Source organism: Spea bombifrons, chromosome 9, assembly GCF_027358695.1.
Source record: "Spea bombifrons isolate aSpeBom1 chromosome 9, aSpeBom1.2.pri, whole genome shotgun sequence".
NCBI classification, from domain to species: Eukaryota; Metazoa; Chordata; class Amphibia; order Anura; family Pelobatidae; genus Spea; species Spea bombifrons.
In genome coordinates, this window is record NC_071095.1 from 26,934,021 (window position 1) to 27,078,199 (window position 144,179).

Consider the following 144,179-nt stretch of genomic DNA (forward strand, 5'->3'; position numbering starts at 1 on the left):
ATCCTATCATGCCCAGGTTCTAGCATGCTCTGGCTGACTTAGCATGATAGGCGTGTGATTGCTGTTTGCAATCATATATATCTATTAATACTGTTATTGAATTTTTCTGTCCAATTTTGGTATGTAATTTACTTTTAATAAAAGTGTTGTTTACACACCACAGTTGGACAAAAAAAAATTGATAACAGCAATCACACTCCTATCATGCCTAGACAGCCTCCCTATGCCATGCTATCCCCCACACTTCCATGCAATCTCAAACCCTCATTCACAAACATTCATCATAAACTACAGCATAGCACCCATCACTCTCACACACTTGCTAATATTTTCCTACCTTTCCTCTGGCACTGTCACTTTTCCTCCTCCTCTTTATTCTTCCTCTTCTTTCTCTTCTGTGTCCTGTCCTTCCGGTGCAGAGAGTGCTGAAGACGGTGTGCGTGGCTTCAGTGTTGTGCGCCTGGATTTGACATCAAGTCCCGACGCACAGCCACAGTTGCCGCGCGCATCGTTTTTGGAGGCGTGCCGGCACCCCTCAGTGAGCGGCACTCCAGGCGGACCGCCCCCGCCAGGTACGCTACCGGCGGACAGTCCCGATGGCAGCCGCTTAGTTTTTAACTTTGCGGCTGCCATGAATGTTCGTCTGCCTGCCGGCCCGCCGGCCCGGATTCAGGGCCCAGCACGCCCCTGGCTGTGTGCCTTTTGTTATCTGACAAATCGGTCAAGTGCAATCAAATATAGACATTATAGAGATTAAAAGGATAAATCAGTGATCAGAGAGGCTTTGCAACATTTCATGTGTTAAAATGCTGCGTTAAGGGTCGTTAAGGAAATGGAATAATTGTGACATTCTAGCAACTATGAATCAAGAGGTGCGTTGTTTAACAAGCTGACTACATTTGACAGTCCTGTATCGGCTCCGAGAGGACTATGCAAAGATGCCTGCTCAACATAGCCTGAGGCGCAACATACATCAACACAGTTTTTGGTACCTAAGCTATTCAAGTGAGTGTTACCCTATTTTCTGGATCAATCCTGGAAGGGAGGACAACCTGCTTGAGAATTAAACTTGTGAGAAAGGATTCTCTATGGTGGATGACTTTGCTGAATTTTGGTAACCTCTGGTAGGACGGGACCGAGAATTGGATATATGACTGGATGTTAGCAGCATCTGGAAGAGAGCTACAGGACTGTCTTTTGGCTATTATTCTGCAACTGTGTTCCTTATAGTAATATAATAGCTTGATGAATTTAATGCAGTTATTTAATAGGAAATTTGGTCTGTTCAATGTGCATTCTCTTCACAGGGAGAGGGTATATTTTATATAATTGAGTGTGATTGGGGGATCCTATTGGGACACCTTTTGAGCCATTTATATAGTTTTATATTTATATTAAAATGTGTATTTTTGTTTGTATTTTTGGGGTCATAAAAGGTTCGTCTATTCCTTGAGTGCCGTTTACTGGAGTTAGAAACATATAAAGTGACGGCAGATAAGAACCATTAGGCCCATCCAGTCTGCCCAACCTCTGAGTACTTTCCTTTAGTACCTGCCCTTATCCTATACTTAGCTCGGCCTTATGCCTATCCCATGCTTGCTTAAATGTCTTTACTGTATTAACATCTACCACTTCTGCTGGAAGGCCATTCCATGTGTCCACTACCCTTTCCGTAAAGTAATATATCCTTATGTTACCTTTTAAACTTTTGCCCCTCTAGCTTATGACTATGTCCTCTTGTTGTGGTTTTATTTCTCCTTTTGAAATAAACTCTCTTCCTTTATCTTGTTGATTCCCTTTAAGTATTTAAATGTTTCTTTCATATCCCCATCTGTCGCGTCTTTCTAAGATAAGGCAAACCTTGGATATTTTTGTGGGGGAAAGTTTGTGTTTGGAGCAAACCACAACAGGACCTCCTGACACGCCCAGAAATGAAAACAAAATGGCTACTGTTTTTGGGGGGGTTTGACATTTGTCAAAAGCTGTTTATTAAAAGGAGAAGTTTTCTTCTTTATAGTTATTAATTGAGAAGAGATCTTTTATTCTTCCCCATTGAGATCTTGATTCCTTACTGGTCTGTCTCGGTCTGTCTTCCGCGCCCTTCCTCCATTCGTATTATCTCCTGAGGCTCCTTGGTGGAAGATTTGCTGCAAACCTTTCTCAGGAGATAGCAGATTCCGCCGACCACCGAAGTTGTAACAAAGGCACAAATCGTTTGAATGGTGGCTCTTGTGACGAGACCGAGTTTCCCACCAGGTTTAGCGGGATGTGTTATGGGGCTTCCGCTGTGCTCTCTCTCCCTGTCCTCGCAGGTCCCGGAGGACGTCGCTGGCTCGATGCGCAGGGTGTTGGTATAGTGCCTCCTGTGCTCTCTGAGGGAACGCACGAACACGTGATCTTCAAATGGTGGCTTACTGTCTCCACACCGGAAGGTGTTTGCATAGCAGGCGCTGAGACAGTGTACCTGCAGAGATTCACTAAGTTTCCCGATGTCCATCTCTGCCAAGCACAGGCAGCACGTGATCGGAAGAGGCAACACAGCTTTCTCCAAGTGAGGCAGAATCATCATGAGATCTTCAACAGCCTTGAATGGGATCGTGGTGGCACTCACATCCAGATGTTCCAAGGAGTTCAAGTGGAAGAGAGATTTACTGTCCATTTCTTCCAGTGGGTTCCGTGCCAACGCCACATAAGTCAGGTACTTCAGACCGTGCCATGTCCGGAAGGTCTCATTCTGGATCTGGTTGATGACATTGCCAGATAGATCCAGATGGCGCAGAAATGAGACCGGCTCAAACGCACGCGGCTCGATCACATTGATGTTGTTGCAGGACAGATCCAGGAATCTCAATAGCTGAAGTCCTTCAAATGCGTCCGCGTGGATTCGTCCCAACAGATTGTGCCTCAGTATCAAGGTCTCGGTCCGTGGGTACGAAACCCAGGCGCCTTTCTCAATTGCAGAGATCCGGTTGCTCCTGAAATCAAGGACGTTGAAGGTGTTGTTAGGAGGCCTGACCACCGGGATCTTCAGCAGGTGAAACGATGAGTTTCCCACGCAGGACAGCACACGATCATGGCAGCTGCAGTGTAAGTCGCAGGTGACTTCACTAGGTGGAAATGAAGCTTTGCCTGCCGGGGTAATTGAGGATAAAGCCACCGCTCTGCAGCACACTACAAGGATTAGCAGCAGAGCAATGGAAGAACATGAACTAAGCATGTTTGGCTTTGAACTTGAACAATAACGAGAGGTTATAGTCGATGCTATCGCCTGCCCAGTCCTGAGCAGAATGAGATATGAAGAGACTTCACAGGATAATTCAGTCTGCCTAGCAATGATGTCTCAATGGAAGTATTCCGGTTGTGACATCATCACATATGATCCACAGAAAGATGCAGTCTGCTCTGCCTCTGATGATGTCACAATTGATGCATTCAATTTTTTTTCTTTCAGGACAGTGTGCCACAAAACGTGTCCTGAGATTAAATTAAAACAAGAATTACAATCTCTAACTATATTTTATTTTTATAGTGTTTAATCGCCCCTCCGATGCTTTTACTTCTTAAAAGTAAATCAAGTGGGGCTTTTTTCTCAAATATTTATGTGTTCAATATAAATTGGAATTCTTTTTACAACAGTGCATCTGTACGCCATCCAAAATGTAAAATCAGCGCTTAGGAAATCTTCTCCAGAGTCTTCATTCACCCTCAGTCATTTCCTGTTGAAATGTTCTCAGTGCATCCCATGGAAGCTCTCACTGCCGAATGTAAAATATTTTTTAATTTCTCCCAAAATTTAAAATCTTGGTTTCAACAATATTTTCCTCTTTAAGAAAAAAATCCCCTCTGCTTCCACAAAGAGCAAAAAGGGGTTTATTGAGAATATTATACCCATATAGGCCACCAAACACATTATATTAAAAGGTTTATTGGTAACTTGTATCTTTTGTAGCTACAGAGTTAACTGCTAATGTGCTACAACATGTAAAAGAGAAAACAAGCGAATGTACTATCCTTGGAACACGACAGGAACAAGCAGAGGGTGGAATGGGGCGGAATCTCTGCCAGACGCCCGGATTCCACCAATTCCATTGGGGTTCTGTTGCCACGCCCTTTATATTAACGGACCTCCCGGGCAAGCCGGATAGAAACATTGTAATGCCCCACATTACCCAAATACAGCGTGCCCAGACCAACAACCTCAGAGGCTGATGGGGAAAAGAGGTGGTGTTTTGGGATGAGAATTTACAGATATTGACTGTTGGCTATTCCAACCGTCAGCCCATGTATAATTTTACTGAAAAGCATCACTCAAAAAGATTGCCCAAATTGTGAGGATCTACTCACTAAAGCAGGCGTTTGCAGGTTATTTTGTAGACAAGTGGCAGTTTCACCAGAACAGGTCTGATACGCATTACAAGTGTCCATTCACGCGTTATTACTCATGCTATATAGAGGCTGGACTGGCCCTGCACAATGTATATTGCCATCAGTTGAATGTAAGTAACGCTTCCCAGATTAACTATGAATTATACTGAGGCGGTTTAGGCGCTCCTGCAGGATAAGATCTGCTGTGGAGGTCCTTTATAACAATCAGCGCTACGGAATATGATGGCGTTATATAAAACAATAAATAATAACAGATAGTGAAAGCGGAGAGTTGAAATTGCAAGTTTTAGTGAACTACTAAGTGATTTTTTGCCAATAACATAGAAAGTGACGACAGATAAGAACCATTAGGCCCAGCCAGTCTGCCCAACCTCTGAGTACTTTCCTTTAGTACCTGCCCTTATCCTATATCTAGCTCGGCCTTATGCCTTTATTGCTTAAGTGCCTTTACTGTATTTACTTCTACCACTTCTGCTGGAAGGCTATTCCATGCATCCACTACCCTTTCCGTAAAGTAATATTTTCTGATGTTACCATTAAACCTTTGCCCCTCTAGCTTATGACTATGTCCTCTTGTTGTGGTTTTATTTCTCCTTTTAAATAAACTCTCTTCCTCTATCTTGTTGATTCCCATTAAGTATTTAAATGTCTTTCTTCCAGGCTATATAGGTTAAGATCCTTTAACCTGTCCTGGTAAGGTTTATCCTGTAATCCACGAAGCCTTTTAGTAGCCCTTCTCTGCAACATTTCTGTATCCTTCTGGAGATCCGGTCTCCAGTACTGTACACAATACTCCAAGTGAGGTCTCAGCAGTCCCCAGTACAACGGCTTGAGCACTTCCCTCTTTCTACTGCTAATACCTCTCCCTATACAACCAAGCATTCTGCTCGCATTACCTGCTGCTCTACTGCATTGTCTGCCTACCTTTAAATCCTCAGAAATAATTACCCCTAAATCCCTTTCCTCACACGTTGAGGTTAGGACAGTATCAAATATTCTATACTCTGCCCTTGGGTTTTTATGCCCCAGGTGCATTACTTTGCATTTATCCACATTAAATGCCAGTTTCCACAGCTCTGACCATTTTTCCAGTTTACCTAGATCATTTGCCATTTGGCTTCTTCCTCCAGGAACATCAACCCTGTTGCAAGTTTTTGTGTCGTCAGCAAATAGCCATACCTCTCCATCAAGACCATCTGCAATATCACTAATAAAAATATTAAAGAGAATGGGTCCAAGTAGAGACCGCCGAGGTACCCCAATGGTAACAAGGCCTTGTTCTGAATATACTACACTCACTACAACCCTCTGTTGTCTGTCACTCCGTTGCCGGATCCATTCAACAACATTGGGATCTAAACCCAGAGATTGCAGTTTATTTATAAGTCTTCTATGTGGGACAGTGTCAAAGGCCGCACTGAAATCCAGATACGCAATGTCTACTACACCACCTTGATCAATTACTTTAGTCACCCAATGAAAGAAATCAATAAGATTCGGTTTTGATCTTGCAACCCATGTGACTACAGATGTTCAACAATCCTTTCCTTTAACTTCGTTTCCATTAATTTCCCCACTACAGATGTAATTTCCCCACTACAGATGTAATTTCCCCACTACTTTTTCTTCTTCTGTCTGTATTCGTGTATTGAATGCTGGATTTTAATGAGTTAATCAGCCTTCATGGCTCCTTAGGAACTAACACAGAGACTGCCCTGCTGTCAGGAAGATGATAATATTGGTGTGGAACCAGGGTGGACATCTAGACGTATGGTTGCATCGTTGAGACGTTGTCAGATGTTGCTATATTCTGGAGTCATTTCTTTCCAAACTATAATTCTCAACTTTTAGGAAGTAGGAAAATTATGAATTATGTCAACGGTACGGCTGGGTGACCAGGCACTGGATATATCGTGATCAACTCGTCAAGAGTGAAAGATAGAACCAAACCACTTTAAACTCCTACCCTCTTTGATCTTACAGTGTATTTTAAATTTTCAGGCCTGCTACACAGGCGAAATGAAAATTAGGAGAGGCTATTTACCTAAAGCAGATTTAAGAGATCTTGCAGGGACACGAGAAGGGATTACCCCAAAGGTCACGTGTCACACCTGTTCAGTTTAAAAATGAAGGGGAAAAAAATAGAATTTCTGTTAAGTTTTTGGAACTTAAGTGGGCTTGCCGTTTCCAGCCAGTGTGTGAAGCCAATTCTCGATGTCCCTTTTACTTTCTGTGTCATACAACATACTGATTCCGTGTGCCTCTTAATACCTAGTAATTATTTATTAGTAAACGTGACCCTGTTCGATTATAGGAAGGATATGCAAGGTAATCTAGGAACCTGTTTAACAAGCCCGGCGATCCGATGTTTTTTTTTTAAATTCATTGTGCGTCGAAAAAAAAATAATAAAAGAATAACACTGACCTTTTGCTAAAAAAACTGCCGGGTAAACACCTCGCCCCTGCCAGAAAATATTTGAGAAAAACCCCACCGCATAACCAGAAACCAGGCACGGGTGGGAATGGAACCATTTGAATGAGTCTGTGCCGAGGCAGTTGTCCTGGAGAAACTTAAGTGCCCGGCTCATAAAATCTACCGCCTTGCATGGCCGTGATTCATGCCTCTCGGCCCCATTGGGAAGGAAAAAAAACAAGAAGCACAAATGCCACTTACAGGAAAAGGGAGAAAAAGACAAAAAATAATTAGAAAATGCTAGTTCTGCCATCTTTTGCTACAGATTCAGCTCCTTGAGATAATACAGAAATTGGGGACTAAAAAGCACACACTGTAGGCAGTATCAATACATGAATTTAGTTATGGTAAGTGGAGAAACAGTAACAGTTCCCTTTTGCATATGTTCCATTAGGCTGACATTTCTGCCAGCTCACTCTGGCGTTGCTAAGCCTGGTTGCCTTGCCGTCACGTGGCTTCTTACGAGACTCTGGCAAGATGTTCTGAGAGCATATGAAAAATGAAGAAAACCAGCAAAAACATTCTGCTTCTAGCAAAGCGTTTATATTTCCACGGAAAATAAACATAAAAGCAGAGCAATAAGAATTAAAAGTAGGACGTTACAAATACAGGTTAATAAGAGAAAACCAAATGTAACCATGACAAATAAATACTCCCATACCAGCATGCAGGCAAAATTATATAGCAGTTCCCAGTGATACATATTTCTACTGTGCCAGCATGCACACAAAATTCACGAATAGTTCCCAGTGATACATATTTCTACCGTGCCAGCATGCACACAAAATTCACGAATAGTTCCCAGTGATAAATATTTCTACTGTGCCAGCATGCACACAAAATTCACGAATAGTTCCCAGTGATAAATATTTCTACCGTGCCAGCATGCACACAAACTTCGCTAATAGTTCCCAGTGATAAATATTTATAGTGTTCCAGCATGCATACAAAATTTACTAATAGTTCCCTGTGATAAATATTTCTACTGTGCCAGCATGCGCACAAAATTCACGAATAGTTCCCAGTGATACATATTTCTACTATACCAGCATGCACACAAAATTCACGAATAGTTCCCAGTGATAAATATTTCTACCGTGCCAGCATGCACACAAACTTCGCTAATAGTTCCCAGTGATAAATATTTATAGTGTTCCAGCATGCATACAAAATTCACGAATAGTTCCCAGTGATAAATATTTCTACCGTGCCAGCATGCGCACAAAATTCATGAATAGTTCCCAGTGATAAATATTTATAGTGTTCCAGCATGCATACAAAATTTACTAATAGTTCCCTGTGATAAATATTTCTACTGTGCCAGCATGCGCACAAAATTCACGAATAGTTCCCAGTGATACATATTTCTACTATACCAGCATGCACACAAAATTCACGAATAGTTCCCAGTGATAAATATTTCTACCGTGCCAGCATGCACACAAACTTCGCTAATAGTTCCCAGTGATAAATATTTATAGTGTTCCAGCATGCATACAAAATTTACTAATAGTTCCCTGTGATAAATATTTCTACTGTGCCAGCATGCACACGAAATTCACTAATAGTTCCCAGTGATAAATATTTCTACTATACCAGCATGCACACGAAATTCACTAATAGTTCCCAGTGATAAATATTTCTACCGCGCCAGCATGCACACAAAATTCACTAATAGTTCCCAGTGATAAATATTTATACTGTGCCAGCATGCGCACAAACTTCACTAGTAGTCCCCAGTGATACATATTTGTACCACGCCAGCATGCACACAAAATTCATTAATACTTCAAATATATGCATCCTTTATACATCCCAATCCAAACATGTCTTGCAGGGCCTTATGCAAATTATGACTTGCTTCATGGTTAGTTAATTTGCATACAGGGTTGCACAGTGATGTCATATTGGAGGACACAAGACAACATTTTAAAAATATATATATATTTTTAAACACATATGCCCATGGTTATTGGACAATGTAGGGGTATAGTGTGTCTCAATACCTTATGTCACACCTGAGCTTCTGGATGGCCGAAGGCTACAATTTCACAAATAACGATGTTTGATGAGGAATGGCTTCATTTTGGTTTCTGTTGTGTTGAGTCTAAAGCTAGTAGGAGTAGAGAAAGGTGTTATTAATCTTGTACCTGCTGATAATTACCATGAAGTGTCATTGACACCCTCCCCGTTCCCAAACATACAGATAACGGGGGTATAAAAACACAAGGCTGGAAGGCGAGAAAATAATCTGAAAATTTATGAAAAATAAAAAAATAAAAATATGTAGCTCTTATAAAAGCTCTAACAAACATAATACAGCTAGAAACCCCTCTGTATATTACATATTTTTTAACACCTATCACAGTATTTTCCTTGCAATATATAAACCTGATGTTTATATCTCAGAGAAAACAAGTTTATTTCAGATGACGCTTCCTTTATTAGAGAAACATTTTATTTTCATTCCACAAAATATCATTCTATCTCTTATCTCCTGAACGTGTTGGATTTGTATAAATAAAGCTTGAAAATGTATATAGTTGGATATACAGATAACGTGTGTATATATATATATATATATATATATATATATATATATATATATATATATATATATATATATAAGTGGGCACATAGAATTTTTTTTACTTTTCTAGACTTAGTCTCACCTGTCAAAGCATCGCTGCGTGTTGGGTATGTAAATGCAATCATGGGTTTAATTCTTACCATGCCACGGGATGCTTCTTAATTCAAGGTGATTTCCTTGTTTAAAGATTATTATTATTATTATTTTCTCGCCTCCCACACACCAGTAGGTGGCACTGGGGCCCAGAGGCTTCATACGTGTCACACGGAGCCTGGGTTTGTGGGGATACAGGTGGTGATGGAGGGGGTTAAATCTGTCAAAATCAATATTTTAATCTTTTGGTTCTGAACCAAAATGTATGTGAGATTGTAGCCGGTTTCCAACTTTGGCCCCCAAACACCCTGTAATCTGTATAATTAAATCGATGGTGGAAATGTTGGGTGGCCCAGAAGGCACCTGCATAGTCTGAAGTGTGGTATAGAATTATAAATTATTTAAAAAAATTATCCCGGGCAGACGATTAGGTCTCGGTGGGGTGGCCGTTGACTTGCATTCACTACACTACACACACAGTAAAGGAATTCATGAATGCTTGGCGCATGCATAAAAAGCTATCTTCAAGACTTAATAAGAAAAAGTGATCCAAACTTAACAGACTTTATTGGCCAATTGGATCTTCTCTGCCGACACCAATTATGCATCGAAGATGCTTATTGGCTGAGTAGTAGGCCTCTTTATTTTTGGAACGACAATTTTGTTTGTTGGAATCTGAAGAACAGGACTAAGCCTAGGATATGGTATAGTCCATAACGGACCATACCATACACTCTGTCACACTTTCACCCGCCATTGTCCAGTATGGCAACATTTTGCAAACCTTTGGAACATTCCTCAATGCTATATTACGAGTGATTTTACAACACTATAAAAATAAATTTTGCAAATATTCTTAACAACCAACGGAATGGTCCGGTCGGCCGGACTGTTCCATCGGTGTTCTATTTGTTCTAGTCTAAGAATAACTTTTTACATTATTTTTGTGTAATATAGTTTTAATATTCCCGTTTAGATTTGATGTCCATGAATTCCAGGGTTGGTTTCTTTTATGAAAACACTGTGATTAATCGTAATTAATACTCATTGTGTTTCATAGAACTTTTCTCTGCGTGATGTTTGAAAGACTTTGAATTTGTCGAAAAAAATGAAAACTTGATGCTGATTTTGTTTCACTTTACCTATATTTTGTTACAGTAACTATTTCAACTTTGAATTCAGGGATTCAAAAGATGTTTGTAATTCTTATTTTATTTGGGGAGGGTTGACTTGAAATTTAATTGGGAAAAAAACTATATACATTTCTTATATTGGGCATTACTTTCAAACTACTTAATCAGTGATAAGTGGACCTGAAATGGTTAACACAGAATTCTAATCTTTTTATATATATATATATATATATATATATATATATACACACAAATATATAGTAGATATACATATCTAATGTATTTGTTTTTTATATTTATAGCGGACATTTTAATCTGTCATGCTATATACATAAATATAAATGTGTGTGTACATATGTATATATTTATATGTATATATTTATATATACATATATATATATACATATACAACTAATATATATAGCTTTTATATATATATTTTAATCTTTCATGCAAAATATGTGTGTGTGTGTGTGTGTGTGTGTATATATATATATATATATATATATATAATTAGTATGTTGCATGTAATTACATATATAATATATATCTGATATATGCATGTGTGTGTTTAACCCCTTAGTTCTCAAAAACCCTTGGCTACATTCCCTTTTGCCAGCCCCTGACAGGCAGCAAAAAGAGTTAACTGTGGCAGCCATCCAGGCGGAGGGATTCACAGCAACACACTGCAACCCAGTCCGAGCACCACAACCTAACCTTGACAGTGCAGTGCTGTCCCTCCTCCTGCATCCCATTGGCTGGCTGTCACTTTGCCCTGCCTCGCCATTGGCTTGCCTGCTACGCCCATCATCTGGCACCCTGAGCATTAGATACGTTGTATGTGGTTTTTTTTTTGAGTTACATTGTAGCAAAGGGGGGAGGAAAAGGAAGGAAGACATTGAGGAGGAAGCAGAGGGATACACAGAGAGTGGGCACGGCTGGCCTTTAAGCCTTATTTTTTTGGGGGGAAAGAGGTACAGAAGCCCCCTCCAGGAGCACAAGGGAGGGCAGAAGCCTTTGCAGAGCCTTGGAAGCCACTGCTCGTAAGTAGAACAGTTCCCACCATGATTACCCCTACCCTCCCCACTGAGCTGTCAGTGGCAGATCCAGTATGTGCAGAAATAATCTTATTATGCTTCATTTCTACAGAACCAACGTGATCAGTAGTGTTGTATATTTGGGGGGAGGCAAAAATGCAGGCTTTGTGAAATTAAGATAAGGTCCTGATCGTCAGAGCTTACGATCTAATGTTTATGTGCCGTAAGGGTTGTTATAGGCCCTCTGTGGGGAGGCACTGATTTGTTCAAGTGATTGGTCCCTAAATTGATACCCTTTATGTGATACCAAACCCGTCTCTTTAAAGCCCTCAAAGGGTTTTGAACCTTTGAGCCCCCCTTGCATCCTGCCGCTGCGTGCCAGAGAAATAGGGGCCACCGTAATCACAACAACATCGGTCTGGGTGTCACCGATTCGAAGTAGAACCAGGGGCCCCGGCAGGGAGAGCAGATGAGGAGTTGAAGGGGTGGGAAACGGATTGTGTTTTTGTTTTTAATTTTTCCCTTTTTTAAGTTTTTAACCCCCGTCGGTACCGGAGTGGGTTACGGTGTAAGCCTCTGCCTGTAGGAATGCACAGCCCCGTGGCATTTCTGCCACATGATCACTTTCTTGACTTCTGAATTAGCTTGCGCCCCCCCCGACTGTCGGTGGAAAGAATGGCAGTATGTCGGGGTTATTGCGATATTTTAGGGGTCACTGAAGGCTTTGCATGTGTATTCCGGCATCTGGAAGGCGATCGAGAAAGCTTAACGTCTTTAGGACTGGGATCTCGCTGGCGGGGAAGGTCACATAGTATGGATATTGTGTGTATGGATCTAGTGAGGAAGCAGAAGAAATGTATCTGCGTATATATATAATATATAGAATTTGTGGGGCGCGTATGTACCTCGCCCTTTAGTTCCATTTTCTTTACTCGCATTCGCACTTATTTACTTTTTCTGTTGTTGACAAGTGACGGACTTTAACCCATTAAAACCCCACACCTAGGAGTCTTGGTAGTAAAATTGTCTCCATGTGGCGTTATTCTGCACGCTGATACCGTGTCATCAGCAGACCCCGCACCTCATGAGGTGCAACATCTGTTCACTTCTGTCCTTGGGGCTTTTATAATGTTTCTGTGTGTTGAGGATATAGTGCTGGGTGGCGTTTTGATCAAAAGACTTCTTGGAGTAAGTCTGCATCTGTCTAAGTTCACATATACATACATTTTTCACGGTGTTTATTTCGTGAGAGCGTCTTGTGTCAACATACGCAATTTGAATATTAAATAAATTTAACTTGTAACAGGTCTTGTATAGTTTTTGAAGCTAATATATATACGTTTTTACCAATGGAAATATATATCTCAGTGCGAATATTAAGCACCTGTCGGCCCGTCATGTTATACACATGTTTTTGTAGTTATGTGAATAAATCCCATTATGACAGGTGTTTAAAAAACAAACAAACTATATGTTCTTTGCCAAAGTGCCGCATACTTCATTCGAAGGGGCTACCGCGAAAGAAAGTCGCCACAAGCACCATCGCTCTACGCAAGTATCGGCATCGTGGCTTATTGGTGCTTCCATTATTGCCTATATGGAGTAACTCTACTGTATTTTTATGTGTTATATTCCATTTGCGTATCCTGTATGCCAGCAAGTAAAGGGTTTAAGCGAAGGTCCCGGTCTGACGCCAGCACCGTCTCGATAATCTTAACATGGAACGGGGATCTAAGCGTGGATCGAAATACTTGGCTAAAATGTTGCTTTTCGTTTTTTTGAAAAAAAAACTTACGTTCTAAGTGTTGACTTCTGGTGGTCTTCTGGAGCTCTGGGTGCTGTGGACTGCAACTTTGGCTGAGTATAGTGGGAGTTTTTAGTCCAAAAATTGGTTTCTATTGCGAATGATGTGGGGTCAATGGAAGGAACAAACATGATCCAAATTCAGACCGTGGATGCCGTGAGATTTATTAGGGATCTCGGATTGGAGGAGGTCCCCAGGGGTCTCTGGTCACCGACCCCAGTGGTACCTGGCGATTGCTAGGCTTCACTTTGTTGTTTTGTTGTTTCCAATGAGGTCCGGTGTCTCCTCGAAATCATCAATCATCAAACCATGAAATCGGTGATTAACCCATAGCACTGGTTCTGGTTTGATCTGTTTACAGATGTGCTACTGATATATGAATTTATGGCAGGACAGTTAAATATTCCTGCACCCTCAATGTCATTTATGGTCTGTCTGTGTGATTGATCTCTTTTTGTTTCCATAATGGATCATAAATCCTCTTTGAAGGTCTTGCAGGGGTGGGGAGGAGAGCTGAACTTGACCCTTCGCTCCTTAATCTCTGTTATGTAGAAGATCTCCCTGCCGTGAATGCATAACAGGTTTAACCCATGTACTGCCTGGGCTTGGTAAAGTAAGTTTTTAAAAGGGCCGGTTAGAGGTTAAAAATTCCCCACTATTCCCATCCCCCATCTTAGAAATTAAAAAAAATATAGTACAGCAAGATATGCGACATCAACACCGCTACGATTCCCAGCAGTCTAAGCCGTGTCTCTTAGAGATCATTTCATATTATAGGCTCTGGGGAGCATGGAGGGCATGGTACAATAACAGATCTCCCCCCTCTCCACCACCGACCTGTAAAGAGATTTAACAGATTACTGAGCCGAGACAGATATGAAAGGCAACAAGTTAAAGGCTGGGATGAGTAGATTCAAGGGTCTGTTTCCTTGTAGAGGTGGCAGCGGCAGATATGAGTCTCGAGATGTAGTACCTCCAGCTATTAGGCACCTTTAAAGAATGTTGTTTGCTGTTTTTTTTTTGAAAAATGTTTTAACTCTGCTGTATAAGGGCCTTTTAAATCGGTCACGTGAAGTCACTGGGAAACTTCCTCTTCGTCAGTTCCCAACATTCCTTCATGTCCCGGCGTGGAATAGGCAGCGTCCTAATGGACCTGGGTCACACATCGCCAAAGAAGAGCCTGTTCGTAGACAGCCCCCCCAAAATTAAAAGCCTTGGGAAAAACTAGAGACTCGAACCAGATTGAGAGAGGTCAGCGAGCCGTGTTTGGGGTCGATTGCGAGCACATCATGGAATCCAGTATTTGATGGTCTGTGTATATTTCCGATTCCTCTATTTAACCCTCGCTCTACCGGGAAATTACTTTGGTGTGCTTCCCCTCCGGCATTGAGGGGAGCAAATAATCTCCAGCTCTCCAATTGTCTCGGTAATCAGCGTTGCCTGCACGCCCATGGGTGCCGCAGGGTTACCCCAGGGAGAGATCTGAGCAAGCTTTGTTGATGGAAGGTTTAGCTGTGCACATAATTAATAGAAAAATACAAATTTGCAATTAAGTTGGTGATACCCAATCATTAGTGTTAACATCGTAAATGTGAACGGTGTGGGGGAAGTTTAGTAGCAATTAGGTGTTTAATTTCCTTTACCAGCCAGAATGCAGGGATGTTAACGAACGCTGGGGAAGAAAAAAAAAATATGATTTGTTGACTCATATAATTATATATCTCACAGGTCGGGGATTCCTGTTCAAAACGCCTAAATAATTTCACGTCTGATATGCTCCGTGAGTGTCGTGTGGACGTCTCTCATTAATCAACCAGATTGGAATGTTAAGGTTTTCTGTAAATATGTATCAAACACGCGCATGGACCTCTTTGCTGCCTTTATGTGACCTCAGACCATAGAGATGGCAGTGGATTTTCATTGGTTCGTTCGTACTTAGGGTTATCCGAAGATCGCATCTGGTTTCGTTTCTCAAAGAGGAGATATGCCCACTTCTGCTGGGAAACGCTTCTGTTTATCCACTGGGTACTCTGTAGAAAGTAGTAATTTCTCAGATTCATTTTAAGCCATTTTCTTTTGGTTTCTTTAATTAGGTGTAGGCCCCTGGAGACCCTCGGAGTGGGAGGAAGGTTTATTTGTTGGTCTCAAACAAATTGGTCTCTGATGGTTTCCTTGTGTAGGAGCAGCATAATAAGGCTGTAGTGATTTCCAGACACCGCTACCCTACTTAACACTATTTCTGCCAATCAAATTATCCAGAAAATGATCGGGATTCTGTGCCAATGAAATAATTTAAAACGTGGAGAAAAGACTAATGACCGTCAGAATACAAAAACCACATGAGAACCACAATATTAGTGGTTAGATTGTCCAGTCTTGGCCGAGGTCAACAAAGTGTCCCATGAAGCTCACAGAGCCGAGGGCAAATATGGTATCCTCATCATTGCTTTGGTAGCAAGCCCCATTTTCCTGGATGTAGACAGAATAATGGTTGGACATGGTCAATCCCATCATCTATTTAGCCTTAGATTGTGGCTTCTATAGTACTAAATAAATTCTGCGTTTCTGTCAACAAAATCCAGGTATTTTTGGTAACTTTGTAAAAATGTAGAACAATGTTTTTTTTCTAGCTTTATTTATCCTGGGAAAAAGGTTTATTAGACTCGAGAGATGTATTTTTGGCTGCTGGATGTGGTAACGTTTCCTCTAACACCGAAGGAAGGAGAGACGGCTATCTTTAAAGACCAGACCTTCAGGATAGCTGTAGGCAGGAGTTATCCAGACAAGTGCTGATTGCTGCTCACACAGCTATTGGGCTCGATACATTTTTTTTTTACCATTTATTTCCCTATATTTTCCACAATAATCAGATTCCTCGAACTTCTTCAGTCAAACTGGATTCTGAGGCACATTATTTTTTCTGCGTTCCGGCCTTCCATTCGAGGCACTAGCTTCAATACGTCATGTCCTTCTTGAGGGATAAGACTGAGCCTTACAAAATTGTCCAAGGTCACGGAAGGAGGACAATGCTTTAAGAAGAACTAAAATGGGTCACCTGATCATAATTCCTGTCTCCAGAGCACCAAAATGAGTGATAATTTTAATATTGTGAATTCAAATCACAGAATTAAAACTCGTTTGGCTAGGAATAATTCAAAATACATAGCAGACAGGACATGCCTCAAATATTAATGTGACATGAATATCTAGCTCCCTTATCTTGGTGACATTCGAGGGCCAAGGTTAAGGAGGTCAAATAGATTTTCCATGATCTCTTTATGTTTAATACAGGGGTCTGCAGATGCAATGAAGCCACCTATTGATAGCAAACCATTGTTAATTTTAATGGAAGATTCCATCAGAACATTAGAAATGTTGTAGGACCTTTCCAGGTGGTCTCCAGAATAACCCATGTATCGTGAAGGAGATGTTTCACTCTCTCTTGTGTCTGTACTTTCTGCATATCACGTAATGAAGGTAGGATGGTTTGCGGGTGAAACATATTGATCCACATAAAGTCAGAGAACCCCTGCTAATGCATTGACTGACCACCGGAATTCCAATTAACATCTGCAAAGTGTCGAGCTGTAGCTGTCTGTGACTGATTCTGTATCGGCACTTGTTTCTCAGCCTATGGGTCAGGGTTATCAAAGTGAAATGAAAATTATTGCCTGAAATCCCAGCCGTATGTCTTTCTCTTTGAGGTTTATTCACTAAAGGAAGTTGGCAGGAGAGCTTACATGAGAGTTGGGGTTTAACAAAAATTCCACCAGAAATTTGATCACATGGTGTATACATATGTAAGTGGTGTGTTTCCCAGTAGTGGCTTCTTCCATGTATTAAGTGGCAGATGGATTTGAAAGTGTGAATTGTGAGCTGCGCATGCAATAATTTGTATGTTTTTGCTGCACTGCCCATGGGGTGCAGCAAAAGAGGCACTCATACACACCCTACTCCTTTTGTAATGTATTTCTTTATTAATTATTTTGTAGACCTAGTCATTATCAGTGATGGCTCTGGTGATTCATTGCAAGAGGGAGGCAGATCTTGTATTATGATGTCCTTTCGCCCTGCATTGAGTGCTGAGAGCCCAGAGGATACTGAGAAGAAGGTTCATTAAGATCATCCTAGAGCCAGGCTGGACAAATTAGGGTACAAGGGTAGGAGTCGGACGAGCCTAGGAGCCAGAAAGAGGTATGGCCGTACAGCTCAATATAAAATGGCACAAAAAGTTTTGGTATTTGAAGATGCCTGCAAACCTGGGGTAAAACAGTTTCAAGTTGGTAATCACAGTCGGTCCAAGGTTGTTGGTAAGCAAATAAAAATGAAAACCGATTTTGCAATACGTGACACAAAATGTTGTGAGTTCACCATAATATATGGTCCCATAATGCACTGCTCCCCATCCACCAGCCCAACTCATAAAGGAAGCAGCCACACGACAGAACGAGGCTTATTTACATCCGGGAGAGGAGTTGTTGGGAAAGGATGGGTGTCAACACTGTATGAATCATATATTCATTGTTACAGCACAACCTTCGGGATTTGGAAATAGTGGCATAGGGTACAAAGATCACAAGGCAGTTGTATCTTGTTGCCCGAATTTGTGGGACCCCACGCCGCCTCTCGGCCTTGCTGGCGGCTATCGGCTAACAGTAATCAGATTAACTGCTAGCTTTTACGGCAAGAGACAGGCATCGATCCAGGGAGAAGAGGCTTGTTTAACCCCTTTTACTCGTTTCAACTCTGAATGCATGAAAAGGAGCAGATACCTCCTCTTTATTTTTTACATTATTTTAAGAAATCCATGCCCTTGTGGTCTATGTCCTGCTTGTCCATGCATCACGTCACCTAGCACAAGGGACAGGAGACTTTACAGACGTAACTAAACGAGCCATAGCAAGGACTTCACTGTAATAAATCAGCTTTGCTGCCGGTAGAATCCATCAGATAATATTTTGTTCGGATTTAGGACAATACAGGGGTTAATTTCAATGGACTCTTTCAATACGAAAAAGGCAGAGAGGTAAAAAGGAACGTTATAAAAGATGGTTTACATAGTAATGCTTGTAAGCATCTGATTTTGTAGCGAAAAAGAACATTCGGTACAATGCATTTTGACTGCTGGTCCTGTCAGGTCCCACAGTGGGAGCAGCTGCTTGGCCAAATTCCATCAGCCCGGTGACATCTTGTCCCATAATGACATCATTCCTCCCCATTGTATTCTCGTGCCTGCCTGTAGTCTACGAGGCTGCTCTGAGTATGTCCAGAGTTATTGGTCACCTGTCTACCCTTGTTAACACAGCAGGGTCATTGTGCCCTCTTCCTTCTGCATCACAATTATCTGGTTTCCTGGAAATCTCCTCCATAGGTGAATTTAACACGAGAAGGAGGATAGAAGGCCCAGATCATCACTAGACATTAGCCATTTGTTGGCATCCAAATCGGTGCTGTACTAAATTAAACGTCTGTATCTTCTCTCTGGCTGCTTTTATCGAAACTAGGAAGTATTAGTATGTCCCTGCACATGCTCAGTAGCCCTCCCACTTGAGTCATTTAAGCAGCAGCCATGATCATGAGCATGCTCAAGGAGCAAACTGAAGAATGCTTCCTGCTTTCAGTAGAGGCAGCTGGGGGAGGAGTTAACTAAGACGGCAGTCTCATTTTCTAACTATAATAGCTAAAGATATCCTGCTGCAGGCAGTAAAGTGAAAATGTTTGTAACCACCCGATTATTATTAGAAGAACCGCTCTCTCCAGCTGATGTGGAACTACATCTCCCAAGATTCCTACGGACTAGAGAAACGACTAGAGAGATACTTAGTTAACACATACAATGCAGGTCTCTATCTATAAATAAGCCTGAGTGTTATTTGAAGCAAAATGATTCACTGGAGTGGGGGCGTCAAATTAATTCAGTGGTTGGGCGGAATCTGCTTGTTTTCCCGGAGTATGGAGAAAGACAACTTTTTTTGCACCATGTATGTAGATGTGTTTGTGTTGCGACATCATCTGTATTAGATTTAAGTCTATTCCAAAGACCAGCGGCATGACTGGACGCCCTGTGCTTGTGATTCAGCCACATGGCAAAGGTTGGACTCTAGGATTCAGATTGAATGGTCGACCCCCAAACTGGTCCATGGAGGAGAATATTGTTTACTGCCCCTTTCTCAGAGAGATGAAGCCCTTGGGGAACTGTCTAAATAACAACCCAATCTATGGTCTAGGGCTCCAAGTGAATTGGGGCAGACGAGGACCTCCTCTTTCAACCTTTAAAGTGCCAAATGAGCATCTCTGCCCCTTGTACCAGTCATATGTGACTAGTAAAGTGTATTATTCTGATTCAAACTCTGAGCTTTATTTTGAAGGACCTATAGGCTCAAGGGCACCGACTGAAGTCCTCATGTCTTGTTCTTGGACCACACTTTTTTTGGTGGGGGCGGTGTGTAACAGTCTTCGTATTAGTGGGATGTGCAAAATACAGTCTTAGACTGACTTATGCCCCTACTCTGACATCTTTAAGAAACATTGTTAATTTATGATTGTCGTCCGGTGAACTTCTGCAGCAGCTGTGTCCCGACGTTCTCTGACTAGACACCTGTTATCAGATTCTTGCTTTAGGAGCTTACAGTTTAGTGTTTCCTTGTCTGCTTTTAGAATAGTCACTGATGTCTGAAGGCCGCAAACTCGCTGATATCAGTAATTCCTTGACCCCCGGCAGCCACCCGGACCTGCGTTTATCATCTGTTTCTTGTGAGGTTCTATATCTCATGGCTTTAAAGATCCACCTATCAATGCATGGATCAAATAGCGGTTAGTGTATGTCTCTTTGGCCAATTAGCTTTTAAAGTTGACCTTGAGATATGTGGCAGTATGTAGCAGAACTCTCTCTTCCCATCTACCCACCCTTTCAGGGACTGCTCAAACCAATCTCAAACCAATCAGCAACTTTATAGTGAGAGATAACTTTACGGGGAAGGAATAATCATGCGGATCCTGTGAGCTGGAACTTTAAGATGGTTGCTGCCGTGGTATACATGTATTACAAACCCACCTTATGTATATAATACTTTACTATACTATGTGTATAATGCTGCTTTCCAATAATTTGTCCATGGCTTTATGTTGTGCGTAGAACTATAACATGTAGAATTTGACAGATCTGCTTTAAAAAGAGTATATTTTACACTTTATATCCTGAGGGATTTTGAGCACGTTTAGGGTATAAGTATATAGAGCTGTTCAAGCTGTCACAGCCTGGTAACGTCCGAGCAGTAATGATCAGATGGAATCCAGTTGATTTAAGATCCCAGATCCTATGTAATAACAGGGTTTTGGTGCCCGCCCCAGCCCAGCTCGGGGGTGACTTGCAGTGTTAGGAGGGGGGGACTATCCGTTCTCGAATCCGCTCCTAGACCCGGCCGTGGCAGATTGTTTGACTTCCTGCTGCTTCAAACACCTGTCAGATCAACAACAGGTGCTCAGACCACCAGGCTGCTCCCATCACTCTGCCAAACGGCATTCACACGCCGCGGCGTTCTCCCGCAAACCCTGACACTTAATGCACACGGCATCGCCGCACAAAAGAGTTCTTATCCTCCTCAATACGTAACACATGTTTCATTACTGAACGTGCTACGTAGATTTCTCGACTTATCCTCAAAAGGATGTTTAGCACACAAGAAAAAATTGCATCGGTTTCCCCGATATTTATAAAGCCCGTTAGTGGTTGGGGGGCTAAAGCTGTTTGGTTTCAAGCAAATAACAAAGGAAATAAAATGAAAATTCTTTAACTGAAGGGAAACTGATTTGAAAGTGTTAATGTTATCAAAATGTCAATCTAAAGCGTACTCTACACCCTCAGCACATCGGTGTAGGATTTAGGGGGTTATCACGTTTCCAGTTTATGGTGTTTGATAATGAAAGGTGTGGATACATACAGCATATGCATTATAAAACGCTTTACTATATTGGCTTCTACCACCTCTACTGGAAACTGGAAGGTGGCTTCATACATCCAGCCGTTTCTTGATAATCCCTAATCCGTTCTCTAGCCGTGGAATATTTATCACGCCGTGTAAATTCACTCTTTTTCCGGCTGTACACAGATTTAGTCTTTCATGACATGATTCACTCTTTTTCATTTGAATTTTATATATATATAAAAGAGTTATGAACGAGGCGGGATAGTCTCGAGTTAGAGGACTCATTTTCTTCCAAGGATCTCTTTTTTTTCTCCAGACCTGGCCTTGATTGGCTTTGGATAACCGGTTAATATCTTTCTGAGCAGATGGTGTCCTCAGCCAAGGACCATGTTTAAGTTACGGCCTTACCAGCCCCTCGCAAAGCGGTCCGAGTGCGTCTTTACTGCCCTTTTGTACAGCGGGGAATCTCTGTGTTAAATGGTCCTGCTTCCCTAATAGAATTACCGGTTAAAGAGCCGGCTTATTCGGCAGGCTTCCCGGCACAGTTGCGGTTCCTTATTCCAGCCTTCGTTAAAAAACAATTTAAGATTGGAAGAAAAAAATATTCCCTAAAGTATCCGGATCCCGTATAAAGCCAAATATAACTGCAGCTTTTGGAGAGAATGAAATTGAAATCTTGTTGGAAATTTGAGATGAGCAGCGCTGATATACTTTGATCCGCACTGCTTTTCATTCAAGGCTCAGATCATTGAAAAGCTTGCAGCTCGGGGAAAATCTAACCCATGGCTTTATACTAAATTGATACAAACACGCTTCGTTTACTTTTCCCCTATACCTACATTGCGTCCTGTATACCTCCCCTACACAAACACTGCGTCCCCTATGCCTACACTACCTCCCCTACGCCTACAGTATATCCCCTATACCTAAGCTGCCTTCCATACACCTACAGTATGTCCCCTATACCTAAGCTGCCTCCCATACACCTACAGTATGTCCCCTATACCTAAGCTGCCTCCCATACACCTACAGTATGTCCCCTATACCTAAGCTGCCTCCCATACACCTACAGTATGTCCCCTATACCTAAGCTGCCTCCCATACACCTACAGTATGTCCCCTTTGACTACAGTGTGTAAAAAAGAGCCCCACGGCTCTAGAGTAATTCTTTTTTTTCTGTGTTTAAAGGGAAAATACAGAAAAAGTATCCTCTTGGGCATAACACCCAGTGCCGTATATAGTAATAACCCCCCCACCGCAGTATACAATAATAAACCCCCAGGGCTGTATACAGTAGTATAACACCCAGCACTGTATGCAGTGGTAACCCTGCAGCGCTGTATACAGTAATAACCCCCCAGGGCCGTATACAGTAATAACCCCCCTCCAGGGCTGTATATAGTAATAACCCCCCGGGCTGTATATAGTAACCCCGCGGGCTGTATACAGTAATAACCCCCCAGGGCTGTATACAGTAGTATAACCCCCAGCACTGTATGCAGTGGTAACCCTGCAGCGCTGTATACAGTAATAACCCCCCAGGGCCGTATACAGTAATAACCCCCCAGGGCCGTATACAGTAATAACCCCCCAGGGCCGTATACAGTAATAACCCCCCCGGGCTGTATACAGTTATGTCGGCATTGTTTTAAACTTGGTTTTAACTAATGTTGCTCCAATAAACTGCAGACCTGGAGGCCTCCATTGTTGTCAGTCATGTGATATTTGGGATGATTTTTCCGGCTCAAACACCACACTGAGCTGATGCTTTATGGCGATGCTAATGAAGTCCGTTCAATCATAGACTCATTATTAGAACTCTGGCTAAACAAAATGGCTAATATGCGGCTGTCTAAATATTGTTAAAAATGTATTCTCACAGTAATGAAAACATCTGTGGTTGGAATTCCCCATTAACCCTTTAAACAGTGTCCCCTACTCTCAGGTACCAACCAGCACTTAATCGGTCAATGCACAACATGGCCGCCTTGACCCTGATGATGTCATTGGACAGGAGTTTTCTTCTCCCCCTCTTTGGTCATTACCGTGGCTCCTTCTAAACTCAGGAACATGTACGCTCCTAGTATGTTCTTTATAAATAATTCCTTGCTTTTCAATAATTCAATCAGAGCAGGAGAGCTTTGGTTCCTTAATAGCTGTAACATAATGTTTCTCCGCTGCCAGAGATGGTCAGCTAAATGCCTTTGTGCCCCGTCTTAAGTGCTTCATATTATCTATTCTCAAGGAGATCTGTATCCAGCTAGAAAGGGGGAAAAAAATCCATAATGAATCATCTGCAGGTATTGATGTCTTTTAGTGGAGTGGCACGAATGTACGTACGTTTATACAGACAGCGCTTTACGAGGCTTCTGTGCATAGAAGTCTCCGACCGATGCCACCAGGATCCGAAACCTGAAGATGATTGCTCTTTCCTTTATTTAATGAGGTTTTTCTCTGGCTTTATCGGCAAGAATATTGTTTTTGGGTTTTTTTCTCCTCAGCTAATAAAATCCGATGTCGTGAAATACAGGAATGCTTCGGATTCTGTTAAAAGCGGTAGTAAACTGCGATGCGCGTTCTCACGGTTGGGTGGGTGGCATAGCCTCCAAGGGTCAGAACAATTTACCATCTGCTTTAGATACGCGTCATCGTTGCCATCGGTTGGCAAGGATTTTGTCTATATCTAGAGATAAATGTTCATCTCTTTGCTAATTAAACATTGTCCTCCTAATTTCCATTTATCTCCTGTTTTTTTTTTTTTACAAGGCGCAGGAGACCTATTTTGGCAGCGTATCCCTTGCGTTGGTCTTTCCATGAAGTTTATAAGAGCACTACTTAGTGTTACGATTCACAGTTTAAAGCGGCGCATTTGTGACTTTGCCTGTCTTCGTACGTCATTTGACCGCGGCGTAGCCCTGCTGAACCCCTGTATCATCTCCACCTTGAAGAACAGAATCCATGGATGTTCTCCGAGACATTTCAGACCGTTAGTAAAGGCCAAATCCTTATTATCTTAGATTATTTTGCGCTCTTTGTGTATAAGGGGTTAATCGCAATTCAGCAGGTCCCTCTGAGCCACCCTATAGAAGGGCCTGATCACACAACTTTGCAGCTGTCGCAAGCTCCCTCTGTAATTGCCCGTCTTCACCAAACCAGTTATGTCGGTTTGAGGTCTGACAAAGCACTTTTGCCGGTAAACACCTCCATGAGTGTCAGTCGACCATCGCCTCTGCTGCTTCTCCTGTTCCGGTAACCCCAAAAACTCCGAAAACAAATAATGTATTGTATACTCGGCTATCAAAAGTAAGGCTGATGTAGCTGCCTACTGACACTGTGCAGACGTTGTAAGCTAAGGCCGCATGGGCTGGCCAGACTTAGAGGGACTTTGGTATAGTGGTCTGGCTCAACAAAGACAGCCTTATGTATTATGCTGGAGATCATAAATACTACATGAAAACGTAAAAATGTGTTGTTATTATGTAGAGAGGTATTTGGCTACTAAAATATTGAGAAGGTTGGGCCTGCGTATGACTGCGCATGTTTGTGTGGAAAGTCCATGAGGCATGCGATTTGTTTTCTAAGCGCCTTCCGTCCATTTTGTTTCGTGGGCCCGTAAGGGCGTACATGGCGTTATTCACAATAAACCTCATACTCGCAGACACAGAGTGCAAACACCAGAACGATGTATATCGAGAGACATCTGTTTCCCTTTCACGCATATGCCTCTCAGACCCGCTCCCCCTCCACCCTCGGCTCCAGCAACAAAACATGATTGTTCATTGTTCACGCACACACTCCTTTCTCGTTTGTGCACGCTTATTTGCACTTGTAAGAATGCACCTGTATTTCCCTCGATGGCTTAAAGAATCAAGCGGTAAGAACGACTCCTACGGTTTTCTTATCTTTTGCATTCCTTGCAATGACCGCTGGACTCATCGCCATCTTCTTCTGCCGTCATGGAATAAGGTGGTCCATCAAGAGACTTTGAGACAATCCTTAGAGATTGTAAGACTTTATGACCAGAATGCAGAGGTTTCTGTGTCAGTGATTCTCTCTCCAATCGCCGTTCCGTTACTGATTTTAAGGGTACCTGTAAGGTCCAAACTTGTACATGTTACTCTTCATGGCACATCAACCGCGCAATGGCTCGATTTTAGAGAATGCAGGCAGATTTGACCTTGAGAGTTTTCTGTATCTTAAACTTTAAGGTTTTATAGGGCGGTTACAATGCTATTGTAAGCTCTTTAGCCAAGAATAGATGCCTTAAGTTTGAATAGTTGATGATATTTAAATGAAACGCTCCTTTAATTTGTTGGTACGTTCTGAACAGAGATAATAAGTACGTTTTTTCAGAGTATCTTGTCCCAAAATTACTTAAGAATACTTAGTCACTGGGTGATAGCACAGGAACGTTCGGGTGAACGTATGATCTATAAAGTTAGTATAAGACCTTTTCTGATTAATATTTGGAAATTCCAGAAAATCGACATTTTTAAAAATTAATTGTTCTGTACCAATAATATTTAAATATAAATGTAATAGTCAAATTTGAGAGAATTTAGTTGTTTGTAGAAATTTGCACCCATTTCCTACATGTTCCTAACAGGTATTGTATTAGCCCTGGAGCAAGTGGAGCCATTAGTCGAACCTGATTCCATGGCTTTTTTCCCCCAACACAGAAAAAGTTATATAACGTACAAAGCCTTAGAGGTCTCTTCTGCGGATCGAGAAAGTGTGAGGAGACCTCTGAGGTTCTGAACGCTTATGTAACTTTTACATCCCTGCATATCTTGTCATCACTGTTTTGGGTCTTATAGATCGGCACTAGCTGGAGAGCAGAAGAAGCCCTTCCTGTACATGATGGCCAATTTCAGCCAATTGAGCGGTGTCCGTCCAAGGTTAGCTACAGCAGCTGTTTCTGCTGGCTCAGGATTAAGGAGTTATCCACAGTTTAGCCTTCGGTTACCTGGCAGCAACACCCAAGACTGCTCAATGCTTCTCTTACTGGTTTAACCACATACTGCTGGACCTCACCCTTTCCCTCCCAGAATTCTGCAGCACACCTTGTGCCTCTTCACTCCGTCTTACGGAAAACGCCTCGGGCAGTTAGGGGTTAATGTCGAGCTTTGAGAGTTTTAAGCTGTGACCTAAAGGCAGATCAGCTGTACCTGTGCTTTTGGTCGCAGGTTCAGCTGCAATGAATACACGTAACTATGTTGAGGTCTCACTCGGATTAAGTTCAGGGCACCTGAAATGCGTCGGGGGGGACTCTATCTCTGTTTTCTGCTGCATGCAGCTTAATTATAGAACTTAACCGGTAGTTTTAAGACTGTTCCTCCTAAGTGCTGAGAGACCCGACGCATTTCACGTTATCGAGTGGCGGTCCTTGTTCTTGGCCAGAAAGAAGCTGCTGGAGACACCTACTCTTTCGTGCGTCCGATGGTGTACATTTCCCCTAAACAGCGAGGAGATAGCCTTTTCGGTTTCCTGTTGGTCTTCGCGTCGTGGTTTGCGTGTGGACAGTGTGTGATATCCGTGTAAAGCGGCTCCAACGTCATCTGAAGTTGGAGCTTTGTGGACTTGAGGAGATCTTGAAGATCGATGAAGATAAATCTATACTTGGAAATTTAAATGAAAAATATTCAGTGTCGGAAAGGGGTATAATTTGTGGAAATCAATATAAAATAGTATTTGCTGAGAGGGTGGTACATAAATGGAACTGCATCCCAGCAGAAGTGGCAGAGGGTAATACAGTGAGGGGTATTAAACATGCATGGGTTAGACATATGGCTCCTGAATTAAGGCCACTGATTAGGGTTTGTAGCCGTTGTTTGGGGCTCTTTGCTAATCGATTGTAAGCTTCTCTCATGATGTTATTGTCAAATTGTATATTAATTTTAACCATACGGAATCTATAAATAAATGGAGTGAAGCCCCCTCCGCTCCAGCCGTAGGTAAACAAGACGGAAAAGTAGCAGACGGCCGTCTTCCTTTTTAGGAGTGGAGGCAGAGAGGCCGGAGCCCGTCTCCACCTCCCTACCCTGATAACAGCATCTCCGTAGGGCCGGACCGTGGGAATCCTGTCTGCTTTATGCTGTCACGTCTATGGGAAGGTTATTCCCCGGGGCACGGGGGCATCGCACAGGCATTCTTTCTCAAGTCAGCTTCATGAGTCTGGAAACCCTCGTGGCGCTACGGCCATTTTGTACCCAGCAAATAACGTTGTTGCCGGCTCCGAGATCGATTTAACCCCAGTGCGTCGTACAAGGACCTTAATTTCTGCACAGAGGGTGTAGTCCTTTTAATAGCTTCTACCTGACAGAATGGGACACCAGTCCAAGTATCCACAACTCTTTAAGAAAAGAGTGAATGTTGTCACTTGTTCCTAACAAAGTCGATGAGCCTTCTTTAGTAATGACCTTGATTGAGAATGTGGTAATGGCCCGATGTGCGGGGCATGAAGGCATTTCCCCACCTCCTAGACAAGGCTTGCGGGTGTTACGTATTGTGATGTCATACCAGCCCAATAAAGTTACCTGGGTTTTTAGAACCTCCAAGGTCTCTTCTTCGGACTGGCTGCCAATGCAAGATGTCTTTCTATTGGGGTTGTACGGCTATATCCATTTGAGCTCGGCTGAGTTATCTGTCCACATGTGTCAAGGTTAGATTGTAAGCTCTTTGTAACCTCAGGCTTAGGACCTAACCTTTGCTTAGAATTTTAATATTTTTTTTAAAAAAATACAACGTGCATGGCTTTAACCCTTCACCTAGTGTAAGCAACCGACACCCCACGAGCGGCCCTTGCTCACATGTGCTATACAGTACAGTACAGTTCTCTGTACAGTGCTTGCAGAGAAAGGGTTAACCAGCGAACATATGGCGCCTCTGTCTGCGTGTTAATGGCTTTCAGAAAGCTGAACCTGACGCAGTGCACGTGACTGCACCCCGGGGGGAGAGAGACCTCTCCCTCGTGCATGTCTGGAGACACAGGCCTACCTGCCACCTGTGCCTGCGCAAGAACATACATGCATGTCCACGCCTGCTGGCTGAGGATAATGGGCTTTGTATATAGATGGTTTTTTTATACACATTATCGGGGCTTTTAGGGCTGTAGAACCCTGTGATACCCTCATACCCAGCAAACATTCTGAACGCGTAAAGAAGAGGGGCATCAGGGGAGGAAAGAGAGGGGCACAGGTGTTTAAGGCCCAAAGAGGGACTTTCCTTCCTAAATGGGGACACTTGGCAGGTGTATGCAGGTCCTCCCGGCGTGGTTAGGTGTGTGGTGCCGGTGTTGCCGGGTTCTGGTATTACTGGAATCCAGTTATGTAGCAACCTGGGAATCCAAAGCCTTGTGTTTGCAAGGTTATTTTGGCAGCGACTCTGGTGGCTTTTATGGGGTGGCTGTCCTTTATATGATGTAATACACCATTCGATGACATCATTAACTTATTTACCTACACATATGTATTTTCCAGCATGGAGTTGTGGCATTCAGCACGTGGCAGGTACGTGGCGGAGCTGTCTCTTAAATGAGGGAAACACGATCAGCAGAAGGAATAGAGTGGGGGTTTTGTTGTCTTTGAAGATGTGAAGTGTGAGGTCTCTGTAAGGGTGACCCCAGGGAAAAGCAGCTCGCCCGCGGGTATCAGATCTCCTATGTGTAAAGCATTATGTCCCTGTAAATATAGTTTGATCTGTACATGTGCTTGTTTTACGGCCACTTGTGTGATCCACAGCACTGAGGCATAGACTGTTAGTAAATGAAGCCACGTGGCCTGCGATCGCGCAGTATGCAGCCCTGCGTTTGCCGTCACAGTCCGGTGGAGTGCGTGGAGGGTTAGCTGTGCAGCTTCTCTACGAGCCGCACGGCCAGCACAGTCACAAGCCACTTCCTGCTAGCTTCAGCATCTCTTCCCCGCGCTTTAACCCCTACATCTCTAACAAGAACACACAGGCCCTTTCAGATTTACCAGAAACAACAAGTCTGGGCATTCCCCACCCGGTAACCGATATCCACATCACGTGGTCCCCGTGGAACCAACACGACGATGGTTAGTAAACCATAAAAAGCCTCTGTGCATTACAAATGGTTAAATGCTTTTTAACAGTGTTTTAACCACCTTGGCTATTCATGTTGGTGACACAGGTGCTCCTTTTACCTCCTTGCCCATGGAAAAGGTTTTCCTTCTGGAGTCCTGCACCTGTCATAAACATACCTGGGAATTTTAGGGTGTAGGAGTAGGCAGGACCAGGCTGAGGAGCGGGCAACGCTAACACTACTGTTATCTGCCTGGGGATCAGACGTTGCTGTTGAGGCCCAGAACTCCCTGAAGCCTGAGGGCTAAACGCATAGAGTTCCACCCACAGAATGGCTTCAGACGGTTCTGAAGGAGACTGCTGTGATTTTGTAGAACCGTATTATATACCTTCAAAAAGCTGCCATTTTCCTGTGGCCGAGCTTAGCTGAGGTAGCGTTCATGTTTTATTGGATCATGGTTTTATGTAACCATTCATCAGTATTACGATATGTCAGATTCTTGGTCCAGTCACCAGAACTGTGATTGTAGAACTTCAAGTGAGGATGAACCTTGCGGATCACCGCACATTGAACTCAGCAGGTCCCGGAATGCTAAGAGATCCTATGGAGTTAACCAGGACCCTGTAGATCCCCACACACTGAACTCTGCAGGTCCTGAGCTTTAAATAGATTCCATGGAGTTAATCAGGATCCTGCAGGTCTCCGTTTGTTCAATTCAGCAGATCCTGAGATGCAAAGAGGACCAACTAAGTTTGGCAGGACCCCACAGGGCTCCATATACTGAACTCATCAGATCTTGAGCTAGAAAAGCTCTTACAAAGCTCTTCAGGGCTCCATACACCTATCACTGAACTCTGCCTGGTCAATGCTGAAGATATTATGGGTTCCATTTTTGCCGCCCAGAGTTGTCATCAGCCATTTTATTTCTAGAAAACATCTAGATTTTACAGGATGCTTCCTCAGCTCATTGCGTGGGATGTGCAAACTAAAGTAACCAATTTCCTGGTGTAATTTTACATCCCACGTACTCTGGTCAATGGTCAGCTACATGTAAATAATTAGACGTGTCCCGGGAAAAATATCTTGAACTTATCTGGGAGTCCTTCATTACCCAACATAGACCCAGACATGGGGTACCAAGCACAAAAGATCAGCGTCACTCGAGACGGGAAACTGCAGGACAGGCGTGTGCAGCTTAAACCAACATGTCTACCATTCATACGGAACGTTTGTCTTCCGAGGGCCACGGGAGGTGGGGGAAAGCATTGTTTATCAAAGTGTTTCAAACCTGCTGCTCCCTCGCATGAAAAAAGTGAATAAACTCATAGAATTTCTTCCTTAAAAATGATTCCCTCCGTGTACCTTCTCTTGAGGATTTTCTATATGGCCCTTGTCCGGAATCTATATGTTTTTGAATGGATCTAAGAAATATATATATCGTTTTATTTTTAGTATTATAATCCCACGTTCTATTAGGTCTTGGTCACGTTCTTAGTTAAAGATCCGAAACACCAAAGATGATCCCTTTTTTAAAAAACCAGATTTTACTTGTAATACGCCAATAAATGAAGGTTCGTTCTGCCAGAAACCAAACTACTCGGTGAATATTCTTTCTTGATTCCATAAACATCCTGAATGAAGATCCCGGGGAGTAACCTCGTAATCTCATAACAAATTGGATTTTAGTATTTAAACTGTCAAATAACCCCAAGACACACTGGATTCTTGGAAGGACATTTTATGTGATGGTGACTCGGGCCGCACTCCTCCTTGGTCCCCAGCTATACCGTCGGCACGCGGTTGTGACTTGGCTGCACTGTTTAGCAGCTCTTTAGTCTGGAACTGGTTTGACAGCTCTGATGGTTATTAGAGCGGGCTCTGCCCTCCTGCCAGTCTCTTCTAAGAGACGCAAAGGAGAGCTAATAGCTTTAGAAAAGAGGGGGGAAATTATTCACTTATTAAAAATTTCTGGGTTCCTCACCTTAGGAGGAGCACTTCTGTTTAGGACTGGCAGATGTCTTTTTGGAGGTGCGACCAGCCTAAGGAAGGGTCCGTGAAGCAAAGGTTGTGGGGAAATAATTATAAATAGTATAAGTATTTGGAATTTTGTGACTTGGTAAATATGGTTTTACCGTTTCCTTATAGCACTGACTACATTATAATTCCCAACGCGTTTCACGCAACAGTCCAACGTGCAGTATTCACTCCTCTGGCGTGACGTCCCTGCTTGAGTGCAGGATTTGTCGGATTCATCAATCATGCTAATATTTGGCCTGGTTGGGCTTGAGGTGTCACTAGAATTTACTCAGGCCTAGCGCTACTAAACCTGACAGGATGGCGTAGACCTAGTCGTAACCCGTGCAAAACGCAATGGGAATCAGGAAAGATTTGACTATGCTTAAACAAGCTTTGGGAGCCCCCAAGGTTGAGCAACACTTTCCCTTTAACTTAAGATACATCCGAAGACCAGAAGGTGTTTTCCGCTGCTCCAGCCTCCTTCCTGTGTTGGACAGGAAGTGATGTCATTGCAGGGTTCTTTAACTTCGGGGGGGGGGCGGCATAGAAGTATCCAAAGCACCATTTATTTGCATTCATTTATGAACTGAATGCTGGAAGCCACTGAGGTTTTGGTTCACCCCCACCGCTGTTAACCCTTCAAGGATACAAAGCAAACAGCTGATGTGGTGGTAATGTTAACATCTCCCCCTCCATAACTATCCGCACTGTGAATGTGTCTGCCTGCACTGCCTTTTCTCTGATCCAACGTTGGTAAAAGTTGTGTAAAGATTTCTTTGCTTCGTATTATAAAAGCTCTATCCTCCTCTCACCGCCCTTAATAAAGTAGCCTAGAACGGCATGGTGGCAAATCCAGTCATTATAACAGCTAAAGCTTGTGGTTTGGTTTGCCAATCAGTGTAATTAATCTGGAGATACTGCAGAGAAGCTAATGAATTTCCTAACCTGAACTCCACCCCCCCCCCAAAACCAATCTGCAAATTAACAATAAGGTTGAGATAACTTAATGGGGAGGAATAATGATGCAGGTCCCGGGATCCCTGGAAACGGTCTGTTTCCCCAAACCCTTCCTCTCTGCAGCATTAGGAGCGGTTAGGACTCTCGCCACTGAACACAAAAACGGTCTCCAAGCGCACTGCTTACGATCACTTTACTTTTAACCCGCGGGCTGCTCGGAGCATGAATAATACATGAAAATAAATTGGTTTTGTTTATTTTTTTCTTTTTATCGATGAGAGAAAGAGCGGCGCGAGAGCCCTGGGATGCTCTGCATAAAACAATAAGCTCATAACAATATTAAAAAGAACAGGCTGTACCGAGCCTTGCGGACATAAACATATGCGCCAACATTATAAATGGCAAGAGGAGCACTTTTGTTTTAGTGGGTGTGGTTAGAGGTGTGGCTGGGGGCGGGTCTTCAGACTTTTTATGCAAATATTCACATTATTGGGGCTTTTAGGGCTGTAGAACCCTGTGATGCCCTCATACCCAGCAAACTTCTAGAAAAGAGGGGCAACAGCCTTGGAGAGAGGGGCATAAGAGGTTTGGGGTCCGCAGAGATTTGGCAAAGCATCCGCCTCTTACCCACCAGTTGGCATTGAATTGGTAATTTCATCAACTGCTGAATGGAGCTCTCTGCGCTGATACGTGCTCTGCCGTGTTAATCATTGCCCCGTTCCATGCCCTGGCACCGCAGCCGTCCCAGCGCGGAGTTGCTATGTACACGAGAAATTAGCCAGAAACAAAGTCTGGTAATTATTTCCGTGAAATAGGATCGAGTGCTTGCTTTGCTAATTTACGGTATTCACGGCTTTTAACCGTTTGGTGGAGTCTTTCAGGCGGGAGAGATTTAACAGAGGACAGGTGGGAAGTTTATTGGAAAGAAGGAGAAACGTTACAACAAGAGGCCAGAATCTAACACTCGAGGGTCAAAAGCTCAGATGGAATAAGAGATAAGAGCAACAGCTTCCCAGCAGAAGTGGTAGAACTTATTACAGTGAGGGATTTAAGCACGCATGGGATAGACGCATGGCTCCTGAATCCACGATGAGACTGACTAAGGTTTGAGTCTTCCATCAGGAGAGTTCCATAGATCCTGTGTATGTAGCTGTGTAGCCCTGGTCTTTACGCCTTGCCCGATCTCCGTGTTGCCGATTCATATGGGAGCATCCGCATAATTACATACACTCTGTGGTGTCCTCATTATATACACACCCGGCGTGTTGTAGGCTCCCAGCTTGTGGGAGTAGTCATTCCCAGGTCAATTATGCCTAAATGGTTATATTGCCTGTCTGCTATGGTGAAAGGGAACTTTTTTACGCCTCCAAATTGAGTTGGATCCGCCTGTCGGTGACGGTGATAACCACCATGTCGTCTTGGTTCACACTGATGCAAAAGGGCAGAGCGAGCGCCGGAGAGCACTTACCTCCCATCATTATGTGTTCTGCAGCCCCGGGCGTGTGAGGGTGTGATGTTGGGTCAAAACACTGAAATTACTTTCCCATCTTGCCCTAAATATTTTATGCCACTTGTTGCATTTTAAAACCAAGACTCAGCTGTGTCTGGATCAGCACTCCCATCATGCCCAGTCTGACCTCTGCATTTAGCAGTGGCCCCTCGGTTTTGGGCTAGCCGTCAGTGTGTTCAGAGGGTTAACTGTAAATGGTGATATTTGAGAGCCAACACGGGTACTGCATAAAGCCCCAAATACCCCGCTCCATTTGCACAGAAACGTCCCATATAGTCATCATGAAAAAAAGTTATTTCTACAGATTTTATTAACCTGCTTGTTGCATTTGTAATCATAATCTATAGATTCTTATTCTTTTTTGCCACGTGTCCTCCACACACCCTCCAGCATATGCCCCCTCCTATCCCTCCATCAGTGCGGCGCATCTGTAAGTTTCACTTCTGTGTCCCCCTCTCCAAGGAGGAAGTCGGCCAGCAAGAACGAAAGTGCCAGCTCCTGACAATGTCGGTGTCGGGGTCTGCGTGGCATGCGCTGGGCTGTGGAGCAGCAGGCCGGCCATGTGAATAAAAGCTGAAAAGTTACCCCCCCCATATGCCAGACCGCTTGTAGAACAGGGTGGCCTTAGGAGCTTGCAATCAACCACTATCTCCTGTCGACTAAAATTTCCCAGCAGTCCGATTTTACATTACTGTACACATCAATTTGTTACAGGAGCCACTGGGTTAAATGGCCCTTAGGGGCCGTATCATTTTAGTATAGGGTTTAAGTGTGAGATATGAGATCACTTTTGTTCACCATAGAAGCATATAAAGATGTTATGTGGTGATGCCATTCTCCGTTGCACTTGCTCTGTTGATCATTCACTGTCAAAGAAGCAAAGGCAAAGATTTTCTATTTTCTCACCATAACACCCAATACGTGGGTAGTATGGGCAGTGTATGTTGGAGTCCCTTTTTTTTAGTTATTGTTTTCTTTTGTTCCTTGGGTCATGCTTCGTCTCATTAAAACAAACATTGCGTAGTATAGGATGCAGAATGGAGCAGCCTCTGGTGGTGGGCTGGCACGGCCCCCTGGGATTAATTACCCATCCATTGTTTGTCTGATCAGGATTGTTTGGGTGAGATTAGTAAACGCAAAAGCGAAAAAACCCTGGTCATTAAGAATTGTAACAAGCACTTCCATATATGGTAATTTCCCATATAATTATAGTCTGAGCGTTATCAGCAGCCAGGCATGCTAGCCGATACCGTCTCATGGATCTCCCGTCAAATCCTTTCACTCTGTCCCTGTTTATCTCTGTCTGGCCATTTAAATCACCCTCTCTTTATCCCAATTTCCTCCTTATCTCTGTCTCTACACCTCATCCATCCTTCTCTCTCTCTCTCTCTACCCCTTCCATTTACCTCCAATATATTTTCTTAAATGATTGTATTTATAGAGCTCCTGCAGACTCTGTAGCACTGTTACAATAGAGGGGAATACAAAATTACCAATAACCTGAACATGTTAAGATGTACTGGTACAGAGGAGAGGGCCTTGCCCCTAAGAGCTTACAATCTGTTTGACTGTTGGGTTTTCCTCTGTCACTTTTTGACTAGTTATACCATGACTTTCCAGTTTTTAATCCCAACTACATCCTGATTGAATGAGCAGCCTATATTGTGGCCGGTACAGGTTGTCTGTTTCACTCGGAGCTGACTGTTCCGTTTCTAAGGTTAGCGTAAGCAGTTCTCCTGAGCAAAAGCATCCTGGAGAAGTATAACAGGAAGTCGCTGTATGCTGTAACAGGAAGTCGGGTTGAAAAGGAAAATGCAAAAAGTATCAGAACCTTTTCGCTGGTGGGGTTCGTGGAATTGGAGGTTCTTCTTACCCCCTTTTCCTCATTTGTTTGCAGAGAAGCCAGCAGAAGGTATTTCGTAATCCTTTCCATTGAACTTTACTGAAATGATCCCGAAGTGCTTGAAACTCCGGCACCTGTATGGGTAGCTGTTAAATTATACACCATCAGGGCACTTAAACATGACCTTGTCATATCTAATTCTCTCTGTCTCTTTAGATAACTCACCCAATGTATCTTTTCACGTTTTCCCAGAAAAAAAGCCTTTCATTGCTAAAGGTGATCTCAATTACGATGAAAAACAAATCCAGAACCATTCTGCGTGTGGGAATATGGAGGGTTGCTATGGTTGTCTTGTGAGCAGTCTCTTTAAAAACCTACACCTAGGCGTAGGGTGCATTAATAACCTTGATCCAAGGACAAGTTTGGCAAGGTAGTGTTACTTGGAAAGCAAGCCTCGTGTCTCGCAGCATTATCAGAAAGGGAAACGGTCTCATAAAAGGTGCGGAAATCAGGAGATGTAGCTGAGGAGACAGTTTTTGTGTCCGCGATCTGCTGTTTGTTTAACTCGATCTCCTCCGAGCTCCGGTATCAGCTTCCAGCTGTTGGATAAACCCTCGACTCAGCCGCCGACGGCAAGTTAAACCCTCTGCCGGGGTCTCGTAAAGTAGGTCGCTCGCCCTGCGACACTAACCCGCGTTTACTGAAATAGTCCGAAAGACACGGAGGCTGAGCAACTTTTCCAGAAATTAACCTTATTTCCTGTATTTTGGAGATCTTCAACAAAAAGGATTATTTTAACAGGAAAGTCAGATAAAGGTGCTGACTTCAGGTGGAAAGTCGGTGACCTTGGTGTGCAACCGCCATGGAATTGTGTTTTGCGCATGCTGCAGAGCCTTCCTGCACCAGGATAGGAGAGCTGCCCATATCTACCATGTCTGGAGATGTCTATCTCCTGAAGCAGCCGCTTTCCCTGGAAAAAGTTACCCTTTTCTATTAGACCCCCTTTAAGACTGTTCGACCCTTCGTTTATCTTCAAGATCTCGTTATGTACATGACCAGTCCTTTTAATATATGTGTCTCTACCAACTCCTCTGGGAGGCTGTTCTCGGCAGTAAACCACTTTTGATTGTCAGACGTAGCCACTGTTTCCTCTTTTTTTGTTTTGTGATATTTCCAGTTTTGCTGGTAACCTTGTCCCGCGTCAGCATTTTCTGTTAATTTGCATTATTTGGTTCCCCTGGCCTAATGGAATTCATTTCCGCACTTCTGGAGGCTGCACTGCGCGTGCTTGTTACATCCTGCCAACCGGCTACCTGTTAGTAAGAGCTAACGCTTATATTAACCTCTTAATGGCTTTCTTATTTATGAGGACTGTGATTTTTGTTCAGCAATTGTTCCTATTTAGGCTAATAGATATTTAGTACAAATAAAATCTAAAAACATGAACGTTTTTTTCCCATTCTCAATGATGTTTACAAAATCAATTATTATTTTTCTTTTTTCTAACGGTGAAAATGTGTTACTTTATCCTTAATGTGATTCCAGCTGTTCCACCTTAAAAAGCCATTCTTTTTACTCCCTCCTTCAATGTAGTCGTTACCATTCAAATCAACTCCCTAGCAAATGCACAGATCAAAGGATATTTTCTCTAAACCTTTTCTGTTTGCATCTAAACCAGGCTGCCTCATCGTCCCGTTTAAAAGTGAATCTGGAATGCGTTTAAAAAATAATAAATAAAATGATATCCTTTGAACGTAACAAGATGTTTGCCAAGCGACGGCGTCTTCCTGTTGTATAGAGCAAAACCGCCTCTGTCAAAAAAAAAGCAGATTTGCAGAGAATTTATCCCGCTGTCAGCATTTCCCTCGCATTCCGTTAATATCCATCATTTTCTCGTGAACATTCCCAATGCGTTTATCACAATCGCACTAGGGGCCTGTTTGTAAGGATGCCTCCCAGCATGCCTTGCGAAATATTGGCTTGGCCCCTTGCCAACCCTTTTGCCAATCACAATGTGGCTCCCACCTTGCTGGGAGAGATTAGACCCAGAAGGAGTTTATCGCGTGTCTGCGTCCTGCCGCAGAGATGTAGGTGAATAATTTAGCGGGTGGTTGCAAAAATCAGCGTTTTATTATTTTTTGGAGCCCCTTGTACTAGCCCAGCCCGGTAGATGCCAAATCCTGATAAAGCCGAGGCGGTTTTGCCGAATTGGCATGTCCCGGACCCTTTGCGTTGGCGCCGATCAGGACAGAGCTCCGCGGCTGCAAGAGAAAATGCGTTCGGTTGGAAAGGAGAGCACCGCTCTGTTAGGCACGAGAGCCCAAATGTATCTGACGTTTTAATAATTCAATTCGCTTAACAGGCTTTATTGGGTTTTGTTTTTCACTTGATTTGGCAAATAGGATCGTAAAATCCAGAGGTGTCACCCCAACAAGGAATTAGGGAGGAGACCGTGGGTACCAAGAAGCAAAGGAACATTTTATGAGCAGACTCCCTTTCAGGTTGCTAGTTAAACACCCTGCGTTACAAAACCTCCTGGCTGCCCATCGAGAGGACAAGGAGACCTTGGCATGCATGGGTGTACTTTGATTTCACGCTAATTAACACTTCGGAAACCGCGAGGCGTGATTCACTTTCACCCCAGGTAGAAAACGCTTTAAACCGTTGGAGCGTCAGTGGCCATAGCTTAGCGTCCGACATTCAATTTATTAAGGAGGATACAGACCCGTTGTGCTTTTTAGTTTAATGTCCGCCTGTTGTTAAGTTGCTGATTGCTGCTGATTGGTTCAGGCAGTCTTGATGAGGGCGGGACATAGAATGGAGATACCTTCAGGACAGGAAATCGATTACAGATGCTAGACTTTTTAGTGTGCCATTGACAGATCTGGGATCCGCTGCCTCTGCCTGTTCAGTGATCACATTTCTTTACTTTAATTGTAGGATTTAATTCAAAAGGCTCTATTGTGGGAATCCTAAACACAATTGGCTTTAGGATTTGAACACATTAGTGGAAAATCGAGGCTGAATCATGACGATTTCTGTATATGTTACACGTGAAATTTACGTATGTTTTACATGTATAATGTATAACCATCTGTTGTTTTTTTTTTTCTGCACAGATATTCAGTGTGAAAAGGATTTCCCCAAATGATGCACATTGATCTTGGGAAGAGTTAGAGGTGAGTGTCTTAATGGAGCTTTTAGGCAGAAGGGTGGTATAATAGGAGACCCTACCCCAAGAGCTTACAGTCTAGTGGTGTAATGGATATAAAGTTCCAAAAATACATTTTGTTCAGCATTACACTGCTTGTCTTGTTGAAACAAAAGGGTTAATAGCCAGCGTGCTCTTGAAGATTGCAATAATTCTGCTGTCTTTGTGATAATAGCTTTTGTTCATTGACTGGAAGAGATAAACTCTATAGCTGCATCTGAAGAGCAGGGGGTAACTGTCCAGGGGCCTGGCCAGTCAGCCGACCTGTACCTTTAAGACGTAAAGTTTCCTGCAATCCCCCCCCTCCGCCACCTCCCCCTCTTACCGTCTGGCCCAATTACATCAATCCCAAACTCTGGCGGATTATTCTCCAAGCAGAACATTACGTTCTATTCCACATGTGTCTGTGTGCGTCCGTCACCCTGCCAGCAACACAACAGCTGAGCAGAGCGGCCCCTTTCCTCCGCCAGAGAATGAATCCGTACCCGGCCCCTGCTCACCATTGCTCTCTTTCTGAAAGCTCTCCTCCGTACCAGCGTGCTGCTCCACAAAGGCCATTGTATTCCTGAACCTGGGATTCTAATTAGCACAAATGCTTAAATGTTACAGAGCACATTTTGGTTTTTATAGCAAGCATAGAATCTGCCGGCAGCTCGGCCCCCATTCAGCCCGTCTAGTCTGCCCATTTCTTTTGGTCTCGTCTTAGATTCAGGAGCCATATGTTTATCCCATACCTCGACCACTTATGCTGGGAGGCTGTTTCATTTATCTATCACGCTTTCAGTAAAGTGAAACTTCCTTAAAAAAACAAAGAACATTTATGGGGCCATTTACTTAAACCGGGGCTAGGTAGTCCCCTTTCACCAGTTATTTGCATTAAAGTGGATGTTCCGCTTAGACAAACCATTAATTGCACTCCGTAGCATGGTAAATAAATAAACCACAGCAGATCTGTCACTTTATCCTGAAGGTTTAGTCACAGAGTAATAAATAAAGCAATAAAAATCTTCAAACTGAAGGGAAGTCATCAGAGCGGATATGCAGGAATCTAACGGCTGGACTCTCGATTTGCTCCGAGACTTGGACATAATGCGGTTTCCGCGTAGAGGCAGAGAAACGTCCCTATAGAATATATCCAGGAGTGGCAAGAACCTGGTTCATAAGAGCTTACGCTCTATACGGCCCAGATCAGAGCACTGACGCGTGGCAGAGAGAAGGTTAATTCATTCATTGATTTAATCAGAGTTTTTAACACCTCGAAGGCAAACACATCCCAGATCCCGTCTTCCTGTCAAGGGTCTAATCTTATCGTCTTGTGTCTTGTATCTGAAACGCTGGCCAGCGCACAGCTATCAGGATAGCGAGTATCTGTTTACACTAGATAACCTCCAGTCCCAGTGTGGGTGGCACATTCCCAATAGGGATTGATAAAGCTGGGGGGGCTGGGATGGGGGTAGAGATTTGGCTATATCATGGATGGGGTGCAGCGGTCACCGACTAACACATCAACCAAGAATTAACCAATTTATTTAAGTTTGGGAATTTTTTCTCTGCTAATTAATAGGATTTTTTTTTTACGTCAAATCCTACGCCTTGCTTTTTTTTCCGCTGCTCGCAGGTTGCCATCTGTAGAAAAACGTCAGAATTCCTTTAAAAACACCTTGAGAAAGTGTCACCGCGAGAAGTGTTATTTATGCCCAGCCCCTTCACTGCCACTGGGGTACCATCGGAAATACCACCATTAATCTCAATATCCTAATTATTTACTGATTTATATAGCGCCATCATATTCCGCAGCGCTGTACAATATACATTATGTACTGTAATGCAAATGCCCTCATAAACCATAGCTGTAAGCGAGATTCTCTGTTGATCCATACATTATACTGTGTTAATATTAATATAGTAAATATATATATATATATATATATATATATATATATGATTTTAAACATGTAACGGTTACAATGTATCCTTATGACATCACAATGTCACTTCTGCCTCCGTATTCCCAGTATTTCCAGTGTTTAAATGTGTGTGACATTGCTTTACATATGCTCAAAAACATTACCCCCCCCATAAATCTGCGTTACACGGCAGAGAAAGCCGTGAAATGCGACACCGCGATCGCGTAAACAGGCCAGTCATTCACCCAATGGACTTTCAAAGGCAGAGGAACCTTGGTGTGGTCTCGGTGTCACCCTCTGCGTGACGGGCAGTGACAGTACGGACAGGTGGGAGAGTGTCGGCCCAGGGGGGGTTGTCACTGGTGGAGGGGGTCACGGGGCTGGTTTGTATCTTCTTCTTTTTTTTTTTTTTTTAATGCCCCATGCGTTCTGTGCGTTATTAGTTAATAAGGGACAATCACAAGCATTAAAAGTCAAATGTCAGAGAGTACTTCCAATGGTTTTAACTCTCTGTGCACCACAAGTCTGACTTAATCAACCTCCTTGTCCAGTCCCCTCATGCACAGGAGTAAAAAGTTTTATTTGTAACTAATCTGCAAGAAGAAAGTGGAAGAGGGACTGTTCCTATGAGCTTACACTCTAACCAGCCTGATTGTGGATAGCAAGCAGAGCTGGTGTTTTGCATTTAGTGCTACCCTTGATGCCAACGTCCAATCCCTTCCTTTGCGATTCAAGGCAGTTTCCTGACTTTATATGTTTCTTCTTCGTATTTGTGGTCCAAGAGCTTGCACTCCATGAATCACAGCAAATTCTCGCGCAGAAAGTAATACCTTAACTTAAAGCTGTCACCGGAAAATTCCGGGCTCCGTACAAGTAAAGCGGTCCTTTGCAATCCCTTCAGTCACAGACCCCTTCATAACAGGCTTCCTATAAGTAAAGGGGTCCGTCACAAACCCCCTTTATTGCGGGCTTCCTATAAGCAAAGGGGTCCGTCACAGACCCCCTTTATTACAGGTTTCCCATAAGTAAAGGGGTCCGTCACAGACCCCCTTTATTACAGGTTTCCCATAAGTAAAGGGGTCCGTCACAGACACTCTTTATTGCGGTTCCTGTAAGTAAAGGGGTCCGTCACAGACCCCCTTCATTGACTCGAAATGTCTGAGCTCAGCATATGACCTGATGAACCGGTACAAAAACTTCTGCTCCTACTTAAGGGGGAGGCCGAGAGACCATCCAGAGTCTAGAAAGGAAATCAACACAGTCTTCTTTTAACAGCTGTTTTTAGGCAGGAGGCATCCCTTCCCTCCCCCTCCCCAAACCATACCCTTCCCTCACACTCAGACGCCCCCTCCCAGCCACCGCATCTGTCACTGCCCTTTACCCGCTGACGGCAGAGGTCCTCTCTGTCACTCAGGACCTGGTGTGTGTCGTAGTGGTGGTGGGGGGTGCATCCTCCACGCTTCCCAGTGACAGACTGGGAACAGTTGGTTTGTTGGCCTTTGGGTTGGGATTATAGGAGGCCACCTCGCAGCCTCTCACTCTGCCCTGTCTTGCTTTGTGGGCCACTTCCCGCAGGAAAAGGAGAACGGCCGCGTTGGCTTCTTGCAGTAAGTACGCTCTACTTTCCTTCTTTTTTTTTTTCCTCCCCTTCTCTGTTCAGCCAGAAGAATGCGCGCTCGGCTTTTGCCTCTTTCCCCGGCTGGGAAGATTGTCCGCGCTCTCCTTATAAGGCTTGGCTTATGGTAGACACTTAAAGCCAATAATCTCCCCCGAGCCAGCTTGGCACCCTGGACGAGGTTACCCGGTGCCGCTCACCCCCACCCCCAGCTGCGCGGGATGCGTCGGGTTAACGGTACCTGCGCAGAAACAGAACGATTGTTTACAGTCTTCACGCCGTGTTTCGCACTTAGAGGGAAGATAGCTTCCTTCCCCCGGCAGCAGTAACCCTTTCTCACCCACTCCGTCCTCGTCAGCCTGTGTGTATATGGATTTTACATTTAAAATTCTCATTATTATTGATTTTTATAGTGCCGTCATATTCCGCAGCGTTGTACAATTGCGATATTTTACCCCCAGCCGCTCGTATGCGTTATAAATCTACACCTTGGGGGGTATTTCTTGTTCGTATCAGGGGTATAATGTGTTGTAGCAGTGTAATTGCTGGATAGTTAGCAGAAAGAACATTACTTTGTTTCGGGGTAGGACAAATTCCATACCTATTACATATGTATCCCTGGCCCCGCGCAGCTAGATTGTAAGCTCATCAGCCCAGCGAGCCGCTTTCTTTCTATGTTTGATCCCTCCCTCCCTCCTCCTTGCTGTTTACGGCAGATCTGTTGTGCTCTTTTACAGATGGGGGTAATTGTATACGTCGGTGACTCTGTAGCAGTCGGCAAATAAAGGCACGCATGTGTGTTGACTTAAAAATGGCAGCAGCCCCCAGCTGGGTGTAAAATGCTGGGATGTGGGATCAGGACAGGGCTCCCGCGTGGACGCCATAGACCAGAGCTGATTGATTTACCCCCTCCGCTTGGAGTCTGAGCAATGTTCGTTTTAATGCACCTATCCTACATCATTTAGTCCTCGTGACAGTACTGGACTGACTGAGGATGATAGGAGTAGTAGTCAGACAACTGGAGAGCCATAGGACGTTCTCGATAGTTTACAGGAATGCGGAGTGACTCTTCTAAATCACTGAAGCTGAGCTTGGGGAGGGTTATGCTGACGCTGGCTGGGGCATCATGGGAGTTGTAGTTTGGCTGCACGGCAAACACTACACCCTAGTCCAGGGGCGTCCAACCTGCGGCCCTCCAGCTGCTGCAGGACTACATCTCCCATACTCCTCAGCCAGCCCCTTAGCTGAAAGAGCATTATGGGAGATGTAGTCCTGCAGCAGCTGAAGGGCCGCAGGTTGGACGCCCCTGCCCTAGTCTGCCGCAGCTAGAAACGGATCAGCAAACTGGTAAAATAAAAGGGGAGATGTGATAACCTGGGGTGGCTTTGCCCTAGGTACTCCAAGCACAGGAGTTATTGCACTGACCCATAGGATTCATAGATCCACACATGAGCTGGAGACTGATGTGGCTTCATGCCCTGCCAATGTCTCCAAACCATAATTATATGTAAGCCTGTTGTCTACCTACCCGGAGTGCCCCAGCCTGGCAAGGGATGCAGTTAGGGGCATCCACACCTACCCCTAGTGTCTACGGATCAGAAGCGCAGCGCTCTGGTGGTAGAGGGGTTAATCCTGAGGGTCCCAGCGCATGTTTCACAGGCAGGTTGTGTGTTTTTTGGAGATTTTTTTTCTTCAGGCGTGGTGACTGGCGGCAGCTGAGCGGCAGCTGTCCACTTGTATTTCAACTGCTCCAAAGAGTCATTTTGGTGTCAGCGGCGAAAAGGAGCAGAGTTTTAATGAGTGTCTCAGCCTGAAGCGAAGGTAAATGCCCCGGGGTGACTTTTGGACCCCATTTCATGGAAATATTCCACTTCTGTCTTTAAGGAGGTCTGTGTGAGCAAAAGAAAACAATAACTAAAATCACCTAACATGATTTGTTTAAAGAGCTTGCAATCTAATACCAGGTACTTTTGGTTGAGTTTTATGTGACCTTCCCAAGGTCAGCAGTAATTTTGCTGAATGATAATGATTGTAAGGAAGTTTTACTTTAGTGAGAGGATGGTAGATGAGTTCAACAGCCTCCCAGCAGAAGTGGTAGAGGGTAATACAGTGATGGTATTAAACATGCGCAGGATAGACATACGGCTCCTGAATCTAAGACTAGACCAGAGAACTGACGGGCCGATGGGGAGTGTTCCCCTCCTCTCTATACGGGGGTAAAGGTCAGTGTTCCCCAATCTTTGTCTTTGCGGGCTTTTCAAAGTTTTTTTATTTTTCCTCCCCAGTGGCCCAGTCCATCACTTTGCGGGGCCACATGGACCCTGCGCTGTGTATTGAAGGCCGCACATTGACACCATAGTGTTATTGGAATTATGAACCAGTTTTTATTCTCCAAAATAATTAAGATTATTATTATTATTGACATTAAATATAGTTAGGATTAGAACTGTGGCAGAGGTAGCGTTCTTTTTAGGAGGAGTATTGGATTCACGGAGTGTGCTCTCAGTGGAAGTGGTAAATGCTTTTACTGCTTGGCTGTGCCCCTTGTTACTGAGAGGACTCTGTTCTCCACGTAGTCTCGTTCTCCTTGGGTCAGCGAGCGGCAGGTGCTGAATCTGCTCCTCCTGGTCTATATGATTGAAAACAGATCCCACGTGTGCCCCTCCTGTGTGCGCGGCCTCCTCTTCACTCCACATTGGCACCCTGTGGGGGGGGGTGAAGGCGACATTTAAAGTCCTCATACTGGCCGGCTTTGCCTTGAGCACAGGTGCAGATAAGGAGCCCTGCTTATTCTCAGGTCGCTCACCTGTGCCCAGGCAGAGATGCAGTTTGCTCAGCTGGGTGCTGAACAGATGGTTTGTTTGTGGGGTAGGTGCCAGGCAGGGGCTAGTCAGGGCCTGGGGTTTTATTGCCTCGTAAGCATAGAACAAATGGCCCACCGACCGGCCCGGTCAGCATTTGGTGCAATATATTCAACAGGCCGGGGTGCAGCTGTTATCCACCAGCATGGTCGGCTTTGAGAGCTGGCACACCAGGGGTTAAGAGCAATAGATCTTTCTACGCCCCGCCGCTGTATTTGTAATATTACATGAAATAACACTTTACGCGGTTCTTGTCCGTTGGTTTAAAGGCTTTATGATGTCACGCAGCGCTTTTCCCGATGGCTGTTGGGTGAGTCTGCGGGTTACGGGCCGCGCTTTATGATAACCAAACACTTTTTCTTGAGGGTTCTAGGTCCTGATCCTCAGGCCCTGACTTCAGTCGTTTTTGGGCCCCGTTCTCCTCCGATCCTGCGCGGCCGCTGCGTCTGTATCTTTTGCTCTATATCAGCTTTCTGTGGAAATCTAGGTCAGAAACATAATTCCCCCCCCCAAGGAGGGTAACTGGAATCAGACCTCAATTTTTCTTTTAAATCTCCTTGGGATTTTCTTAGATTGTGCCCCCCCAGCTCCTTCAAACTAATTGAGATGAGAGATGAAGGCGGCTGAGAGAACACCTGGCGTCCCAAAGTCTTCCAGAACATCTCCGTACTCTGCGTGCGCCCAAAGTGATTCCCATTAACTGTTCACCAGCTCTGCTGGGAAGCGGTTGCATGCATCCACTATGCTTTCACTCTTTCCTGACACTGTCCAGACCCAAACATATAGGTATGGTGACAGCAGATGGGGTTTGAGTGCACCAAGGGCTACAGGAGCCCCAGGCTGCCAAACCGTAGTCAGCCAATGGGAGATGAGTTCTCTGACCTGCTTGTCATGCATTGGTGTTCCGGCATAGAGCGTCGATCCGCTAATCCAGACCGTTCCAATTGAGATAAATGGGTTCGGAAACATTTTTTAGAGCCTCTGCGTTCTCTGCATGTTCCAGACACCCTGACGTAGGGCTTCCTCATGATCCTATGGTGTCTGAGCAGGTCCATTCTGCCCGCAGCGGGGGCTGTGCTGGGGGTTGGCTCCGTGCCCTGGGCTCCTGTCACCGTCATGTGATAACCCATCCAGCGAAAAGGTCTCTTTCACAAGACCCGAGTGAAGCAGCCCTCGTCACCGCTGTTTGTGTTCATTTCCATGGCAGCAGCTGCGCCCGTCCCTGCGGTGGCCATAACGGGGACGTTTAAAATCCCCGATCGCCGCTGCAAATGGTCAGGCATTAAATAATCGGATGGCTGCCATTCAGTGTCGCGCGTTGCAGCCGTTTCCGAGCCCCTGCTTCACGTAATAATCTGTCATTCTTGGATGCGATGGCCTGTTTCACGCGGATCGCAATCTGCAGGCTTCCGGAACGCAGGACTCCTGACGGTCCCAGACTGTCAGATTATTACATTTATCACCCGTTTATCTGCTCTTCGAGCTGGAGAATGGATTCTAGCCTCCCGTCCTAATGAGATTCCAGGCAGACTCCCACTCTGCCGGCTGCCATGTAACACTTGTTATTAACGTGACCTGCAGTTCCAAGCTGCCCGCTTATAACATGTAATAACATTGACGCGCCCGCTGGAGATTTCTCATTTGGCAGGAAAACTGAGTTGCCAGCCGTATCATTTTAGGAGCCATGGTCCCATAATACGACCAATGCCAAGGTTCTTTCTGTGCCTTTAAGGGGCTTTCGTTGGCCCCCATCCACAGGGGCCGGTGTGGGCAAACAGAGACTTGAGGCAGATGTTGCAGGCTTTCTGATGAAATATGATGTTTTTGCATACAGATGTTACTGAGCCTCAGGGGGTCACTGCGAAGGGTTAAGGAGCTCGGGGGCCGCCCGGGGAGACGAGTTGGGCCCCCGGGAGGTTTGCCGCTTGCACACAGACACTCGCTGCCATGTCTGTGCCTTCCCCAAAGCATCAAGGAGGCCAAGACCTTGGAGCTGTTGCGTGGCGATAGTCGCCATGGTAACCGGTTCAGGGGAATCCATGTGTGTCTGTATCACTTTGTGTCTGGTTCTAAGTGAAGCACAATGAAGTGGGGACCGTGGCTCTGAGAAGGGGGCTACAGGGGCCACAGGCAGGGCAAAGAGTTTTTACATAGAACTGCGTGTATTTCGTATGCGTGCGCAACATTCTAAATGTTAGATACAATGTATCGTGTGTTCTTATTTGGGATGCTGCCTCGCAATATCACGTCAGATTCACCCAACGATTCGCTGCCTTCTACTTTTCAAAATCAGAAATGCTCGAAAATAAAAAATAAAAAAAAGTCCTTCCCGTGATGCCATTTTTAATTTGCTTTTATTCTCAATTGTTATGTGTGAAAATGTAATATTTTTAAATATTTACTTTTTAAAAAATAATTGTTCTGCAGGGCAAGAAAAAACATTACGGGAAAACTACCCCACTGGCATACCCTTTAAAAAAAAAAAAACTGCATGCTACGTTTAAAGCTGAAGATACATTCTAGAGTTTGGGTTTTGTTGTAAAGCGGATGATCTCAGATGTATCTTCACCAGGGGAGAGCGAATCATGAAAGTGGCGCAGGTCCGCAGTTAATGCACGGGTGACCTCCTCCTTCGGGCGAGATGAGTAGATCGCCCACTAGGAGTCAGCGGGTTAATTTTTTCCCTTTCATGAATAATCAGTGCTATTGCATTTGGTTCTACACAATCCATTGTACAGGAAAAGTTAGCAGCTTCCTAATTTTGAGGGAGGGGAGCAATCATGTCTCAGCCTTGAGAATACAAAAGGAGGCAGCGGAAGGCTTTGTATCCTGAGGCCGCTGCCACTTGATTGGGCTGACAGGGACCTGGAGCCTAACGGTCTTCCTGCCTCGGGGATCCATGCTCTGTCTCTTGGAGGAGAGCGAGCTTCCTGGCACGGCCGGCCTCACATGTGTTTCCCGAGGTCTGCGCTGCACACAGGATGCGTCTGCTCTCCAAGGTAAGGAAAACTCTACAGCCTCCCGAACTTCGGAGAGTCTTGGATTGCGGCACCGAGAGGTCCAACTACCGGCAATCAAAACGACTATTCTATTTCTGGGAACCTCTAGGGCAGGTAAACCATTTTCTGTAGCAATTGGATTTATGACGACTGATAATCCAGATATGTTTTAGGAGTTATCAGGCAGCAGACAACTTCTCAATGGTTATCGATAGATTAAACATTAAGTATATTCTCACTGAGCCCATTTTTCAGTGAAAAGGCTGGAATTGGCTGCAGAGGCGAGAGTAAAAGATGCTAACTGAACACCAACCTCCATTACTTTCAGCCAGCATGAGGCTGAAGGCCTGTGGGTTTGCCCCCCTTTCTTGTGATAGCGCCAGTATACCATTATATTGGAGATCCTTCCAGTTGGAACCTCCTTCTTATTTCTGGACCCCGTGTCTTGTTCCTGATTTTTTTTTTGTGTGCGTAATTCCCGTAGAATATTCATTTTCTCCTTTCCATGTGCGATGCATCATGGGTGAATCCTGCCAACCTCATTATGCAAATGAGCTGATATTAACGAGACGTCTGTGGCGTGGCTCAGGGGAAGACGGGGAAAAGCCACAACAGGCTCTGTCTCTTTAAATGTCTTTACCCCCACGATTGGAGCTGAAATGAAGTCTCTCTGGGGCATTATAAAACCAAAGGCCGTTGTCGATGGGGTACAGCTTAACAACCCCACAGCCTGGCATGGTCTAGGTGAGAAATCAGAAAATGATTTGGAATAATCACTTTAACCTCGTTTTTTACTGTTGTAGGGTAATGTAATCATGAGCTTTGGGTATATTGTAATGCTAGCACTCTCACATTGTGCGACCGGGGTAATTTGCACATGTTCAGTCATTGGTGCCAATTGACATACAACCAACCGTGTAATTGGTCTGATTTGAACGACAAGACCCTGTTAGTGGCGGCACAAAAATCAGACGCTCGAATAGGACGGCTCAGCGGGGCTCTGATTGATGCTGGTTTGTTGATGTCAAGAAGAGCTGTTTTTCAATGGTTTCTCCCCAATCCATAACTGCCCCCCCTCCTATTTCTGAGAAGCTGCTTCTTTTTTTTGTTTCTCTGGAAAGAATGCAGGTTTTTGGGGGGCGATGGTAGCAGAAGTCAGGGTGTATAAGTGGTCCTGCTGCCTGCGTCTTTAGTTTGGTTCCCTGTGAAATGAAATATTTTAATTAGCTCTGGACGGAGGAATTTTCCAAACCTGACCAATATTCCCTGGGAGGAAACCAGGAGCAGGAAAATTAAAAAAAAAAAATAAAAAAAAAAAAATAAAAAAGGGGAATTTACTGTGTTTGAGTAATGGAATGTGCTGATCTGGGGGCTGCCTTTACGAGTAACACCCAGGGTTTAGGCAAGCCCCTGTGGTACTTTTAAGTTGTTAGAGTGTAAGCTTTTGCGACCAGACGCTGTTGGAATAAAGCACTAAACTTTGCAATGCTGCATGGCAAACGCCAGCATAATTAGGAAACATAACTAAAATTATTAGCAACTCCCATCACCCTCAGGCAAATAAAAACAAATACAAATGCTTTTGCAGAAGTTAAATATAGATTAATAGAGGCCTCACCAAATGGCTAATAATCCCACTTCTGCCACCATCTTGGTCCTCCACATGTGACTGGCCACAAAAAAAAAAAGTGATATAATGATATAGAACAAGCAGTGTTCCCTGACTCAAAAGGAATTGTGTATTTCTCTCGAACAAAGTCTCTCTCATAACATTCACGGCTGGAGTGTTTGCCTGAAAGAGGCTCTTGTATAAGTTAGGATCCTGTGGTCTCTATTTCGGTCGGGGTTCCTGGAGACCTGGTCTGACTTAATAAAGGTCGTGAATGATTCCTGCTCGTCCACTCAGTCCTTTTTTTTCCCTCTGTTGTTGACTGCCTTAGGCAAAAAATGGCTCGCCGACGCTTGCGGGGTCTCCAGAATTCCCCCTCCGACCCCCCTCCGGCGACAGCCTTGATATTTTGGGAAAACAAAAACGGGTTTCAGAGTCCTAATAAAATGATGGAGGAGGACGGGGCTGGTGGCCTGAAGTCACAGGGCTGTTATGGCTCAGATTCGGCATCGGTGGCCGAACAAAGGCTGTTAATATTAAACATCTTACAGGTCAGGCCCCACTTATTAAGGAACAAGGTTCAGTGTTCATAAGACGAGGGGTAAATATTTAGTTCACGTCCCTTTAGAAAAAGGGTTTTGGAGCGGTCCCGATAAATAAAAGTGCGTGTTCTTTGCCCCACACATGTTTACGCACATACATGCAGGTCTTACAGCTGTACACGGAAGACTCGCTCGTATCCTCATTTTATTACACATGTATGAGGATTAGGGAAAGTAGAGAAGTATACAATATGTCCTTCTTTTTGATGAGAAAGAAAATAATAAAAAATGGTGACTTAAGGACTCTTCAGTCCCGCGTTAAATTGGTGCTGGGTTGCCCCATTCATAGTAATCCTAACACTTTCACTAACACTGAGGCCCCAATCCTTCATATCCCGCGTCGTATTTCTCTAGTTCATTTCGTGTGCGCTAAACTTAATGTTTGGAGCCGGAGCCTCTGTGTCTTTTTATTCCAAGTCTTAGGTAATATATTTTTTTGCCCCTTCCTTCTCCTCCTGTCTAAAGATAGAAGTGACAATTTTTAATTAGCAGCTGGAGCAAACGCAGACGTAATTAGGCATTCTGCCGTCTCCAATGCGTGTTCTTGTGAATTCCAGCAGTCGGCCGTGCTAATGTGCGAGATCCATCCATTCATTCTCAAGAGATGGTGCGTATTAATGGATCCACCGGGAGCCCGGAGGGGATAACCGGCTGGGATTAGAATTCGGGGAGCAGAGGTAGCGACACACGCCGGGTCTTCACGTAGCCAGAATTCCATAAAACGCACTACCGTCTGCATTCAATCCACCCAAGTTCAACTATAGACTGTACAGGATGTGCATGCGTGTCTCAGTGAGAGGTCAAGGGGATGGAGTCTGGGAGATGCTGTTGAGTTTAGCCGAACCCTGCATCTCCCCATATACTTAATATGAACGAGGTCCGACTTGCTGAGAAATACTACTGAGTTCAGACGAACCCTGGATCTCCTCATATACTTAATATTAAAGAGGTCCGACTTGCCTGGAGATGCTGCTGAGTTCAGCTGAACCTTGCAGCTCTTCATATACTTCACATGAACGAGGTCAGACTTGCCTTGAGATGCTGCTGAGTTCAGCTGAACCCTCCATCGCCCCATACACTTAATATGAACGAGGTCCGACTTGCCTGGAGATGCTGCTGAGTTCAGCCAAACCCTGCAGCTCTCCATATACTTCACATGAACGAGGTCAGACTTGCGGGGAGATGCTGCCGAGTTCAGCTGAACCCTGCAGCTCTCCATATACTTAACCTGAATGAGGTCTGGGTTGGTGGGAGATGATGCTGAACCCTGCAGCTCTCTTAGTTTTTGAAATCCTACCAAGTTTGTTCGCCGAATCACTCTGGATTTTCTGTAGTGAGTAATTCTCTTTATTGGTTAGGGCAGCGTGTTTCCCTTTAAACCCAGCGATTAGGTCAGACATCTTGCTGAGACTCGCATCTTTCCCTTTAGATGGAGCTCCCCTCACCTGTTAAACGCCGCTCTGCACGATCTTCTCCGCTCGCCCAAACTCAGCTCGGCTGCTTTTCCTAAACACATTTCGGGAATACGACCTGTTCCAATATTTTTTTTTTTTCGTCTTCCCTCCTCCTCCATCTTTTCCTGGCCGGGGAATCTGCGCCGGGGAAGCTATTTATATCCCAGCCTTGTCTATTTTTGGGACAGCAAGTGTAAAAATTCCTTTTCTCGAAACAATGGGCCACAAACGGCGGACAATCCGTGGAGACGGCGCGGCCCTGGCGCGCTCGTCTGTCCCCTGGCCGTGCACACGCGGACACTGCCATGAAGACGCAGTGACTCACTCGCCCCACTCAGGACAACAAAGAGCGTTTCCTGTTTTGATTGGGAGCCATGGACGCCCCCCTACCACCCCCTCCTCCTTTCTTATATGAAGCTCCTTGGCTGGGGAACATCTCTTCATGCGGATTTAAGGAAGCTTATTTTAAGGGGGAAATGCCACGAGAAACCGGGATTAATATCGGTGTCCGTGCAGTTACTTAGATAGCACTAACATAGTCTGTGGTGGTGTACACAAAGATCCGAGGTTAAACCAACAGGCGAAGCGTCATTTCTCTGACACCATAACGGAAGGGGGGGGGTCGATGCTCAGAGATCTATATTATTATTCTCCAATTTGGGAAACCATAATTCATTTCTACAGGCCAGTCCTAAAATAGAATAAATAGCTTAAATAGAAATAATTTTATTGTTGTTTATTTATTTTCTCCGCGTTCCGAGCTTAATCGCTAGCGAATGTCCGTTAATTGCTTGTTTACGTGTCCGAGGCCGTCACATAGCAGCAGAAACGCGCCACGCTGGGGAAGGAAGTCCCGTCGATGTTCAAAGAATGAGCAAAAGGCGATGTATGTTTCTCCTCTGCGTTTTATGTCCCCATCAGCAATATTTATCTGGGAGATAATGTGACAGATAATAGATGATTGATTTTAAACTGTTAAAAGGCTTTGGGGAGAGTTGATACAGTAGAGCCCTGTGAATGGATGGGAGGTTATTATCCCCAGGAGGATACAATTTAACAAGCTGAACTCTGCCTGATGGGAAAAATGGCTTTTCACATCCTCTCTCTCCCTCTCTCTCTCTCCCTCTCTCCCTCTCCCCCTCTCTCCCTACCAGTACTGAAGCCGGCACGAAGCTCTCAGAACATCTGGAACCAGCCGGGGAATAACATGAACTGAGGGAAGAGGGATTTTGTTTTCAATTATTTCATGATCACATTGTGAAGCGGGGGGCGCACACGGGAACCCATTCTCCGCAAAGGTCTTCGCTGGTCGGTGGAGATTTTTTTCAGGCACCATGGGCAGGAAAAAGATCCAGATCCAGAGAATCACAGACGAACGGAACAGACAGGTAAGCGCTCGTTTCACTTCCCTGTGTATTTAACGATCTGCCCCCTGTCATGCTTTTTAGTGTTCAGTTGGTGGGGGTTTAAAGGGGCATTCTGCTGTAATTCAGCAGAGCTTACGATCTACTGCTACGTGTTCTGTTGGAGCGCCAGACATTCCTGGTATCTTCGCGAGCTTTGACGGTGCTGTTCCACCTATTCTGCATTTTTTTTATAACTAAAAGCAGTAGAAGCACCATTTCTAGTATTGCTAAATGCCAAGACTCCTCCCCAGCACATGTTTTGCTGGGAACACTTAATTGTCATATGACACAAAAGCAGACTGTGATAGGCTGTTACCATAGAAACTGGAGAAGCATCGTAAAAAGTTTCCGTGTTGTTTTTATGTGGTTAACAATTATCGATCTGCTAAAGTTTAGTTGCTTAACACGCTAGAGAGAGCAATTAATGTTTTATCTGAGTGGGACAGCACCTTTAACAGCACCGTACTATTTGGTGGTGGACCCTGCGGAGCCCTTAGGTTGATTCATGGCAAAGTAACAAAAGGGGCAATAAGTTTGTTGGCAGCTCCCCTTTACAGCTGGTGTCAGCAGGGGGTTAATGAACACGCCATGCTGATTGATTTCCAACACAACAAAAAGTTTGACAGCCCGAGGCTGTGGCCCTGGAATAAGGAATACTGACGGCAGCAGTAGAGATGTCTTTGCCCTGCTTGGGAGAGGGGGTAACAAGCCCCGTGCGTCCTGCAACATGCCCAGGGGCCACAAACGGGGTTAAGAAGCCAAACTGAGTAAAGATGTTTGGTGGATCTCCAATAGCTTCAAGATGGCCTGCGTCACCTCACACTAATATACATCCATCTAAAGGAAGCCACATGGACCGTCAGCAATAACCCCTATAGCTATAAGATCCGCAGCCATCCCGTGCTGACGTAACCACTACATGCCTTATGTTTATGGGACTTCAGCACGTGATACATGTGTGAGCCTGGAGCCAATCGTAAATGTACATTTACAAAATGCGTATTCGTGTTGTTTTTTAACCCAATCTGTAACGTAGCAGAACGCAGGTGAGGCTGGTGAATCTTTAGGTGTGTTTTGGCTTTATTGTGTATGTCCTTCTCGTCTCAGCTTTACAGTTTAACCCACACGTTGTGTCCAGAAAACTTTTTTTTGTATCGTACGGCGGCCGTTTCTCTGCACCTAGAGGGACACGAGACGTCCTGAAGCTCTTGCTTCCTCCCCGGCCACATCCATTAGGACTTTACAGGAAGTGTCACTGCAAAGGAAGCCAGAGAACGGGGAGGGAAAACAAAGAACAAGGGTGTCAGTGGCAGGACACAAATCATAGGGCTGTGTATCCTGGGGTCAGAGGTTAACTTGAGTAATCCTCCGGATTAAATTTCATTTATTGATATAGCACCATCATGTACTGTAGTACTGTAGGCACACAATTTCTAGGGACAGATTTTGACTTTATTAATAATTCTTCAGGGAATGCTAAATTTTCATGTGACACAAAGGCAGCCTCTGACTGGTTGTCATAGAAACACCCCACACCCATCTTTTGAGATCGGTTGGAGTTTATAAGAATTATCTGCACCCATCAGTACCTGTAGACTCATCCAGATATCCACTACTGTTCTTATAGAAGTTGGACCACGAGCATGTTGGTCGTCCATCATTTCTTGTATTTGTTCCGTTTTAGAGTATAACGGGCAACCTTCTAAAAATGCACAGGATTTTAGGTCACTCGGCTGTAAGGGTGGGAGCTGTTAGTTGGCCATGTTCTTGGGGGGTCTGGTGGGCAGCTGTTGAGTAGCCACCCAAGTGCATTATGTAGCAGAAAGAGGGGTCGCCATGTTTGGTCTTGGCTCAGTAGGCTTTGTGGCCCTCTAGCACCCAAGCTGAGCCTCTCCCTTGGGGTTTTTGCGCCGCCTTGTGGTTCAGAACCTCGGATCACACAAACCAGGAAGCGTGCGAGCATCTTCTCTACCGAGCCAGGAAATGCTGCTTCCTGCTGCGGCCCGGGGTCTGTGTCTCTGATCGTCAGGCTCCTTGTAGATGTTTTAATCTAACCCCCCTCCCCCCAAACCTTCTTTTTTTGTCTTTATTAATATTTGAATATTAATGCAAAATTACAGCATTTTTTAATGCTTTTTTTTAACATTCACTTTACAAAACATCTACTGTATGAAATAACTATGGTAATACATTTGTTTTCTTTTGACCACCCCTGCTGGGAGGTAATTCTGTGAATGCCCCAAGCTTCCCTCCAGCTGATATGGAGTTGAATCAGATGACTGATAAATTCTCTGCAGCATGCCGATTCCGATGACGTGTTAATGCCATTCACTAACACCCCCCCCCATATAAGCCTCTCAGCCTGGGTTACCCCCTCCCCTTCACAGGAGGATGTATGGCGGATTGCTGTTAATTAGCCCAGACACTGCGCTCCATCTTGTTATCGGATCTCTAGGCTCTAGGTGCTCCTCTGCCCGTGGGTGCTGTGGGCCGAGTGCCACCCGTGTAATGCGAGAGGCATGCGGCCCCCCTGCACGGGGCGGGGGTGTCAGGAAGTGGTGTGAAGATTTGCTGCGGCCGCAGCTTTTTTTCTGTAGCTTTAAAGGAAGTCTTACTTTGGCCAGGAAATAAAACACTGAGCAGCCCTTTCACCCTTTTACTGTCGTGGATATCCATCCCTCTTCATCTCCCTCTCTCTTATTCTCCAATGTACCTTGTGTGGCACCCCACACACCTCTAATCCTCTTAGAATTTGCCTCTACCTATTTTTCTGGGAGGCCGTTCCATTTATCTACCACCCTCTCAATAAAGTAAAACTTCCTTACGTTAAATCTAAGCCTCAGACCCTCTAGTGTTAGATTCTGGTCTCTTGTTGTAACATTTCTCCTCCTTTGAAATAAACGCCCCTCCTGTCCTTTGTTAAATCCCTTTAAGTGTTTAACTGTCTCTCTCCCGCCCCCTCTCTCTTCTCTCCCCATGCCGGACACGTTGAGATCCCTTAGAAACGACGTGTAACTAATATGTGCAACAGAGGCATACGCACGGTGTGCATTACAGGTGCAGGTGAACACCAGCTTAGCAAACATAGAAAAACCCGTTCCCCGCATACATGTTGGTGGGCAGAGCACGTGCCGCGTGACGGAGACCATGAAACAGAAGCTGCGACCTGTAGATGGGGGGGGGGGAGAACTCCTGGGGCGACCCCAGAGGTGTCTGTTTTACAGCGTTGCCTTGACAAGGTGACAGTGACACGTTGGAGGCAGCTGCGTTCGTCAATCCAGCAGGAGATCCACCAGAATCACGTGGCGGGGAACATGGACGGCAGATTGCTGGGAGGTCACATCACGCTGTCTGAATCTCGGGGCAGTGTTAGAAATAAAAATGGTGGAGGGGGACAAAATGACCACATCCTCCCGGAACGCCAGAGAACCTTCTTAGCCTTCTCAGCTGTGAGCCAGAAGTTTGTCATCCGCATAGTTTTTAGTTGGCCCTTGGGAAGACCCTGGTAGCTTCTATGGAGTATAGGACAACAATGTATGTGGACCTTCACACCTTGATGACATACCTTCACCCATTTTCCCAGTAAACATGTCCACCATTAGGATTCCCACCCCCGCACTCTTTGTGGCCGTTTGATATTGTTTTTTATGCCTTTTTCATGAGTACAGAAGTTTTGTGTTTCCGACAACTCAGTTGCCGGGGACCTCTGAGGTCCTCAAAGTTTATGTGACCCAACATCTTACTCTTTGAACGTTGGTCCACTAATCATAAGACTTCTCTGGATTGTCTCCCTCTGGACCGATACGGCAATGGCCGCGTTTGTGTTGGAGGGGAACGGTGTTCTCTTTATTTGATTATTTTCGGAGTGCTTTCCTGCGATTTCTGAACACAGTCTCTTGTGATTCGGTGGCCCGTGGAGACTGGGAGGCTGGTGTTTGCAGATTATCTCTGGCCTCTGGTGAGGCCCACCTCGGTGTCCCAGATAGCGTGTATCTGCCGGGTGATGGGTACTGATACAGAGTGACATGGGAAAGTGGCGTTGTTACTGTAGATGATGGTGTGAAGGGGGTGGGAGGAAGTTCCTCGGTATGGCTGTGATTGGTAACAGTAACAAATCCTCTAATACCTAGTGTTCTGGTACAGTTATTATAACAGACACGACGAGAGCGCCCCTGTCCTGTTCTGTTTAATCAGACTAATCTGTCTCCAAGGAATGAAGTCAACTTCCCAAGCAGGGCTGGATATGCCCTAGGCCGCAATAACGTCTATATAGAACTTCTTTTCGGGTACTTAGGACTCACCCTTTCCTGACACCCAAAATGCATACTTATGATGCCCAAAATACCACATCAAGGTAGACGGGTAGTCAGATTACCCATTGTATAGCGCTACGGAGTTTGATGGTAATAATAAATAATAATTAGGAGGGTGTAGATATGTCTACTCCCTACTTTATTTTGTGTTCATTTTGCTGCCACGGATTTATTAACTGAGACCTGGGGGGGGGTAATCTCTTTTTTAAAAAAAGCCCCTTTGTGACATTGATGAACATTTGAGTCTTTAGGAAACATTCTGCTTCTAGAGGACAGAACTTTTTGGTGACACTTGTCCAAGGCTTCATTTTTTTGGGGTGACTTCAATTTTTTCAGTTAATATTGGGTAAAATTTACACAAGCGAGTAAGTCAGTGGCATATCCATGCTGGTCTAAATTGAAACTGGCATATCTTGCACTCTGAATGTTGTGAGCTGGATTTGGGGAGCCTCCATGTTACATATTGGGGGTCCATGGCATTGTACCCAGTCATCCTTACACATCCAGCCTTTCTCTTTCTGGATGGCGTGCGTATATGTGATCTATGCCGTTCCGAGGGCTGGGAGAAGACAAGGAAAGGTTTCCGTGGCAACTGTCACATCGCATAAGTCTTGTGTGAAGGATGAATTATAGCTCATGTTTCTCGTGGAAACGCACGTGACGCTGGGAGGACTCATCATGTCAGAGCACACACACTGCTCTCGCATTACCCCGCGTATCATTATTAAGTGGTCTGGGCCCCCTCAAGGAGGTGGGCAATGTCTTACAGTTTATAACACTTTCCAGGAGGCAATCAAAGTGTGTCATCCTTACATACATCCATGTTTCCAATGTTCTAATGTATGTAATATGCGTGTTTATGTAAAAATGTTCTTAAGTTGACAGAACTTGAGATATTTTCCCTTATCTCAATGTGCTGGTGTTTACGCCTGCAGTAAATTGCACCTGCAAAGCAGGAAGTCGCTGCGAAGCAAAGCAGGAAGCGGATGGAACCAAGAAAAATGGCCTCCTTGCACAAAAATGCTTTTTCGCAAGTGGCGTCTCGTAACTTTACGCTTCCCATATATATAGAATAACGTTTAGCGGTGTAATGGATTGCAAACATAACTAATTAGTAGTTAGCGCTGCTAAACCTAAAAATTCTAACTTTAACAGTTTTTCACGTTTAATTTGAGTAAATTTAAACAAACCCGTGATTTACATGGTGATTAATTTACACGTCGATTAATGGTTCTGTGAAGAAATCCTACTTGATGGTCCTTTTGACTGGTGGCTTAATGTCGTCTTAATTCATCTTGCTGAGGGTTATGGGAGATGCAGTCCCCAGCCACGTTTCCTGTTCGAGTTACCGTGGTGATCTTGTTAGAGGAACATCATTGATTTTCTTGTTTTGAAGGGATCCGTGGCTGCGCGAAGCTCCATAAGGCTTTGATTTTTCTCGTATTTTTCGTATTAAAAGTGAATCGCTGTAACTCCTTCTTGTCACAAATTGACATTTTTAATTACAGAATGCTAAGCGCCAGCTTAACACATCTTGGCTAATGCTGTGTTTTTGACTGACTTTAGTGAAACAGGCCTTGTATGTTGATGTGTGCATTGGAAAAGCTTGTCTTTGGGGCTTGCAATCCAGTTTGAACCCTAGTGCCTGAAGCAGACATTTTATCATAAACTAGATTTGCTCTAAACAAGCTTTTTTACATTTACTGTTATTTTTACAGTCCCAGTCAGGTATGTGTAAGGGGGAGTAATTTTCCTTTGCACGCTCCACTTCCTGTTTTATCTCAAGCGCGCAGGAAGTGTCCTTAATTGCATGAAACACTACCGCTCCATCCGCATGGAAAATGTAGTTCCATGTCTTTGGAATCTTGCTGGGAAAAGGACAGCTTTTGCATTTATACTTTTTAGTTTCCACTTGGGAAAATTAAAGCTTCTGTTCCACCCACTCTGCTTAGTTTAACATGTTGATAAAAAAAACATCATTCCTAGCGCTGTCCATTTGCCAAACCCTTCCCATAAACAATTCTTTAATCAAATTAAATGTTGCCTTATTCATAATTTTTTGCTGGGAACAAGTAATTGTCATGTGAGACAAAAGCAGGCCCTGATAGGTTGTTGCCATAGAAACCAAAAAATGTAACCGTTTGTGTGTTTCAATGCTATTAAAAATGCCAGATCTGTGTTTTGTTATTGTTTATTGTTTATTATTATAACTTTGGTGATAACATTTTAGTCGGAAAGGGGGGTTTAAATTAGCGGCCGTTTTTAACTCCCCATCTCCTTCTGTTTCCTCTCGCAGGTTACGTTCACGAAGCGTAAGTTCGGCCTGATGAAGAAGGCTTACGAGCTCAGCGTCCTTTGCGACTGCGAGATCGCCCTCATCATCTTCAATCACTCAAACAAGCTGTTTCAGTACGCCAGCACCGACATGGACAAAGTACTGCTAAAATACACAGAATACAACGAGCCCCACGAAAGCAGAACGAACGCAGACATTATAGAGGTGAGCTCCCGGCAGAGGTGGGAAAAAAGGAAATCAGAACTGGGAAGCTCAAACACCGGCTTCCTTTTTTCTTATCTTCTCAGCGGCACTCCAGGTTATCATCAAAACTAAGACAGGTGGTTCTTGGAGAGGGCTCTATGATCTCCTGGCCAATACGCCTTACCGGAACCAGTCCATGTATCTACTACTTATGTCTCACCTCTGAAACAAGCCCTTAGTTTTCACAGTTCACAGAAGTTCTGTAAAGTTGCCTGCCTTGCGCAGGGTGACTCCGTCAGCATCCCGCATTTTTGTCCTTTTTATTAGGTGTGTTTGGTAAATGCCTGGGCGGGATGATGTTAACGAGTGAAAAAAGAACTAACCATTAACTCCACCTGTTTGTCAAACAGTCCACTATTGCAGTTATGTAAAGCACTTCAGCCACACAGGGGTTAAACATTGCCAGAACAAGTTGTGAATATGCGTGATTCCGAGCGGCCTTTGCTCTCTGGCGTCACAGGCCTGTGACGTGACACCTGTCTGAGGGGAGACACTCCTTGAGTAGGGTTACTGCTGCCGAGACAATGACATCACGGGGCCAGCAGGGTAATTAGCACCCATTATGGTTCCTAATCACTGCAGCCTGCAGATAGCAAAGACATGGCCCCTCTCTGGCGCTGTCACTTTAAGGAATTTAGAAGGAAGGGCTGTTATTGTAATGATAAGAGTGCTGAGTGCCTTTCCAGACCCCCCTCTTTATCTGGCAGATAACAGTGTGATTAGGGCCCATCTTGCTTGTATAACGCTCTCCGGGGAAGGTTTACTTGTGAGTTCATGCCTTTTAAAGGAAACAGGACTGGTCAGAAAGGAAGCTTCCTGTTGGCATGAGTTTTGTCTGGCATTTTGTACAGATTGCGGAGATGGCTACCCATGGGTTTAACCCATGCGGCAAAAGATGGGTTAAACCTTTGAGTGCCGGCTTGGACGTGTTGATTACAAGTCTGACTTTAACCCCTTAATAACAAAGCCGTGCACGTACGCGCTCACAATATATCGTTTTTAATGGGTTTAAGGACAATATATTGTGAGCCCGTACATGTACGGCTTTGTTATTAAGGGTCCTTCTTTGGCTCAAAATACTGAGTTTTACAAAATGTAAACAGCGGCATCAGCACATTGGAAGTGCCACAAGGGTTTATCCATCTTGGGGTTAAACCTGCGTGTGTGTCAGCCTTTTACATGGCTGTTTTTTATGTTCATGTTAACCCTTCTGGTATCTGGCAATGAGTTAGCAGGTCATGTATTCAGTCATCACCCCCCTTGCCATTGCCTTGAACAAGCCTACGTAGGAGCAGAATATGCCTCTCTGAACTCCCCTGTCTAGTAATTACCTCCCACAATGGTTCCTTATGTATATAATGAGGCATTGAAAATGCCAGATGTGAGCGGAGGCCTCCCCGCCGTCAGATTAATGGGAGCGAGTGCTCGGCAGAGACGACTTTCTGTAATAACTAACACCTGAAGCCCGAATCTCGGCAAACACAACACATGAGAGACAATTTGGGGTGATGGTCGGAACATACCTCTACACAGTAATACTGACTTTCCCCGAAACTGCGACTGTGTATTAAACCATACCTACCAAGTGTCCCAAACTCCTGCGCCCCTTTTTCCTCCCCTGTTGCCCCTCTTTCCTATGAACTCTGAATGTTTGCTGGGTATGAAGGTAAAACAGGGCTCTACAGCCCTAAAAGCCCCGATAATGAATAGAAACAGCAGGAAATAAGTTTATAAATTAAACGGGGTAACTAAAACCCATTATTCTTCTTCTAAATGCCCCACTCGGTTACACAAATACCCAGCAATGGGGCAGCAAGTCATATCCAAAATCTGGGTAAAGCCCCAACCACAAGTCTGACCACCCCCATTATACCGGCCTATGTTCTGTCACTGGCACGGTGATGAAAGTGTTAATCATCATGGGTGGGGTTCTAAGCGGCGTTCGCGGCTGCTCGCAAAATGCAGACGCCTCTGTTTAATTAGCACCCCTCTCTTCCAGCGCCGCCGCGGCATTCTATCACATCGCGGGTTCCTTCCGAGCGCGTGAGAGCTCCGAGCTAAAATCTCAGAGCCGAGACGCGCAGGAGTGCAAGTGCGAAGGAAGTGCGAGAGAGAGAGGTGTGCGGGAAAGACAGGCAGCCATGTATTATTTATATACCATACGAGCGCACGGTACCATGGGAACAAAGCCATCAGGATACCGGAGCACTGCGTAGTACGAGCATTATGTATATAGTACCCATTATATACTTTATATGCTATAACCCTGCATTTTGCCAAGCAATTTGTTGCCTTTCAAGCGTTCGGCCAAGCGGTTAAATCTGTTTTCTTCTTCTTTTTTTTTTTACGTTGCCGGTTCAGCTGCTGGCATTGGGATTAGGCAGCTCCTTAGCAGGCTTTGTCATGCAAAGAGTTAATAGACACGGCGTCAGTAGGAGAGAATTTTAAGCCTTTGCATAAAGGCTGTGCTGATCCTGCGCATGGCGCTGACAGTACCCGGAGGTGTGTATGGAGAGACACACAATCAGAGCTAATGATTTAAGGTGTTTGCTTAGGACTTACAAAGCCAGATTCCGGGCTGAGGCTGCATTCCTCCAAGCTGCAGCTTCCTGTGCAGTGACAGAGGCTTGAAGGTCATCGCTTGACCTTTCGAGCCTGTCACTTTATCTGCCTGAGCCTCGGATGCCCCCTGCCTGCCAGCCAGCCAGCCTTCTGCTGCCAGAGAGTGGTGCTCTTAGCAGTCCGCCAGCATTAAAGAGGTTAATCCCTCCTCTGTGGCCAGCCGACTCGTCCTTGTCACTCCTGGTGGATGAGTAGCCATGTCCTGTAGCCCGGACTCTGAACGCTCTGCAGTTTGCAGTCATCTCTGTATGGTTGCATTGTGTTTAGAAACAATGTTTCCGCTGACTTTATCCTCGGCGTCAGCAGGTGACCCCATGGCAGTATAATTGGGGTCACCTATAGACTGCACACATCCGACACTGGGTCTTGGACTCTTAGGACACAGCCCTCCAGATCTTCAAGAAGTTTAGTGTTGTCCCTACACCTGCTTTAGCACAGGTGCTGTTAAATGTTAGAGTCACAGGCGGTGCCATCTGTACTCGGGCAGGGGTAGAGCGAATTTTTTGGCCGATGCGTTTCATGTTTATAAACGTCTCATTGGCTCTGTAAGCGATGTAATCTCGCATATTTATGGACTGTCTATATTGGTCCGGGTCTCGGCACTGACCTGGTTTTATTGGCCTGTGTCCTTTGTACGTGACGGCAGGCACACGGCTCTCCTGGGAACGCTCTGTTTTCTCAAAAATTGTCACGAGTAACCCTTTCACGGCGACGCGCGCCTTCGCACATTAAAAGTGTTAAACACCCCGCCTCCCGTCACTGAATAAACAAGTTCTGTCTTCGATTCTCCATTGGAAAGCCGGTGTTATTGTGTGGTTTTTGAGGCTGCGTCTAATGCACTATAACTAAGCCCCATTAATAAAGCGCGTGGTTCACCAAAAAGAAGAAAAAACTAAAATAATCCAAATTCTGCTCTTCAATTTCATAATTGAACATTTTTATGGCGCTTAGTAATAAATCAGTGTTTTGCTGCATAACAAAATGTTGCGACTATTCATTGGGCCAAAAGTGTCAGCTTTGGGGATTGTATTTACCAAACCAGATGCTTCACTGCGGTTTATAAAGGGCCAACCCAGGAGAGTTTTTTCCGGCACAAAGGGCCGAGCTGCTCCTGCATAATGTATAGTTTGTGTGCCGAGATTTCAATTAAAGTGATGTAACCATACATTATTTCCCGAGTTCCCAACGCGTTTGACACCATACAGGAAGACCTTTACGAAACATGTTACATTGTTTCACCGCTTGCCCTGTTCACGGAGTCAACAGGATTCCAATGGAACCAGATCAAGTTGTGCGTTTGACAGGATGCCCTCTTGAGCGGTTTGATTTCTGGTCTGCCGCCAACCTGCATTGCAGATCATAAAGCAGCAGCTCGGGCATCGGACAAGACAGGAGACCCGGTGCTGTTAAAGGGACCGCTCCATAAAGGAGTGCCAGAAGGAGCATAAAGAGTGTCCCGTGTCCTTCTCATAGCTGTGAAACCCTCCTAACATATCCACGGGACTCTCCCAACATGCATCGCCTTCCATCCGGCGGCTCCAAAGAATTCCATCCTCTAATAGGAACGCCAAGGAAGTTGTCAAAATTACCCAACAGCCCCACCGTCTTTGTTATAGACAAAGGTAGATTGCAGGATCTAGAAGGATCTCAAGCGCCCAAATCTTCGTCAGTCCCTCTGAAACACCCGATACCGGGGCTGTCACCTGAGAAACGTCCTTACCGGAAGTCTAATCGCTCCTCCAGATGTCTCTGGTCCATATGGTGCGCGTGGCTCGCGTGTGCTTATGTGGCTTAAATAAGGAAATGTTTGCACGTTGCAGTCTTATGTGCATCTCAGCTGCTGCGCCTGATTGTTCGCAGATATATATAGCTCTGCTGCGCTCGTGGGTTCGGCGGTCAGCCCCCCTCTGTGAAGATGAACCTCTGTGGTCATTACCGCTTATTGACGCCATGTAGCTGGAGAAACCTGGGCCAAAAAGGGTCCGGTTGTGAACCGGATGCCAGGGGGTACTGGACAGAGAGAGTTTCTGTTATGTGATCTGAATTTACTGTATGGTAGGGGTAACTGTTCAGGGGTAACTCGGCAAGCGTATTTACGTTATTGATGCCGCTGCTTCAAAGTTTTTCCGAGGCGCCTGCTCCTGTTGCGTTTCTGACTTCATTAAGTCGGTGAATGGAACCGGGAGGAGAACCAAGAAGGGGCGCATGCACAAGCGTATGGATTCTGCGTCCTTATTGGTAGTGATAGGCACTATGGTGTCTAGACCACCGGCATGGTGAGCGGAAGTCATCAAAAACAGTAAAGACAGAGACTACATAGTGTCACTGACAGCTACATCTCAGAATACCCTGGAATTAATCAAAATCATCTTTAAAGTCACAGAATGGGGTTAATCGTTGGGATTTGAGAGCAAAATAAATAAATATCTAATTTCCCATATGCACAGTGGTGCCGCAGCTTTTGCATTTACCCAGTAATGCCACTTTTTGCCACCGATCCAAACATACCCCAAATAATGACTCTGAAAAACAAAAGGCTGAGACGGAGATTCAGTAAATGACTTTAGTTCTGCCGAGAGTTTTGAAGGTGACCGTTTGCCGTACGGCATGTTTTTAAAAAGCGCCTCTCTCCGTCCCCGCCAGGCATCTGTGTATTCACAGAGCACCGTCTCAGGATCCGAGCGCTAGGACATAAAATCCAAAAACGCATTTAATCGCCTTCTGCACTTTACGGAGATGCGTGCTCAAAAACAACAGGAAACCATTAGAAGATTTTAAGAGATTGCGAGACTACCATTTAATACTGGCAGAGACGCCTCGACATATAAATCTCCGCTATTCCATTTGCCTCTAATTCGCCAACCCCCGCATTGCCCCAGAGAGCGACGATTTCTTGGCGTAAGGGCGATTAACAGATTTTATTGTTGTTGTATGGAGTTCTGTGAGGCCGGGCGGTGGCGGACGGCTGTATTCACATGTGCTTGGAGTGCTGGGAGTTAGTGATTGCATTGGATGCCCTCTGCAGAACTTCTTATGGTGTGGCCGTGCTCTGTTTTCTGGATTACCAGCATGTGAAAGAGGGGCATTAGGGGAGGGAAGAGGGGCATTAGGGGAGGGAAGAGGGGCACAGGGATATGAGGGGCAAAGAGGGACTGGCCAAAATAAACGGGGACACTTGAAATGTATGGAACTGTGTGACCATTATGGCCATATCTGCCCAGTATATATGAAGAGAGAGCCGGTGGATCATTTCTGCGATCCCTATGTACAGAATGACAGGCCATTGCTCCCCCTCCAATATGGCTCCTGCCAGGAAGTGAGAACTTGTGGTCCGCTGACCTCAGGACTCTCCGGAGTCTGTCATTCATTGGAAAGCAAGGCGCTCCATACCACTGTACGCGGCAGTGTGCTTATTTTAAGAAAGCGCTTTTTTATATTGCAACGCGGTGTAAAAATAGCCAGGTTTACAGAATGAAGCCGGCGGCAGCTGTGTGAATCGTCGGCATTCTCTAGTCAGCAGAGCTGTGTGTATTCACTGCAATTATGTATCTTGTCCCAAAGAAGCCCGTTTATTGCTGAAGGAAGTGTTGCTGAGCCAGCAGCCAGTCTGTGGGCACACTTGGCCCGGAGTGTCAGATGAGCCGGGATTTTAATCCATGTGTATATACAAGGGAGGAACCCAAGCAGAACGCTGGCCGGGCCAGACAGGCGCAAAGTCCCAGCCAGAGCCTAAAATAAGACGGGGGGGAAAGAAACGATCGTTTGTGAGGGCCGCCTAATGACAAGGCAGGAGCCATCTGCCCACTGGGGTCTGTTTGCTTTAGTCCCGTTATTATGTGTATATATACGTTCATAAATATATATGTGTGTGCATGTGTATATGACGCGTGTACGTGTTTATGTGTAGAGTTCTGGTTTTGGACCAAATCTTCGTTCTGGTTTCCTTGCCAACCTCTTCCTACCCCTGGAAACTCTTCACTGCCCCTATTGCCCATCCACTGAATGCTGGATAGTCCAGAATCTGGATTTATGGGGCTTATTCAATAAGAGAGATGCCATCTTCATCGTGCTTCATAAAGGTCCATTATGGGTTTTTGGCCACCCAAGCCCTCCCTCGTACTGTACGGTCAAGTCGGTGAGCTATCATAGCAACTCTCTTGCAAACATCTACCCCAATGTGTACATATGTCAAAGGTTGAAAATTTTATTTGAAATACTTATATTTTTTGCTTTTTCAGAACTAATGCCTGGGCACATTTGAAACGTTAAACCCCTTGCGCAATATTTAATACAGCATTTTTTAATACCCTGTTAACAAGATAGACCGCAAACCCTTTCTTGAGTCGATATATTTGCATATTGTTCATGTTTAGGGGCTATGTTTTTATGTTGATATATCTTTTATATTTATGTATGTTTTAGAATACATAGTGTTACGGTAGCTCTGCGAGTGGGTTCTGAGCCTTATATATACCGTATATATATATATATATATGTATATATATATATATATAATGTGCTCCAAGGGATGATTTTTGGGCAGGTAAGTCTCTGAACCTGATACTTAATATCAGGGGAATAATAATTGTTGTTTGGCACCGAGCTCCCACCCCCCTCCCCCATATCACCTTACCAAATTGTGTCCGGCACCACCAGTAAAGCTGAGCCAAGGTGCCCTTGAAATGACCATACGGTGGGTCGTCGCAGCACAATGTCGCCGTTATGGTGGGTGCTTATACTGGATTTAGTTTGGGACGGAGATATTACGTGAGATACGCGGCATCGCGTGGGAATATAAGGGTGCCCCTGCTTCCCCGCTGCCCTTGTTTGTGGAGAAGGCCCAGACCTGAGCTTTTCCTGGTTGTGATTTCAGACGTTAAGAAAGAAAGGTTTTAACGGGTGCGACAGCCCCGAACCGGACGGGGATGACTCCATTGACCAGAGCCCCCTCATGGAAGACAAATACCGCAAAGCAAGCGAGGACTTGGACATTCTGTTCAAACGCTATGGTGTAAGTAACTCTTCTCCCAACAATTCCTTCATCTCTCTCTTTCTTTTTTTTTTCCTTTCTGTCCACTTTTCTTACCTTTCCCCTCCCTCCCTTACACCCAAAACTCCACGTAAAAAAAAATCCTTTAAACAAAAAAAAAATCCTTTAAACAAAAAAAAAATCACCTCCCATCCGCCCCCCCGACCTCCAAAAAGCAGGCGCTGAACAAGAAGCACAGGGAGTACGAGAGCCCAGACGCTGATGAGGTTTTTGCGCTGACTCCACAGACCGAGGAGAAGTATAAAAAGATTGACGAGGAGTTTGATAAAATGATGCAGAGTTATAGACTCGCAGTGAGTACCTTGGGAGTGAACCAGAAGCCAAAGCAGCACTGCACGTTTTCCCACTAATTTCTACCCAAAATGCGCCTAGGGTGTAGGGCGCGTATCTGTGTTCCCCTTAGGGCCACTAAACAATTAATAGAAGGAATAATGTTTTCCCCCTCTACTTAAATAAGCCCCAGTTTTATCTTCTGAACCCTTACTTTCCTAGCAGCTCTATTCTAGCAGTTAAATCCCCTTTTAATGCTTCTACTTCCTGCATCGTAGAGAGCTGGGGGTCTACCTGTCCCTCCAAATTCAATGGAGAAACCATAGAGATGATCAGTCCACCCCAGAGAGGCCTAATGCCGTTCTATGATTGTTCTCTCTATAGTCACATAGGAAGTAGAAGCTTATAGGAAGATTTATGTGCCGAGTACCTACAACCAAAATAGACTTTTAGAGACCTTAACACATTGGATTCTCAGCATCAACTATTTATATCACCTTTTTTTTGTACAAACTACCAATCCTTGGTATTTTTTTGTCATTACGAACCACAGTGACCACGCCAAACTTTATTTAAAAAAAAAAAGTTTGTAACAAAGCGAACCCATGAGTGTTGCGTATCAAGGACTTGATGGACTTGGCTCGCCCATCAGATATCAGTTGAATACCGAAATATTTATTTTCCCTTTGTTTTAAAATACATATTTGGCACCATCAGATCAACGAGTCCGGACTGGTGCTTATAAACCTTTGATGAAGGCCTTTTTTATAAGAAAGAAAAGGAGTCCATAAAGATTTTTTTCTTTAATTCAAATACAAAGGCTCATCTGGGTTCTTTTATACATATAAAGGCATTTTTAAGGCGACAGGTATAGCTGACGCGCCTGTAATTTACACTGAAAAAGGTGTACTTTTCCCCCCGGCGCAGGCTTCTTGTTTTTGTAGACGCTCCGGCGACTGCCTATGGCTGTAGGGTTTGCACGTTCGATATAGGGGACACCGAAAACATGCAGTGCTGCTTGATAAAGAATGTACACCTCGGCGTCTGGACAGCCCGGCAACAGCTTGTGTGCGGCCATCCAGAGGCAGTGGGGTTACGGGCTACGTGGGGTGTGTTCTTTGCATGGCTCTGCTTCATGGCCTTGGTCTGCTCGATACTCACAATAAGCTGAAAGGGCAGGCGCCATTCTCTGGGCAACTCGTTACTAGTTGGCGACTAGAATCCCTGGACTTAGTAGTACTTAGCTGTGCTTACCTCTATGGCATTGCTGGGCGGCCGATGTCCCTCCAGCCAGAGGGTCACAGGCTGCGCATGATCCTGCTCCGTCACATGGCCATCAGACCTTCCTGTCTTTACCGGCAAGACGCCTCTCGTCCTGTCTTTAATACACACCTAAAACAGTAACGTTTGTCAGGGTGAAGTTTGCGTGACTTTATTTGGCAGCTAAAACCTCTAAACTGGCTTCCACTTCCCAACCACCACTAACACCTTACTGTCCATAGCTGTGCCTTCCACTTGGGTAACTATTTATTTTTTTATTTCTGTTTTCCTTCTATAGATCTAGTTAAACTTACAACTCAGGGGTTATGTTTAGTATCTCCTTAGAAATAAGCACCATGCTTCTTTGGATGGTGCCCCACTCAACCAATGGCCTTTAAAGTTGGCGCTATGTCTTGTCGACATGTTGCGTGAGGGTACTGCGGAACAGCACACTAAGGGTGCTCCCAGCTGTCTCAGAAAGAGTTAATCGTTTACTTATTTTCCCATTTACGCATTCATTAGTAATTTATTTCGGGTGTAAATGGTGTAGATGGTCAGATTATGTATCTCTTGTGTTTAGGACGTATTATTCCCGGCATGCGTACGTTTTTGCTTTTCCTAAATGGGCTCCTCTTTTTGTAAATGTTTATAACTAGTGCAGGACTCCAGCGGAAGGAGGTAGGTTAAGTGCGTCAGTGTGATACCAGTGTGATACGGTTGGCCAAGTGGCCCTGAGCCTGGGCAGGCATATACAGGGAGACCCGATGGATAGGAGGGTGTACTAATTGTGGGGGGCGCTGGAAGCTCAGTGTGCAGAGGGCCGAGAGCGGAGGGAAAGCCTGACCCGACCTTGTGTTTTTAGTCTACAGTGCCAGCTCCAAACTTCGCCATGCCGGTACCGGTGACCAACCAGAACACACTGCAGTTCCCTGGAGGGTCCCTGGTCACACAGTCCCTGATGACGACCTCGCTGACAGACCCAAGACTCCTGTCGCCGCAGCAGCAGTCCTTACAAAGGAACACGGTGTCTCCTGGGCTACCTCAGAGGCCAGCCAGCGCAGGTACGGGCGGAGGGGGTGTAAATAATAGCTCTGCGATTGCCCCGATTTGTCCGCAAATCCAGGTGATGATGACGCAAAACGAAGTCGTTAAACTTTTTATTTTCTGTGACCTCCACAGGAGCGATGTTAGGAGGAGACCTGAATAATTCAAACGGAACGTGCCCAAGTCCTGTTGGTGAGTTGTGCATGTAGCTCTGCCGCTCGCATGGTGTGCCCCGCTTGGCATCGCGCTATTGGGGGGCAGTTTATGCAGTGATTTTCTGGTGACCTGTCTGCGGGGTCCACCAGCAGATCCAGTGACTCGGCGCTGGCAGGGCCCATCGTTACAGCACATTAGTCTCCAGAAGGGTCAGGTTCCCATCCCCCTGTTAGGCACTTTAGCGTTTCACAGGATCCCGCATAAAATAGAACGGCGTGCACGCATAATGCACACATGTGGGCTTCTAGGTCTGACTCATGATATGTCCGGCCCCCACTGCGTGGTCTTCTCCTGTAGACACTGCGGTGTCCCGGTCCTCCTACTATTACACCACTATGTCCCGGTTTGTACCCCATTTACCGCAGGGTAACTGTATCTAGCGCTCTCATTTCATGTCATTGAGGATAATTGACATTAAAATGATATTTTGAGAAGCGACAGCCAGCAGGAGTGGGTGCTAAAGGGTTAACCCCCAGCAGACCCTGGATGCGGCCGGCACCCTGCTCTTTCCGGCGTTAGGCGGTAAATGATCTCGCTGCCTCTGTGATTAATGTTATCTCATTAGCGTCATTAGACTCAGTCTGAAACTCAATGGCCGTATCTTTCCAGAACTCATCTCCGTGGCAGGAACTCAATGCCAGCTTCACGGTGACGTCCAAGGCGGTTAAATCTCCTCTCGTGCTAATCAGATAGGACACAACCGTACACGTGGCCCTTTGTGTCTTCCGTGTGAATTTCCGCGGGGAGTTAAGGCATTCTGCAAAAGCAGAAGGTTCCCGGGTTTTGCACACGTTGGCGTGTCCAAACACTTGGCACAGAGACCTCGGTGACCTCTGTTCACTGTATTGGGAGCTTGCAGATCCTAAATCATAGCTTTGTGGAGCAGGACCAGCACACGGAACGTCGCGTGTCAGGAGGAAACTCGAGGAACGTTTCTGCTAATTGCTACATATTTAGCGCTTTGATCTGAAAGCGCTGCAGTTTTCCCCATCGTAAATGGAACTGGAGCGCGGGCCGCACTGTACGGCCCCTGGACACGTGCCTGCGGGGCCTCTATATTCCCCAAAGCAGAACCGAAACCGAATACTGCCTCAGCTACCCCCCCCCACCGGGTTCCCCCCTCTACCCCCCCCAGCTGTTGCAGATCGTAGCAGGGCAGGTTCTGTGAATGTCAGGATTGACGTCACCCGGAATTCTTAAAATTCCTCTCTCCCCGCTAAGCGGAGTGAGCTTCGAGCTGCAAGGCCCCAGGGCACGGCCTGCATTCACAGCCTAGTCACTAACACCTAGACCGGGGGCTTTCACTCTCCGGGGCTCACAGCTGGGCCTAAACTCTGCTGGGGGGATTAACCCCTTTCTAAGGCTGTCAGCTGGGCCTAAACTCTGCTGGGGGGGGGATTAACCCCTTTCTAAGGCTGCCAGCTGGACCTAAACTCTGCTGGGGGTATTAACCCCTTTCTAAGACTTCCAGCTGGGCCTAAACTCTGCTGGGGGCATTAACCCCTTCTAAGACTTCTAGTTGGGTCTAAACTCTAAATGGGGCATCAAAAATGTCCCTTATTTATTTTTTTAAACTTGGCTGGTTAACCCTTTCACTCTCGGGTTGTGTATCCTTTCTTCAATGAGCAGTGTGGCTGAGGTTATTGAGAAGTCCGCTTTGTATGTGCTGGCTGTAGGTATGGGAATATTAAGCGTAGATCTGAACGGTATGATCCCGCATACTTGCAGATAACATAAGCCTTGTTGTGTAGTGCTTATTGCCGCAGTCCATACTGACATGGTTCTCCATTTATCCTTGTAGGAAACGGGTATATCAGCGCCCGAGCCTCTCCGGGCCTCATACCGGTCTCCAACGGGAACAGCATTGGCAAAGTCATCCCTGCCAAATCACCACCGCCGCCATCCCAGAACAACCAGCTCGCAGCCAACAGCCGCAAGCCGGACCTGCGCGTTATCACATCGCAGAGCGGTAAAGGATTAATGCATCACTTGGTAAGGACAGCTTGCGGTTCGCTCGGGCAGAGAATTAGGTGGGGCGGCCGCTGCCGTAGACCTAACAAACAGGAGGTTCTAAGGGGTCGCGTTTAAAGCTGACCTTATACCCAAACAGTGTGCGGGGCAGGGATTGCGTCTTAACAAAAAGAGAGCATTCCTCAGGTTGCTATGGTGATTGCACCACATTGCAACATAATGTCTCTTTATACATTAACTCCTGTTGCGTACGGCAGGCTGACATCAGGGCCTTCCACATTCACGCCATAGACATTAGTTGGGGGGCAGGCCTCGTTTATTGTCTGAATCAGTCATTCACCGGGATGGGGAGTACTGGGAGTGAGTGGGATTGGCTCTTGTATTTGCCTCCTTGTTAATCTGTCTGTCTGTCCCCTACCCAGGGGTTTATTGTTTTTGGGTTCAGTGGCTGGTTCCCCCGATTTTAACAATTCTGTTCGGTGTTTTGTTTTTTTCTCTCCTTCTTTTCTCTGCTTTTTGCCCCAGACGGAGGAGCAGTTGGAGATGGTGAGTTTGTTTGCTTGCTCTGTGCTTAACCTCTCTTTGTTACTGTTCTCTCCCTGCTACCTGTAACCATTCATAATCCATTCCCAGAACACGCGTGCGACAGCGCACATGCTTACCCTTAAATGCTGTATTGGATAACATGTGATATAACCCACCCCTCGAGAAAGCCTTTTCTCGACAATTTCTGGGCCCCCAGTATCGTTTTGCCTTGAGGGGTTGCATGCCAGTAGCCCAGCTTCTAACTTCATGCGCGACTGGTGGTCAGTAAGCTTTTCCAAGTGCCCTTTGATGCCTGAGAATCACAAGGATGTCTATGTGGGAAAATTAGAGCCAGAGCATTCTTCCAGTACCACGTCTGGAGGAAAGAGCTTCCCAGCTGGCCTTTTTTTCACACCGCGGATGTGTGACCTAACCCAGAGGCAGCGTGCGATGCTCCCCTCAGCATGAAAAGCTTATTGTTTGAGGAATCAGAAGGATGAGGAGGAAGGCGAGTGTGAGTTACGGTTTCCAAGATCAAACAAAACCAGCTGACTAGGGCTAGCTGGAAAAACACGGAGCGAGCTGATCAAAAACTCTGATGTAATCGGGGATTCGGATAACGAGAAGCAAAAGCCTTCTCATCTAAACGATAGATGCCTGGGGAATGTGGAAGGAGATGTAGGTAGCCATTGGGCCATCTGTGAATCTGCAAAATGTACGCAGCGTTTAGGAAAGGGGACCCAGAAAGCTGGACGTCGGCTCTGCTGCTACCTGGCTCTGTCATGTATTCATGAATTGAAGTGGAAACTGAAATATTATTCGATCTGTTTTTATACGCCCATGTGTGGTTTCTTAGGAAATGCCTTCCATGACATCCCTACTTAACCGCTGGTGGCCAAACCAGTTCTCAGGGCATGCATTCCACAATAAGGTTAACCTTCCTTAACCAGAGGTGTGCAGTAGAGTTTTTAATAGTTTCTAATGGAATGCCTTCCATGAGATGGATGACCCTGCTTTACCATGGGTGTACAATAAAATCCACCAGTGAGCGTGATATGCAGCAAGAATCAAAGAGATCAGATTAAAGGTACCACAAGTGTCTGAACCTCTGTTCATCATGTATGACCTCAGTACCGTGTAGGGATTATGTCCTGGACACTAAAGCTTTGTCTGGGCTGCTGGGTTTTAACCTCTTGTGTTTTTTGTCCCCTCCGCAGAGCGCCCAGCGGTTAGGAGTCTCGCAGGCGGCTCATTCCCTCACTACCCCGGTCGTTTCAGTGGCGACTCCGAGTTTACTGTCACATCATGGGTTGCCTTTCTCTGCCATGTCCACGGCATATAATCCAGGTAAGCATCACCAGACCGTAGTTAGCAGTGAACCGTGAGAACGTTCATTCGTATACGCGTTTTCCGAGAGTTCCGCATCTGGGTAGCCTCAAAATTCTGTATGGCCGCACCTCAGCCTGCAACCCTGTTCCGGTAATACCAGTTTTGAAAGAGAAGGTGCCGTCTTCACGTGCAAGTGAAACCGTGTACACCCAGAAAAGGGAGTGAGACAGACACGGGGTCACGTCACAAGTGCGGAGATCACATATTCCTCGTGTCACGCTTAGGTTACCGCATGGTAGCGGAGCAGACCGGTCCCTGTTGACAACGCACATTAAAAGTCACTGATTGAGCTATAAACTTTGCAGGGCCAGCCCTTCGCGCAGGAGAATCTCTCTAGGTTCGACTCTTGATAACGGATAATGAACTTAGTAAATGTAAACTGCAACTCTAGACAAATGAATAAACTAAATACGAGTTTCATGGTGTTGGTACAGCAAGCTATATGGTTTGTCTATGCCTAGGGTGTAGGAGGCCTTTGTCTTAAGAGACGCCACTGACTTTTCTGATTGAGCTAGCACCCTCTGCTGGTGGAAGGTAAAACTTCTGTGACGCAGTCATCTCCGGTCTCACGCACTAAACATGTTAATGTTTTTTTGTGCAGTCAGTTTTGTGTATTCTGCGTTTGACCGTTTTTTGCTCTCTTTGTAGATTACCAGCTGACCAGCGCAGAACTGTCCTCGCTCACCGCGTTCAGCTCACCCGGGGGGCTGTCACTAGGCAGTGTGCCGGCCTGGCAGCAACAGCAGCCACAGCAACAACAGCCACAACAGCAGCATCAACAGCACCACCAGCAGCAACATCTGGTCCCGGTGTCACTAAGCAACTTGATGTGAGTATCCCGTGCGCATCCTTGACGAATCATTACGTGTGCATACGTGTGTTCACAGGGACCAGGCCACTGCCCTGAAAACCACCAGGTAGGGGTAGAAACAGACAGAGACTCTTTCAGCTCGAGGAAGCTGAGATCGGTGGCACCCTGTGGCAGAACTAGCATTATATAATCAGTTTTCTGTGCTGAAGTTCTCACCCGTCTCCTCCACTCATCATTCCAAAGGCTGGCTGAACCAATCGATGACAATCGGCAGCAAAAAGAGGCTGGCGGGGTTAATAGAATTCCCAGATCCTCTTTTAAATAGAGGGACATATTGATCTCGCTGGGGCACTCTTTGTTTCCAGGAAACATGAGGCCTACAGCTACCTTCTAATATGATAATTATGGTAATATATTAATATAATAAATAATGTATCTACAAATGAACACAATTCAGATGTATTTGATCTGAGTTGTAATGGTCATATATGAACACACGCAGGGTTACCAGGGGGCATACAGTAGCTATGACTGAGTGTCAAAGAAGGTGTTAGGATGCTGATTGAAGACCTGCTATAGTCCTATAGGCCTAAGCGACTGGAAAGCGTTGTGTGGGGAGAAGCAGAAACACGCACGTTACTGTGATTGCGTAGCCGTCGTTAAGACACTCGGTCGCTTCGGACCACTCGTTACAGTTGCTTGGTTACTGACGGCAGAAAGCGAGAAAGAAAAATATTTTGGTCGTTCCGATTCCCGGAGAAACCTCAGACAGAGGGGGGAGATAAAAGTAGACGTTCAGGGACATCAGACTTTTACCCCTTTACTGCCCAAAAAGCATTTCTCTTCAGGATATTAGCAGAATACAGAACCCTGTGTAGTTTTTAACAGTTCTTTTTCTCTTCTCTCCCCACGCCCCTCCGTTCTCCTTTCCCCTGCCTTTCCTACGTACCTTCTTGACCTCCTTTGTTTGGTAACGCCTGCTGCCCCCCCTAATATCGGAAAAAAATTGACCATGGCCCCTTACTATTGCCATTTCTCTCTAACCTTCATTTAACGTCACCTTTGATCTCCTTCACAATCTGCTCGTTTTACCTCCGCTCGCTTTTTACACCTTATTAATTTTTTTATGATCCATCCTAATGCTACCGGTCTTCTCTTGCCTTTTGGCTTACCCTTTACCCCTCTTTTCTTCCTGTCCTTACTTATCACCTTTCCCCCATGCGCAGATCTAGCGGGCAGCTTTCCCACACTGCCACTCTGACTGTCAACACCAACCCGAACATCAGCATCAAGAAGGAGCCTCCGTCCCCAAACAGAGAACGCACAGGAACCCCTCTGACCTCCTACCCTCACCAGAGTCGGCATGAAGTCACCGGACGGTCTCCTGTTGACAGCCTCAGCAGCAACGCCAGCTCTTTTGAGGGCAACGATCGAGAGGACACACGGGGCGACTACACTTCGTCCCTCGGGCTCCTGAGACCCTCGGGAGACGGAGAGGGTGAAAGCCAATCCGTAAAACGCATGCGACTTGACGCATGGGTAACATAACTGCCCTTTGCTCCGCCACTTTATTCTTTTGCTCGATGTCCGCAGAAGGGCCGAGTTAAAGGGTGGAGTGCATCGCAGGAGGGTAGGGAACGGGGTAGTTACCAATGGGGTTTAATGCTGTAGGGTGGGAACCTATCATAAACTGCCTGAGATATAGCTTTAGTATTTGGTAGGCATTCTTCATAGTTCAATACTGTAGGCAGTGTCTGCAGAGGGCACAGCTTTCCACGGCTGCCTTAGGAATCCATATTGAATGTGACCATGCCTCTCAGGACTTCCAAAAAACAAGCCATCACCTTGTTGGGGCAAACCAACCACAGCTGCTAAAATGGACCCCACGCCACCCTCCCTACTCATTTCACTGCCTCACTGCACTAGCCTGCTGGACTGCCCCATCTGCACAGGGACAGACGGAAACTCCACAAGGGGAAACTTGATTTGGGCAACTGGAGACTCTACCATCACACAAAGCTGCCCGTCCAGGGGCAAAGGTTTAAGATGCATGTTTGACATAACAAGGGGTTGTAAAGCTGAGGACACCCTTATGCCATAGAGGATCTGATTTCGGACAGCCCTTCCCTCCCATGGCACCCTGGTCTTACATGGATGGTGAATCTGGCTGCAACGATCTCCCCATTGACCTGTGTGAAGGCCAACAAAACATTAGCCGGGCTTCTTAGTGCATGAAAGAGACTTGGGATGTATTACTAGACCCCGCTAACGTTAATCCCAGGCAGTGCCTGGCCAGCCTTTGCTTTGTCTGCCCGACTAGAGGCAAAACACATGCCGTCCACCTACAAGAGGCAAGGTGAGAGGAACAGGTCCACAGCGTACATATCAATACTTTTGGCACAGTGATACAAGCCAGCCACGGAGTCCTGTACCCTGCAGACATTGCCTATAAAAAGAGAAAACAAACAAAAAAAAAAAAACAAGAAATATATATAATATATACATATATATATTTATTCTTTTAAATGCGGTATTTCTTATGTTGGATGCACTGTATGATTTCACTTACTGACAAAAGTAAATCGCAGGATGTGGCCGTCCTCTCCAGAGCTCACAGGGTTAACAGGAGGTTGGATTCCATTGCTACAAAATAAAATAAAAAAATGAATGCGTAATCACCGCGTTACGTTTTAGCAAGTGAAATCATACATGGGAACGTACAAATGTTATGTTTTTTTTAGTCTCTTTCCAAGGCGAGTGAGCTTGCATTCCTTTGGAAGAAAAAGGCTTGAAATGAACGGTTTTAGGCATTGAAAGGGTTAAACAATTTTGATTTTGCTCTTTCCTGGTGTCCATGCGCGTCCGGAACAGCCGGCGAAGTGCCTGTAGACACACACATAGCAATCGCCTTGTTTTAGAAAAGCTTGGCCACCGTTTTGCCGCGGTTTTAACACTTATTCAAGGTCCAGAGAGAAATCACTCTGAAGCCCCTAGCAGTATGAGCCGCCCACCCAGCGTACATTGTCGCGTACCATATGGGCATTGATGGAACCCCAAAACATAATATTTGGTAGAAGTGTCCCCCGATTGAACCTGTCCCCATGATGGAAGACGTCAGCAGAAAAAAATTTTCTTAACGATTTCCAGTAAATAGGAAAAACACGCTTTTCTGGTTGGTTTGGCCGCACAGCCAGTTATTAACACTCAAAATACAAATTAGAATGAACTTGGCCCGAAAAACGAGTAGGTGGGTAAAATCCTATTAAGCAGCACCTGGGGCCACACAATGCCCAGCAGGCGTACCCACCTCTGGTCAATGCCCGGCTTACCTCCTGTAAGTTATATAATCGTATGGAGGACTATATAACCTAAAATATAATTTCACTTATTAATCCCATTAACGGTTATGATAAAAAGACTGCAAAATATTAGCCAATCACGGCACAGCCGGCTCTTAAGGCGCGAGATGGACGTCAGTAGGGTTTCACGGGCCTCCGGCAATGACGTTAGGTTCTTACAGAACCGTCTTTTTTTGTTTTGTTTTTTTTGGGGGGGGTTTATCTCACGTGTAAATTAAACTCATAATAATTTTCAAAACGAGGAAATAAATGACAATCTTTAGGAAAAAGAAAAATGAAAGAGAAATACTCCCCGCACCCTGTTTTTATCTGTATAAATATTTGTTTCTGATTTTTAATATTATTTCTTGTGCTCATATGTGCTGTTGAGACAGTTACAGTTGTGAATATTTTTTTTTATATTCGTAAATTTGCATTCTGTAGAGTAGTTTTGTCATTGTTTTTCTTTTTTTTTTTTCCTTTTTGTTTTTCTTTCATTTTATTAAGGGGTGTAGCAGAAACTTGCACGACACAAAAAACATTTACAAGTTAAATGCTGCAGTTTTTAGAAGAGTGAAGAAAAATTAAAAAAAGAGCATATTTATTCTCAAAAGCTAAAAAAAAAAAGGTGTAAAATGCATGAAGTAATATTTACAAAAAACACCAAAAATAATAATAAAAAAATGTCAAAAAGTTGTAACCTCAACAAAAGTGTAGCGTTTAAAATTTAAACAAAAAATAGCTAATATATTGTGTTTTTGGCTGGTTCGCTTTTTTGTTGTTTTGTTTTAAATGTTTTTTTTTTCTTTCTTTTTTTGACTATGAAATACATTTGTGTATATTTTCATATAAGAAGTATGCACTGATATGTTTAAAAAAATGATATATATTGCTTTTTAAAAGTGTGGTTACTTACCAAAGTCTCTGTCTATGCTTTCCCTTTCTGAAATGTTAATGAGTAATCTGACCATTGGGTCTTCGCGATACCAACCACTTTGACATAAGGTGGTCCCAACATATGCATGTCCCCCTGGCAACAAATGGTTCAGTCCACCATGAACACTCCCATTCGTTTCAGCCATTCATCTCACTGCCATTGAAGGCACCAAACTGTGGGTGGGGGGTAAAGGGGGGTGAGAGGGACATGGGTATTTAGTTGCGGCACGGTCTACACTCATCGACACATTTATTCTCAAAAAAGTACCTGTCCTTGTGTTTTCTACCAGGTGGCAATATTACCATATTACTGGTCAACTGCCCGGTAATAGTCTTAAAATGGCGTTAATAGGCGAATCCTTGTCTACATAGGGGAAGAGGCAGACACCCAACTTGACAATAGGTCTCCTGAGTTTATAAGGTCACAATTTAATAAGGAGAAGGGATATAGCCATATTGGTCCAAGAGAAGATGGAGTCTTTAGTCAATGAAGATATGTTTTATTGGGCCAACAACAAAAAATGTAGCTGCATAAGCTTTGGGGACCTTGGGGGTCTCCTCTTTAGATGGGATCATCTGAAGCCACTTTCTCTTAAGAAGAAGGCCCTGAAAGCATATGTGGCTCTACATCTTTTTCTATGGTGGCCCAATATAGTCACCTACGACAAAAGACTCCATTTGTGGTCAAGTGAAAGGACCATATAGCCTTCTTGACTCATGAGACAGGCGCGTGATATACCACTGGGGCTGTTCTGTTTAAAATCTTGTGCGTTACGTGATGGAGCCTTATGTTCGCGGTGAAAACATTAGCATTATCACCACTTACAATTCTCCTGTTGTTTGGATTCGTTCTTTCACAGGTTAGAAAGCCTAGGAATTACTTTACATGTCAAGAATGTACTGATAAAAGAGTTTATTCCATGAGTTGTGGCTTGAAAAGTCTTATTTCACCGCTGTGACCGTGTATTATGCAAATGTTTTTGGCCGGGTTGGTTCTTCATAACAAACGGTTATTACGATGAAACCAGGTTTTTCATGACACCCCCGACTAAAAATCACTATTTAGTGAGCAAAAGCCAGTTGATTAATAGCTACCTACTGGGAGAAGCACATTGGGATGATTTAGTTCAGATACACTAATTTTGGGACAATTTATAACAAAACAATAAACAAACTGTTTAAAAAAAAAAAAATGAGAGGGCTAAAAAAAAAAAGTTGGAACGGTTGTGCCAATCTAAAATTAGAATCAGTTTCAAATCAGTTCCAAATTATACATACTACCCTGTTCTTTTCCCCTACCAACGCAGCTTTTATATCTTAAGCCTTAGCGGGGTATAGAGTAGGGGGTACGCAATGGGAGGAAGACTTCCAGCTATAGAATCATAACATCCATGATGCATGGTCAGCTCCGTGGAAAATGCCGGAACCGATTACTTGTGGAATCGTTTTTCCATGAGATCCAACATAATAAGCTGGAATATAAAAGACGCAGTGTCAGCGTAATATGTCCTGCTTAGTTGCTGCTCTACGCTAAACAAGTAGGACGTTGCTGGAATAAATGTTTTTGATCGTCATGGCCAAGCAAGTCAGGAGCAAAGATGAATTCCAGTCCGCGGAATTCATTGCAGTTCCATGTTCCATCACACGTCATACATCTTGATAATGGCCTCCCACTTCTCTGAGTGTACCCAAAACACTTTAAGGATTGTGAGATTTAAAATTCAATACCGGAGTGCAAATCTCACGGTTTTCAAAGTGCCTTCAGTCTGAAAACAAATCATCCCGGATACTAAATTTTATTGGAATGGTGAATAATTGTTTCCTTATTTAGGGTTCCCTGGTAGAGGGTAACTATAATCTGTGGGGAACAAACCATTACTGCCATCATTCATCTTTGAACCCATTGAAAGCCACCTAGAAGTTAACTTTTTTGTGAAAAGTAGATGTTCACTATTCATCAGTTATCTACCATGGCATCCTGATGGCTTCATAACCACAGCATGGTCAAGGGGAGATGCAACGTTGTGGACCGCTGCGGCCTTGGAAGGTAGGCCAAAGAACCAATGGTCAGGGAACATAATTTCTGGATTTTGAATAAACCAAACTGGTTACGGGTCAGAGAGAAGAAGGTCCGTTTGCCTCCATTGAACATTTTTGTGTTGACCACTGTCCATTCCTATACATCCGTCAGTGGTCGCCCACTTGCTTCTAGACCATGCATGTCTTCAGTCATCACACACCAAGACGCTTCCTCCAACCATTCAATGTCTTCATCACGTTTATCTCATGTAAATATCAACTTCTCTTAATTCTTGACTTTGAAACCTCATGTCTTCTCTTGCATCAGCACGAAAATCTTTCCTAGATCTAAATCTGTGCTGGATACTTTAGAAGATCCCTGAAGAAGATATTGTAGATTGACCACTTAGGAAAGACTTTCATGTTGGGTCAAACCACACCTCAACCCTGTCCACTACATAACAATGTTTTATTCTTTTCTTCTTTGACGTTTAAAAACACCTTCACGCAGTTCCTTACTTTATCCATAACGCCCTCGATTTCCTCATACCTGCCCTGAGTCGTTCTCGCATTCGCCTCTTGTAAGCAAAAATAAATGTACATAGCAAGTATGGACACGTAGCAGAATGCTTAAAGTACAGGGAACGTTTTTTTTGTTGTTGTATTGATATGAAATGAAATTATATTTTTGTCAGAGTATATTGTAATAATACTGACTTTGAAAATGACGGTAATATGTACAGCTTTTTATGGTTTGATTGCCCCCTGTCTTCTCCTCCTCCTCCTCCCCTATTTCCCTCTATTTTACCCCAAGAATTTTATAGATAAGAAGGGCGCATATTATGCTTCATTGTAGGACAAGTGTTTGATAAAAAAAAATAAAATAAATAAGCAATAGTTAAGGTTAGACGGAGAAGTGACGATGTTTAGTAAGAAGCTGAGATGCGTTTTGTGTAAATATTTGTCCACTTTTTTATATTTTTGGTATGCAGAGTTACGGCTGTAATGATTATGCAGAAATGTCCATTATCAGCTCATATATTTAAGTGTGAAATTACCCTAATCAAAAACACACTCATTCATACTTTATATCAGTAATTGCCCTTAGAAAACTGTTGTGTTCCTTGTGCAACCTGTGATTTTGTTTTACGACTCCAGACAAGATGGCTGCCAGGTGTTGACAAAATGGCCGCTGGTTACTATGTCCCAGAGGCGTGAATCGTTTAACTGCACCTCCACGAGCGTTTTTAGAATGGGCTTGGAAGATTAATTGATGAAACCCGCACCCTTATTGGCCGGCTTCAGTACTTTTTCTGAGTCTTAGACTATGCCGCTGTCTCGTTCATAGCAACCGTCAGCATTATGCAAACAAAAATACATGTATGTATGTTCACGAATTACGCTTTGGCAATAAAAGAAATAACTTTTTCCATAAACTGGGCAGTTTAATATTTATCACCCTACCTGTATATATTAATCATTTTTGGTATTTTCCCTGATGGGGGATGTAGTGTACTCAGAATCGTCTCTTGTTTAATATACTACAAGAGCCAATCTACCCTTGTTTTTGTGTAATATGGTGGAATGGAGCGTGTCCCAAGGCTGGGCAAGGATTCATGGTTTGGAACTATTTAAATCCTTAACTTTCCCCAATATAGTGTTATATTTAAAATGCACGACTATCAGTCTGGCGTGGAAGGATGGCTGCCACCAAATGTCAGCCTCGATCGGTGGCATTGCCAGTACAGATGGCTCAAGTAGTAGCATAGTAGCGATAGCATCTTGTATCCAGTAAGCCAGAGAAATCATAGCTTTCCTAGAACGGAGGGTGGACTCCAGCCTTATTGATGATCTTTAGTTTATGTCCCTTTAAGGCCACCGTCCCAGGGGGACAAAGCTTTCAAAAAGCGCCTATCAGCCTTTTCTACAGTTGTCTCCTCTAGTAATTTATGAGTAATGGCAGTGAGCTTGAAGGCATCTCTTGGAAGGAATTTGGTCATTTATGTCACTAAACATGGACAACTTCAAAGTGTCTTCAAACAGTCCAGACATCTGAAGTCACACCAATTGTGCTAACGCACTCTGTCAATTCTCTGTTCTGATGTAGAGTTTGACATGGACTTGGGAGAAATACTCCTTAAACTTAGGAAAGACGACCTAAAACGTTTTTTGTTTTTTTTCCCTGCAAATCTGTAGGTTGAACGTCCGGAGGTGCCGAACCAAATCTTCTCTGGACTGCAAAATAGATGTCTCGGGACTTTTTTTCCTAGACCTTGTAAACTAATTGCAACTGTAGTAGCTCAGAGGCGGCTTTGTGAGTAGACTTAGTGAATAGAGGACATAGGAGACTTGCGTTAGATTGACTTGCATACTCTATTGCACTTTGGGTAATTAAATATTTGTACATTTGGACTGTTGTGTGCATTTGCCTTCTTATTTATTGCAATTTCATCAGTATACGCTTATTGATAGACATCGGATAATTGTAATTTTTCTCCTTGGTTATTTTGTATGTTTTTTTTCCGATAGAGCTGCCACTTCCACTGGAATCTCGGATTATTATATATTGATTTATATAGCATCATGATATTCCGCAGCGCTGTACCCTTGCAGCTGGTTAACGCAGGAGCTGTAGGTGCTCACAGGTGACATCATCTTGGGTACAACGATTTAAAAATCTAGTTTAACCTCAATGGGAGGGTTATATTTGGAAATGCATATGGACGGTCTGAAGGCAGTTGGAAGGGAAGGGTTTATGGTTAATGTTATTCAGTAAGAAGTTCAGTGCTGAATAGGTCTTTAAAGCTCTACAGAAAACTGCATGGCAGTGACGTGGTTTGTTGGAGACTCGTGTCAGGTTTGTGTGATACTGCCGAGTTGGCATTTCCGATATTGCCAAACCATGGAGAACATTAATTCCCTTATAAACAAGGACAATTAGTCCAAGTTGGGCAGTTCTTGGCTACTTGGGCATCTCCTGACTAGCTCTTCTGGTCGAAGATGAAACATCAGTATGGAATCCAGCTTCCCATTGGGTAGAATTTATCTGGCCAACTTCCTATTCGGTAGAATCTCACGAGAATTATCCATTAACTCGTTCTGGAATTCTAGTGACCAAGCAAATATCACAAACCCTACAGACCAACAAACTCATGAAGGCTCAAGGCTTTATCCAGATTCATAAGTGGCCTATAAAGAGTACATCCCATTGGCTTGAGTCTCTGTCAAAGAGTACGTCCCATTGGCTTGAGTCTCAGTCAAAGAGTACATCCCATTGGCTTGAGTCTCAGTCAAAGAGTACTTCCCATTGGCTTGAGTCTCAGTCAAAGAGTACGTCCCATTGGCTTGAGTCTCTATCAAAGAATACGTCCCATTGGCTTGAGTCTCAGTCAAAGAGTATGTCTCATTGGCTTGAGTCTCAGTCAAAGAGTAAGTCCCATTGGCTTGAGTCTCAGTCAAAGAGTACGTCCCATTGGCTTGAGTCTCTATCAAAGAATACGTCCCATTGGCTTGAGTCTCAGTCAAAGAGTATGTCCCATTGGCTTGAGTCTCTATCAAAGAGTACATCCCATTGGCTTGAGTCAACTCGATTCCCGCCACTCGTCTCTCTTCCTCTATTCATTTTCTTTTTAATTATTTTGTTTTTCCTGTAATTTCTCCCCCTTCCCTCCTCCCCAGGATGGCAGCACTTTTACGAAATGTCTTTCCTTGGTTTAATATTATTTATTTGTGCTGTATGGTGATGCGTTATTGTATATTATAAAGTAAGAACACAGGAAAAAAAATGAGTTTTGTTTGAAAACTCTCACTATATTTGTTGTAAAAAAAAAAAAAAGTTTACTATTAAAAAATACACGTTTCTGATATGCTGTGTGTGCCTCTTGCTTCCCCCAGCTAAATCCTACTACTTACACATATTATCCTTCCTCCCCGAGAAAGAACATGTCTTTGCTTGTTCAGATTTCTGTGACTACACCCACATTTTTACAGACTATCGCAGAATTTCGGTTTTTAAGCATAAATCACACATCTTATAAGACGGACTAAACAGGTATTCCAACCGCTGAGATGCGCTTACTTATCGCATAAATGGAAATGACAAGTTACCTTTGTGATTAGAGAAATTGTAAAAAAACAAAGAAATTGGGCCAAATTCTCACCAAGCAGGCTCCCTGAAAGCAACAAATTGGCCTAGGGACCCCCATAGTACACATCAACCGGTTGTGTACATGCATTGAGCCAACATGTGTTGGAACCTTTTTTGCGGAATGCTGGGTTTTAGTGCTTTATTATTACCCCAATAATTTGCCCCGAAAGCATTTTACATGCTTTATCCACTAGATGAGTTCCTGGTCTTCAAGGTATGCTTCCTTGTCCCGTTCAGGTCGATCAGCTGCCTGGACCTCAGCTCCCATCAGTTTGCCGGTCTATGGCGTTTCCATATTGTCCCTTCTGGTTTTATCCCGTCTTATTTTCAACAGGGTTTCTTTTTGCTCGTGAATCTCCATGCTGCAGCAGATTGTTTGCTGTTGCAGAGGTTCACAGAGTCAAGAGGAAAGATTACCGGTGACTCGGCTAATGGATAAAGCATTTGGAGCAAATTATAGGGTTGTGGGTCTTTACAAGCACAGACCGGTAATCTGCATTAATTCTCCGCTGCCAAGGGGTTAAAGAGCAAACTACAGCCTTGCTCAATGGCAGCAGAGAAAGAGCTAATGGGAAGAGAGAGTTTATATCTTATTCCCACCATACTTCGCACAACGATTTCCCAGTTATGGCAACTGTATAGTAGTAGTACCGGACTTCTCGGATAATTTAGAATATTCTTACGTAATTTGTAGAACTTCCCTTCAAATAACAGCACATTGGCTCATGTAATCTTCCCATTTATATAGTTTAAGAATGGCTTCAATAATAACACTTATTTAATCTTTATTTGTGTGTTATATTCAGAATAGCCTTAAAAGTTAAAATTCCCTCCCTAGATTAACCTTTACCACTTCTGCTGGAAAGCTGTTCCACATAACTCTCTGTCCGTAAAGAAATACTTTCTTATATTACATGTAAACCTCTGACCCTTTGGTTTTAGATTATGATCTCTAACCCTGGTATGTCCTGTCCTTGGAAATATACTTTCTTTAATCTCTTCTCGCTACTTACATTATGGAGCCCATGGATGCAATACTCAACAAGGCCACTAGATGGTGCTCAAACCCTACAGAAACCAGCTGATCGGTAGGTTATATTATTTACAATGAAGATATTTATTACTATTCTTACATATTTGTTATTTTTTAGTACAGAAATTTTTAACCGTGCTTTAGTACTGGGGTTTTTTTTTTCATCATACTGTACCTAAAACATTGGTATTTGATTTTGAAGCAAATATAATTTTTTTTTATAGATGTCTTATTTAAGTTATTTTTAAAATTGCTATATATTTTTTCCTGCATCCAGAATTAAATAGAGAAAGTCTTAGGATGCACTTTAAATAAAATTAAAAGAAATATATACCTGCGTTAGTAAGTAAATGTGTACGTCGTAATGATTAAATCAAATGTGAGAATGAAAAAAATATCACTGTTGTGGTACAAGAGGCTGTTGTGTGAGTTATTAACAAAATAAGACCTGTCCCAGGTGCTGAATCTGCATCAATTGTGGGTTATGTTGTGTATTGAGATAAACCCCCCACTAGATGGAGCTCTCCACCAGTATTATTTACCTCCAATCGCTAAAAGATCTGTGACGGACTGACGCGTGAGAAGATCCATTTATCGACCGACATATTCATAGACTTAAGATGTAAAGTCGCATAAGCTTTCATGGCCTCAGAGGTCCCTTTTTCACATACAGATGAACGCAATATAAACTGCATGACACAGATTAATCCTGGGCTTAGAACATCTCTTAAAATGTTAATTGTTTAGCGGAAAGTGTCTTGGTGATGGCGCGCAACGGACACAATGAACTCAACGGAGAGAGAGAGCTTTATTTACTAAAGAGACTGAAATTTCATACTCGGGCAACCTTCTCCTGCAAAAGAGCTGAGTTAACCCTGCATAATGCATAATTAAAGTAAAGCCAGACACTCACTGAAGTTGACCCTTCATAATGCAGAAAGCAGCTACTTTTAATGTTCAACTGTCCTTTAAACACCCAAGTTAATGAATAGAAACACAAATATAGAGTTTAATAGCAGAAGATCCCCTCTGTCCACATAGTTTGGACTGAAACCTGATTACAAAAGCCATGGCCAACCAGCGAGACGATGAGACTTCATACAAGGGGCACTTATTTCAGCTCCCAAATGCTAGGGGGGTCTGGAGGAATGAGGGACCAAATTGCTGACCCTCTTGACAGGACAGGTTGCAACCAATTTCACCATTTTTGGGGGCAAATTTGCTAAAGATGAAAACTTTTTCTTTCATCGTCTAACAGGGTACAACTCTAGTCTGTACCAACATTTCCGGGCCATTCTAATATGTTTATTTTAAGTATGCCCAGTCTACCCATCGTGCCCCCCATAGACCTCTAACACGGTCTATTGTCATCGTACCTTTTATCAAATGTTCATTTTATTTTTTTGACTCGATCAACTTATTTTCAAAAGCTTTTTATAATGAACAAAACCGTAAATGAAGTCATGTTTACCAGCTGAAAAATATTACTGTTATAGGGAATTATTTCTGGAAAAATGCAACAACTTGACAATGGGGGGGGGTGTTTTATTTATTTATTTTTTTGTATTTTTTTTTAGCTTCTGCTTCGCGTGTCCAGATTGTGTCTAAAAGGTATGAATTTCATCACCTTGCGCTGATCTCATTTTCTGCCAATTAAACACGTTAAACGGCCAAGAATCAAAATCTTTAAAAAAAAAAAAAAAAAAGAAAAGATCAATTTACAGATTACAGCCCCGAACGAAGGCCTCTCGGATTCTTGCAGCCTGGAAAACAATCTTGTCGTCCTTCAAAAGAACCGGTGATTATATTTGTTGGGCTAATAAGGATGAGAAATTTGGAGAGCTGACAGGTGACCGGGACGCCTGGGAATCGGCGTTCTTGGCTTAAGGGGATGGGATGTTGTTGGAGTAACCAAAGTCTGGCCACAGCAGGAGTCTACAAACCACCGTCCGACATGGCCAGATCTGATTGTACAATCGTCCAGACACAAAACACGGTGGCTTCCCCTCTATTGTGATGTAAAACTCTGGTGTTAAAAGATGATTACAGGCCAGCGCGATGACAATATTATATCCATGACTAATCCCACAGTTTTGCTCTCTCTCTCTCTCTTCGAGTCTCTCCCAACCTCCCCCACCCTTTACCCTTGTAATGTCTTCGACAACAGAGTGGTATCAAAACCCTACGTGATGGGGCTTTCTCTTCTCATCCAGGGAGCTCGGGCTCATTACTCCAAACAGCTGGGTCACACCTTCTTCTCACGCCCGCTGGGCAAATTGGCAGATCATAGATTTTCCAACAAAGGTGATAAAAAGGACGTCCCTCGAAGCTAACACAGATACATTCCCGAGGTCTGCTTAAAAGGGACAACTCCGACCCTGTGCTCGCTGATCCATTTTAGTAACAAATCTAACGACGTAGAACTTTCTGCATTAAACCACGTTTTATATTACTTTGTCGTTCCCTTTTTTAGCTTTTTTTTTTTTATTTATTTTTTTAAATCCTCCCTTTTAGCTTTTTGGGAAACCGCTTTGCGTTTCATATATCGTCCTCAAATGTTCTCAGGTCATAAGATTGTAACCCAATAATTTAATGAGGTTATAGCTAACATTTCTCTTCATAATATTTCCATTGTCTTGTAATCATTTTGATTTAGTGGAACGTTACGTTTGAAGTGTTTACATTAACGATTAACCCAGCGGTCGATCCCAAGATATTCTAAACTACGGCGATACTTCCGACGCTAGCAGGCGTACTCCGGAAAATGTTTGGGGAGATGTATGATGCAGACGTGTTTTACAGTGTACGGCATTCCTACATAGAGCAGTATACCAGTCGAGATGGTCTGCTGCCAAGCCACGCGTCTTTCCCGGGATGCGCGCGAAGCATATGGCACCTGTGTTTCCCAATCTCCTTTTTGTGTAATATTTCATACGTTGAGGAAAAAAATGCGGCCCAATGCCAAAAGTAGGTGTCGAACGACGTGCGTGGATTTTCGGGGGACACCACTGTGGGAAATCACATGTTTGGGGACGCTGCCAATTAGCGTCTGGGATTTTGAGTTTGCAGCTGAATTCATCATCGCGTGGTTTCCGGGGACGTATTTTGGCGCTGTATAGTTTAATGTTTGGCTACCGATTTGTCATTGAGAACCAGCGTCTGAGATGTGGCCTCCACATGGCTGATTATATGTGATAAGTGAAAATGATCTGTTATCAGATGCGTGGGAACTGCTTATAAAGGGGGATAGAGGCAGCGGCAGTGATGGCAGTGATGGAGCAGGGGCAAAGAGAAGGCCCCCAGGGGCATTAGGTAGACCGGCTCCTCGTCCTGGCTTAAAGCCATTGTACTTGAAGCAAAAAGGTGCAGAATGGTAAATAAGCAGGAATCCCCAGGAACATTATCGTCACGACAATCGCTTCATGTTTAGAACTTTAGCTCATTATGACCTAATAAGAGTCAGGTACAAATAGGGATTCTGGTAATAAAAATGGCCTTATTTCCATAGCAACCAATAGACTGGTCAGCAAACAAGCATTTATTTGTTTGTTATGGCGATAGGACCATTTTTCACATTCTGCACCAAAATCCGTAGGGTTAACCGAAGCCCGGTTTGCCGATCCTTAACACAGAAATGAGTCTGGCGCTCGTTAAAAGGAAGGATCCAATATCTTGCCCTTTCTCATTGTAGCCGTCATTCGGCCCTTTGTGGTATAATTTTTTTTTTTCTTGTTCGAACACTGCATCAGCAAGCATCAAAGGCAGCCTACGGAGAGGAGGAAAAAGGGCCTTTTACACCAAGATCAGGCCTCTAACCCGCAGGAACAGGGGCCGGTGTGAAAGCAACACCCACAACAACGGTGTCCCAACCCTAATAAAAACCCGTTAAGTTTTGTAATCGGATTAAAAAGCTCCCCTTCTCTCTCTGTTCGTCGTCTTCAACCTATTGGCTAATGAGCAAGGTCAGGCCTGGAACATCTACGTCGAAACGGAGAACTAATGATTCCTCCGACCCGACGGCAAACAATTTCTGGAGGCCTGAAGCTACCGCAGAACTTCTGCGTGTGTGGGGGGGGGGAATAACTGGACAAATATACTGCTTTTATAACCCATGCTTTTTTTATTTTATTTTTTTGTGGGCAAGGTGCAAATAAATTCATTTTGTTTGTTTGCCAAAAGTATAAATCTTTTCCCTAAATGGATCCTAAAAGTGGGTAATCTGAAGCCAATGAAAGCCTAGATTTATAAAATATAGAGCTAAAAACGTACAAAAAAAGATGAACATTTAAGAATTTTTCCTTTCTCTTCCAAAAAAAATGTATAATAATAATTTATTATTATCACTATTATTATTTATAAATGTGAAAATGTTGTAGGTTTCCCTCTTTGTTTGATAAATTATATTTATTAAAAAAAAGCATCTGATGACTTAGATTGCCTCTTTTTGTCTGTAGGGTGTAAGATGTTTAATTTCCCAGGAACTAATAGAATGTTAACCCAACACAGTGGGATTTTTTTTAAAATTCTCTTCGTAATAATGTGAAACGCCAGTAAATTAAGGTACAAACAAAAGGATTTTTTTTCTTCTTCTTCTTCACGGGCTACAGAGGTTTGTTAAATGGGTCTGGGATTGTGGGAGAACATTCATTGAGCGAGTCCCTTAGAATGTAAGCTGCGCGGCCCCTGGGTGAGGTGCCTTGTTTAAGAGGGCAGTGCTCGGGGCTAAAGGTTCAAGTCAATGAACAAATTGCTTCTCCGTAGGAGGTGCTGTTCTTCTGAGGTTCCAAGTAATCATCGCAGCTTTGGAAACAGATGGTTCGACCAACCAAAATAAACCTGCCGGGCTTCTTTTTTTTTTACTCCAAAGAAGAAATAGCCGAAGTTAGGTTAGATTCAGGGTTGATTAAGGTTCACTGAGCCCGGGTCATTAGATAACTTGCCTATTATAGCCATTAACGCTATTGTCTAAAATTACAATTCCACCCCCTTTTCTATTTTTTTTTTTTTTACAATTCTATTTGACCTATATGGAAACTTAAACAAAATGGAAATTGGGTTTATTTGCAGAATATATGGTATTCTGTAATTTTCCCTAATTATGAAACAGGATTTCTTGGGGGTAATAATAGGCTCTGTGGTAATAGCACCCATAACGTCACCGTGGCCTCATATATTTTAATAAAGAATATTTTATATATATATAATTTTTTTCTTCATTAGCTGGTAGGATCATCAATAAGAAGTTTTTTATTTATTTTTGTTTCTTAAAATATAAAAGAGGACGTTTTCCAAAGAATTCAAACATATGGCGCCCCCTACGGACGGGGTAACACCTAAAAAATAGGCTATCAGAATATATATTATGCCCTAACAATATTTTTTCCATATTGGGTCAAAAATACATAGTGATGGAAGATCTAATATTTTGAATATTTTAATATCGGAAGCTGTCACACTCATTTTATTATATTGTTTCAATGTTTTTAAATGGGTAAGATGTTCAAAGATCAAACGTTTACCGCGGTAATCCTGGATGATTTTGGGTCATATCATGTAACTATTGCAATAAAGCGTAATATGGGTGTCAGTACCCAAAAAGCGTTACGGGGTGGGATGGATACCGGTCTGGTAAATCCAATGTATTTTTGAGGTGAACCAAAAATAAGATATGAATAAAAATGAAAGAAAAGCCCACAAAGATCCATTTGGGAGTGGAAATAAAAGGACTGGTTCAGCCCGATGACTAGTAATGGGAGAATTAGTCTTGAAATATGTGAAATTGCACCTTGACCCATATGTAGCTTTTAAGAAGCCCCTTCGTAGTTAATTATCCCAGAGAGGGGCAGCTCTTAAGGGGTGTGGGGGGCACAGATAACTCGCAGCGGCCGTCATTGGAAGTGACAGCGTGAGAATTTGCTTTCTCCCACCCCAGAAAACGCAGCTCTTTGTTTACCGAGGCATATGCACAGGGAAATGAGAGGGACAGAAGGACGGGGATAATGGAGCGGACTTCCCATTTAATTACACAGAGCGCAGCCCGTCAGCCGGCAGATCCCAAATCATAATGATCATCTAGGTAGCGGGTGGGAGAAACGCGCAGAGAAAGTCCCACATATTGATAGGATTAGGGAAATGGTGGGGGTTATGGACGTGAAGAGGAATCCATTGCTTTGGAAATGGTTTCAACTGTTTGAAATTAAACCACGTTAACGTTCTAGATGGAATATCATCTATAACATTATTATTATTATTATTATTAATACATATTTTCCAGCTCTGACAACCATAAAAGGCATATAGGAGGCATGTCATGCAAATTATCCTTTATTTCCCACAATCCCCCAGTGTACATCGCATTGGAATTGTCCAATACAATGCATCGCTTTATCAGTCACCGGCATGACTGATACTTCCCAACATTAAAAAATGGCAAGAGGGGCACTTTTGCTTTAGGGGATGTGGTCGTTAAATTCATTAAGCCGTTTCCTGCTGTTTCTATACACATTATCGGGGCTTTTAGGGCTGTAGAACCCTGCGATACCCTCATACCCAGCAAACATTCTGACCTCCTGGAAAAGAGGGGCATTATATATATATATATTTATTAGGGTTGCCCCAGATTCTTGCATAGTTGACCACATTGTACTTTGTATCCCTACCTCCAGAGAGATTTGCACAATTGTGCACCACTTATCATCATCATGGCTTTGATATTCCACAACCGCTCCAGTGCCAGATACTTTTTTTTATTATAATGAACCAGCTGTCCCGGATTCAGCGGGACTGTCCGGATTCGCACAGTGCCACTGTGGAAGACTGAGGGCAGCTAGCAGTGAAAGCAGTGCCAACTTTTAAAGATGGTACCTGATGGTCACATTTTCAATCAGGAACCCCCTGTCAGGAACAGCAAGTCCTCCACATCGTCGCATCACGGGAAACAGAAGAAGAGAAGTGGATATAGCCGCTAATAAGAGTCATCACAAATGATAACCCCACATTAATAATGACAGCGATCCACTTACCGAGTGAGGTGGTAGAATATTGTTATACAAAAAGGTTTAACGTTTTTTCATCGGTAACGCTACTTTGCTGAACCACATAGCTCCTGTTGGGTTATAGTGCTTTGCAGACAATGAACAAAGAGCCTGCGATAATGTTGAACGGTCCTCCATTAAACCTGCTTGTATGGGAACCTTGGCATTCATGCCTCATGTCTCTCTGAAAGGCAGCTGGTCTCTTGAGAGCGAGACCCCTGTAATCTCTGCGACGTCTGAGCGCTGCTCCGGTGACACCTGTAGAAGACGGGAGAGAGAGGGACGTTTGTGAGATAAGACAATGACGGCAACCATATGGCCAGAGTGCACAATGCGCTAATGAAAGGGAGCAGGGCTGGTAAAACGGAGAGGCGGGTGGCAGAGTCTAAACCCACAAAGTGACCGTTTGTGTGGAATGATCCCGTAATAACCCCCTTTGCGAAGACAGCCACCTCCGTACAGAGATACAGAGCGTCTTGGACAGTCTTTCTATCCCGTTCCCAAACCACAACGTTTCAAATTGCCCCCTCGCTTGGAAACGGGGTCTGCTCGATGACACAGAATAACATACGCATGCCCCCTGCTACAATCTGAACCCCCCCAATAAAGAATTCCTGATTAAAGTGTTGCATTTATGTGCGCCACGCTTGTCTGAACATCACCCAGACCTACAATGGAACTTTAGTTGTCTCTTGGAGACATTGGAAGCCGTGTTCAAATGAACACAATCCGGCAAAACGATGGGACTCCTCGTGTACGTTTCTGAGATAAAGGAGCGTTACGTTTGTCCGAATACATAGATTTCATTACATCGAGTAAGAGGGTAGACTATTCGCCGCCGCTATAGGCTGAGATCAATACCTCATGGTTTGCGTTCATAGTAAGAAAAACTACAGAGAGATTTATTAAATTAATTTTACTTTTGACCAAACCAAAACGGCATTAAAAAAAAGTGTCCTTTAAAGGTGCTCGTCCGCAAACTTTATTAGCATTAAGAATTTATTTATTTTTTATGTCCAAGTTGAACAGTCTCTTTAATGGAATCAGTGCATATACATATGGCCAGGCTGGGATTTTCAGGGATTGACCTGTAACATGTATACGTACATATGTGTTTAGATGGACGTAGTATAGCAATTCTAATATGCAGAGAGGATTAGATGTAGCGCTTCTGTGTCATTTATGTGCATTTTATTTCGTTACTCCTGAGCGTCAGAGGCTTAGAAGTTTTACATTTCTGAGAGGGTGGTAGATAAGTGGAATGGCCTCCCGGCAGAAGTGGTAGAGGGTAATACAGCAAAGGTGTTTAAATATGCACGGGATAAGAATATGGCTCCTGAATCTAAGACAAGGCCAACGACTGATTATGGTTTGAGTCTTTACAGCAGGGGAATCCGGCGACGGGATGGGGTGAATGGGTCTGAAATTGTATGTTTCTATTCCGTATTTGTTAAATCCAGTCCTCATATCCTTCTGCAATAGTGCAGGCCTTCAGGATCTCCCTAGATGATCACAGGTGGGTTAATCAGCATTAGCGGCACCTGGGGGAAGAAACATATCGTGTTGGTATCAGTTTGGTAGAGTGAGGCGCAAACAGACACATTCGTATTTATAGAAAGTGCCTAAAATATACTGCGGAAACAAATAGAGGATTCTCCAAAAGCCTGGACTCGATACAGATCATCGGGATCACACAATAATAATTTATACAAGGTAACGGAGACGAAACCAGCTGGATAAATCAAAGTGAGTTAGTATGGCTTCAGAAGATATATACTGTGTATAGTTTTATATATTCTTATATAATGTGTGTATAGTTTTATATATTATAATATATATATTAATATATATATATTTTGTGTGTATACAGTTTTATATATTATAATATAACGTGTGTATACAGTTTTCTATATATTCTGATATATATATATATATATATATATATATATATATATAATTTATTTTTGTATATATTTTAATATACTTTGAATATATTTTTTGAAGATTTATTATTGGTCAGTTACTTAATATTGGTTGTATATTAAAGGTTTTAGCATAGATCGATAGGTTTTTAAACATAAATCCACAGACATTTGAGGTTTTTTTTTATTGTTTGTTTCACACAATAGTGACAGGAAGGGATGACAAATAAATGTATCCAGAATAAAGAAAGTTATTTTGTCTGATATATAAACACAATGTAAACAGATACTTTTTTTACGAATTCAAATAAATCTGCTGCTGGGGTTTTTATGCCATTGGTGAAAAGTAGTCTTACCACCAGGGCAACCAATGGATGAGTCTTGCACATTGGATCATTCCATTCGTTGTCATGGGGATAAGAACAGTTTTCAATGTTTGCGCCAGTTTTTATACAAGTATATATATGAGGTAAATATAAATTCCTCTAAATATATAGCCTGTATAAAGTATATATGTGAGGTAAATCTACATAACACTAAGTATATATATCCTATAATATAGGCTGTATAAAGTATATATGTGCGTTAACTATACATTACACTTAATATATATATATATATCCTATTAAATAATCTGTATAAAGTATTTATGTGAGGGAAATCTTCATTGCACTTAATATATAGCCTGTTATATATATATATATACTCTGTATAAAGTATATATGAGGCAAGTATACATTTCCTTTAATATATATCCTATTAATTAGTCTGTATTAAGTATATATGTGAGGTAAATGAACATTCCACTTAATATATATGTTATCATATTATATAGTCTGTATAAAGTATTTATATATTGTCTGCATGTAATAGATATGAGGTAAATAATATACAGCCCTTGTATTCTGCATTAAATGCATGTGAAGTAAATATACTGCGGATGTAAATGTAACAACAGTATTGCAAACTAATTGTGTGGTGAGCTTAGGGGCTCTGTGGCATCTTGGACCCCCTCAGCAATGTAAGCTGTACCCCATAGCCACTAAGTGTCCCTATGCACTTTGGCCAGTCCCTTTTTGGGCCCCAAATCCCTGATGCCCCTCCTTTCTAGGAGGTCAGAATGTTTGCTGGGTATGAAGGTATTGCAGGGGTCTACAGCCCTAAAAGCCCCGATAATGTGTATATAAATCACAGAAAACGGCTTAATGAATTAAACTTGGTAAATAAAATCCATTATTTTTATTTTAATTAACCCGCTCAGTTACCCAGCAATAGGACACAAAGTCACATAAGCCTAGCCAAATCACCTATTAACAAAATTGCCCCTTTTTGGTAATTTTTACATTTTGGTAAGGAACTAATAGGAATTTTTGTTCCTCTTTTACAGATCCCCTTCTAAATGAAAATATGAAAACAATACCTGAAGAGTTACAATGTATCCAGAGAACTGGAAACAGCGAGCCAATCAAATTAAGAAGGACAGAAGATGAGAAAGGGACAGATGACAGAGATGACAGAGGTACGTAAGATTTTGTGATAAGCATTTTACTCTACTTTTTAATATTTTGCACCAAAATGACTCTCTTATTCATGTTCCAAAAAATGTACGTTTTCAGCAGGTGGGGGAGGAAACATTGGTGTGCCCTTACTCCCAAGAGCACTTCCTGTGCTAATATTCCCATAACGTGCAGCACAAAAGGAAGTGTCCAAGAACCAATGATATTGCACTGCTTGAGTTTGAATAAGGGCCACTTTACCTTCGTCTTCTAGAGTTTACAACAGTCTTTTTTTTTCCACTTTGGAAACTGTACATTTGTTCAGCCATTGTCCATCTTGCATTGGTTTGAAAACATAATCAAAAAGGTCAAAGGAGCATTTCTACCCCCATTCTATATTAAGGGAAAAAAAAATCTATTCTCATTATTATGGGTAGTTATTAGGATTCCTCTGACCTTGGCTTTCTCCAGATACTTTTTGGACAACCCTCACAATGGCGTAAACCTTTTGTGGCTGCGTGTGATTATTAGACAAGGTGGCTCCATTGAAACGGCTGTTATTGTAACAACGTTTCACCCACTTCCCGTTTCCTTTTGAGCCTACCAGCCCGAATGGGAACTCAAGGCCAGATCCTAACCGGTGTTCTCTGCTCGGAATCCCACAATCAAATTTCTCATTGTAACCACACACACACACACAAAAAAGACCAGAAAGTCCAGAAGCTTAGAAGTCATGTTTATTTAGAAATTGAATGTGATGTGAAAGGCTTTTTTCTACAATGGGGTGTTTTTCTGAGAACGAAGCAGTAATGGCTTCTACCTTTTAAAGAGAGTCATTTGCGATAATTGCCACAAAGATTGAAGACTACTTTCTGCTAATTATTCTTTTTTAAAATGGTCTTTTCTGGATTAAAATGCATCTACACAATAGTTTTCCTTAAACTACTTCCATGCTTTATATTCACACAGGAATTTCCCCCTATCTTTGTTTTTGACGTGTTGTCATCTCAACCTATGCAACAATGTTATTTTTACTTGTGCCAAACTTTTGTAACTAGACTTCGTTGTGTTGGGGGGATTCACATGAGGACAATAGGTCTGGCATCAGTACTGGGGTGTTGGGCATGACAATCCTCTTGCCATCTTCACATAAGTCACTGCCAAAGTTAACATTTTGTGACAAAATACATACTTACCATATTTGCTCGATTATAAGGTTTTCTTCAGAGCAAATTTATAATCTGCCCCAGCCTTGTTGTGCACATCTGCAAGGCTGGGGGCAGGTTGGAAAATAAAAAAAAAATATTTTTCTCAATCATAGCTTTTATTAAAATAAAAAAAAATAGTTTCCGTGAATTAACATTTACTAGTAAAACTTTTTTCCTATAGGGTCGTCTTATATTCAGGGTTTTTCAGTATTTTCCTAAATTAATATTCAGATTTTGGGGGGTCGTCTTATAATCGGGCAAATGCGGAACATAGAATCTGCCATCAGATCAGCCACATCTAGTCGCCCGTTTATCCTTCTGTAAAGGCTCAACTCTTAATCAGTCGTTGGTCTTGTCTTAGATTCAGGAGCCGTATGCCTATCCCATGCTTGTTTAAATCCCCTTACTGTATTACCCTCTGCTGCAACTGCTACTGCAACTTCCACTTATCAACCACCCTCTCTGTAAAGTAAAAGTTTTAGAAAAAAAACATCCTTGTTTTGTTGGGGTGGTAGCAGGTGGTTCACCTACCACCACAACGTGAACTGGACGCCTGGGGCAGTTGGGAGGCAAAATACAACTCTGGGGAATAATGATTTTCAATTCCACAGAGGTCAATTTGGATGCTGCCCTTCCACATAACCTCTGCTAATGACCAAGCCATGTACATCTTTAGTCTATTGACCTTTGCATTGTGGCGACGTTTATATAAGCGGCGGCTTCTCATTGTTATTTAATTTACACCGGGGCTTGTCCATAACTTGGTGTGACTAAGTAACAGGCCATAATTACATAAACAGGCTCAATCAGGACGTGTGTTCACACCCCGAATGAACCTCTAACTACTCCGCACGGATCCGGAGCTCTTGCACAAAGGTGTTTAGGAAATGAAAGCAGAAGAAGAGAAAAATGTAGTGATTTTTTTGTTTGTTTATTCTGTATAATATGTTTGGCCACGTCATAAGCGTACATCGCATGAGTCTATTCTAAATCCACTTGTTAAGTAAAGTCTTTTTAACTGGTTTAATTGATGTAATTGCTAATAATCCCTATTATTGATGGTCCACGCTTTAAAGCCCGCCTATTTGCATGATGCTGTGGAGCGTCATGATGACATCAACAGGTAAAAGATTCTGTAGCTCAATTTTGGTTCTGGTCACATGCATGATGGAGACCCTTCAAATGGATATTGCACTAGGTTTAATTGAAATATCTGGATTGGACCACTAATCTTCAAAATTATGACAAAGCCTGCTTTTTAACAAATAAAAATATAAAAATAAAACCATCATTAAATAACACAGATGTAAAGCAGGGCTAAATATCCTGTTTAATCCAGTAAATAGGATTAAATTGGGACACGCTCTAAATGATCAAAATAATGCAAAAAAAAAAATCATGGAATTAAGGCATGCCATCTGTACACGACTGCGTCGGAATTTTGATCTTTACATTCTACTGCTACAAGACGGCTACTGCTCCCTCTATTCACCCCTCCTTTTGTTTCAATTACCCATACTATTCCAATAGATTGTAAACTGCGGGGCCCTCAATAGCCACCATTCCTGATTGGTACTTTGTATAAAACTACCATAATGCTAGATGGCAAGCTTACGGGCAGGGTTCGCCTGGCCCTGTTTAAACTGCACAGGGCTCCATAATTTGTTGGCGCTTAATAAATAAACGATAATAATAGTTACGCTACACTATAGTTTTCAGTCTATGTGGGAAAACATATTTAAATCAGTATATTACATAAGGCATTTTATTTGATCGGTATTTGTTACAATGTATATAAAGAAGGACCTCAACATTCTTGCGATTCTGATTATATTCCATTGTTCTAAGAGAAGATCTAGCCTCCACATTATCTGCAGGGTTCTTCTGCATCCTATTGTCTACGTTGTCTGCCAAAAGGTAAACAAGGCTTGATAGGAAATCAGTGATAATCCCTTATAAAATGATGATTTATTGGAGAAAAAAAAAACATTGTCGTGGGGTGGGGTGGGAAGGTTTCTTGAGCTGAAAAGCTTGCAATCAAACTCTCCAGTCCCCTGAGTAATAAGAAGCTGTTGTTTTCCACACATCTGCCTGGTCAATGGGCTCTGACCAACTGCTTGCCACTGGCGTAAGCCGCAAATGATTCACACGCGCTTTGTGAAAGGCAAAAGAATCCTCCACTTCCCTCTTCTGTTAATGAGCTGCTCGTTGAACATTCTTTTTCTTGTTAACAAGTGACCTTTTTTTGTGGTCACAAAAGGCATTTCTAACAAGACCCTGTATAGTTGTTGTCTCTGGTGTGTTTGGGAAACACCCTTCATAAGACACACAGTTTATTCCTAATAATTTTTGTTTCTGGACCACTGCTCGCTTTATCTACCTGTAATTTTAGTTTAGCTATTTATAGCACAGGAAAATTATTCTTCCACCAAATGTAATGCTGTAGAAACCGATACAAACATCTATCTAAATCTTACAATCGTAAGATAGAGTGAGAGTAGCCGATTTTGCTTGCTACAAGACAACATTGTGTGGGGTCGTTCCAACGTGCTCTGGCATGGAGGTTAGGCACCCCCCTCACTCTGTCGGGGCAGCCAATGTAGCTCACCTGTGCCAACATTTTGTTGCAATTGGTACACGGTGATGAGAAGTTGGCATGTGTTCCACGGCGAGAAAACTGCACTGGCCATTGGCCTCTAATCCTCTTGGCATGTTGCAAAGGACACCTCTGATTCACCGGTTGATTAGATACAGATGATTAATGTCCCTTTAACTCCTACATTTATTTTACACATTGTCCTGTGAAAAATATCTTCTTTTTTATATGAATCCATCTTATTATGGTTACACCTTATTGTTACACTTATTATTGTATTTCCACATTTTCGTTTAACCCCCCCCAAACCTTCTTGATATATCTCGCAAAATAACCACATAGCTAAATCCTCACATCAAACATGGCGGGGAGGGTTCCTCTGAAATGTTAAGGAGGCATCTTGGTTCCCAAACAATACACGTTACTACTGTCTAGAATTAAGAATGTTGTGTTTATTCAAATGAGTGGACTGTATGAGAAGTTTCCCAGCCCCAAGGCTTCGCTCGTGTCCTCGCACCTCCGGTTTCCATGGTATGACCGAAGCCAGAGGCTTCTGTTTTGCATACGGATGAGATGATATACAATGAACCCATAAGCCCCTCTCGACAGAACGCCTTTGTTTAAGGATGTCTGATTCACAAGCCAATGAAATGACATCAAGAATTTTTTTTTTCTCTCATTGGGGAGAAGCAAGGGGGGCTGGTCATCCTCATTTTTTTCCTCCCCTACGTGTATGATGATGGCATCTGTGTGATTCGGCTCTGATGCAGAGTATCCTTGTGCCACTGGGAACGGATGGAAAAAGAGTTCTCAGTTCCCATAATTCACTGCAGGAGGAGCCGCCAATGTAGAAGAGCAGAGCTGCGTCGAGGCAGAAGATGGCGTAGTGTGCCGAATTGCTTTCTTAATTAACACACAGCAGCCGTCCAGAATTATTTTTTCCCCCCACGTCCTGCCTTTTTAAGCAGCAGATGAAATACACGCAAAGCCTGGGAATTATTCGAATAACATTATTTGTTAGGGAAGCACCGGCATCAAACACTTGGTTTGCGGTTTGCTATGTATGAAGATGAGCTATTGTGTTAGGTAAAAGATGAATTTCTTTTACTTTATCTGAAAAAGTAATTTTTTGTGAACGATTGACAGGAAAAAAAAAACAGCTAACAGAACGGGGGGTACTAGCAGAAAAAAACAATGCTAACATGCTCTAACCCCCTAAAAATCCAATAAGTAGTATGGCAGGCAATGATCTGGAAGCAAGAGCGGCTACACCTCATTGCCTAACTAGCCAGTTGCCAAAGGCACAGAATTGGTACGTGAAACCACAACCATTACGGTCTTTGCTGTATTGGCGTGAGTAGGAAAGAGGGGGACACTGGAAGCAGAGTTTGCCAAGGTTTTCTAAAGAGTAGAACATGATTCTTCCTCAATGGTATCCAGGAGCAGTTGGGGCAACCGAGTCATGTAGAATGGGGACCCTTTTCCCACTAAGAAGTAAGGTCTTCATAGAACAGAATGTAACAACATTTTTTGACATGCAAATAAATTATATAAATGCAGTTGCGTTCTAGGTTACTGATGCCCAGTATTCTATATGTACATCACTGAATTATATATTTAATTTTACGTGTCTGTAGAAACTTAATTGTTTAGGTTTTGTAGAATAAATGTAAATATTCTATTGCAAAGTAAAATGGGAGGGCATTGCTTCTATTAATTGGGTCTAAAATGGACTCTTTTAAAGATATCAGTGCACGAGGAGTAGAGGGGGAGGATATCTCCGTCCACAATCATTTTTGGTCATTGTACAGATGAGCTGGGTTTCGGATTCAGTTTTGAAGTGGGAATGATAACTGCTTATTAGAAAGAGGCTTTGTTTGGGCCCTTGTTCTGCAGATCTCTTGGCAGAATGCTTTACATTACTAAGCTGGAATAATCAGTCTACAGCTAACACTTTGGGGTGGAATAAAGCTCATCTCTCTCATCTCTCTCATACCTCCCCATCTGCCATCACCATTTCATAACTCTGGTGAGCCGGCAGCTTAACCTCTGACATCCCACCGCACCTTCACTTGACATAATTAAAACGGTTAGCCCCTGCCACGTCGTGGATATTTAATTTTTTTGGGGGGGGCGCTGCCGCAAGCTTTTTTGTTACAGTCCGGTATTCAGCCACCTTGATGCCTTTTTACATCCGATGTTTAAATTCCCTCCCTGCATTTGCTTCTACCATTTCTGCAAGGAGGCCTTCTCGGTAAAGTAAAACTCCCTTACGTTCCAGCTAAGCCTCCGACCCTCTCCTTTTTAGACTATGAGCCTCTTGTTCTAACATTTCTCCTCCTGTCCCGACCGAAGCAACGTTTGCTGCCTTGAGAAGTGCTACTTTCCTTGGTTTTTCTGATTATGGGTGGCCATATTACTTTGCTGACCTTGACCCACAGCTGATTGGTCACTAGACCTACCCCGGTGATCTACTATGTGTCTTTTTTTTTTTTCTTTCCCCATCATCAGCAAAAAAAGTAAAACATTCTATTTTAGGTGCAAGCCAGTAGACTGACAGTATTGTGTAGGATGATCATTGGATAAAAGGACTGGACTGGAGAAGACAAGGCAGATGGTTGGATATGGTAGGTCGTACATTACCATAACCTGTGGCTGGCCATATCTTCAGTTACGTTGTGGTCTAAGGCCACCCTCCCCGTGATTGTAGCCCAAGTGAATTTCTCCACCTACCCTACCAGGGTTTACGCCATGACCACTAATCGATAGGCTGCATAAATTTGATGCCTCTCACATTCCGAAAGATATTGCCCTGGAAACAAGTATACGCAGGTGGCTGTGACAGAATAACGACGTACCAAAATAATAATAGTAATAATAAAAAGGGACCAGTACAGGGCTTCTCTGTAATCTACTGGCGTATGAGTCGGGAGAGCAAACCATTGATTCTTGGTAGTCTGCTGAAGCCATTTCATTAGCATAGCAAGTTACTAGGTTGGTATTATGATTTTTTTCCCCAAAACATAAAATGAATAATTTAATTATTATTATTATTATTACGCTATTTACATTTTTGTGGATCTCCAGTACATGAGAGTGATTGGTTTAACTCGTAAAAAAGGCCTAATCTTGCAGACCATTAAAATGTGACTTAATCCAGGAAACCGCCTGTGATCCGAGATTCCTTACAGCTAATCCGTGGTTAACGGCTTCTCCGTGCCCGTCCTGGACGTCACATAATGGTTTGCTAATAGTTATATCAATGCTCTGTCCCCCATCCCAAAGGCTTTAAAGACTTTAAACCCCCCAACTATCGCCCGGTTCTCCTGAGGAGTCCGGGTTGGAGTTTCCCACCCTGTCGTGGGGTGTCTAGATATGCCTTTGACATGCTTGTGGAAGGCGTGACCCGAGAGACAGAGGTCACAGCCAGAAGAAAGAACAGGTCAAGTGATTCTTTCCTATACAAAAAGAACTTGAGTAGTTCCCCGTGGGGGGGTTGTGCCCAATTAACTCTGCTCTAACCAAACAGGCTGCCGCTCATGAACTGGTGTCTTTATGGAGTCCCCCGGGTGAGCATATGAGAAGCCTACAAACATATTTTCCTGCAGCGTCACCTCCAGTTACGCGGTGAGCGGGCAATCCCAAACTGCCCTTTCCCCTGCTTTACCCTTGTGATATAGGCTGTCCGTCTCGTAGAAGGCATTTTAAAGGCTTAATGTAGATTGTACACCAGATTTCTAAATGTGTGCCATGCTTACTACCACGCAATCATTGTAAGTGACGCCTGTGGCCTCTAGGCACACAATATCGGCAGGTTGGAAAAGATTTAATTAAAGCAACCCACGTGCCGATTTTCTTTATGAAAAAGAAAAAAGTGATTATTATGAAAGAGAAAAAAAAAGCAACAAAATAAAACATTTTTACATAAGATATTGATTTGATGGGGAGGGGTTGGAGGGGATCTCGAACAATCTACGTATTTGATCTTTTGGAATTTAACATACTAGGGTGCAGTGTGCTTAGAAATAAATCCAATTTTCACCATAAAAAGGTAAAAAAAAAGTAGAAAAAATAGAAAATTTGTAGTAATAAAGGTTATAACATTTCACAATCAAATCTATTCATTCCTTGCTCACGTTATGTTCAAAGCATATGCTTAGTATATTTACTATAAAGAAGTGACTGGGAGAGCGTTATCACCAGTGATCGATAAAAGAAAAATGTATCTGTATGTTTGTCAGCTTATGTTATAATGGAAGCCAAATGGTATATTAGTAGCAGAGTGGGGGATACGGATGTGCTGCATTACGCTACACCGGTCAGATGTCACCACCGGTATAGTAAATAGTCGATTCATTGTAGATTAGTGAACCCATCGCCAAAAGCATATAAATGACAAAAGAAGTCTGAAGTATCATAGAAAACCAAACTATATTCCTTATCGCACGGAGACAAGGTGTGTATAATAGCCATATTTATAGACATAACAAGGTTAAGTCTTAAACTTTAGCAGAGTGATTGATAAATGGTAATGGGTAATACAATCCGTGAACTTAAACATGCAGGGCTCTCCTGAATATAAGACAAGAACGAGGGCCGAATAAGCTTTGAGCTCTCTCGGCAGCCAGGAATGAGCAGACGTCGATGGGCCGAACGGCTCTCATCTGGCATCAAACTCTACGTTACGATGGAATGACAGAAATGTTCACACTTATTAACACATTCAGGAGCAGAAGAGGCGTCAAAGAAAATTGAATAATGGAGCAGGACGCTGTCATCTGGAGGGTGGCGGGCTTCGAGAAATCACACAATGTACTAATTTGTGCAGATGATGGTCAATCCAAGGAAAGTAGGAATTCTGGGTCCAAATCTTTATTTGCTCCTCTATTACAGGCTTCTTGTGGAATATCTTTTTGCTGCTGACCTCACAACAAAGACCCTTTAAGAAGCTCTTCCTCTTAGTGCTCCCCTTCCTGGTTTCGGGTCCTCCTGAGGGCCCTCTCACAAATGCATTTAATTCTCATTGGCAACCAATGGCAGCCTGGAAGGGACAACCAAAAAGATCCGAGCCGGTGATAGTGACCAAAATATAGTCTCGCTGGACATGCCACGTAGATGGTGCCCATTGGCACCTTGTTAAAAAACTGATTATAAGCTGACCTTGTGCTGTTTGTCCAAACCTCTTAAATCATGTTAGCATTACTGATTGATATGTAATCAAGTCGTTTCATTCTCCAGTATGGTTTTTTAACAACATTTTTTTTTTTTTATGATATAAGAACTCCAGAGTTACAAATCCTACAGTCACATAGTATACAATGTTACCAAGCACCACTCTCATTAGACATTTTCTAAGACGCTCTTATTTTGTGTCTTGCCAAATAACAGCTCTCCTTTTTGCTTCCAGCGAGAGCTACAATTGCAGCGTATAAGCTTGTAATTTGTAGGCAGACATTGGACGGCTTGCTGTACTGATTGGGTTTAAATCCTTGGAATAAAGCCGCGTGTGGCTTTGGAACACAATTCACCCTGATTAGAGAGGTGGCTGCTCTCCGTTGAACTGTACACGTGGACGAGGGATGTACGGAAGCCCGTGGTTCTGTACCCTTTAAATCAAGGGCAGAGCGGAGAGCTGCTGGATTATGAGGAGGAGGCTGGATGTGTATTCAGTATTCGGGGTGCCGAAACTTCAGCTGCCATAGGCCATGTAGCAAAATAACCCAGAAGCTTTATTCTTGTGGATCACCAACCCCTTTAAGAAAAGATGATTATGAGAAATGTATTGTAAGTCTTAAAACCTTAGGGAATGTTGGAAACCTTAAAAGCTATTTGCCCGTTCCAGTCCTGCTTATTCTTTACCAGCGAAGACGTATTCAATGGGTGTGAAAACATAAAATAAAAAGTATCATGCCAAATGCTCACTGCACAGATAGAGATCTGAGCTCTGCAATGGAGCCACATTTGCCCATGTGGTATCTCTCGACGAGAGCACTCCCTGTACTCACCACTAGAGGGAGTGCAGTTCTTTCTAAATTCCTCTGCTTGGGCCATCATTAACCCACGATCCGCAAGGCATTAATACGGCTCTACGGCAGCCGAGGGGTGTATCTGATACCCTCTTACAGTACACATCAACAATGTCTTTTTGAAATAATCCGAGACAGCGATCTGGTTAATAGTTTCAGGCTGGGTTTATGAAAACACCTGGGAACAGAGGATTCACCCTGCACCTGTGGTGTCACCCCTGAATTTCCACGTCCCCTTTCCATCCTGCATTCAGATTTTGCGGGAATACAGCCTCTCCTGGTTTTTCTTCCGCAAGCTCTTTGTAACCTCCTTCTCTGTTAAAAGGACACGCTGAACGTGAGCCTTAGCTGCATGCATTTGGCTGTGGTTGATCTATAGAATGAGGCTTGGCTTTTTTAACCCAGCAATTGAATTTACATGCTGTTTATATAATAATTTTGTCATTTGCCACATTCCACGTTCTAGTTTTTTTTTGTTTTTTTACACGTTTAGTCCTGTGCATCCTGAGCCGTATGTCCTGCCAGGACACATCGTTCACCAACCGTGGTCAGCTGTCTTTCCTGCTTTTAAAAACATTAATCTGCCCGGTTTTCTAGCTGTTGTAAAACTTGACACCTTATTTAATCCTTGGTTTTGTCTTGTCTTTTGCAATACGTGTTTGGATACTTTAGTCCCTATGTCAGATGTTTATATTCAAACGCATTGCTGAACAAATTCATATTCATACCTGAGGGGAAAAAAACCAATGAAATGATTTTTAAAGTTGTGTTCTGGGTATCCACTAAAACATTCTCTAGATTAATTACATCAACCTATATAATTATGAGTAATGAATAAAATATCCTGATATGTGGGCTTTAGAGAAAGATGTCCTAAATCTTTGCTCTACCATCCTAATCAGCTAATGGGTCCCTGATGCGCTTCAGCTCAATGGACCAGCTATGGGGGTCTGAGCCGGCACATGTCGCATTAGTACTGGCGGCACCGCACGCCCCTCAAAGGCGGAACACATTGTCTTAAAAGGAACTAATTCTATTTATTTTTAACTCCAAAAACTAAAGCTTGACAAAAAAAGATATCACACGTTTTACTGGGCTTTGAACCTTAAAAAAGCCTGAACAAATACAGATTTGTCATCAGACCGAGGTCTGTCTATCATATGCAGCTTTACGTAATTCCAGAAATTCAAAAAGATTCTGCCACGCATTCGCAATAACAGTGAAATAAAACTTGCGGGTATTCTATGTTGGTGTACCGGAGTCTGTTTGCAGCTTCTGATACCATTAATCCCGCGCACACAATGCACCGCGTTCCTGTGAGATAATACGTTTGATTTATCTGTAGGTGAGTATTGAGAGTGGGGACCCTGACAGCTGGCCTCAGAAAACCGAATTATAAAGATGTTTGTTTCCCTCGGCTCATGGGCTGTTAAACACATAATATGCCACAGGAGAGCAAAAGCATTCTTAAAACAAAACGCATATTTTGCAAACAACTCGTACTTAGCAGCGGGCAGCTCGCCACCCTTGCCCTATTTAAATGGCACCTCGCCTTCCCCGAAAGGGCTTTGTATTCCCGATTTCCCACCAGTCTTTTTAAGCTGGACGGTGCCACCCCATTGTCTGCCCAGCTGCTCTGCCACTACTGCGTCTGCAGCCACAGCAGCTGGGGGAACAATAAGCGAGTCAATTCCAGTGCCCCCCGAGAGGCCCAGACAACGGGCAAACTGGCACGGGAGAATGAGGACGCCATTAAAGGATTTTGCCCGTCTGCCTGCGAGCGTGTCCTGCATGCCACACAGGGGCCGTGAGAGCAACTGGCAGAGGCTGGTACCCGCGAAACCCTATACAACAAAGGCTCCCACGTCTTGTACTGTGCTGGGGCAATGCCAAGGCTCCTGTCTTTGATTGGCACTTGAATGGGCCATGGGTGCTCTGACCTCAAATAAACTTAATCGTCAAATCCATCCATAGCACTGGAAAGAATTCTAAACACTTGACAAGCATAAGACAGAATTTTGCGTCAAGATCAGAAGTCCAGGTGACTTGACCTCTACATAAGGCGTGGAAACCATGATGCCCAGCTGTGATTGGTTCTTTTGACCTGCCCATGTGACATGTGGAACTTTGTACCAATGAGAATTCTTCATTGGAGGCTTTATTTTTATTCCTTTATTTTAATCTCATTCCATCTGTTTTGTGACAATGATAATAACAACCCTAAATTGGTATATTTTTAAAAGATGGTCTCCAGTGAATAGACTGGCGAAGGCCATGAGATTTTTATACATTGAACTGCTGCTGTACCATCTGAACCACCAAATTAAACTCTATTAGAGAAAAAGGGTGAAACATTTTGATACAGAACCAGTGGCCAAGGCTGAAGCATGAAATCTGGTGATGTGAGGACCTTCCCCTCCAAACACTGCTTCCTAACTATATGTATATGGAGGCTTGAAAGAAGGTCCCTAATCTTAATGGTCCGGGATAGCCAAAAATAAATAAATGGCTGGGAGAAGGGCAGCGAGAACCACAGGAGGAGGCCCCTCAAGTGTGGAAGAGCTGCAGGCGGCTGCAGGTAAAATAGATGGAATATGGTTTCCCTCCAGCTACAGAATGGGCAAACCGTCGGGGAGTCTGTGAAATAGGCTCTCTCCTGTGGTCGGTGCACTGTGGAGCAGTCAACATCCCTGGTGTGTCTGGGGATACTCAGTTGGAAGAGTATAACTATCCCTGAGGCTTTAATGCCAGGGGTCTATACATCACTTGTGTGTGTGTGTGTGTGTGTGGTCACTATTTATCTTCCTGGGTATTGCATAGGGAAAGGTAAGCTTGAAGGGCTGTCAAACACCGGTCCATTGCGCATATGCCATGTATTTGCCTTTATTTTGTGGGCATGCATATTATATACAGATTTAGCATGTCTGAGCAGATATATAAAACATATTACATTTCTTATTTAATTCTCCTGTAGACAGAAGTGCATTTATCTGCATTGTCTTGCCAGCCATGGCATTATAAGGTGTGCACCCTGGGACGTTAGACCATTAAGACCTTTGTGTCCCATTTGTCACTGGTTTGCGTCTCGCTATTCACAGGGTTCAGTGATCTGATTCCCTATCGCGGGTGGCTCAGCACGGCTCTCCCAGCTGCACTCGGAGACATGAAAAGGATTTGGAAATGCAAGGTGGTAATTTAGGTGCTGAATTAGAAACATAACCTACGTAATGGCCACCTTACATATGTCATAATGCAAGGATCTTAAAATCCAAAAAGGCCAACAAAAAATATCACTAGAATTTCATTCATTTCCCAAAGCCGCAGGGCTATAAAATTATGTTGAAAAAGAGAAAAAAAAACGAGTAAAAATAATATACCGGTTTAACGTGAGTTCTTTTGGAGCATTATGTGTCTATATGTGCATCTGTCATAAGACTGAAGAGGATCCCTGTAGCAAAGTAGTAGTAGATGACCTTTCTACAAAGAATAAATTAATTAATGGAGAATTCCAAGGAGAAGAAATTGAGTTAATGAGAACGACTGCTGGAAGTGCTGGTAGCTGGCGTTAAACGTATGGTCAAAGTGTATAGTTTGGGGGAAATTTACCATCTTCCTGCTTCTTTCGGACATGTCGTCGGTGGGAAAAGAACTCAAGAACAGCAGCGTGATGAAAAAGACGCGTTAAACTTGCCGGTTGCTTAAAAGTTTCACCCTGGGCTTTTGTTCTCGGATCTGACTGCGGCTCCATCAGATGCTCCTGTACGGTGCACTGAGAAATACTTCCCCCAGACGCCCGCTTTGTACCACACTGGATAAGGACTATTTAACTTTTCATGTCAATTTTTTATTAAGTTTCCTAATTCGAGCTCTTTGCTTCCGTGTTCTAAATGCAATATCCTAACCCAGTTTATGTGCAAGTAATTTTACCTATATATAAAATTTTGAGCCTAGCTTCTCGCGGTTATGTTCTTCCTGTTTTTTACAGAGTGGAAACGAGCTGTTTAAAGCCCTGTCAATCCGACTTCACATTAATATGCAGTGAAATCTGTCTTTACATGCCTGCCTTCACACGGTGCCGCCGGTACATGTTGACATCTGCCACTTAAAGCCGTTTTTAGCCTGTCAGGAGGAAGCGGGGTGCTACAGCACCTCTGTGTCACCCTCATTTTTTTTCCCCTCGTCAAAGTCTGATTTGCCTTCAAAGTAAACCAAGGATATAAAAGGAAGAAAATGTCTAAAATAATAATTTAAAAAGAAAGGTTCTATGTTGTCCAGGGGCATTATGGATGTATTGAAAACAACCCGTTCTTAACCAGGACTTAAATATAAAGGAGAGCTATCTACGTCCAGAGAGACGTTTGGTCCAATGGCTCAGGACAAAATATCCTGGAGGGGTACATAGGCACTGGGACACTTCCAAAAGCCACACAATCATCTAGAAATAGCCCGTGCGACCTGTGTGTAATTCACAATCTGACATTTCCTGGAACTCAATATCTTTCCGATGTGCCCCGGATCAGGGGCAATTTGCCTACTGCTGCCTAATTGAATGTTCAGGTCCTATGTGCAATCACTGGCCTCCTCCCTGAAGGCTTTGCCGTGATTAAGGCGTGAGAAGGGCTCTGTAGGGCTCCTCGCTTTATAGAAACCTTCGTCCGTTTTGGACAGAGAATCAAACTATTTTTTCCCCCTCTTCTGACACAGTTGCAAGTCTGCATACAAAAGAGGTAAACATATTCAAAGGGGGACTTTAATTCATTTTACCCACTACAATTAATTAGAAAAGAAAAAAAAAAACAGAGGATGACATAATCTGACCAGGGGGGCCAATCTGCATTAACAAAAAAAGTAAAATAAAAAAAAAAATCAAACCAGGGGCAATTTATCCCCAGGCCCTTGTGAACAAGGCCAAGAATATTCTATAAAGAAATAATAGCCCTGCTTCCGTCTCTCCTGCTCGCCGGCTACTTATAAGCACTTTAGCCGGGCCCTTAATTTAAAACAAAGGGTCTTTTCGTCTTCTCGTTTTGTCGGCCTGTTCCCAACCCTTTGCTGTGACAGCAAGTTCTACGGTTGACTACAATGTCCGCTTCCTACTGCTTTAGCTCATCTCCGTGCTCAATCATGGGGATGTAATTGGAAAAGGCAGGGATTGGTAGCCCCCTCAACCCAATCTCCCCTTCCTCTGTTGGATTCTTTTCTGATATGGGAACCAGAAGCTGGCACTGAATCGTGGGAATGGAGCAAACAGCTGTGTGTCACCGCTATTGCTAGCTACCCCTCATCACCCTTTCCGTCCTAATAGCCGGGGTGTCACAGATATACAGGACTTCGCAACAACAAAAAAAACCGCAGCTATTTGGGTCAGCTGTGAGGGCGCATTGAAAAGGACCTTTAAAACATTGAACGAGAGAGAAAGGGAATGGGAGAAAAAAACAAAAACAGGGAAATGTGGAGGCAGAAGAGAAAAAGGAAAATAAATCGTTAGCACTAATTATTAGGCGCAGGGACAAACGATTAATTTGCAAGTCAATTAGTCTTAGTTAGGTTCATGTTCGCTGTTCTAAGCCAGTGAGGGGGAAAAATAGACTTTCTTGTGCTTTTTAATCCTTTTGAGAGAATCAAAAAAATGTTGCCATTGCGAACTTGCCAACAATGAGGCAGGGAAAGCAAAGGGAGGCTACAGCTGGCATATTGATAAGGGCAGGCTGCTGCCCGTTATCTGTTACCTCCGCACAATGCCAGCCATCTTGGCCACATTGAGATCTGGGCGCGGTGAAGCAGTAATGCCGTGGTGGCTCTTGGTATATGGCAGGAACAGGAAACCTTTTAGTCTACGTTTAGCCCACCCTGTAGATGACTAGCTGCGGCTCATATATATGATTTCACATTTATTTATTGTGGAAGCTTTTTGTTTTGGGTAGCATATCAAATACACCCGGGGCTTCTCATTCGCTTGCAACTTTTTGTCATATTTTAATAGAATTACGCGTGTTCTTCTGTATCTATCCTGTCTCGCGGCCTTGAGTTGTTCTTTATTTCTTTCTTGGGGGTGCCTTTTCCTCCCTTCCTGAGGGTCCTTCTGTCACAGTCGGTTTTTCCTACAAAGGGAAGTAATACGTCGCCTATTTGTATTATTAGACCCAGCATCTCACTCTAGAATGTTTGCACTTTATGAATGAAGAATAAATATTTAGTAAGTTAATGTTCTGCTTCCTTTGTTTGAGACTGATTTTTTTATGACACAGAAGTCTACCCAGAACAATCCGATAGAACTGTTTACTTTAAAAACCCTTTTCATAGTGAAACGATCATGTTCCGGATTAAATAGACATAAATACATGTACTGCTGTAAACAGCCTCTAGCGCTATAGACTTGCAGTCCGCTAGAATAATGCCACTGGTGTCCAGGAAGTGGGATACAACGTCCCGCGGTGAGGGATCATGGGTAATGGAAATTTTAAAATAATATAAATTATAAATAATAAATCTGAATAACTTAAGAGCGTTTTGTAAAAATTATGATTTTTCAGTGTTTGCTTTGATTATGGGTTTTAGTTGAGTCATTATTTTTGATTATGTTTTACTGATCTACCAGCTCTCCTTATAATCACAAGGGGAGGGCGGGGACCTTTACTAACGACGTAAGGAAAAGAAAAACGATCATAATATACATATATGTTGTTGGTAAATCTGACATATTTAGCAGATCCATAAGAATTCGGACAATATTTAGTAACAAATTCCATTAGTCAACATCCAAAGAGATCAATCTATCCAAAAGCTTTGGTAACACCCTTTAGCACATACACCACATAAATAGAGCACCTATTATTGATAGGTGTAAAATCACGCACAACTTTGTACATCTCTCTTATCCCGCACAAGGCTAGGTTTTGTTTTCCTTTTGTCTTTCGAGCTTCTGCAGTGGTGTGAATGAGAGCCTAGAAAAGAATTGGGTGGAAAAAAGGCAATTGAATAAGAAGGAGAATAAATGCCAATAAGCCACCCATAAGTAAACCTGAGAAAGGGCCATCCATGGGGTGAGTGTGTAGTCTTCCCTCAGGAGTGAGTATAGAGAGGGAGACGGTGAAGTGGAATGGGCAGACAAAGGAACCCACATCCAGGGCTAAGAATGGAATGAGACATGGGCAGGGAGATTGCAAGGAACTTAGAATCCGCCATTGTGTAATGGGAGCAAAGGGGCAGAGATAAGTGGAGCAGGGGGTTAACTTGGAGAGAGATTAAGAGGGAAGAGAGGAGAGAATAAGCCAGATGGTGCTGCCCTGCAACCGTTCCTGGAAAATAATTCCCACACACAGGCTGGGGCCGAGTCTGGGAGAATGACATCCCTTTATGTATGAAACTCCTACAAATGCGCTATACGTGGCTGTCTCTTTGTAAAGATGTTATCTCTTGTAGAACACTGTGTGTGGTTAACATTCTATGATATTACAGTACATAGGCATCTTTTAGTATTGTCTCTACATCCATATCGTTACATATTGACCTGTGCATAACGGTCTAGCTCCTTTTTGTTCATTATCTCCTCCTTTCTTGTCTTTATCTACCGTGATTACCTTAATTCCCCTCTGTGCAGGTGCCTTCCACTCCTAGCTGAAGGCCCAGAAGTGGGGAATAAATTGACTTGTCAACACCTTCCGTCCAGACAAGAGAAATTCCTTAACATCCTTTGAGTATGAATTCAATCTACAATCCGCTAGTATGTGAATACAAAATGGCTCTCCCGATGCCGTCAGCAGAAATGTATTGTAGCCTTATCCATGCGGCAGCCAATGTACAGAATACTTATGAGAGATATAATTCTATGTTTCTGCCCAAAGTAACAAAGTGAATCTGGGACTATTGTGGGTCTCGAGGATTTTGTTGGCCAGTCTTGCTTTGGCTTTGAATACGTAGATTAGCCTCCCAAATAACCCATATTCCTAGAATTTAATAGAACCGGCCACGGTGTTCCTTAATGAGTATGGCAGGTGAGTGACGTATGTCCATACCGGAATCTGTATTATGCAGACAGCCATGTTTGACACATAAATGACGCGCAACCGTATGCTACGTTATTGGTAGAATAATTATAATTATAAAGAATTAAAACGGATTCATAAATGCAATGGTTTCGGTTGATAAGCCTTCGGGCTACTATGGACCAAATGAGGCTCGTTTTGAGCTCAATGTTGCAAATTCACTTTGTATTATGTTGCTAAAATACCCAATAGGGTTTTAAGCGTTGGAAGCCTCGATTATCTATGGCTAAAATTTCAATTGCTGGGAACTTATTTTCTATCTTCAAGCTTGGTGTTAAAGAGTCATTGGACATTAGACAAGCCTTCCTCTGTGCTGTTCTGCCAAGCCTGGATTCCATCGTACAAGCATTGTGCTCAGTGCTTCTCAATGATGGAGATGATACATCCAGATTTTCATTCTATCCTTTGAATATACCTCTCGAGACGTGATCCTTTAAGCACGGTGCCCTGTGCTTCATCCTGACAGCATGATGGGGTTTTTAGAGAAATATGGTTGCCAGTGGCATACCTAGCGCATTTGACACCCAGAATCTTTTGACGGCACTTCCCACAGCAGCAGACATCTTTGAACGCTGGTATGCCAGTGATTGTCAGGGTGGCCCGCAGTGTTTGCAGATCCCAAAGAAAGTCCATGGTGGCCACTTTGTTCTTAGAAAGAACAAGCACTGGACATTGCTGTCCCTCAATCTTTGCAATGCTCGTAGCAGTCTGGGTCTCCATCCAAGCGGAGACCACGAGCATGAGGGAGAGAGCGTTACGCAGCGGACAATGGGAGCTCATTGCCCTTGCCTAATGGCTTCCCCAAGTATGGTGACAGGCCTAGTTTTCAGTACAAACTATGTGATTCTGAAGCTTTAATGATTTTCACCCTGCCTTGTTTTGTACATGTACCATGGCTAACGCTGTGGTCATTGTGAGAAAGGAACCAACAAAAAGGAGGTTGTTTCGGCCATGGAGTATCCCCACAAGCCGGCGGAGACGAGAACTCCGTTTTGGTCTGAACTATCTTATTAAATAGTCAAAAAAACCCTCTAAATTAATTAAGCAATTTATGGGCTGCTGTGTGCGCATGCACATATGGGCGAAGGCGCTGTGTGCAGAAAGGCTGCGGTAATCTTTTTCTTCGCGCCGGGGTTTCCAGCAGCCAGGCCGAGACTGTACAGAAGCAAGAAAGCTTTGCTTTGGCACAAAGAGCCAAGCTGAAACCGAGCCAAATGGACTCTATTCAGATATCTCTGGACAATGAGCCAGCCATGTACTAAGGCCAACGAGGGAAGCTGTTTATTTTTGTTTTTTAATCAGTAGATACAACTCCCACCGCTCTCATTGGAGCCCAATGCTCTGAGACCCTGAAACAATTCTTTATTATTTTTCCCCAATTCCCTCTTTCGCATCCTGTTTAGCTGGTGGCCATTTTGTTGGCTTCTATAGTTTTGTTTGAAGGAGTCTGCTTTCTGTCTCTGCCGTAGCAAACAAGCTTTTTTGAAGGTGCATGTTAGGGTCTGGTCCATTTACCTCTGTTTGTACCAAGCTTTGTAAATATTTAACCGACACAGTCCTTGAAACATCCAGGCGTTATAAATACGGTTTGCAGTATGTGGTTTATATTACATACATTGTTTTAATTGCAAAACCTTTGTTGCTTTATATTCAGGCACTAGCTTTTGCCCATGTCTGTGTGTCGTAAGGACGTGAGAAGCACGCATCCCGGCGGCTGCGTATGGGGGAGAGGCGCGCGTCCCGGCGGCTGCGTATGGTGGAGCGCTGCGCAATCCCGCGGCTGCGTATGGGGGAGAGGCGATCGGGCCCCGTGGCTGCGTATGATGGAGAGGCGTGTGGCTGCGTATGGGGGAGAGGCAATCGGGCCCCGTGGCTGCGTATGATGGAGAGGCAATCGGGCCCCGTGGCTGCGTATGATGGAGAGGCGTGCGTCCCCGCATTGGGGAGAGGCGTGCGTCCCCGCATTGGGGAGAGGCGTGCGTCCCCGCATTGGGGAGAGGCGTGCGTCCCCGCATTGGGGAGAGGCGTGCGTCCCCGCATTGGGGAGAGGCGTGCGTCCCCGCATTGGGGAGAGGCGTGCGTCCCCGCGGCTGCGTATTGGGGAGAGGCGTGCGTCCCCGCGGCTGCGTAGGGGCGAGAGGCGCGAGTCCCCGCGCCTACGTATTGGGGAGAGGCGTGCGTCCCCGCGGCTGTGTAGGGGGGAGAGGCGTGCGTCCCCGCGGCTGCGTAGGGGGGAGAGGCGTGCGTCCCCGCGGCTGCGTAGGGGGGAGAGGCGTGCGTCCCCGCGGCTGCGTAGGGGGGAGAGGCGTGCGTCCCCGCGGCTGCGTAGGGGGGAGAGGCGTGAGTCCCCGTGCCTACATATTGGGGAGAGGCGTGCGTCCCGCGGCTGCGTAGGGGGGAGAGGCGTGAGTCCCCGCGGCTACGTATGGGGGAGAGGTGTGAGTCCCCGCGGCTGCCTAGGGGGGAGAGGCGTGAGTCCCCGCGGCTGCGTAGGGGGGAGAGGCGTGCGTCCCCGCGGCTACGTATGGGGGAGAGGTGTGAGTCCCCGCGGCTGCGTAGGGGGGAGAGACGTGAGTCCCCGCGGCTGCGTAGGGGGGAGAGGCGTGCGTCCCCGCGGCTGCGTAGGGGGGAGAGGCGTGCATCCCCGCGGCTGCGTAGGGGGGAGAGGCGTGAGTCCCCGCGCCTACGTATTGGGGAGAGGCGTGCATCCCCGCGGCTGCGTAGGGGGGAGAGGCGTGAGTCCCCGCGGCTGCCTAGGGGGGAGAGGCGTGCGTCCCCGCGGCTGCGTAGGGGGGAGAGGCGTGCATCCCCGCGGCTGCGTAGGGGGGAGAGGCGTGAGTCCCCGCGCCTACGTATTGGGGAGAGGCGTGCGTCCCCGCGGCTGCCTAGGGGGGAGAGGCGTGAGTCCCCGCGGCTGCGTAGGGGGGAGAGGCGTGAGTCCCCGCGGCTGCCTAGGGGGGAGAGGCGTGAGTCCCCGCGGCTGCGTAGGGGGGAGAGGCGTGAGTCCCCGCGGCTGCGTAGGGGGGAGAGGCGTGCATTCCCGCGGCTGCGTAGGGGGGAGAGGCGTGCGACCCCGCGGCTGCGTAGGGGGGAGAGGCGTGTGTCCCCGCGGCTGCGTATTGGGGAGAGGCGTGCGTCCCCGCGGCTGCGTAGGGGGGAGAGGCGTGCGTCCCCGCGGCTGCATATAGGAGGAAGTATTTGTTATCAATCTGTTTGGAGGGGTAGAGGTGTTAATGATGGGGGCATCCCCTCTACTCCGCCATCAGAACCTAATTATTATTATCTGAATTGTACAATAAACCACTAAATGTAATATTCTCTCCGGGAAACGCATCAGACCGTGTCCTGCTTACATTTCAAAATATTATTCAAAATGGTTTAATCAAGATGTGAAAACCTTTCACATGATCTCCCCCCTTCCAGACGCCAGGCGTTTGCCAGCCTGTCAATCACCGTATTGTTCTCGATTTCATAAAAGCACAAGAGCTCACAGTTGACGGACGACAGCAACCAGTGGGAAAGCATGACATCCCGTTTCTTTCTCCATTTCTTTTTGTTTTTGTTTCATTTAATCACCTAAGATGTTCCCGTGTTTGGGAAGGTATTGGAGACGTATTTATTTCATATAGCAGCTCGTGGAGATGAAATTCCATATTATAACGCAAGCTTTTACCAATAAAAATCGTTCTTCCAGCATGTATTTCCACCAAACGTGCCGATTCAGTGCTGATACAGCCAAGAATCCATAGCTGTAACAAATAAAATCATTAAAAGAAATTATTAAATGTTATTTAATTATTACTGTGCCGCATAGTAAAAGTAGTACCTTTTTTTATTTTTTTTTTAGCATAATTCCACAAAAAGATGTATTTGGATCATTTAGATTAAATTCAAGCGTAGTGTCTTGATAACATCTGGTCTAATGTAACAAAACCAGCTATACAATATTTTGACATATTCAAATTTGAATTTCGTTTTTATGTGAAATGTATTAACTAAGAAAACTGGATTTTCGTTAAGTTCTTGATTAAAATAACCCCCCGCTTTTTATGTATAATATAAAAGCTGGTGTGGAAGTTTCTGTTTGACGGTCGGAAATTTAAGGATGTCTTGTTTCTGGGGCATCAGTTATAATCGCAAAAGAATTCAAGACATTATATAATTTATTCTTTAACAAGTGTACGACTTTTTGCTTTTCAAGTAAGAGATTTTTTTAGAAGTGTATATTGTGTTCTAAGTCAACAGAAAATGTTAAAAAAAAATAAATCAAAATCATACAATTTCTATCAACTTTGTGGGAAAATGAAGAGCTAACATTTGTACGTTTACTGAGATAATGAAATAATAGAATTCATTTATTTAAATACATTTATTTAAAAGAAATTTGGGGTTAAGCCAATTTGTCTCCTACAAATAGATATTTTACGAAAATAAAGAACATTTCTAGTCTGAAATATTTTCTCTTCTTTTAACACTAGTTATTTTTCTAGCATGTGTAAAAAAAAAAAATGAATATACATATCGATTTAATATGCTAAAATCTGTATATTTTACACCTTTCTCCCTTCTTAAAAATATATATTTTTTTTAAATACTCACCAGAAAATGTTAAATGTTTTTCAAAATTAAAATTAATAATACAATTAATACAAATTAGTTTAACCGCTTTCTGGTTTTCCTATTCAAGAGCTGAAAACCTGAGTGAATTGGTTATATCCCCATTAAAATATGCTTCCAAAAGTAGATTGTTGGGTATTTAAGTTTTGATTTATAACACATTTTTTTTTTTTTTAAATAACTGAAAATCAACAGAAATTGGCTAATTTCTATCCCAAAAGCATTGTATTATAAAAGTTAGTACTATAAAAGGAAATAACGTTCGACATTTCTAAATGTACATATTAACTTATTCTTCCATAGAAAAAAATGTAAATAGTTATTTTATGAATATTTTTCCCAATGATCGATATAGTTAGTTTTGCTACTAGTAAAATATTTTATACAAAACAATAGAAAGGGCTATATAGAAATATTATCTAAATGTAAAAATACAATTATCCGTTCATATATACCGGCATTATACTAGCGAGCTGATATTGCCTACTACTTTTTATAGTTTAATGTTTAACATTAAAACATTCCGGTAATTTGCAGGTTTTTAGAATCCACCTATATTGGATTATATTTTGGGAACAACTTGATTATTCATAACAGTTCCAACTGAGTATTTATTGCTTTACCTACAAATTGATGATGGAAATCACTGGTTTTCAAAGAAAAATCTGTCGGTTCGTAAGGAATGTTACAAAACAATAAAATATTGACATAAATTTATGACATTTTTAAATTGATAAATTGATGAAGGACTACATAGTGAAACACCAAAATGTTTTTAAATATTTAGAATTTTTCTTAAATGAGTATTTTATTATAATTATAGTACGATATATATATATATATATATATATATACACGTATGTAACACGCTAGCATTTGTCCCCAAATTTTTTATATTAATGAATTTTTGGAAATTCAAAAACCAAGTCCACAAAAAGTCATTGAAATGTACTTAAATACCTGCTTTAACATTAATAATGTAGAAACGGTAATTACATTTCTTTCTACAAAGCTTGGTTTCTACAGTTAAATAGAAAAAAACAAACAAAAAAACCAATTCTGGAATATTTTATAATTTTATCACTTTGTTTTTAGTGTACAATTGCTTGACAAACCTCGTGTTCTTAGATGTTGTTTTAGAAAACTCCGCTGACTTCCTGTTTGAGGAGGATTTACGCCATGTGTTGATTGGGGACCATGGATCCATAAATTTAGATTTCGATGTATGCACAAAATCTCATTTAACTTTACAATGTAAACACAGGGCTACATTTCATCATTAAATAAGACTAAAGGAAGTACTTTTTATTTTAATTTGATCTAAAAGAAAATGAATATGTCAAATTAAATGATATTAATCATACAGCAGCAGCTTACCGCAGTAAAGCTAACGCTGTATTACCTCGAGGATTACATTTCATCCTTGTTTAATGCAATCAGTATATGAAATTCCAGCATAATATGCATAAATATAGCAGCATTAACAGATGTAGATAACTAAGCATTAAGATCTCAAGATAACTCGCCGGATACCCGATTTACCGCCGGCGGGATATTAAAGTTAATATTTCTCAATCTTGCGCAAGATTTTCACTTAACATCAGCCAACCGCAGAATTCCAACTGCCTTTTTTTTTTTTTTTTTTTACGATCTGTGTTTGACCAAAAATAGCCAAAATTGATCAAAAACACAACAAATTGAAAACGATTTAGTGTGTGTATATGTCTACTCAAATATATCTATTTTTACATTTTCAGTGGTTGTCCGCTGACTCTAAGAATCTTCGAGCATTAACCCTTTAATAGTGGGAACGGAATGCTTCTGATTAATGATTCTTATGACGTGGCAGGAGGTGGACCATGAAAGAATCCACTCCAGACTCCGTGGCCATGGGACTTTGCCCATTAACGCAGAGACCGCGGCAATAAATGTCTAAATTAGAGCGCATGTTTTTCTTAAAGTTAAAAATATATATTTTGGAAAAAAATAAGTTTTTGGGATACTTAACAAGACAGAAAGGGGAGATTGAGAGACAAGCAAAGGGTTCCATCCCTTGTCTGCCAGGGGTTTTGACTCGATATGTCCGAACACTATCAGTATTTAAAGGGAGTTGTGTAGTAATGGTGATTTTCATGCATGGATCGCCAAAACATATTGTGATTGGGTCCCATGGCTCAGACATTTGGTAGCTTTGTCTTTAGATATTTTAATAACGGGAACTTCTTTTTAACGACGTTGTATTATAAAAAAACATCTGCAAGGTGAATGGGGTTGAGGTTTGTGAGAGGGTTGTCCTGTTACCTGTGAGGTAGGGGCTTTTCATATGTTCTGCGTGAGCACCTGTTACATCCGTATAACTTTTAGAAAAGCCATGTTTAATGTTTAAAAAATAATTTCCTTTCAGTTATTTGTTTTTAATCGTAAGCAGTTTATGCTCACGCAACGTTGTGAGACCCTCGGCGGCTTCCCACCAAATCCCAGCACATTAGGTCGTGATCTGGGAGGTGTCGTGCTCAAAAACAATCTGCTTTTAAAAACCGCAGACCGAGATAATGAGTAAATAAAATGGAAGACAATCGAAAGAGACAAATCACTGTCAGAGAGATGTCTGTTTTCTCAAACACATACGTTCACGTATAAGGTTCTGAACATCTCGTTGGAGTATTATCTCTTTGACTGCCGCTAGGACAATGTATGGGAATCAAAAGATTGGGATCCAAAAAAAAATCCCATCTCCTCTCCCAATTCACGGCAGCGGAAGGAGTTGGGGCCCGGAATAGTGAAATGTTTTTTTTTTTTTACAGGCAGCTGCATCTGAATTAATCTTCTTTTAAGTGTGATTGGTACTGATTAGCTGCGGAACAAAGCGGATACACAGTGCCCATTGATGTGGGAATCCGAGAGAGGGCTGATTGGGGCTGTGGGTTTACCCTGCTGGACGGAGTCTATGGAGATTTACTCATCACATACCCCATACTGCTGCATATAGTGATACTTATACAGGATGCAGCCAAAAGTCACATCAATGAAGAACACAAGTCAATATATGCATCAGTCAGTTATATCCAGCCGCCCTAGTCTGTACTATGAGTAATGTGCATGTCTCCTGTGAACCCATGTCTGTTCCTCTTGTATATATTTACACTCCGAATGGGGATGGCAAAATCTCCGATACATTTGATAAGGGATAGACCAAACTTTTGAGAGAGAAAAAAATCTGCAAAAACAGGACTAATTGGAATGTAAGACAGCAATCATATGCTGTGTTGCGTTTAATGCAGACAATACAACATAACACAAAACATGCGCCAAAACAATATCTATAAGAACAGAAAAAGTCACCATTATTTGGATATCCACCTGCAATAACAAACAAACTCCACAGTAAATTAACATCGGCTTGGGCTGTTGACATTGAATTTGTTCTACTTTACTTTCTAAATGATGTATGTATTGTAGACATTGTTCATTGTTTACAAATGTTCATGCAAGGGACAATTAAACCCACTTGAATTTGCAGATCTCACTATGTTTGGGTGTTTTTTTTTGAGTAATACAGGAGTTCAGTGTTGTGTGGATAATAACCGCTCTTAAAGGTTGTTCTTCCCATGGACGATGTATCCAATGTCAGGCCTTTATCGTCTGAAATCTGCATTTTTAAAGTTACATTTAATAACTTGGCCTCCCCAAAGCCAACACAAATTCTGAGGTGTGTTTTGTATGGAAACATAAGTAGGGTAAGCTTGTCAGTTTTTAGCTGAACTTGGACTGATCCCATGAGAAGGTCCCAAGGGCTGTTATGCAGAACTTTAGAACCTGGTTGACATTCTATACACCGAATACTTCCAACTTACCTGCTTAGTCCCTTTTTTTTGTGGAGTTTCAGTCTTTTGGATCAGCAGTGAGGTTGAACTTGAAAAACTAAATTACTATGTGACTGTGTCCTCTTTGCAACACTTTTGACCTCCCAGTTCTCCACTTGCGACTTGACTTCTTCTCTCTCCTACACCAGCATGAGGGTATTTTCAGTGCGGACACCATTGGGTAATGGTGTGTTCGGGGACTTAATTAATTAATCTATGTGAAGAAGTGGTAGAAGCCTCTGCAAATGTATACAAAATGAATAGTGCTTACTCCCTATAACACGTTAAAAGAGTTAAATATGGTTGATAAGATAAAAGTAAATTAGTTTTTAGAATTGTTAAGTTGTTATAATGGCCTAACGTCTGGTCTCTGTATATAAACAACTACCCATTTCCCGTTGTGTACCTGCGACTTGTCTGTGCAGATATAGAATAGTTTCCTTTTTATTACTGTCACTTATTCACTTTTGCTTTTATATATTTCTTTTTCAGAGATTGTGGATGTCGGAGAGAACAGCTGGTACAAGGTAGGATTTGCTGGGATTTTTGGAATTGTACAGGCAATGATTGATGGCATGTGAATGTGGGCAAATATGGAGATTTCTGTATCCATTATGAAATGCAACAATTGTTGGTCAAACACAGTGATGTATCTTGATTAACTCAACCCAAGGAGGTACTCTATGGTTTGTGACATGGCCGGGTTGACATAAGACAAAGAAGATGGACTATGTCCATTGACAAAGTTCTCAAATTGTTTTATTATCCAGTGGAAGCAGTGGAAATCCTCAAGTAGCCTTTAAGCTGTAAGTCATTATGGTTTAAATGCTATATAAACAAATGCTTTCATTGCATGACACGGGGTAGGCTTTTCAGTCCAAGATGGGCCGCGTATTGCCTTTGATCTCTTCTCCCCAGACTGTGGCTGGACTAGCGTTGTGAATATTTTAAGCCAGGGTCCCTTCTCCCAGACTCTGCACAGTCCCTTAATGTGGGGGAGCTAATTTAGTTATTTCTCAGACATGTCCCACAGATTCGGCTAGGCGAGGGCTATTCATTTCGATTTCATGCCTTGTCACCGCGGTCATTTCTTTATCTGGGGGAAGTCTACACTACGGGATTCTCACTACAGACATAGCCCCCCTGTGCGCACTGAAGACCACGTCTCTCCTTCTCTCCCATGTGCACAGAACACGCTCGATAGGAATCCCCCTGATATTTCATTTTTCAAGTAGAGGAGAAATGTCTTGTATGGGCTCTTGAAATACAGCCTGGTGATAAATTAGGGTCATCAATTCATTGCCCACAAAAGAGGGGAAGTATTTGTCACTTTGCAGTCATTTTGGGACACTATTTATCCATCCAGCGTCGCTCTTGGAATAATTGTACGATAAATGAAAACCTCAACAGATACTTTGTTATAAAATCGTTAAGAAGGTTTCCCATATTAGGTTTTGCTATTGTATACCGTCTCCGTGAGGCTAACACGTTACTTAAAGGGTAATGTTTCAAAATTCGCTAAAAATCTCAATCTTAAATATTTCAAATGACATCACCTTATTTCATCATACCAAGTATGTTAACTTTACTTTTGCTAAAGTTGGAGAGGAATTACACCCATATCAAAAGCCAACTCCAAGAAAGCCACGCATCTCACCCCATGACCCATTTACAATGGGCCTTCTTCAGTTTTATTCAACTCCCAGGGCACCTTACCAAAAAAGATTTAAAGGAATCCTAACGTTTTACTATTTAACGCCTTGAAACGTCCATGGTAAGTAAACGTAGGAATTTCTTTGGAATTAAATATCTGTAATACCTTATAGTGATGGGACGTACACAGATTGTTTATTAATTAGACCCTTAAGTTGGTGCTGTGTACAAAAAGAAATCCAATAATTATTTTGGACTTTCTATAGTCCACAAACCATAATAAAATAGATTTATTATTTCTAATCCTTGGTTGATGCAGATGGAGAAAATATCCGTAACGGGGCACTTCTACCAAAGAAGGACAGCTGACGCTGTATAAGTTAGGAAGTGAAGACTTCCATGCAAATTACCTTTTCCTGAAAAGTCATTTCCCTCCTCTAGGGTCGGCGAAAAGCCACTCTCTACACCACTCAAGAGTAGGGGGGAGGGAAAAATAAATATATATAACAACGAGTTTGGGATTTTTAAGGCAGCTGGGAAGGCAGTAGACAAAGAGATTTTTCTCCTTCATTCAATTTCTCACTCATTCAGGATTTTTTTTTCTCTCCGGGATAATCTCTTGTTGCTAGATCATGTGAAGCGAGTGTGATTGTTTGGCCTTAACACTCTATATCTGTAGAAATAAAACCTCAATTTGTGTTTGAGTAGACATCAGAAAAAGGGCGACGGCGGAGCGGGAGTGCCAGCTGTGGGAGGATAGGAAAATATTATTGAAACCTCTAGCCTAATGGTTTTCGGGAAATGTTAATTGTCAGCTCTGTTGCCTTGTCTTCTTGTGCCTGTCTGTAGCCTTTTAATGACTTTGGGCCATGGGAACAAAATGACGGTAGACCCCTGTAGACCAGATATGAACCAACACCCCATGTTAAGCACCCAGACGGGGGTTGGTGTCAAAAGGAAGGCGCCAGCAGGCAGCTGCTTAAGAATCCTCATACCATCTTACAAGGAGCCTTGAACTGCCTGAGAAACCAGGCCCTGCTTTCTGTCTGTCTGATATTAACATACATTGTTTCAGGTTGCTTTAGAAAGAAGTAGAGCTAGGTCCAAGGTCAGGGCAGACACATACACCCCACGCTGAGGAATCTACAGTAGTTACTATGTAACAAGTCTTCACTGGGTCAGAGGTGTCTATGGCGGCAGACGACTGTGGATCTATGTTTATGTCACTCTGTGGGATCCACTTAACGTACACTCCGTCTTTGTGATGCTCACTTCCTGCTGGTGAACGTCGCAGAGCGTTTCTTAAGCTTTGTCCAGTCCACAGATTTTTCTTACCCTATTCAGGCATTTAAAAAAAAAAAAATAGGGGCGACCATTTTTTTTCTTATACAATAATAAGCAGGTTTGACTTGCGTAATTAGAGGTTTGTTATCGGAGTGACCCGCTTGAACATGCTTAAAAAAAAAAAACCTTTTAATTTACTTGTAACTCAACATGGAAGGTTTTATAAATCCCAGTCTATGAGAAAAGCTGTATTGTACAAAATGGAGCATCATTAATATCTTTTCTTTATTTTTATTGTTAAAAATTAAATTCTCGGTTCGTACGCAACGCTGCTCTGTGATATTTCATTGAAAATGTTGTGGGTGCGTGGAATGCCTCCACAGAAGAGGTATTGATTGTGAACCAAAGGATGCTCAAGGAGTTGATGCGACACTGGAATTTAAAAATAAATAAAAAAATAAAGATGTGCAAATGAAATTAGGTGGGCCGATTGAATCCTATTTGCCCTTAAAAACTACACTTGGAGCTTAAATTGCTATTACTAATTTTATTATGTATTATTGTTTTGGTTTTATTTATTTTATTTATTATTTTTATTATCTATACAAAAGAAACAAGGAAAATAAGCCTTAGATATTCACGTTTTAGAGAAAACGAGGACATAAAGAGATTTTAGCAATAAGCCGCCATCTAATGACTGCATGGCGCTCATCGTACCTACGTAGTCCTAAACCACGAGCCTAGGGCTCCCGATCTACGTATATCCTGCCTGCTATCCAGAGGTGCCATTTTCCTCCATTAATGAATGACTCTCCGTGGAACCAGTTTAAGAGGGTAAATAATTGTGGCTGCTTTGTGACCGTTGAGAAGAAACTTAATTTTGTGACGTCAGCAAACGGAGAAAGAGCAGTCCCGTTTAATGCACACAAATACCGGTCACAAAGTGGCCTAACTTCACTATGTACGTTAAGGACTCATCCCTATACTCCTATAATGCCTAGCCGGCCACGAGGATATAACCCCTCAAACCCCTTAGACAAAATAGCAAAAGGTTTGTATTTATATATACATATTTTTTTATATTCTTTCTGCAGTTTAATAGCAGAAAATGTCCAAAAAATTCCATCATCAGCTGTGTGTGTTTTTTTTTCTTTTTCATCTGGAATCACAGATTGCACCTACAAATGAAGTTTCATAGACTGGCTTGGTCACCATGGTTACGACTGTCAGTGCAAGCCAATGGGAGATCGGGTCGGGTGGTGAGAGAGAGAAAGACAATCTGTTACTGTAGCCAAAAAAAAAAGGAAAAAATAAATAGGGGGTCTATTATGGCATGTTGCCAACACCTCCGCATAAAAAAAGGGGGCAGTCTGTCTAATCGTGTGGTAAGACGGTGGACAAAGACGAAGGAACGCACGTACATCCACGCCACCTCACATCAAGGGCACAGATGTATACGCAGCCACAGATATCCTTTTTATCTTTTATGGTTGGGGACTTCATCTCCTCCCCGTCTCAACTTTTTTTTTTCTTTCTACATTCTTGCCATTCACCGCTCGTTGGGTGGGTAGAGTCTGACATACAAAAGATCTGTTATTTATTTACTTCCTTTTTTAACACAGTTTTATTTACACCCCCCCCCCCTCGTGTCCTTAGCATCCCCCCTTTTTTTTCTGGTGTGCTCAGCCTCACAAGAACACTAGTGGCTGATTTTATGAATTTACATGACAAAACGCCAGTCCCTGTGAACTTGAGTGACCTTTTGACCTTCACAATTTGACTAGTAAAAAGGCTTCGGTCCGGGACACACTGTCGTGTCAGTCTGATTAGTGCGTGAATAAATTCTTAATCCTTGAAAACGATGTCACAGACTATTATTCATTCAGACTTTTTTCCCCCCAGTGTTGCCACAAACCTTCTTCCTAAAATTCTATCCTTCCCACACCTGCAAATATATTTATATTTTTTAAGAGGAAATGGACAAAGCAACAAATTTCCAGATAAAATAAACCCAAGACACGAAGTCCAATTCATTCCGACCTGCTCTTTTCTATCCACTTTCCTCTCCTTTGTGTGGAGTTCAGACCCCCTCTAAAATAATCCGTCCACTTCATTATTCATCGTTAATTTTCCTTTCATTTTCAAAATCATCTCTCGTGAACGGTTTTCCTTCTCTTTTTATAATGAGATTGTTGAGTTCATTTTTGGAAACACTTTAGCTGCCCTGCTATCCTAAGCTTAATGAGGATTCCCCACAGTTTTTTTTTTACTACTACTATCTAAAAATAGCTTCTTGCCCTATGGAGCTTACACTCTAGTGGACAAGAGGACCTACTGATTATGGACAAAATTCCAAAAAGAATATCCGTGGCTCATTAGACAATCCAGGATTAGTTAACCAAGGATTTGGTTTCAATACAATAAAAGTAGTGTGATAAGGGAGCAGACTACAGACGGATGTGGAAGGTGTGTAGTTTATCAAGGAAACCAACCGGAACCATTATGGGGAGAAAAAAAAATCTATGCTTGTATGAGCAAAATACAGCATTGGTGATTTGTTTTCCGTAAGGACAGTTGAGATGTAGAATTGCCTGGCAAATGTTTTCTTCATGACTTGTTTGTCGAGGTAAAATCTTTGTGTATGAAGATATTATACTGGGTTATGGAAGTGGACAGTGGTACCTTTCATGGTGGTTCTCATATTGCATGGACTGGGAAGATGGCTAAAAAGTATTTTTACAGGAAAATGTGTTTGCTACCAAAAAACCCCCCAACTATTTCCTTTCTGTTTAAAAATCAAACCTTGAAATCATATTCCATTGTGCACCTCTTTGCTTTGAAAGAATGTCTCTGCACTCTTACTTTGCACTGCTCCAAGACTGATCCATTCACCCTTAAAGAACCCCAAGGGTCCAGCCTCATGACTCTTAATGTGTGAGTGAGGTTATGTGTGGATCTTTTCTACATTTATACTAACACTTACTCAAGGAAACCCTTTAAAGGTCAAGATCACCATCTAAGGTACAGAAAATGTCCTAATTGCAAGTGATTTAAGATGCTTCAAGCTACGTTGGCTTCTTCTGACGTCGCCACTGGGAACAGAAGTTTGGTCACAGATGGGTTTAGAGTCTAGGTACACACTGGGACTCTGCTGGACACCATGGCCGACTTCCAAATTGGTTTTCCCCCTTTCATCGGGACAAACATTCATTGTTTTATGGGCTGTGTCTGAAATTAACAGTCTGCCGGGCTGAAGTCAGCCTCAAGATATATGAAGATGGTTCGAAACACACCACTGATTTTTTACAATTCATATAAGGTCTTTAAATCTTTTTTTTATATATCGGTCGGCTAAAAGGTATCAACTTCAACTAAAGACTCCATTATTATCGATGAAGCGTCTTAGAATCATCAGAAATGACCAACTAATCTATCAATATTTGTTTATGTCTGCTGATGAGGCTTAACGTACCCAACCGCTGTCATAAATAAAGTGTGATCTAGCCAATTGGGATCTACAATGAGTCCGAACACAACTGGATCTGTAATGAATCTATATTTTAATACACTTGGTCTTGCAGCCCACATGTGAAGCCCAAAAGGAACATTTTTTACTAGGTTTATTGATCTTCTGGTATCCAAGACATTTGTTTGGTTGCCCGTTTTACACAAGGAAGTCAAGGCAGACATATTAATGCCAATGTGCGAGATATGGCCCTCCAGCTCCTAGCACGCCTTTCTCTTTTTATTTAGTTCCGAGTTGTGAACTAAAATCTCTTCGATCAAGCTATATGTTGCCATAGCAACAGGAGTCACGACAGCTCGCATTAAAAGATGGCAAACCATGTGTGCATTTTTCTGCCAAGGTTTCTCTCTGAAGAAAGGTTAGTCGTGGCCTTCTAGTTATAAAAAGAGGAGCGTCCAAGTATGTTTATAACATAAAAACATTCAACTAAAAGAAGATCATCTTTTCGTTAAGCAGCGATGAAGCATTCTTTGGACAGTAAGGACTATTACAAGGATCACAAGAGTTTAGTAACTATATCCATCGATCCATACATCATTTTACTGTCCTGAAACTGCCGCCAGTATCAGATATTAATAATGCTATAAGTAGGGGTCTCTGACCACCAAAATATATATACAGTTTGCTTTGCTCTGTCACAATATCATATAACTCTCTAAATGAACAAAAGGAAAGGTTTTGGTGCAGACATAGACACCATGTGACTTATTTAAAATGTAATTACTGTGCCCGATAATTTAAAAAAATGTACGGTTAAGAAAAAATTGTGAACGTTAAGAAGCCCATTGCATTTTGTTCTGAGCTATAGTCCTTCTATATTCTACAAGTACCTGAATCAGCCAATAAAGCTGCTTAAAATCTCTTATTACAGTCGAAATATAATGTCTCGCTCGGCCGCGTACCGAAACCGGCTCTTTTTGACATGTGGGCCTCGTTCTGTGCTAATGACAAACAATGTTGAAAACGATCATCTTCCCAGATCACAAGGAGTTAATGAAAAAACCCTTTTGGAATTATTCCAAGGTTCTTACTGTGAGATCCTTTAATTATGAACATAGGACACAAATTATAGGGGAGGGAAGGTTTTAGAATTACCATGGAAACCTTATTGCTCCAGTAGGGATTCCCCATGTGAAGGGAACGACCTTATGGTCTTTTTTTTTTGCATCCCAGACTTGTCTTCTTTGCATGTACCCCCCCCCCGACAATAATATATTCCATTATCAAGGCTTTATGTTAAAATTCCCATATATTAATCTGTCTGTTTTTATGTAAACCAGTGGCTCATTCCCAGTTCCATATCATCAGTCTCTAATCAGCACCTTCCAGAGAACCGTGTCCTGCCCTGGGAAAAAGGAGGACAAAAAGGGAGCGATGGGAAATGCTTGTATTTAAATTAAAACGCTTTAAGCTGCTCGCAGGTTACTTTATGATAAATCCATGTGCCACACCCCAAAGAAAAGAATGACTTTCTAGAGAAAGTGGGCTTATATATATATATATTTTATATAGCAGCAACATTCAGTTCTGTTCATCTGCTTTGCCTGGTGACGTCAGTAAACAAATGTGCAGATTAGATGGGCCGAATGATTCTAATCTGCCGGCAGATTCTATGTCTCCACAAAAGAAAAAAGATACAGCCATATAGGTTGAAGCTTTTTCACTGAGCCAACATGGACCATTGACAGGCGAACCTCTAAGATAAGTAGGGAGACTTCCCTTAGTCATTTGACGGCAGGAAAGTGTAGGCCAATGGTTCTTAACCCAGTCCTCAAGGAGCCGGATTCAATAACAACGCCATTCTATTTCAGTGGGGAGATGAATAAAACGTGGACCACTGGTGTGCCTTGAGGACTGTGTTGGGAACCAGTGGTCTAGGTAACCTTGGGACAAAAGTGTAAATGTTTGAGTCCACATTCATGGAACAGTAACGTGTAGCATCGTGATAGTTATTGTTAATTTATCTTTTTTTCTTGTTACGTGCTGGCATTATATTCAAAACTGCATGCTGTCGTGAAGACAATCAGTCCGCAGCAAATGAGGATCAGGCCTGACCGTTAGTAGGTAGGCTAAAGCAAGAGTCGTATAAAACATGTTAAAACACTTTTCATATGATGTCTGGTTGCCAAATCTAGAAAACACTCTGCGATAAGGACTGAAGGAGAATATTACCAATCCGATTTTCAGATTCCTCTAAAATTCTTGTCGCGAGATAGCAGAATTTCTTTACAAATTTGCAAACACGCGTAATATCAGATTAGGTCCCATCTGACGTTTCAAGTTTGTCGCCTAGGACCGGTGTTTATTTACGTCGCTCACAGAGCACAATAGAAAAGCAACCATTAACCCATTTGTTTGGATTCAGCCTTAAAATTACCACCGACCATGCAACCAAATGTCAAAATAGCCCAATTTGCTAGTAATTTCCATTCAAAAAAACAATAAAGTGCTATTTACCCTGGAGAGAGCTATTAAAAGATCTTTTTTTTGTGAAAAAGAAAAAAAAAACATTTGGAACTTAATAAAACAACCTTTCGGTGACATAAGCAGAAAGAACTTTTGTTCCTTCCCGCGAAAGGGACAGACATTTGCAATGAAATTGCCACTATGTATACCCTAAATCGCCTCTCAAAGAAGACCTTAATGTTTACTTACCCATAATTACTGATTCTTTTATATAATTTAGGTTTATTGTCATGGAAACTCTACCACAATGTCCTACTCATGTTAATTGTATGGCTTGGTGGCTTAATCACCGGCTTTTCACATGGGGCTTTGAGCTCTCCAACGGAAGCAGATAGATTGCATTCTATTTAACTAAGGAGGTGACAATTTTCACAGGGCCCAGAATTTGAGGGTCATTAGTACCCCTTGAACTTCCTTAATATATATATATTTTTAGAAGCGTACAAATAGCCCGTTTTCAACTTGATGGCATTACATTTTCTGGATAGGTCCCACAGACGTGAAAAAATTAATAGATTGCAGTCAACTCAATAGTAACTCTTCTAGTGATGTCCAAATTGGGCAAACGGGTCAAGTGCCTGGTGGGCCAATGTCAGATAATGCCTCCCACGTACCTTTATTGCCGCTCATGCAGCAGATACCGTCATTGTGTGCAGCCTCCATGTATGCACACAATGCAAACAGCAAAAGTGTGGGAGCATAACATGCGGTCACGTGTATCCAGCAGACGGCTGCACGGACGTCGTTTATCAACTGTTGGCCTTAAAGTGCCAGGGCCTGGCTCTGCTTCTCCTTGGCCATAGAGCACGAGGACATCTGGCTAGATAGATATAATAGAGATATGTATACAATACATCCATATTATAGTGTAGTGTAGCCTGCATATCTTCTGAAAGACCCCCATAGGTCAAGGTCAAGTTAGAAGATGAGTGTTATTAAAGAAAAGGTGTTCCACCATCTAAACCCCCCCACCCCCAAAAAAGATAATTCACCATCTGCACAGGGCAGACCATGTTCTGTCAGCCTCATAGTGAAGGAGGATGATTGATGTGCTCGGTTTTAGAAGATGTTCAGCAGCAGCTGTGAGCTCTACCAGGCTTCCTTCTGATGTTCACAAAAAAAGTTCTCCAAACTTCTATGTCCCTCTAAGAAGGATCTAGATATTGCTTTTAATATTTTTAAATCTTAATGTTTCTATTTACAAGTAAAATTGTTTTAGACACCATCTAGAGATTATATAAATATTTACATATTTTAGAAAAATGACTAAATTGTTAAAAAAAAATAAAAAAAAAAAAATGAACTGGGTAGAGTATAATTGTTTCCTTAACCTTGTCGCACCAGTTATTATTTTAGAAAAAAAAATGAACTGGGTAGAGTATAATTGTTTCCTTAACCTTGTCGCACCAGTTATTATTTTAGAGAAATAAGAGAAATTTCAGACTTTTGATTTTCATTATCGACTTAAAAATGCTTGTAATTTCACAGAAAATTCAAAGTATAATGTTATGCTAAATATTAACGTTCTTTAGCGTTGTTGAGAGAAGAAAAAGAAAATGATATGATAGAAATAAATTCTAAAGTGTAAAAAAATTTCGAATGCTAATAGTCCTTTGGTTGTTGATCCCATAAAGCGAAGCGTCCGTCAGTCCGGCTGAGCTTTTTAAAAAGATGGATTGTTTAAGAGCAAAAAACAAATAAAAACTAAATAAAAAGAAAGCTATGGAAATGAGGTGCAAGGGGCCAGTAGATGGAGGGGAGTGAGAGTCGGGAGAACAGACACAGGACCGAGTTAAAATTCCGACAGAGGGATTGAGCCGCAGTCTAGACTTCTATTCAGCAGCCAGGGTCCGATTGTCCCCTGTCCACTATTGTCTTAATTAACCATCTTTGGGGCAATGGGATGCATTCTGCCGGCCACAATACCACACAGAGCCGGCTCAGATGTCCACCCTAGCTTAGCAATTTTTATGGGAACCCAAGGGAAAAAAAAAAGGCGGCCTTCCCAGACGCATGAGAAAATCTGTGTCGCCTTGGGAGAATAAAAGAGGATTGGCAGAATATGTATATATCTAAATAAAAGGGATACGGGGACAAATCAGTGCATTCTGTCTAATCTTAACGTAATTCCTAAACAAATGCCATTTCAATGACTTGCTGAAATATTACAGAAACACAGGAGGAGGGGAAATAGACCATTTTTATTCTCCCGTTGCATGCCTTCTGTGCCTTTTTTGTACTATTTTAGATAAAGACATTTTCATGCCACTCCATACTTTTTTTTCCAAATGTATTGTAAGGACCGTTATTTGTTTATTTACCTAATTTTGTATTACAAGGAGGAATAACAGTGATAAGAGCAAATAAAAACTTAAGGACTCTTGCAGGGACTATTTATTTCCCTGCAGACAATACCACTTTTAGACTTCTTTTCTCTAGAATCGTTCTAGATTGTCGATTTTCAAGGTTCTAAATATTTTATAATAGGCAGACCTATCATTTTTATTTTTCAGTGTGCTTTTATAGTGGGAAGTGAGTTTTGGTGACTCTTGTACAAAGTAGCAGTGTAACCATAAATGCCGCGACTAAGTTAACCCTACTGCGGGTTAACCCTACCATGGCCATTCATAATTCGAGCTTCTAGCCTCTTGAATGCAAAACCTTTATCCATCTCCAGCCAATCAAACATTCTCCCACGGGCTGTGGTTTGTCTGTCTGGTTTCGCCGACACTCTCTTGCATGTCACAGTTGTCATGAAGTGGGCTGCACCGTGACGAGGAGAGACGTTGTGACAAAGTGTGCCTCGCCAGCACAAACCATTTATCAGGAAGCAGACGGAGAACTCAGAATTCTTCTCCGGCCTGAATCTGCCTATGTTTAAAAAAAAAAATTAAAAAAAAAAAATCTATGCTTCCTCCAAATTCCTTTACATGTTCAGAAATACAGGCCAGCAAAGACGTAACAAAAAGCTGCTAAATTACCGCTACAAACCCCCCAACTTCTCCCAATAAGTTTCTATTAATGTTTTGTATAGCTTAGAAAAATAGTTGGAGGATATATTAGAAACGATTAAATCCAGTGAGTCAGGGGCTTAGATATGACGTAAGACATTATTTTTTCTCGGAGGGGGGTGGAAACATCGAACAGCAGCATGTAGCATGTAGTTGAGGTTATATCCGGTGAGGGAAGGCAGTGTTTTTTTAGCAAAATGCGTAATTGCCAAGATTCTTTTCTGGACAGAAAGTGAATGTAATGTCGCACTGCTCACATCACTTCATCACAATCATCTCCATACATTTCTTGCCCTCCCCCAGATTTTTGGCTCGCAGGTGCTTGAACTATTACATCGGTAGGAAAAAAAAAAAAACTCGACTTCGTAGCACCACCTTTTTTGCAATAAAAAATACATCATCTCAGAAGGCTAAAAAAGAAATAATTTCTTTGTGGGGGGGATACATTCTCAATTTTCAGCTTCTCTTATAATATATGCTATATTCATGATTAGCCTTAACTTTCAAATGCATAACCTTTTTTTAAACAATGTTAAATCTGCCTTTCCGTTTAGTTTTACACTCACTTCATTACCAAACCACTTTACGATTTGGCAAATATTTTTATTATTGCATAAAAAATGAAAAGCATTGGACATAGTGGAGAAATAGCGCAAGTCCCTGGCCTCGTTTTTCTTTAGCCTGTCTGCGTGCGACACGATGACAAATGCCTTCACACAATGGTTCAAAAACCAGTCTTTAAGGATCACGAAACAGCCGGCTTTCAGGACGTTTTTTTTTTTGTGACTAGGAATGATTTTGTGGGGTTTTCAATATTTCAGGTTCTTCTGTATTTGTGGTTTCTGTTAAATCTTAGCACCAGCAGAATGCACAGCCCTATGAATTATGATGGCGCCGTATAAAACAATAAATAATAATAATGTTCTGTGTGTGAGGACTTCACTGCCTGTTATTAGGCTATTATAATTTAACAATTTAACAGAGCTAACAGAGGCAAATCCGTACAGCCGATATCAAGGGCTAACAATCTTTTTTGCAAAAGACTGACAGGCTGACATAGATAGGTGTATTAGAGTCGATGTGTTTTTCTGACCTGTGATCCTGATTTACTAAGCTGCATCATCAGTATTCACCTAAGGAAGACATTCCTCAGAGCTGTATCTGCGGTAAAATCTCTTTTGGTGGCTAACAGCCCTGAAAAACCCCAGGAGCTGTCAATCAAACCAAGTTCCAATGGTGTCTACGTCGCAACGAGACAGGCCGAGTCATCATTGTGCTTTAGCATGTGTCAAGCTGTGTGTGTGTGGTTTAATGACAAAATTTCACTACATTGGTTATATATGACTCTCTTGGGGGGACCTACCACCTCCTAATACCCTTGTAAGTCATCATAGGCCTCTTCCTACAGAGGTCCATCTGTTAGCTGTCTCATAGACACCTGTCAACACGATGACCTCTTCTTTCTCATGCTCTATCATCTTCTATATTAGCTCACTCGCTGTTTGAGGTCCCTGCTGTGGCCTATTGTTGGACCTTTTTCTCAACGCATGGTCCATCTCTTCGAAGATCATAGTCTCATACAATGTCATGGTGAGAACAAGCAACGGAATTAAAAAGAACCATGTTTGGGGATGAGCTGTCTTCTCTTAAATATTCTCTGAATTTCAAATGTCTTATAGAAGGTCTTTAACTAGAATTGCTACAGCAAAGCATCTATGATTCAACTCGTAGTTGAACAACCAAGGACCTTACAACAGATAAAACTTATTACACCATATGTTTAGCTTTTTGCTATGATATGACTTTCGGTTAGTGCTGATTAGTCTGAATGACATCCGTGTGAGCACCTTCCATAAATTGATTTTCAATTATATTTCCTTTATTATCCTCTATTCTTTATGCTTGTTATCTAGTGAGTTTATTCTTGCATACAGTGGAGCGGGCCAATGGTAGTGGAGCGGGCCAATGGTGGAGGAGCGCGAGCTGGAGAGGTGCCAGCTCAAACTCTTCCTCTCGCTCTGGGTGTGAGTCCTCTCCTATCTGTGTCGGCACGCTCATGTGCCTTTGGCCCGTCTGGCTCGCCAAAACTACTTGGTTATGAACCCCGTTTTTCTACCACTGTGACCAATGAATGACATCTTATATAGCTTTAGTAGAGTCAATCCATAGCTCCCAAATCATAAAGTAATATTAGTAAAACTACTATTAGCAATAGTGCTCTATGGTTTTAATGTTCGTTAAGGAGGAAAAGGACAAGGTCTAAAGTAAAGTGTGATATTTCAAAGCTCTGCATGTTTAAGATTTTTCAAGCAAGTCACATTAAATCTGCTTTTCAAAGGATTTTCCTGAATGGCATCGGGCTGGCCAGAGCATGGTACAGACAGGCTGAAATTGCAAATCATAGGCATGTGATCAGATTAGAAAGTAATGTTTGAGGGGGAAGAAATCCCTGTGATATCGGATAAGGGGCTTATTTCTACGCTAAAAATGGGTAATGATTTACAGCACAGTCAATTCTGTATGGACCTCACCTTATCTAAAGTAATGCTTACCTTGTATATACTTGGAAACCAAGGTAGGCCTTAGAGAGGGAGGATGGTTGGAGTCACTAGCAAAATGGAGCTTGGAATGAACCACACTTTTTTTAAATTCATAAGACCACGTTTATATAACGTGTTGTGTGAATACCACGGGGCATTTAAGATGTGACCATACATAATGTGTAATATAAGGCATGAAAATGGGGGGGGGGTGCAAAATACAGGCAAGATTTTAGTGGTATCTGCTCCATTATTTGGTAGGAAGTTCTGAAGAAGATTTCAAATTGAGTTAGCTGGCCCTCCATAATCCCCCTGCAGCAGGGTCTCTTTCCTGGCACCATATAACCTTAGTCCTGGGTGCCAGGATATAATACCCTCTCGACCATTATGCGCATGCTGGGGAACCTCACATATTAACACTTTAAAAGTTCATTACAAAAGATTCTGAAGCCTCTATTCAAGCAGGTTTTTCAGCTGTGATATAGCAGTGAGGAAAGCACAAGTTGGGATGCTCAGATCATTAATTCAGAGCAGAACATGGAGGTGTCAGTGACTGTGTAACCCTGGAAATCTGCCCCATCGCCTTTGAGCATGGGTGTAAAGCCCCATGAGCTTCCAGGTATGATCATGTTCCCCCTTTACATATGGTGATGTCTGCATTTTTATGGGGGACGGTCAGCCAGAGCTTGACCTTGTCCTGATAATGTGATGGTGTGACTCAAATTCTGGTTTTACCCCATGAAAACCAATCTGGTAGCCAAACCTTTCCTCTTCATGAGCAGTTTGTACGCAGGCATCATTAGGAATTCATATGGTCTGTGTAGCGGAGGCAGCCATGAGACTTGCTCGTGGGTTTTTCTTTTGCGTCTTATTTATAGTTTGACAGAGAAACAGTATCCTTTACAGCCTTCGCCAGAAGCTTTAATCGCCGGCATAATGGGGTTTGTCTAGAGATGAATGGGGTTTAGTGGACAGATTGTTCCACAATCACTGGTTGGGGGTAATTTATTTACGTGTGCACTTGTCAACAAAAGAATGGAAGTCAGATCAGTATGCAGGGTGGATGCCACCCCATCTGAAAGCCTCCAGCTGAAAGGAGAATTGAGTAAAATACCCCCGGACCTTCTAAATTTTGTCAGGTGCCCGTAAGCCAGGGCAGGCTCATACAGGAAGATTCCCAGGCCCTGCTTCCATCTCCGAGGCCGAGTCTGGCCTAGTCTTCTGGGACGGGGTCTACTGCTTGGCAGCAGATGGACCTACTAAGGATTTCCCCACCCTCTGCATAGCGAAGTCGTACGGGGCTTCTCACATAGCAACCGTACAGTATGGAGCAGCAGAGGGGGTCTGGGAAATGAGACACATGACCCGAGACACATTTAGAGATATGCATGTAATTAATACGAGTATGAGAAAGAAATATATAGATTTGTAAATGTTTTTGATATTATTGCAGTTCATTGGGGCGTTGATAATCCTTATACGTCTATTACATAGCTTGATGACATAGATCATATCCCTTAGTTGGCTTCAATTTCCCATACTATTTTTTTAGACTGTAAGCTCCTGTGGGGCCTCTCAAAAACCCACAATTCCTGACTGGCACTTTGTATAAAACTACATGGCTACATGGTAAGCTTATGGGCTGGATTCTCAACACGATGTTACATGTGTTTACTACCCCGCTTACATTGTACAGCGCTGTGTAATTTAGTCCAACTGAGTTCTGTGATTTTATCCGCTGTCATTAAGGACCCGTTGTACGGGACGAGCTGTACCTTATTAAGGAATGTTTAAAAATACAAGTTCTACGGACCAACGCAGGCCGACTTACTGGCACTCAACTCAACTTTATCCCCAGTGTGACATTCCTAGGGTCGTCCATGAAACTAAGCAGTGTTTGCTCCATAAAGAATGGGCACCTTCCGTTACTTAATAAGAATGCATGACCCACTTAATCTTAAGGGGCTTTACAACCAAAATCCCCATTTCTGGTCCGGTGGCTTCGAGCCTAGAATTTTCATTAATTGGATGTTTAGGATAGAACGGCGACTACAAATGTCTGTGTACGTAATGGAGCTGTGACAACGGAGTGTGTTTGATGGTAACATTCCACCGGCGGTTTGCGTATGTATGTGTTTGCTTCTAAAATTAATATTTTTAAATATAGAGGTAATGGTTTGAGTTCTTCATACCTAGTACGGATCACATGAACCCCCGATAGTGTTTTTTCCCGCCGTTACGTCTCTGCACCCGTACATTAATGTGTTTGCATATATAAATAAATAGAAATAAGTATGTCCAGAGTACATTCTCAGATAGTTCCAGATTAAGATAGATTATCGTAAACAGGAGTAGGACTTCACAGAAACGCTTGACAACGTTTAAGAGCGAAGGATTCTAACTTTATCAGGTGGCAGACAGGGTTTAAACTTGCTGGGATACCCTGGTAACGTTTAATTGGCATTCTATTTAATCCCCCTAAAAACCCCTCTACCGTGCTTCTCCTTCCTATTAATAAATATATTTTGTTCTCCCGTTCCTCTCTGTCTGATGCAGATCACACAATTGCCACAAAGTCTGGAGCACAATGGCATCTTTGTGTAGAACAAAGAGCTGGGACTTGGCGGAGGGGGGTTTGAACAAACTCCCAACAATTAAGAGTTTGTGAATCCCCAGACCACTGGCAAAGTCAGTCTCAGCTGCGTTTCATTAATAAAAGTGCTGTTTGTGAGGGGACCTCATCCTCTTCAATCGCTTGTCTTTCCCACCATTAGAACATAAGCAGATATGGTTTGACGTCCTCATAAGTAAGCCTACCGTTATCAGTGTATATCTATAATACAGATCATATCGTCCCTATCTAGAGTATGTGAGCCCTATCCTTTGTGCTATGAACCTGAAACACGTTTTCATTATCAAATATAATGATTATTAATGTTATTATTAACAGTGTTATATTTTATAATTGAAGTATCTCTGGTATCTGGGCATCTGACCCGAGAGAGTAAATATGTATTTTTTTGAGCATACCTATCGTAACCCAGTGTTTGTTTTTTTGTCATCTGCCTTCTCTTCGGAATGTTTTCTTTAACACGTGGAAATAAAGAAGAAATATCCTGACGAACAGATCAGTTTTCCAAACTTTATCATTTTTTATTTGCATAGTGAAACTCTTCATGGGACATTTTGGTAGGGTCAAAGGGAGTGGGAAGTGGTGTCACCGCTAACCCACACTAATTAAAGCACGCAATATTGACCTAATAAAAATTAGTGGTGGGTGCGAAGCAGCAGATTTAATGCGACAGGGGGGTCCACCATCTCCTGCGTCAGGCACCAGATAGTGGGGAAATAGAGGTATTTAGGAATTGATCTGAACCACAGATCATATCACAACCAGCCACGATATAAAGAGCACGGAAAGAAAATCCATACGTCTAACCCCCTTAATATGCTATGATGTTCAAGGCCACCCTCTTCTTTTCCCGTTTATCTTGAAGTACGAGGAATGCGGTCAGTAGAGAACCACAAGACAAGACAAGCCACCTCACCCGACCTCCAGCATATCGGGGTGGACAAAAATGTTCTGTGTCTAGACCCGGGCCTCATAGTCGGTTTGTTTCTGCAGTTCCGATGCTGCGTCTCCGGACAGCCTTTCACGAGATATTTCCATTACGCGGTTACACTGTACAGGCTGCCGGCTGCATACGATGTGCACTGGTGAATATGCCTTGACTGACGCCCTGCTGATTGTGGCCACTTTGTAACGGGGTATTTTCTTTCCGGTATGACTTGATTTTAAGTGGACCAATAAACTCGACGTTTCAGTTATGCTGGCCAAGTGGGTACCAGTGACCATTGTCTCCGACTGATTAATTTCTCATCGACGTGTAGATGGATTTTTATTTCTTTAATTCTCTATTAAGGCATGCTATATCATGCGCGGACCAGGCCAGTCACCCTGTGGTTGCAAATAATAAAGATCATCCACACGGATAATCTTGCAAGGGTCATGCCACGGAAAAACGTTCATCTCTCTCTATACCTGTGTGGGAGGTCGGCCATTTTCTAGGATATCGGCTGCTTAAGATGGTGGAAGATCCGCAGCTGCAGCACGGCATCGCATCAGGATCCAGGAAGGAGAGATAAGCGGGAAATAGGGAAGTGTTCTTTTATTGCACCGCAATGGGGTCTGTCGTCTTCGTGAGGTACGGAAGGAAGATGAAAAGGAACAGTGTTAGGTCCTTTGATTTTTTCCACCCCTAAAAAAAATATTTACAACCCCCCTTCTCCGTCCCTTTGTTTTTTTTTACCTACTTCTCCCACAGAAATAGCCAGCTTCCAGGAATTCAAATTACATTCATTATGCAAATGCATGCAAATGAGGTTTAACTATTAGATGAAGGGCTCCAATTTTCTAATGGTTTAACTCTGTCACGCCGTGAATCCAGTGATCGTAAGGAGTCGTATACGTCTGTTTCTCTTTATTTCTCATTTTCTCACATGCAAATTACCCACTCTCCTCTGCAAAGGGGGGGGGTCCCTAATTGGTGCCAAGTGATTACCGCATCTTTCTTTAGCAATCTGTTACTTTCATCCATAACACCCGTATTATAGTCACGTAGAACCTAAACATTGAAGGGGAAAAGCCTTTTTTCATTCTATAAACTAGATGCAGCCCCTCCTTTCTTTACGTAAACATCTTAAAACGTGAAAAACGATACCACGGGACATCTCTATTTTATTTCACGTGATTGGGTTCAAGGTTTTTTTTTACCCTACTGGACCCTACCCTTATCATGGATAAAAACGACATAAAATGTATCCATTGGAGATGAACTAGAACCAATATTCTTATGTCTGATTCTATTTACTACTGTGAAGTAAGACCACATCTTATGAACATTCAATATTAAATAAATGGAAACATAGAACCTGCCGGCAGATCAGAACCATTCAGTCCGTCTAGTCTGCCCTTTTTAGTCCTGCTTAAAAGACTTTAGATAAATGGTTTGTGTTATTCTTATCAAAAGCAAAATAACCAGCATTAAAAAAAAGACACACTTTAATAAAAACTGTATAAAGGGTCTAAAATACACTAATTGTGATGTAATATATGGATGGATAGCTAGTTTTTGGATTAATACCAAATAGCGCTAGCATTTATATTCATTCTTGTTTACGTATAGAAACACAGAATTTGCTGGCGGATCGGACCTGCTCGGCCCGTCTAGTCGCCCGTTTTTTCCTGCTGTAAAGACTGAAACCTTAATCAGTCGTTGGTCTCGTCTTAGATTCAGGATCCCACGCATGTTTGGCACACCTGAATCGTTTCTGCTAAATGAAAGTGGAGCCAACTATAATAACTAAAAGAAAAAAAACATTAAATATATAATAATAATTCTTTATTTCGTTAGCGAGAGTTGCTTTATAAAAACATAATTAATATTATTTTATACAGGATAATTAATAAAATAGTCAGTTGCACAAGAAATTCCAAAATCATACAATTGACATTCCCAATTAAATTTTAAAAAAGACTTTTATTTAAAGGTAATATCTTAATATATCAATATCAATAAATATTGGATTTATTGTATTTTTTTTAACTATTACACACATTTCAGATTTCAAACAAGTGTAATGAAAAAAATTCAAAAAGACGTTGAGTTTTAAGCTATTACCGCATTTTGGAATGTGAACAAATACATAAACAAGTAAGAAAACGTATTGTAATGAGGATACGTTTTAATCATTATTTTATAAACAACATAGGACAAAATATCTCTTAGCACAAAGCCTCCGTCTTACTGCATCACATTCTACTTTAAGACCACAGTTTAATGAGCAAATAGTCCTTACAAAAAGATTGTTAAAGATTACTGAATTCTGAATTTTCATCTGTTTTTTGTAATGAAAAATCCTTCTTAATGCAGATGA

General features: G+C 43.0%; 1 protein-coding gene and 1 long non-coding RNA gene across 6 annotated transcripts; both read left to right on the forward strand.

The window, feature by feature from the left end:
- Positions 1–11,541: 11,541 nt before the first annotated feature.
- MEF2D (myocyte enhancer factor 2D) lies at positions 11,542–77,359 on the forward strand. 5 transcript variants are annotated; one of them, XM_053474567.1, is made up of 13 exons: positions 11,542–11,718; positions 38,928–38,987; positions 53,221–53,454; positions 60,082–60,285; positions 67,820–67,957; positions 68,155–68,289; positions 70,389–70,587; positions 70,706–70,762; positions 72,588–72,778; positions 73,283–73,303; positions 74,500–74,629; positions 75,320–75,500; positions 76,709–77,359. In XM_053474567.1, the coding sequence occupies exons 3-13, from the start codon at positions 53,401–53,403 to the stop codon at positions 77,028–77,030; spliced, it is 1,632 nt and encodes a 543-aa protein (XP_053330542.1). In that variant the 5' UTR covers positions 11,542–11,718; positions 38,928–38,987; positions 53,221–53,400; the 3' UTR covers positions 77,031–77,359. The 5 variants fall into 5 exon arrangements, with proteins under 5 accessions (XP_053330542.1, XP_053330538.1, XP_053330540.1 ...); XM_053474563.1 differs by lacking the exon at positions 68,155–68,289; XM_053474565.1 differs by lacking the exon at positions 67,820–67,957.
- A 1,323-nt stretch (positions 77,360–78,682) lies between these two features.
- LOC128504494 (uncharacterized) lies at positions 78,683–80,949 on the forward strand. Its single transcript, XR_008355462.1, has 2 exons — positions 78,683–80,159; positions 80,194–80,949. It is a non-coding gene; the product is annotated as an uncharacterized LOC128504494 (long non-coding RNA).
- The last annotated feature ends 63,230 nt before the right edge of the window (positions 80,950–144,179 follow it).

Excerpts from the sequence above, each read along its gene's own strand:
- MEF2D (XM_053474567.1), top strand. The coding sequence starts at position 53,401 with ATGGGCAGGAAAAAGATCCAGATCCAGAGAATCACAGACGAACGGAAC. Across the intron at positions 53,455-60,081 it reads CAGACGAACGGAACAGACAG|GTTACGTTCACGAAGCGTAA; the intron begins GTAAGCGCTCGT and ends TTCCTCTCGCAG. Across the intron at positions 67,958-68,154 it reads TTCTGTTCAAACGCTATGGT|GCGCTGAACAAGAAGCACAG; the intron begins GTAAGTAACTCT and ends TCCAAAAAGCAG.